This window comes from Marmota flaviventris, chromosome 1 (assembly GCF_047511675.1).
Source record: "Marmota flaviventris isolate mMarFla1 chromosome 1, mMarFla1.hap1, whole genome shotgun sequence".
In the NCBI taxonomy this organism is placed as follows: Eukaryota; Metazoa; Chordata; class Mammalia; order Rodentia; family Sciuridae; genus Marmota; species Marmota flaviventris.
The window spans coordinates 7,817,338-7,939,528 of NC_092498.1; the positions used below are offsets into that span (position 1 = coordinate 7,817,338).

Here is a 122,191-nt window from a genome sequence, read left to right on the forward strand (position 1 = left end):
GGCACTGAGGAAGTGTGGGGCCCACACTGTCACCAGGAGACCACAGGACTCGGTGGAGGGCTTTTAATAAGGAACTGCATGGGATTACCCACCTGGTCACCTGTCCTGCTGAGGGGTGGGTGGGGGAGGAGCACCAGGCCAACCCAGATCTACTTGCTGTTCTGAGGTAAAGAGAGACTGAGGAAGGACAAAAGTGGAAGCAAGAAAAGTGGTCCTGTGGGCAAGGTGGCCCACACCCGTGATCCCAGCTACCGGAAGGCAGAGATGGGGGGTCTAAAATTCAAGGCCAGCCTTAACAACTTAGTAAGACCGGTCTCCAAAACAAATAAACAAATAAATAGGGTAAGCAATTGGAGTAGGGGCAGAGCAGAGCCGCCTCCTGCACCTGGAACAGGCCCAGAGACCCGCTGGCGTGGTAGACAGATCACCCCAGTTGGAGTAAAGGCAGAGCAGAGCCACCGCCCACGCCTGCAAGGTAGGCAGACCTGCGACCGACCGGCAGAACAGGCCCAGCGGCCCGTCAGCGTGGTAGACAGATCACCCCAATTGGAGGAGGAGCACAGCCGCCACCCACCCCAGCAAGGGAGACTTTTCAACTATACAAGAGCAATATAAATATATAGGGGGAAAATTTCAATAACACAACAGTTTCACCAAGCAGAAAGAAATGCGAGCAGTATGAAAAGACAAGGAAAGAAAAGACCAAAAGCAATGCAGGTCAACTCAACTTTAGAAGAGGTGATAGCTGCAGCAGATGGAATGTCAGATAAAGAATTCAGGATATACATGCTTCACATGATCTGGAGTCTCAAGGAAGACATTAGACAGCAAAATCAGACAATGAAAGATCACTTCGACAATGAATTACATAAACAAATCCAAGAAGCAAAAGATCAACTATACAAGGAGATAGAGGTTATAAAAAACAAACAAACAGGAATCCTAGAAATGCAGGAAGCAATAAACCAACTTAAAAACTCAATTGAGAATACTACCAGCAGAGTAGAACACTTAGAAGATAGAACATCAGACAATGAAGACAAAGTATTTCAACTTGAAAAGAACATAGACAGCTCAGCAAGACTGTTAAGAAACCATGAGCAGAACATCCAAGAAATATGGGATAACATAAAGAGACCAAACTTAAGAGTCATTGGGATACAGGAAGGTATAGAGGTCCAAACCAAAGGAATGAGCAATCTATTCAATGAAATAATACGAGAAAACTTCCCAGACTTGAAGAATGAGACAGAATCCCAAATCCTAGAAGCCTACAGGACGCCGAATGTGCAAAATCATAAGAGATCCACACCTAGACACATTATAATGAAGATGCCCAACATACAGAATAAGGAAAGAATTTTAAAAGCTACAAGAGAAAGGAAGCAGATTACATTCAGGGGTAAACCAATCAAGATAACAGCTGCTCTTTCAACACAGACTCTGAAAGCTAGAAGATCCTGGAATAACATATTTCAAACACTGAAAGAAAATGGGTTCCAACCAAGAATTGTGTATCCAGCGAAATTAAGCTTCAGGATGGAAGATAAAATTAAAACGTTCCACGATAAACAAAAGTTAAAAGAATTTGCAGCTAGAAAACCATCTCTTCAAAACATCCTCGGCAAAACATTACAGGAAGAGGAAATGGAAAATAACAATGAAAACCAACAGTGGGAGGTAATACAGTAAAGGGGGGAAAATAATCAAAGAGGAAAACAAACTATGTTTAGTAACAGAAATAAACAAATATGGCTAGAAGAACAACCCATATCTCAATAATAACCCTAAATGTTAATGGCTTAAACTCACCAATTAAGAGACACAGGCTAGTAGAATGGATCAGAAAACAAGACCCAACAATATGCTGCCTACAGGAGACGCATTTGATAGGAAAAGACATACATAGGCTGAAGGTGAAAGGTTGGGAAAAATCATATCACTCATATGGACTTCGGAAACAAGCAGGAGTGTCCATACTCATATCATAGATTTCAAGCCAAAGTTAATCAGAAGGGATAAAGAGGGACACTACATACTGCTCAAGGGAACCATACACCAACAAGACATAACAATCATAAATATATATGCCCCAAACAATGGTGCAGCTATGTTCATCAAACAAACTCTTCTCAAGTTCAAGAGTCTAATAGACCACCATACAATAATCATGGGAGACTTCAACACACCTCTCTCACCACTGGACAGATCTTCCAAACAAAAGTTGAATAAGGAAACTATAGAACTCAATAACACAATTAATAACCTAGACTTAATTGACATATATAGAATATACCACCCAACATCAAGCAGTTACACTTTTTTCTCAGCAGCACGTGGATCCTTCTCAAAAATAGATCATATATTATGTCACAGGGCAACTCTTAGACAATATAAAGGAGTAGAGATAATACCATGCATCTTATCTGATCATAATGGAATGAAACTGAAAATCAACGATAAAAGAAGGAAGGAAAAATCATGCATCACTTGGAGAATGAACAATAGGTTACTGAATGATCAATGGGTTATAGAAGACATCAAGGAGGAAATTAAAAAATTCTTAGAGATAAATGAAAACACAGACACAACATATCGGAATCTATGGGACACATTGAAAGCAGTTCTAAGAGGAAAATTCATTGCTTGGAGTTCATTCCTTAAAAAAAGAAAAAACCAACAAATAAATGATCTCATACTTCATCTCAAAATCCTAGAAAAAGAAGAGCAAAACAACAGCAAAAGAAGTAGAAGGCAAGAAATAATTAAAATCAGAGCTGAAATTAATGAAATCGAAACAAAAGAAACAATTGAAAAAATTGACAAAACTAAAAGTTGGTTCTTTGAAAAAATAAACAAAATCGACAGACCCTTAGCCATGCTAGCGAAGAGAAGAAGAGAGAGAACTCAAATTACTAGCATACGGGATGAAAAAGACAATATCACAACAGACACTTCAGAAATACAGAAGATAATCAAAAATTATTTTGAATCCTTATACTCCAATAAATTAGAAGATAGTGAAGGCATCGATAAATTTCTTAAGTCATATGATCTGCCCAGATTGAGTCAGGAGGATATAGACAACCTAAACAGACCAATATCAATTGAGGAAATAGAAGAAACCATCAAAAGACTACCAACTAAGAAAAGCCCAGGACTGGATGGGTATACAGCAGAGTTTTACAAAACCTTTAAAGAGGAACTAATACCAATACTTTTCAAGCTACTTCAGGAAATAGAAAAAGAGGGAGAACTTCCAAATTCATTCTACGAGGCCAACATCACCCTGATACCTAAACCAGACAAAGACACTTCAAAGAAAGAAAACTACAGACCAATATCTCTAATGAACCTAGATGCAAAAATCCTCAATAAAATTCTGGCGAATCGGATACAAAAACATTTCAAAAAAATTGTGCACCATGATCAAGTAGGATTCATCCCTGGGATGCAAGGCTGGTTCAATATACGGAAATCAATAAATGTTATTCACCACATCAATAGACTTAAAAATAAGAACCCTATGATCATCTCGATAGATGCGGAAAAAGCATTCGACAAAGTACAGCATCCCTTTATGTTCAAAACTCTAGAAAAACTAGGGATAACAGGAACATACCTCAATATTGTAAAACCAATTTATGCTAAGCCTCAGGCTAGCATCATTCTGAATGGAGAAAAATTGAAGGCATTCCCTCTAAAATCTGGAACAAGACAGGGATGCCCTCTCTCTCCACTTCTGTTCAACATAGTTCTCGAAACACTGGCCAGAGCAATTAGACAGACAAAAGAAATTAAAGGCATAAAAATAGGGAAAGAAGAACTTAAAATATCACTATTTGCAGATGACATGATTCTATACCTAGCAGACCCAAAAGGGTCTACAAAGAAACTATTAGAGCTAATAAATGAATTCAGCAAAGTGGCAGGATATAAAATCAACACGCATAAATCAAAGGCATTCCTGTATATCAGCGACAAATCCTCTGAAATGGAAATGAGGACAACCACTCCATTCACAATATCTTCAAAGAAAATAAAATACTTGGGAATCAACCTAACAAAAGAGGTGAAAGACTTATACAATGAAAACTACAGAACCCTAAAGAGAGAAATAGAAGAAGATCTTAGAAGATGGAAAAATATACCCTGTTCATGGATAGGCAGAACTAACATCATCAAAATGGCGATATTACCCAAAGTTCTCTATAGGTTTAATGCAATGCCAATCAAAATCCCAACGGCATTTCTTGTAGAAATAGAGAAAGCAATCATGAAATTCATATGGAAAAATAAAACACCCAGAATAGCAAAAACAATGCTAAGCAGGAAGTGTGAATCAGGCGGTATAGCGATACCAGACTTTAAACTATACTACAGAGCAATAGTAACAAAAACAGCATGGTACTGGTACCAAAACAGGCGGGTGGACCAATGGTACAGAATAGAGGACACAGAAACCAATCCACAAAACTACAACTATCTTATATTTGATAAAGGGGCTAAAAGCATGCAATGGAGGAAGGATAGCATCTTCAACAAATGGTGCTGGGAAAACTGGAAATCCATATGCAACAAAATGAAACTGAATCCCTTTCTCTCGCCATGTACAGAAGTTAACTCAAAATGGATCAAAGAGCTTGATATCAAATCAGAGACACGGCGTCTGATAGAGGAAAAAGTTGGCTACGATCTACATTCGGTGGGGTCGGGCTCCAAATTCCTCAATAGGACACCCATAGCACAAGAGTTAATAACTAGAATCAACAAATGGGACTTACTCAAACTAAAAAGTTTTTTTCTCAGCAAAAGAAACAATAAGAGAGGTAAATAGGGAGCCTACACCCTGGGAACAAATCTTTACTCCTCACACTTCAGATAGAGCCCTAATATCCAGAGTATACAAAGAACTCAAAAAATTAGACAATAAGATAACAAATAACCCAATCAACAAATGGGCCAAGGACCTGAACAGACATTTCTCAGAGAAAGACATACAATCAATCAACAAGTACATGAAAAAATGCTCACCATCTCTAGCAGTCAGAGAAATGCAAATCAAAACCACCCTAAGATACCATCTAACTCCAGTAAGACTGGCAGCCATTATGAAGTCAAACAGCAACAAGTGCTGGCAAGGATGTGGGGAAAAGGGTACACTTGTACATCGCTGGTGGGACTGCAAATTGGTGCAGCCAATTTGGAAAGCAGTATGGAGATTTCTTGGAAAGTTGGGAATGGAACCACCATTTGACCCAGCTATTCCCCTTCTCGGTCTATTCCCTAAAGACCTAAAAAGAGCATGCTACAGGGACACTGCTACATTGATGTTCATAGCAGCACAATTCACAATAGCAAGACTGTGGAACCAACCTGGATGCCCTTCAATAGACGAATGGATAAAAAAAATGTGGCATTTATACACAATGGAGTATTACTCTGCATTAAAAAATGACAAAATCATAGAATTTGCAGGGAAATGGATGGCATTAGAGCAGATTATGCTAAGTGAAGCTAGCCAATCCCTAAAAAACAAATGCCAAATGTCTTCTTTGATATAAGGAGAGTAACTAAGAACAGAGTAGGGATGAAGAGCATGAGAAGAAGATTAACATTAAACAGGGATGAGAAGTGGGAGGGAAAGGGAGAGAGAAGGGAAATTGCATGGAAATGGAAGGAGACCCTCAGGGTTATACAAAATTACATACAAGAGGAAGTGAGGGGAAAGGGAAAAAAATACAAGGGGGAGAAATGAATTAGAGGGGGTAGAGAGAGAAAAGGGGAGGGGAGGGGAGGGGAGGGGGGATAGTAGAGGATAGGAAAGGCAGCAGAACACAACAGACACTAGTATGGCAATATGTAAATCAATGGATGTGTAACTGATGTGATTCTGCAATCTGTATACGGGGTAAAAATGGGAGTTCATAACCCACTTGAATCAAAGTGTGAAATATGATATGTCAAGAACTATGTAATGTTTTGAACAACCAACAATAAAAATTAAAAATAAATAAATAAATAAATAGGGTAAGGATGGAGATCAATGGAACAGCACCCCTGGGGTCAATTCCTGTTTCCAAAAAAAAAAAAAAAGAAGAAGAAGAAGATGATGAGGAAGAGGAAAAAGGAGGAGGAGAGGGAAGAGGAAAACGATGAAGAAAGAGCTTCTAGGGCTGCCATAACAAATGGGCACCACCTGGGGGCTCAAGGGAAGAGGGGCTCATGCTCTCCCAGCTCTGGAGGCTGTGGGCTGAGAACGTATCAACAGGGTTGGTTCCTACCCAAGGCCCCGTGGGAGAACCCATCCCAGGCCTCTCTCCCAGCAGCTGCTGGTGACCAGCAAGCCTTGTTTTGCAGACAAATTCCTCCAGCCTCTGCCTCCCTCCTCAGGAACCTCCCCTCTCTGATTAGGACACTTATCGTTGGATTTAGAGCTTGCCCTGATTCAGGATGACCTCATCTGAAGAGTCTTCATTTTATCTGTCAAGACCCCTTTTCCAAAAAAGACCACATGTGCTTTTGGGGTGCTGCCTTTTGTCCGACTATAGGAATCAGGATGGGGAGCTGGATTTTGGAGAAAAGCCATGTGCTGCCAGCTGCCAGCTGGGATCATCTGCCACAGTTTCACAGGCAGGTGCCATCTCATTCTCCTAAATCTAGGAGTCGCCTGTGCTTCTTTCAGCCAAGTCCTGAAACAACTAGATAATAAAAAAGCCAATGTCATAACCTTGAACCATTGCACCTTGTGTATCTCTGCTTGGTCTCCCCAAGGCAGTTCCTCAGGGCCTGACTCTACACAGTGTTTTCACCTTGTGAGCTACCCTGATAGAGGGACTGACCCTGGAGCAGGGTTCACGGCCCTCTTGCTCATCTCTCTGAGACAGCCTTCACTCCAGTGAATGAATGAATGAATGTCCAATTTACATCTCACCTCTGGTTGGGGTTGAAATTCAGAAGAAATTCCAACATTTAAAGCAGAGGGTTTAAGGCCCTTGCTTAGCATCTGGAGGGCCATCTTAAGTGACAGCCACCATTTTAAGAAAAACTTCTCTTTCCTTCCCTTGGTTCACCACACCCTCACACCTTAACTGTCAACTAACTGGCTCTAATTCCTGAGCCTGCCCCATAAAAGTTCCGAACCCCAAGTCTGTTTTGACTGTCTCCATCTATGGAGAGATGACCTTTATTTGTCACCTCTGACAAACTCTGGTGTGTATCTCTGCCTGGTCTCGCTCTCCCGTCTCCTGGTTCCTCTCTTTCCTTTCAGTGGGTCTTATGGAAAACTATGGTTTCCCCTTCCCATAAAAAATGTGCTTACTTTCATTATAACCCGTTCCCAGGGATGGGCTGATGAGGACAACCAACCCACATGGAGGTGTCCATAGGTACCTGAAAGGTATGGGCCCATTTTTATTATGAGAACTGAATGGTACTCAAATCTTCACCCTCTAACACAGCCCACCCAACTTCTTCTTCTGCGGTATGACAAGAAAATTGGACTTGGAAGTTCTCAAGGTCCCAGAGGGGGGCAGGGAAGAGGCTGAGCAGAGGTCGTGAGCAGCAGCTGCCATGGGAGAGGCTTCAAGGATTCCTCCACTGACTCTGGGGCAGTCAAGGCCAACACATATTTAGGAAGGTCAGTGGGTGATGGGCTGTGGACAGATAGCAGAGGAAAAAAAGACTTATGAAACATGACTCCATGCTTATAAGTCTCAGAGACAGGCAGGGTAGCCACCATAACCTAAAGAGTTGAAGACAACTATTTTGATAATAAGATCAATTTTAAAAAATCTTTTTTTCAGTGCTGGGACTGGGACCGAGGCTCATGCATGTCAGGCAAACCTCCAAAGCTGAGCCACATCCCCAGCCTGACAAGTTCAATCTGTATCTTATTGGATCCTCATAAAATCCATATTCAATTTTGAATTTTTAAATTCTACTCACTGAGCTTGTCGACATAATAGATGTTTTCTTCACAAACAACATTTCTAAGCATTTTGGGTTTTGTTCTCAGAGTAAACATGGACTTTAATTGCTGTTAGCTGTAGGGTGAAGCTTTGCCTTTTGTCTGTGGAAGGCACATTCAGCTGTTGTAGGCACCATATTGTGGGATAGGGAATAGGGTAATAAAAGTGTCCTAAACTTAAATAAAATAGCTTTTAAACAGCACTTACGAATAGTTTCTATTGAGTTCCCAACCTAAGTCATAAAAGCTCAAACTCTAAGAGCACTATATGAGGGTCTTATATTATGAACATTTCAGCTGATATGGACATGTCTAAGAGAAGGAAGTCCTCCTTCTGGAGGTTTAGGGATAGAAAGAGAACAACATGCATTTTAACAAATTTTGTGAACTTTTGAACATATATAGGTATGGAAATGTGTGGAACAAATGATAGGACAGGAATGCTTTTATCAGTGGTAAGTTTAAGGGAAAGGGTGGCAATGGGGTGTTCCATATACCCCAGGATTGTTTGAATCTTTTAAATAAAAATTTTAAATTGTGAAAGTTTAAAGTTAAAGAAAGATGGAGGCAAACATTAACACTAACATGAATGGCATAAATAGACTGGTCTGGGAGGACAGACACACCAACATCTTCTCAAAAATTATAAAGGTCACCCTTCTAAGGAACATGGTAGGCAGTTATTTTTGGTTATGTTAAGTAACATTTGTCTTCATTTCATCTACTATTCTGAGAGGAAAAGAAGTGCTGCTTTCAGAGATTCCACCTGAGGGTGTAAGTCAGCCCATGGACAGCATCCAGGACACGCCAGGAGTGGCCTGGATTGACTTTCTCACAGGCCTGAGTGTTTTCCACAGGGTGTGAGCAATGGGCACTTCAGTTTGTTGATGTTCTTGGATTGTGTATGAACTTGTTCCAAGAGCAAAATATAAATGCCAAATGACACGGTTAATTACCACCCTGCCTTTCCTTAGCTTGTTTTATAATAAAATTGAACACACAAAAAATACCCAGAGTTTTATAGTTTTTTTTTTTTTTTTTTTTAAATTTTTACACAAATTACCCCATCAGCCCTCCACGCATCCTGTGATGCCTGCTTCACTGCTCAGGGAGGGAAGGTCTCAGCAAGACAAGGGGACACATCCAGGGTGACCTTCTACACGCAGGTTAGTCCCTAGAGCTTCCATCATAAGGCACCACGTTTATGGTTTTAAAACCTATTGTCAAACTTTTATTCCAAAAGAGTCCTTCCAGTTCACGCTCATGCCAGCCTGTGCAACATGGTGTCCCACACTTTACCTTGTAAGGGTAAAAGAAATTGAAGTTAAAGTGTAAAAGTTAAAGGGTAAAAGACTGGGTATTGTAAAGTTTCTAAGCTGCAAGGTCTGAGTTAAAATGTAAAGGATTAGGTATTGTTAGGTTTCTATGCTACCTGCAAAACCTGAAATCCCTGTAGCTGTTAGGACAATACTGGAACTGCCCAGTAAATATTCCCACTGACTCCCTGGTTGTCTAATAACCTGGGACTCTGTGTAACTTGTCACGTAGTCATTTAGGCCCTAAAACCAATCAGTTTGAATGTGTACCCCGCTTAGGAGTGACCAATCACCCCCGTCCGACCTGTTCCCGCCAATGAATGAACTAATCATGTTTAGGAGTTGTTGTTCAATTTTCCCATGCCTCATGATGATTTGTTCTGATGTATACAAAGCCCCCCGCCCTCCCCAAAAAGTGTACTTAAGCACTGCTTGACCTCTGCTCTGGGCTCTGGGCTGCCCTCCCTTCTTGAGCGAGCCTGCCCGGAGCCTCAGCGCGCTGAATTGGATCCTCAATAAACTCCCTCCTGCTTATTGCATGAAGCCAGTCTCTTGTGGTCTCTTCCTCCGACGTTTTGCCGGACCCTTACAACCTAACAGTTGTGCAATGACCTGAAAGCTTGCCCCTGTCCTGAGCCCCCACAAATTCATGTTGATATCCAAACTCCCAGGTAATGGTATTAGAAGGGTGACCTTTTCAAAGTTGTTAGGTGGTGAGGTGGAGCCATCCTGATGGGGTTATTATAATTTCCCCCACCACAAGGTGGACATAGAAGGTGCCATCTATGAAGCAGGAAGCAGGCCCTCACCAGACCTCACGTGGGACAGAGCCTTCATCTTGGACTTCCAGCCTCCAGAAATTGTAGGAAATAAATTACTGTTATTTATAATTCACCTCATTTATCATACTTTGTTATAGGAACCTGAAGGGACCTCAAATTTTTCTTTTCTTTTTCTTTTTTTTCAAAATAATGGGTCAGAATTGGCTATCTTCAGTAGTTTTTTTTTTTTTTTTTAAATTTATTTGTTCTTTTTAGTTAAAGTTGAGATTTTGATGACATCAGTTGACTGACTGCCTTTTTCAGGGCTGAAATTAAATCAAGTTTTCCCTATATCCTTTGCTATCGAGAAATTGCAGTTAAGAAATTGCTTGAGAGATACAGCTAGACACCCCTAGAGGTTTGAGCTGAAGTAGAATTTAACCAAATCCCAAAGCACCAGGAACTACACACATTGTCTGTAGTCGGACTAGGCTGTGAAACAGTGGAGACACACAATTACACTGTCAGGATTTGGGGATAAATTTAGATACGTTTCCTTTTGCAGTGATGGTCATGTTGGCATTTTCTGAGTCAGATTTATTAAGTGGATAGGCCCTTTATGGATGAGGGGAGTGTTTAGAATACCAATATTATTATCATTAACATGCTAATTCAACAATGAAAATAATATACTGAGTACTTGCTTAATGCTGTACACATTTTCAGTATAAGCAATGTTTAGATGCTTGCTTTTTTAAATTGTAATTTTCTTAAATTCAAAGACAAAAAAAATTTTCAGACAGCCTATCTGATTTTACAACAGAAGGATTCATTTGGCAGAAACCCATTTAAAAAAAAAACTTTTAAAAATTCCATTCTTTTAGGTGAGAGACATTTCCACCGAGGAGATATTAATATAACATATTAATATGCACCTACCAGCAAAAATGCTTGCTTGAAAGTAAATAATTTGGTTTGATACCCAGTACATGAGCTTTAATCACTAAAAATAATAGAATGTTTGAAAGCACATTCTTTCTTAAAGAGAGAAACTACCTCCTAAGAAACCTTTACAAAGCAGACTCTATTTTAACTGTCTTTGTATTACCTACAGCCTGGAGCTCAGAATATAAAACAAGCTCAAAAAATATTTTTCAAGGAGTGTTTGATTCGGGTATCCAAACCTGAAAGTAGCACTTCTTTACCTATAGTAGCTCTTGCTTTTCTGAGTGGCATTTTTTCCTGCCCTCGGTGATAATTAATGCTCAGCTCAGACTGCAGGGTCTGGACGAAGAAATCTGAACAATAGCTAGACAAGACAAAGCCTGTTAAATCGCATGCAGGCTTCTCTGTCTATTAATGTGGTTTAGAATGATATGTTAGGAGTACTGGATGCCAGGAGAATATTGATTGCATTTTAGATAATGCAATTTACAGTTAATAAGATGGTTAGGCTAGTCCAGGGAAATATTTGTTTTCTTCAATAATGTTAGAAAGCATACATTTTAATAAATACTGCATGAGAACAATGCTTTTGGGTAAATTCAAGGAAATAAACATGCTACCATATGGTTACATATTGGTAAATTTTCACATTTCTAAAATCTGGAAAATGTTTTCTTAGTAATTCTTTGCTTTTACAAAGAGATTTTTTTGAATGATTCTTGCTTTAATATCAGAAACCCCTGCCTGGCATTTTGCATGTCATCTTTAATTTCTAAGGATAATAGTCATAAGATAAAATATACAGTCAGACGCCTTTTTTAAAAAAATCTACACATATACGCAAAAAACTCAGGAAGATTAAACATCAGATTTCATAGTGAGTACAGTGAGCAGCAGAACAGAGTGAGATTAGAGAGTATTTTTACCTGTGGAGTTACATGTTCTACAGTATTAGATTTTTTACAATAAACATATATTGCTTTTGTAATCAGAAAGAGATATATTAATATACAGAGTTGAAGTTGATGACACTGACAAGAAAAATAGTATTGCAAAGAGCCTGAAAGCAATCTAGCTGCACACTCATCTGTCACGAGTGATACCTGCTTGAGTGTATGAGGGCACATGCTGTAGCACTGCCTGAAGTGGCAAGAGATCTGCCACTCATCATCAGAGGCGGGAAAGAAGACAGCTGAGGGGGGTGTCTGTCTGCATGGACAAAGACAATTTTGAAACAGATGCAAGGCAACCATGTATCTGGGCACTGTGCTTTTTCGATTTTGTACCATGGGGCTGGGTGATGTGTAAAAAATAAATTAATTTACAATGTTAAGGGCTGGGGCTGTAGCTCAGTGGAAGAAGATAAGTTTAGTTATGTGTGAGGCCCTGGCTTCAATCCCAGGCACTGCCACCAAAACAAAGTTAAAAGGTTGTGCTTAGGTTGACATCCCATGACTACTGGTCAGAGGGAGAAGTGTCTGATGGAGCCTTTTGTATTCCTCAAGTGCCCTTGTCACATTTGAGTGTCTGCTGCTCTCTCCCCAAGCAAGGCTCCTGCAACTGTCTGTAGTGAGAGACCAGTTTTGTTTTGTTTTTTATTTCCCCAATGCCTTGCAGACTGATACTTTAATAATATCAATAAAAATGAATTACTGGAAAAATGAAATTAAAAAACAACAAAGATATACAAAATTCAAGGTCCAATTTTTCTTTTTTGTTATTAGATGGAACAAACATAAAATTCCTCTGTCAACCTGCTTTTAAACAGTGTCCTCAACAGAAGGAGGAAGGGAGGGCTCTTGATGTTGTATCCCTCCCCTCTGCAACATTAGAAATGCTTTGGGTTGTCCCAACTGGGGTATATGGGGGAGGATGCTGTTGGCATCTTGTGGGTAGAGGTCAAAGATGCTGCTAAACACCCCACAATGCTCAGGATGCCTTTCACAATAAAGAATTATTGGACTCAAAATGTCAGTGGTGCTAAGGTAGAAAAGCCCTGCCTTAAAAGTTTCTAAATCACTAATTCCAGATTTTGTTTTGTTTTGTTTTGGGGGGGGGGCGTGGATTGGGGATTGAACCCAGGGTTGCTTTACCATTGAGCTTTATACCTGGCCTTTTATTTTGAGACAGGGTCTCACTAAGTTGCTGAGGGACTTGCTGACTTGATGAGGTTGGCTTTGAACTTGTGATCCTCCTGCCACAGCCTCCAGAGTCCCTGGGATTTTAGGCATGAGCTACCACACCCAGCTCAGTTTTCATATTTATCCATTGGCAGATGTGGAATACTTTTAGACCCTGGTCCACAGACCACACTTTGGAAAGGCAGCCATAATGTTCTGCCTTGAACTAGGAACCAGGAAGATTCAGACAAAACACAACCAGATTCTCTAATACTTTAAATTTGTGAAGCTTCTGAATAAACAATATACTAGAGGGAGCACAGGAGAACGGAGTTTAGTGACGTAATCAAATGAAACAAAAACAAAACATTACAGTATTCTCTGCAGACAGTGAGACCAGGGTTGAAGCCTGACTTGGTTGCTTCCTAGCTGGGGGAGTTGGGAAAGCCTTGACTTTCTGAGGACCACCATTTTCCTATCTGTGGAATGGGGATTATGTCCTCTTGGTAAGGCTGTTGTAAGGGCGGAGTATGAATTGCCAGTGTGGAAAGTGCCTGGCTCACAGAGGCACCTGATAGCTGCATTTAGGTGGGTTCTCTTTTATTGGGACTTCTCTGTGAAGGTGGAGAGAAGAACTCCGGCTGTTCTTCTTGGTCCTTTTGTTCCTGTGGTGGAGCTGGAAGCAGAATTCCCTGCATTTCTCCTTCTTCTCTGAAGAGTAGGCTAACTAGACACTTCCAACTGCCAATCAAGGTAAGAGTGGAAGGTGAGGGCAGGTGCTGCCTCCTCTGAGGAGGATCAGTGAACCCCTTTGGAAAGCGGACAGTACTCTGCAAGTGTCAGGGACCATCTGCTGCCTCAGTCAGTGTTAGAGAAGCCCCTTCTAGATGGCCTTCATACAAAGCAGCGGGAAGGAAACAAAACAACAAGAGAACCCCACAAAACTTGATAGGTAGAAGTCTCTCCTGGTAGCAGGCAAGCATTTTGTGAGACCCAAAGTTGATTGAAAGGCAGAACCAAGCTTCTATTCCTTCATGGATAAAAATAATCCGGAGAGGGTGCTGGGGTTGTGGCCCAGCGGTAGAGCACTCGCCTCTCATGTGTGAGACCCTGGGTTCGATCCTCAGCACCACATAAAGATAAATAAACAAAATAAAGATATTGTGTCCATGTATAACTAAAAGAAAATATTTTAAAAAAATAACCAGGAGGAAGAGAATACAGAAGTCACAAAGCAGCTTCTAGTACAACTGAGAAGACAGCCACCATGCAACCAGCTAAGCCTCTGTTAGGAACTATTGGGAGGGCTCTTGCCCACCTGAAAACCTGTTTGAGTTGGGGTTGTGGCTCAGTGGTAGAGCAGTTGCCTAGCACACGTGAGGAATTGGGTTCAATCCTCAGCACTACATAAAAATAAATAAAATAAAGCTATTGTGTCTATATATATATATATATATATATATATATATATATATATATATTAAATCTAATTGTTCAGTGGGCTCTTGCCCTCCTTCCCAAATCTGGGGTGGTGGGCTGTTGTACTTGGTACCCGGTGCTGCTAATCTTGTTGGAGGAACTAGAGAAGGGCCGACCTGCTCTCCAGCAGGGCGGAGGAGGCAGATTTCATGTAGAGGGGGTGGGAGAGTGTTGCTGGGACCCAGCTGGGTCAGACCCCTCCCTCAGGCAGCCCCTGAGGGGGCATGTGGGTGGAATCTCCAGAGACCAGATAAAGTCTCTGCTTTCAAAACTCTTTGAGACTACTTCCCCCTCCTTCGTCATTGGCATGTGTGAGTCATGCTCTTGATCTGGCAGAAGTGATCCTGAGCGATTCTGAGCCAGAACCCTGAGGGGCCCGACCCGGTTTGCATTCTGAGTAAGCGGCAGGTGCTAGCGAGCCAGCTGCCCTGAGGCTCAGGAGGGCACTGCAATTTGTAACAAGAGCTTTACTAGGCAATGCAGTGGCTGGCAAGTTCCTGCGCCCAACAGAGGGATGGATGGGGGAAAGTGTGGATAAACAACAAAGTGGCTGACTCTCTCCAAACCTGCATGATTTCAGCTGCCTCCTGCGTCTGTGTCCTCCCCAGCAACTCCCTTGCTGCCGTTCAGTGGACGGGAGAGACATCATCCACTGGTCACTTTCTGTACCCAAGTAGTGAGTGGAGCCCAGGTAAATGAAGAGAAGGAAGACAACATCTCTTCTACAGACTTAGCCTAGATGGGGAGATGAAGTATAAATACTTCCCACAGATGGGGTCAAGTGCTATCAAAAGGCATTTAGCAAGGATTTGGGAGTAGAGAAGATGAAAGTCACTGCCTCTGCCCAGGAACAAAGACTTGTCTTTATGTTTGTTTCCCTGTGGGCTGCTGGCATGGATACCTGACATTCAGAGCCAACAGTGATTGCAATTGTATTCTGATTATGTAGCAAACACATTCTCATTTTATGTCTTCTTCATCTTAATTCATAATATCTGGTTTCACTACCATGGCAGAACATATGGTCTTAAACCTTGTATGTTAATATCAGCTACCATCTTCTCATGATGCACTATAAAAATACCTTTTTATCCAGTACATGCTTTATGTCACTACCTAACTTGTATTTTATATGAGGTGCCTTTCATTTCTAAAAGCAATTCATTGGCATAAATGTTTCTGCAGATTGTTAAACTGTTATACCCTGGTACCAGGAATATTTAGAGGACGGATCAGGTATGTTTCAAACAAACAATCCTGACATATATCCATACAACCTTTGAGACTTCCTATTTTTCAAAGAAAATTATAGATGAGCAACATCACCTTTTTTTTTTTTTTCACGTTAGTCTCTTTTCCTGTTAAATCAGGCAATAAGAACACTTTCCAGGACTGAGTTCTTTGCAAAGGAGCTCTGTGACTCAACTTTGCCATGACCAGATCTTTTGGGGACTTTTAAAAGTAGAGAGACATTATTAAGATTAGTAAAAACAGGATCCTTAAAATCATGTAAACTGAAAGTACAAAAAAATAATTTAGCCTTTGACAAGTTGATGAGACTTTCAACTCACTGGCTTCAAAATTCATGAGTATCAAAGTGAAGGAAACTGTGGTGATGTGATTTTTGCAGTCATAATATCTGAGTCTCAGAAATGCATTTAACTGAATTGAATGTTGTATTTTTATATTTTAAAATGGGTAAAATATGGATTCATAGCTTTAGAATCAGAGTCAGTTTAACACCTTGGGAAAAAACCTTTGAAAAAATTTTTCTAAATGCATCATTTTATGGAGGAACACCATTGGAATATAACCAATCTACCACTGGACAGCCCCCTTAACGGCTTAGGGCTCAGCTTCCTGATCTTTAAACAGAGGGGCCAGACCTTCGAATCTCCTTCCCCATCAGACACACTGTATGTGGGATGCCAATAAATATTGAATAAATGAAGCTAATGCCCAGAAAGACTGACTTGCCAGGGATCACACAATAGGAACAACACATCCTCTTGGCCTCAGCCATCACTTTTTATGTAGAATAGACTCAGAATAAAGATCTTGAACTAAGTGGGGAGGGGTATTGCACACATCTGTGATCCCAGTTATTGGGGAGTCTGAGAGGGGCTGGCCAGCCTGGGCAACTTAGTGAGATCTTTTCTTGAAATAAAACAAAATAAAGAGAGCTAGGGCTATAGCTCAGTGGTAGATCACTTGCTTACCATGCATGAGGCCCTGGCTCAATCCCCAGTATCACAAAAAAGATAATCTTAAATTTTAAAAAAAGGAACTAATGAACAAAGTGTAGAGAGAGGAAGAAACAAACAAACAAATAAAATACCTCTATACTAAAGCCAAGTCAAACACATTTTGAAGCAGTGTATTTCAATTTTCTGTATATCTGTTTTTAAAAAAAAATTGGTGGACCTTTATTTTATTCATTTATTTATATGTGGTGCTGAGAATCGAACCCAGTGCCTCACACATGCTAGGCAAGTGCTGAGCCACAGCCTCAGCCCCTGTATATTCACTTTTTAATCCTAGACTGGCTTTCTTCCCTGACACATTGAGCTTATGTTCCTTTCCTGGCATAACCAGGTGTGCACTAAAGGAAGGTCAACCAGTGTCCCAACATAGCAAACAACAATTTATTATTACCTCTCTTAGTGGACTGAACTGTGTCCCCCAAATGATATGTTGAAGTTCTAAATGCCAGTTCCTATGAATGTGACCTTATTTGGAAATAGAGTCTTTCCAGATGTAAGCAAGTTAATTGAAGTCATTAAAGTAGTTCCAAATCCGATGTGACTGGTGTTCTTATAAGAAGAGGGAATTTGGACATAGAAGGAAGAAGGACACCTGAAACTGGAGGCAGAGATTAAAATTCAGCCAAGAAGCCTAGTGTGGTGGCCCATGCCTATAATGCCTGTGACACAGGAGGCTGAGGCAAGAGGATCATAAATTTGAGGCCAGTCTTAGCAATTTCGCAAGGCCCTAAGCAACTTGAGACCCTGTTTTTTTAAAATTTTTATAATATATATATATATATATATATATATATATATATATATATATGTTGTAGATGGACACAATACCTTTATTTTGTTTTGTTTTATTTTTATTTTATTTTTTGTTTGTTGTACGTGGACACAATACCTTTATTTTGTTTTATTTTTATTTATTTATTTTTGTTCATTGTACATGGACACAATTTTAACCTTTATTTTATTTACTTATTTGTACGTGGTACTGAGGATCAAATTCAGTGCCTTACACATGCTAGGCAAGCACTCTACCACTGAGCTACAGCCCCAGCCCTTGTTTTATTTGTTTTTATGTGGTGCTGAGGATCAAACCCAAACATGTGCGAAGCAAGTGCTCTACCACTGAGCCACAACCCTAGCCCAAGAGACCCTGTCTGAAATTGAAAAAAATTAATTAATTAATTAAAATAAATAACACGCACAATGCTGCACGCCTGTAATCCCAGTGACTTGAGAGACTCTTGGGAGACTGAGGCAGGAGGATGGAAGTTTGAAACCAGCCTCAGCAACTTAGTGAGGCCCTCAGCAGCTTAATGAGACCCTGCCTTTTAAAAAAAAATGACTAGGAATGTGGCTCAGTGGTTAAGTTCCCCTGAGTTTAATCTGGTACCAGAAAGAATTAAGCTAAGCAACACCCAAAGCTATCAGAAGAGCTGGAAGAGACCAGGAAGGATCCTTTTCCCTTGAGTCTTCAGAAAGTACTGTTCTGCCAACACCTTGATTTCAGACTTCTCTCTAGAGCTGTGAGACAATGAAATTTTGTTGTAAGTCACACGGTTTGTGGTATTTTATTAGAGCAAAACTAACTGACCTCTCATGTTTCTGCGGTTGATGGGGCTCCATGGAGTCCTTCTCACTCAGGACCTTACAGATGGTGGCTGGGACTGGTTTCATCTGAAGGCTCCTCTGGGCTGGATGTTCAAGTGGTGCACTTGATGCAATCATTGGTGGGAGGCTTAGCTGGGGGTGTGGATTGGCACACAGCCTCTCCATGTGGCTTGGAGTTCTTAAAGCACGGCAGTGCCTCACAGGTGATCATTCCAATGGGACAGAAAGTAGAGACAGCTGTGCCAGAGGCCCTGGCAGGGAACTGGTACAGCAGTGTTATGCTGTATTCTGTTTAGTCAAACCCATCAAGTGGCTATGGCAAGGTTACAATGCAGAAAAGCATTCTATTAAGGGGCTGTGGCAAAGTCATGCTGCATAAAAGCATGTGGGGTAGGAGATAGGACTGGGACCATTATCCCATATGATCTAGCACAATGATTCCTAATGGAGAATGAATCTACTAGAATCAATGTAATGCACTTTAAAGCCAAATATTAGTGATTTAGGGACAGTTCTTTGAGATGTTCTGAGTCATTGCTTCCCATCTGTTAATATTGATTAACAAGGTTAGGTTGTAGAAAGCATTATTTCTAAAGGCACTGATGATATCTTGGGACCCAGAAAAAGCAACTGAAACCCCCAAGAGTTCTAAATCACAAGGCAGTCTTTTTCTTTGGATAAGGGATTTAACCCAGGGGTGCTTTACCACTGAGCTACATTCCTAGCCCTTTTTATTTTTTGAGACAGGGTCTCACTAAGTTGCTAAGGCTGACCTCAAACTTGTGATCCTTCAGCCTCAGCCTCCTGAGTTGCTCTTTTTCAAACTAGTTTTTTTTTTCCCCCTGAAATCTTCATTGCCTCTAGACCACAGTTCAGGAGACTGGAGGAGACACTTCTCTCCTTGCTTTGGAAATATTTATTTCAACTGCTGAGGCAGGAGAAAGGGTTAAAATAGGCAGGAAAATAGGGCTCCTTCAAGGATAGGTTTCTATTCAGCAGGGTTAAGAAAATACAGACCCAAGCCAGGTCTCATCAAAGCATCAAGGTCAGAGTGACTCTTGTGTAAGCAGAGAAAACTGATAGTGGGGCATCTAGCTCTCTGGCACCCAGACCCCCACAAAAAGGGGGGCATGGGAACCTGCTTGGACCAAAGAGCATGGGAAAAGCTCACGGACACTGAGTGTCTTACCCAGGATTGGGCAGGAGGCTAGTTCCCTTTACCCTGTAGATCCATAGTAAACCCCTGGATGATAGCCAGTCTTCAGTATCCCTTTCTTGAGACTGCCTCTGCTTTGGGTGCACCTTCTTACCTTCCCTCCTTCTTTCCTTCATTTCTCTCTCTCTTTCTTTCATTACTCTAATAAATCCTATTACTATGCTCTCATCCTTGTGTCTATGGATTTCATTCTTCGAATTCACCAAAGAACCCAACCCCATGTTCTGTGTACACTGGATACCATATTCAGTGATGCCCAGGAGTCTGCAGGAGACTTTTGTTTGCTAGTGTAGATCTTATCCTTTCCTGTACTCTGACAAACCGCCAGGGGAATTGGGTTGTCCCTCTAGGTCTGAGGAACTTTCGTGGTGGTGGTGGTGGGCTATCCATTTAGAGGCCCACATCCAAAGTTCCTTATATATCAAGATATCCATAACTCTTGTTAGCACTAATCTCACAGGATTCAATGTAATAGAAAATAACCACAACCACAGACACATGTAAGTCTCCAGCTGAGCAGCTTTCTGAATGTATCTCTTTAGCAATCATCTATGGGTGTCTTCTGAGGTAGTAGGGTGTGTGTGGTGGGTGTTGTTTATGGGTAGGGAACAATAGAAACTCAATAGCATTAGTTCCAAAGAAACTGGTAATCTTGAAATCTCATTCTGTAGTTTCCTCAACTTTTCAAGTGTTTTGAGAATTAATCTTTTTGTTTTTCTAAGTTGCAAAGAGGTATAATTGAATAAACCAGGGCAGAAAATGAAAAGGTTGTTTTCTGTTACAGCAATTGCGAAATATGCATTAATCTGAGCCCAGAAGGAATTAATTTGACTAACGTAGATGTAAAATAAAAATTAATAGGACTATAATCCCCTTGGGGATCTGCATTTGTTCTAAATGCTCTTATCAAATGTTTGTGGGGACACAGGACACAATATTATTGTTAAGATACCTGGAGTGGGGAGGGCTGTAAGTCAGATGGAGGAAAGATAATAGCTGTCACGTGACTGCCTTGCTTGAAGAAAGATCCAGATACCACCTGTGGGGCTTGAACTGCAGGCCAGGGAACCTGACTCCCGGAACTTGTTCCTGATATGAATATGAGGACCTAGACACAGACATGGCCAGAGCATGTGGTCCTGATTTGTATCAGGGAACTGGAGGCTTATGGATGATCCTCTGTCTCAAAGGAAACAGAGAGCACCCTTAATTACTTAAAATCTTATTAAAGTCCAGCACCATCTGTTCCAACCCATGGGACTCACCAAGAAGACAGTCAGGGAGGGCTGTTTATATAACAGCATTTACTAAGTGCCTTCTATGTATGAGACACAGTGCAAAATGATGAAGATATCATGAATAAGATAAATGGGATTTATGCTATTGGATGACTTATGGGCCAGAGGCTTCTGGTTAAGGAGTTCCCATAAAACTCAGTTTCTCCATCTGTGAGAAGAGAACCTTCCCAAATACTGAACATAAGATTAAATGAACTGATAATATGTGAAGCAAGTAGTAAATGTATTAGGTGCTCATAGTTTCTGATCCTCTTCCCCTTCTGCTGTAGGGGCCTCTCTTGCCTGATCCATCTTTGGTTATTCCAAATCTTGCCCTCTGGTCTGTGCTGCCAGTATAGTTCCACAGACCCAACGTTCAACCTGCTGCTGTTGTCCTAACTCAGGTATCCTAAGAACATCTGAACTTGCCCTTATAGTGCACCCCTTACCCATGCCAAGACTGTTCACTACAGGACAGATATTGATTTGGTTAGGAAAGACATCTGGTTTTATGGTAAATATATTTGGGCTGCAACAGTCAATATTTCACCATGGTTGTACTACCAAGCAGTGTTCGGGTTTATTAATTTTATATGCACTGGAGTCTTTGAAATTGTTAGTTCATATGTATGAAAATAAATTTTCATGAAATGAATTGAGTTCTGTTATGTAGGACATCTTTAATACTATAGTAAAATAGCTTTAAGATTACCAAAATGTCAGGTTTCTGCTATAAATTTGTGAAGAAAAAGGCAAAAAGAAGACATACATGGAACAAAAATAAAGAATAGAATCATTGTGACTTTGATTATGTTTAGAGGGAAATTCTTATCCAGTTTTCCTGAGAATCCAGACTTTATTCATCCTATGAAGCCCTGGAAAGGCTAGGGTTATTTATGTCATTTCCACTAGTGCTCAGGAGTAACTTTGGATTGCTGACATGGTGCTGCAGGCTGAGCCAGAAGGAAATGATAAAGCACTGAGGTAAGGGTTGCATCTACAGGCAGCATCCAATATGCAGAAGCTTTAGACAACTGGGCTCAGACAAAGAGGAAATGGGATCTTGAGGTCACTGAGCTGCAACCTTAGCCTAGACTCTCCCTCCATGGAATCAAGGCTCTGCTTGACTGAAGCACCAGCTGATCTGTGGACCAACGGCCCACATACTGGAGGCAGACTGATGTTTTAGAGTGATGGTTTTCAGTGAAATCTTGTTGATGGAATGACCAGTTTATCTGAGAAAAAGCTCGTTAGGGCTCTCTTCTCCCTTGAGTTAATTCCTCCATCTGCCCGGGGCTGTAACTCTACAGGAAATATTTCCATAATGATTCAGGTCTTCACAGCCAAAACTAGTGGAGCGAAGAGACCAAGTGAAGGAGCATTGGAGAAGGTCTCGTTAGGGAAGAAGTGTGGTAAGTTGAACCACAAGCTTAGGATTTTTTTTTTTTAGTGGATTCTTTTTTTTTAATTTTTGATTTCTTAGTTGTAGTTGGATACAATACCTTTATTTTATTTATTTTTTTAATGTGGTGCTGAGGATCGAACCTAGGGCCTCGCACATGCTAGGCGAGTGCTCTATGGCTGAGCCACAATCCAAGCCCCACACAAGCTTAGAATTTTTAAAGAAAGCATAAAGTTGCACGTGAAACTATCTTACTGGATGGGCAAAAAGGAAATAAAATTGAAAATCAAATCCCAGTCAGAAAAAAGAACTATATTTACATTTGCCCCACAATTTTTATTCTATCCCTTTTTGTGTTTTTTTCTCTGCCTAAGAATGAATTTGGAATTATCGTTGTGTTATCATAAATTTGTCTCACATTATCACCAGGTGTGACTACAAAGGAAGGGTACTGATTTCTATAAACCGTGCATTAAAGTCAGTGCCGTTATTTCATAATCAAAGAAGACACAATATTCTGTTTAGCAAATGTGATCTGAGACATAATTTGTAAACTCTGATTTGACTTGTTAGAATAGCAAATGGACTTAACTGATTTCAAAATTCTGGATTTTCAAAGTAGGTTAAACTTCTAAAATTAATCATACATTACTTAATAACATTATTTGCCCCTCCCCCATTTGATGATCCAAGTGAGATTATTACTAGATTATTTCAGATTCAGATTTTTAGTTAGCAGGAGTTACAGCTATTTAATTCCCTGTGTACAATATTTTGCAATTAGATGCTTGACATTAATAATGCTTTAAAATAGAAATTCAGTTTCAAATAGTCTCTTTAACATAATAAACCATCAAAAAAGTGAAAATCTCATTTTTCTTATTATCTCATTTTAGACATTGTCAAGGTTCCTCAGTTGCAAGCTCAGTTACATATAGAGAAGGAAAGATAGGATGGTATACAGATGGTATACTACTAACCAACAGACCCACAACATCTCTAAAATTGAAAAGGCAGAATAGAACCCAGAAGCTCTATACCTGCCATGGACAGGTCCAACTTGAGTTGATTTTCAACAGGCCTACTTCAATTACCTATGCTTGGGCTTCTGGGCCTCTGGGCACTTCCAGAAATCCCCCATTTAGGAATTTGCAAGGTGAGGCAAAATCCATTGCTCACTCAAATGCTCAAAGTTCAGGTTGCCTCTGACTCCCTAAAAAAGGTAAAAATCTCATTTCTGCATTTTCTTGAGAAGACAAGGTATTAAGGGCAGCTAAGGCAATGTGCAGATAATGTTTAGCGATCTCAGAGTCATCTCCTGACTTCTTTCTTTTAACAGAACCTCAATTTTGTGTGATGTGACAATGTTCATAGCCTGATATTTCAAAGCCCGTCATGACAAACTCATCTTCTTTCACTGGACAGTAAATTTCCTAGCCATTCTTTTAATTAGGAATGTCTATGGATATGTGCTGCATTTTTTGCCAATAGGATACTGGAGGAAATCTGTAGCGAAGCTTCTGCAGACGTTTTGCTTTCTTGATACATGAGAAAGCAGTGTTTGACTAAGCCCCTTCCTCCTTCTACCTAGAATTTGCATGTGATTCTTGGAACTTCAGGAGCTATCTTACAACCGTGAGGTGACATGCATGGGGATAAACCAATATGCAAAATAAAAATGGTGTCTTAATCTGGCAGACTAGTCCCTGTGTAGACAACCATTGAGCTTCTTGAAAATTAACAGTAAAACTGCAGCAGTATAAGAGGCATAAAAGGACAAGTCAAATGCACAGATGTATTTTCACCTTTTCTTGTCTCATAGCCACCAACATGTCATTGGCTAACCTGAGCTTTACAGTATGGATTTAGAAATTTTCCTCTAAAAGTTTGTGATTCGTAACAGCAAGGTTCAGAGGTATGACTTTTGGGCAGTGATTAATTCTTTAACCTCCTCAGTGAATTAATCCATTTGGTAGATTAATAATTTGAATGGACTATTGGGTGGCAACCAGAAGGTGGGGCATGGTTGAAGGGAGTAGGTCACTGGAGTCACGCTTTTTGACTATATCCATTACTGACCCCTTCTTCTCTGTGTGCTTAGCTGCTTGCCATGAGCTGAACAGCTTCCCTCTGCCACAATGTTCTGCCTCACCTTAGGCCCAAAGCAATGGAGTTGGTTGACCATGGATTGAGACTTCTGAAACTGTGAGCCCAAAATAAACTTTTCCTTGTTGTTCTTGTCAGGTATTTTGATCATAGTGACAAAAAAACTAACACACTGTGTCATATGGTGAAGTCTGGAGTTCACAGTATGAGGAAATATACTTCACTTCTGGGAGGGAGAAACTGTAAGCCCACGACAAGTTCCCAAGAGGAAGAGGGAGAATTAAGAGTAAGATACACGATGGAAGGAGTTCAGCTTCTGTCATTGTTCTCAGTTCTCTGAACCCAACTGAGCTACAAATTAAACTATTTTAGGAAAGACACATGCTTGGTTCTTCCATCATGAAAGAGAAAATTCATACTCAACATAGGAGATGCTTAGAAGTATCTTGACAATGCTTTTTAAAAATCCCCATTCATCTCTATTGTATTCATGGACCTTTCTAGAGTAAGCCTGGTATTTCTATGGGATGAAAACAATTTGTTTTGTCATTGTTCTTGCCTCTCTGTATACTGGAATTGTACAAAGTTTATATTAACAAGATCCACAATGTGTTAATGACCAATATTTTGAACAGTAATAACAGATGCCATGTTCTTGACATAAATTATTTCATGTTAACCTCCACAGCAATTCTATGAGGTAGACATTTTTTAATTCCTATTTTGCACATTAGGAAATTGAGTCCTAGGTTAAATAAGTTGCTAAGGTCACAGCTAAAAGAGCCAGAATCTGAATCCGGTTAATCTCATTTAGTCACTTGCTTAACAGTGCATGTACAAACTGCTTCCTGTATCACCTCTGTGCAAACAGTACACACACTATTGTTCTAGCCCAGTTTGGCAAACTGACACCATGAAATTTACATGCTGTAAAGATAGATTAGGTACCTATATGACAGCATTTTTTTTCAAAGTTGTCATACAAAAGATTTCTTTTGAGCACTATATCCTGAGGATTTGGGTTGACTGCTAGAAAAATGCATTTTACAAAACACATGTGTTTTCTAATACTCTGAGCACTTGCATTTGCTGAGGCCATCAGTATCACTGTCCTCATTGGTCTCACAAAGTGGCCTGGGCTAGCCACACCCCAGTGGACTGGCAGCCTGAAATATTGCTCTAAGTGACATGTTTTGGTGGGTCCAACCCAAGGTCCTTTCTCTCCTGTTGCTCAGGACCATTGAGGAGTGTGTAGGCAGTTCTTCTATTCCCAGTCACAGCTGAGTTCCCACTGTCACTGAGAAGTCTTTTTTCCCTCCCTGATCTTTTATCATAAGAGTTCTGTGTTCTTTTCTGAAATCTGGTGTTAACTTGGCACATGAGCAACATTTGAAGAAACTTCCCTGAAGTCAAACCAGAAGCATCTTCCTGGACTGCAGTTAAATCCTTCACCTTCAATTTCTCCTTTTGCTGATTGATTTGCGGTGTGGGGGGGGAAGTAATCTCTGGACTTTTAAATGTTTCAAAAGTCATTTGGGTGGTTATTCTTTTCTTCTTTTTAGTTGTAGATGGACACAATACCTTTATTTGTTTAAATGTTTCAAAAGTCATTTGGGTGGTTGTTCTCTTCTTTTTTTTAGTTGTACATGGACACAATACTTTTATTTGTTTATTTTTATGTGGTGCTGGGGATAGAACCTAGTGCTTCATGCATGCTACGCAAGCTCTCTACCATTGAGCCACAACCCCAGACTCTATTACTTTTTCTTTTATTTTTTAGTTGCAGTTTGACATAATACCTTCATCTTGCTTACTTATTTCTATGTGGTGCTGAGGATCGAACCCAGGGCCCTGCACGTGCCAGGCGAGCGCTCTTCCGCTGAGCCACAACCCCAGCCCTCCTTTTTCTTTTTTGATACTGGGGATTGAACCCAGGGGATTTACCACTGAGTTTCATTCTTTATTTTTTAGTTTGTGAGACAGGATCTTGCTAAATTGCTGAGGGTGGCATCAAACTCGGTGATCCTCCTACCTCAGCTTCCAGACTTGCTGGCATTATAGGTGTGCACCACTGTGCCCGACTTTTCATTTAAGTTATACTCTTTTCAAAAGGGTACTTTTGGTATGAATTGGAAACATATCCCTTACACCCAAGAAAGCTTTCATGAAAATCATGTCTCCAGCTATTTGTTAAACCAGTATGTACATTTTGCTTCTTTAACAAGAATGGCATGAGTTTGGGGGTGCTCTGGAAATGGATAATGAAAATGGGAAAGTAGTCAAGCATCCTAGGGGGGATGAAAATATTTTTTTAACCAATAAGGCACAAGCACTGACCACTCAGAATAGAACTGGTCATTAACAGCCTGCATGGCTGACTAATGTCATCTAATTGTTGGAGGGTCCAAGCTCCCTTTTAGCATTAGCACTGTTCTTTAACTTGATCACCTCAGCTTTAGCTCCAAGTCCTGTTACGTGTTTTATAAATAAAATCTGTCAAAAGGGGAAAAATGTGTCACCATTAAGGAGATTCAGTTGAAGGAAATTTCAAAAGATTTTTAGAGATTTTTGGGCACTTAACAGAATAAGCTCTTCCTCCTTTAAGTGTGCTGCTGATTGAGAACATGAATTCTGGCATATTTGTTCGAGGACAAGCATTGTCACTTTGTCATACTTCCTAGTAATTGGTACATGTAGTGGTGGTTTCCATGAAGTGACTATCATTTTAAAGAAATGTCAGGTCAGGTGACAGAAGTCTGACTTAGTTGAAGAAGTCTTCAGGTGACAGAAGTCTTAGAGAGAAAAGGACGTTATTGTTCGATTGGAGCAGAAAGTGGAGAAGTTTCATGTTATAAAGGAGACTGAGTTGGATTTGGAAAAAGCAACTAGACATCCCAGTTTGACAAGCAGCAGGCAGGAGACAGTCTGTACTATTTGCTTCCAGAGTGTAGGCTGTAGGCTCGGTAGAGTCCACAAAAACAGCTGGTAGTGTCAGGTGCAGAATTGTGAGCACCAACTATCTCCATGCTTTCTTTACTCTGTTTGCTCACATTTTTTTTTTTCAAATTAGAAGTTCTCTCACACGGAGCCAAGTAAGAAGGATGTGGGAAGCGCTGAGCTGGCTCTGGAATTTGTGAGCAGAGTGATTCCACCAAGGAGAAAGAGGCTCTTTCCTTAATTATACTTTTCTATATTATCTAAATATTTCAGAATAAATACATATTTTATAATCTAAAGAGTGGTATTGAAAAATATGGTCTGTAACAATGAAGAAGTACATTGTGCAGTTTTATTTTTCAAAACTATGGAAGGAATACATGACTACAATCTTAGTATATAAGAGTTATGGCAAGTTGGGCAGGGTGGTACACACCTATAATCCCAGTTATTTGGGAGGCTGAGGATACTTCTAACTTGGAGGCAACATAGTAAGACTTTGTCTCAAATTAAAAACAAAAACCAACACACACACACACACACACACACACACACACACACACACACACACGGCAAGCTCTAACCACAGAGTTGAACCAGAAGCTCTCTCTTCACTTCCCCCACTTTCTTCGAAAGGGGACTGTTTTTTGTGCAAGTATGCGCATTTACCTTTCTTATATTTACATAAATGTGATCCTTCTAAGTAGTTTTTTCTTCATTTTTCCTTCTCAGTACTAGAGACTGAATTTGGACCTTGCACATACTGGTAAGCACTCCACCACTGGGCTAAACCTCTGGTCCCTACGTACTGCTTTATGATTTAACTTTATCTTATACCACATCTTGGGGGAATCTTCTGGATAAAATATCAGTACACATTAATTTACCTCGGTTTTTAAAATACATTTTTTAAAAATTGTTTTACTTACTTATTTTTAAAATACTTTTTAAGTTGTAGATGGACACAATATCTTTATTTATTTATTTTTATGTGGTGCTAAGGGTCAAACCCAGCGCCACATGCATGTGAGGTGAACTCTCACCCACTGAGCTACAACCCTAGCCCCGAAATTTATTTTTTATGTGGAGCTGAGGATTGAACCCAGTGCATCAAATATGCAAGGCAAGTGCTCTACCACTGAGCCACAACTCCACCCCTCACAGTTTTTATTCAAAATTTTACTTTATTCATAGTCTCATCCATTTTTTTGAGAGAGAGAGAATTTTTTTTAATATTTATTTTTTAGTTTTCGGCGGGCACAACATCTTTATTTGTATGTGGTGCTGAGGATCGAACCCAGCACCACACACATGCCAGGCGAGCGCGCTACCGCTTGAGCCACATCCCCAGCCCAGTCTCATCCATTTTAATAGCTACAAAGTATTTATTAAATATATACTATATATGAATACATACTTCCAAATAGCTGTACCATAATTCATTTTACCATGATCTGAATGACGGACATGAAGCCATTTACTAACTTTTTAAAAATTATGAATGCTTTAAAAAACAAACAAACTTTTATTTACTTTTACATGGCGCTGAGAATTGAACCCATGGCCTTGCTGGTGCTAGGTGAGCTCTCTACCGCTGAGCCACAACTCCAGCCCTGAATGCTTTAAGAACTCTCCTTATCTTCACATGCATGAATAAGAACTTTCGTAAGAAGGATTCTGAGACAACAGTGTCTCTAGGTCAGAGAGTATAAACATATTCAATGATGGCAAACACTGTCATGCTGCTTTCCTATCAGACTTTGTCATTATGCCCCACACACGGATAAACCTTTTTTTCTTTTTCTGTACTTGAACCAAGGGGTGCTTAATCACTGAGCCACATCTCCAGCCCCTTTAAATAATATTTTATTTAGAGACAGGGTCTTGCTGAGTTGTTAAGTACCCTGCTAGACTGGTGAGGCTGGCTTTGAACTTGCAATCCTCCTGCCTCAGCCTCCTGAGTCACTGGGATTACAGGTGTGCCACACCCCGCCCAGCTGTCATGGATTAAACCCTGTTTCCTAAGATCCTAGCAGTTTGCTGACATCCTACCAAGAAAAAGTCAACAAATTTATCGAGAATGTTGACAGACTTCTTGAATGTGCATGTCTTTCTTTTATAATGAGAAAAATGTTTTAAAATTATGTTGAAATGTGACTTTTCAGGAAAGCAAAGGCATCAAAATGGTAAAAGTGATTTTTCTGGAGACTGGTTGTGGGCAATGTTCATTTCTTTCATAATCTGTAAAAGGTACAGGTAATTAAATGCAAGAATGTTAATATTAAAACTAAATATTATAGAAAAATAGTGGTTATAGAGGAAGAAAAGGAGAGAGTGAGAAGAAAATGAAAGGTACTATAAGTCCCTGTTTGCTTACCACACAGTTGGGGAGCTTGTTTGCTTATACTCCAAAACAGTACCGATTTCGGCTTTCAGGACACAAAAACACTTATTTGGAATGGGTATTAGAGTGAATTATTTAAGATGTTATTAAAACACATAATTGTTACAATCTAAAAGTAGAAATGATTTAAGCATCTTAGAAAAAAAATAATCTTGGGCTGGGATTGTAGCTCAGGGGTTGAGTTCAATACTCCCATACTACATAAAAATAAAGGTATTGTGTCCACCAACAACTAAAAAAAATTTTAAATAGAAAAAACTTAATAATTTTGTTATTTTGGGCCATAATTAAGCTTATTTTAAAAGGACATTGGCTTATAAAATGAAGTTTGTCATATAATAAATTTAGTGGCAAAATGAATAAGCTTTTTATTGAAAAGGTTCTGCCAGTGTTCATTAACACATTATCTTTTGCTTTCAAATGATACATTTTTGAGTCATAGATTATTAAAGATCCTAGGTTAATTTTTTAAAAAATTTTATTTTTTAGTTGTAGTTGGACATAATACCTTTACTGATATTTATCTTTATGTGGTGCTGAGGATCGAACCCAGGGCCTCACATTCGCAAGACAAATGCTCTACCCTGAGCCACAACCCTAGCTCCCCTAGGTTAATGTTTGTATGAGAGTTTCAAAAGTTTATGAGGTCAATTTCCAGTGCAATATTCTAAGTTCAAGGTTTTCCCCCATAAATTTCACAGGTAAAATATGCGTGACCCCATTGCAGAGTGAGTAAACTCTATCACTTGATATATTGCCCTTAGTTTCAAATGGCTGCTTTTAAAAACATATGGTTCCTAGTTGAAGTTTTATCACTGCCACTGTTTCTCTTAGAAGACTACACACCAGTTTGGTAAATTTCATCAGTGGGAAAATATTTTCTTGAGTTAGGGATGAGTTTCTGCAGTTGGAAATATTTCTTACATTTAAAACATGGAATCAGAATATGTTCTTTTAATGGTGGCGATGTCTTTCCTCAGCAGTCATTACTGAGATTTGCAAAGCTACTGTCAATAGGCTGCTGTAGAACTTGTATGAATCAGACTTGCCTTACTTGTTCATCCAACCTGGTGTCCTGTGCCCGCAGGCCACAGGTGTTGGCATGTTGTGTGTGCCACAGCACTCTTCCCATGGGCCCACAGGGCCTCAGGGGTGAAAGGACATGCAGTGAGAGACAACCCTGTAGCTCAAACCCACTAAGGACATTCAGAATTGGAGGACGACACCACCCTGGACAGTGGAAGAGATCAGGATCTTAACTGACAAAAATATCTATTATCCGAAGTATTAGTAACTCAAAGCTCACCCACCACATCCAGTAACTCAGGAATTCTGTCAGAAACCCGAGAGTCTGACAACAACCTGAGTCCTGGTTACACATCTGCTTTGGAGATCCTACAGGATGATTCTAGAGGTAGGAAAATCAGTACACCCCTTACCCCCTGCCCCAGGCTATTTAAAGGACCAGTTCATTCTGCTCTTGCCTCATCACTGACCTGGCCACTTTCTTATCTTGGCACAGCTACCTAGTCCTGTGCTCCAAAGCCCACATCCCTCCTTCCCTTGCTTCTTGCTTTCCTGAGGAACCCTTCCTTATGTAGGTCACTACCCTCCAACCCCCATCTATACTCCTGACCTGGTATGAATGGAGCACAGATTTGCATTGAAGGAGGAGAAAAAGAGACACTACTAAATTATTCAAGTTTGCTTTTGGGGATATGAATGTCATTGCTCTGGAGCAGAATCATCTGGTGGAGGAAATGTCTTAACAAACTCTATTGTCCCAAGTGATCCACACTCCCTTTCCTTTTAAAAAATAACTTCAAATGGAATCCACTGAGCTTCATCCCTAACTCTTTTTACATTTTGAGACAGGGACTCACCAACAGGCTGGCCTTAAACTTGCAATTGTCCTGCCTCAGACTCCTGAGTAGCTGGCATCATAGGTGTGCCCTGCTCACCTGGATGATCATAACAATTTTAAAATAAATGTATTTAAAATATCCAGACTTATGGAATGACATACTGCTAATTACTTAAAAACTAATCTTAAAACAATTTAACATTAAAATAGATTGTTTATTTTTTACAATAAACATGTTACCTTTTAATTAACTAAACTGAGAAAATTAATAACCATAATGAGCTAAGGTTTGGCATATAAAGATCTTGAGAGACAGCAGAATGACCACAAATTTAAAATGAGTCTCAGTGTGATGAAGGCTTCTTTTTAAAGAACAATAAACACTTCAGTAATCTGAAAAAAAAAAAAACAAAAAAAAACTTCACTGTGATATAATTTACATACTGTAAGCCTCAGCCTTTTAAACTATACAATTCAATGGTTAGTACATTTACAGAGTTGTACCACCTTCACCTGATCAATTTTAGAATATTTTCATGTGGATGAGGGATCATGTATGGCTCAGACTTTAAACTCCTATGTAAACATTTTAAAATTCTTCTAGAGTTGAAAAGTTATACTGTATTTTGGGTAAGGAATTCTTTAATCTTGTTACTTATCAAGTGATTTTTTGTAGTGGGGATTGATCCCAGGGGCACTTAACCACTGAGCTACATCCCCAGTCCTTTCTTATATTTTATCTAGAGACAGGGTCTCACTGAGTTGCTTAGGGCCTTGAGTAGTTGCTGAGGCTATCTTTGAACTTGTGATCCTCCTGCCTCAGCCTCCTAAGCTGCTGGAATTATAGGCATGTGGCACTGTGACCAGCTAAGTGGAGTGATTCTCAGTTGCTTTCAATAAACTGCAGAATTCAAGGAGTGCTAAAACATCTTGGGTTAGGCATGGTAGTACTTATCTGTAATCCCAGTGAGTGGGGAGGCTGAGGCAGGATCACAAATTTGCAGCCAGACTCAGAAACTTAGTGAGACCCTGTCTCAAAAATGAAAAGAAAAAAAAAAAAAAAAAAAAGGGCTGGGGATGTAGCTCAGTGGTAAAATGCCCCTGGGTTCAATTCCCAGTATATGTGTGTATATATAAATATATGAATGAATCTTGGGATTCAGTAAAAGTTTATTTTATTCAGATGAACATTCTCAGAGAATTTACTTTTCAACTTCTGTGTTTCCAGCCTACAGAATTCCTTTTTTTTTTTTTTAAGAGAGAGAGGGGGAGAGAGAGAGAGAGAATTTTTTTTTTAATATTTATTTTTTAGTTTTTGGCGGACACAACATCTTTGTTTGTATGTGGTGCTGTGGATCGAACCCGGGCCGCACGCATGCCAGGCAAGCGCGCTACCGCTTGAGCCACATCCCCAGCCCCAGCCTACAGAATTTTAATCTACTGTCTTCCTTCAACATAATCTCTTCTTCCCCTCCTTTATTCCTGCCTCCCTTTCTTATCCTTTTCAGTACAGTGATCAAAAATGCTCTAGTACTGACTTTTGTGGATATCTCAAAGTCATTATTTTGAAGTTTGATGATAAAGTCGGTTACTGTTTTGGGCCTTAAGACCTTGTGTCTACACAACTAGTTTTCCTGGTCCCTTCCCTATGGCTTTGTTTGATGGCTCAGAGATTAATTTCATCTCTAAATTGTCTTGAACTTTCCTTATGAAAAAACAGCATTGCCCTGGAAGTACAATTTTTTGGTGGGAGAAACTTCTTAACAAGCAAGTTCTGATCTTGTCCCCGAGTTATCAAACACCCTTTAAAAAAAAAAAAACTTTACTGTGATATAATTTACATACTATAAGGTTCAGCCTTTGAAACTGAACAATTCAACAGTTTTTGGCATAGAGCTATACTACATTCACCATAATCTCATTTTAGAATATTTTTAGATCCCCAAAGCAAACTCACTTAATTTAGTAGTCTTTTTTCCTAACCCCTCCCATCCTACGAAGCCATTTTATAGGTCTGCATATTCTATATTTCTCATAAATGGAACTATAAAATGTGTTATCTTTTGTGAATGGTTTCCTTGTCCTTAACACAATGTCACTTTTTTGGTTTATGTAGTGCTGAGGACTGAACCCAGGGTCTCAGGCATGCTAGGCATAATACTCTAACACTGAGCTACATCCCTAGTCCTATTCCTTCTGGTAAGAGTTTCCAGTTTTGGCTATTAGGAGTAGTGTTCTTATATATATTCTTGCATGTATTTTGGCAATTTTTGGGGGGCATTTCCTTATTTTTAAAATTTTGGCAAATATATAAGCACATATAATCGCTACATCTATAGAGTAGAGTTTGTTAGGTTATAGGGTATTACATATTTATTTTCTTTTTTTGGGGGGAGTACTGGGGAATGAACTCAGGGGCACTCTCACTGAACCATATCTCCAGCTCTATTTTGTATTTTATTTAGAGACACGGTCTCACCAAATTGCTTAGTGCCTCACTTTTGCTGAGGCTGGCTTTGAACTTCTAAACCTCCTCCCTTTTGTACTGGGGATTGATCCCAGGGGTACTTAACCACTGAGCTACATCCCCAGCCCTTTTTTATATTTTATCTGGAGACATTATTTTATCTAGTGTCCCGAGCTGCTGGGATTACAGGTGTGCACCACTGTGCCTGGCCATGTTTAATACAAACTATCTGACCAATTTTCCAAAGTGGTTGTACCAAATTATACTCTTATGAGCAGCGTACAAGAATTTTGCTTGCTTCATATCCTTGCCAACACTTCGTATCTTCCATATATATAATTTTTTTTTTTTTCCTGAGGAGGGCAGAGAAGGTGGCAACAAAGGGAGATGTGCCCCTCTTTTCATCTGTCAGTGAGACTTTTATGCAATTATCTTGCATTGCAGTTAAGTGAATGAGCATATTTTTCTGTTTTAGCCATTCGATAGACAGTAATTCTGGTTTTATTTGTATTTTTCTGATAACTAGTGAAATCAAGCACTTTTTATGTTTGTTAGACATTTATACTTTTTTAGGTATCAGTTTAAAGGTTTTTCCCTCTTTGCCTAATTATTAATATTTTGTCCTCTTTTCCAAATTGTATTGTAGTTTTTTTAAAGAAATAATCTGTTAAGTGTTTTATCAGATAAGTGTACTGTGAATTTCTTCTGTTTTTTGAACTGTTTTTTCAATATCTTAACCCATTAAGTTCCATTGTCCCAGATGAGGAATACCTATAAATTTAAATTGAGCAACAAATGTTAACTTTTAAAATATTTTTTTGAGTTCTATTCTCTTGAAAAATAGGTGAAGAGCATCTGAAAACATATTTCCATATATATATATATATATATATATATATATATATATATATGGTATATGTAAATTCACCATTGATTTCCAACCTGTTTTAATACAGATTTTAATATACCTGTGTCAATTTTGTTGATTTGCAGAACTGACAGTTTGGGGTTTAATGGTATTTTTTGGTGATCAGATGTCCTTAACTTTATCATAGTTAATTTTCCTCCTTTATGGTCCTTTAGTCCATTTCAAAGCATGTTTTTTTTTCTGTGTTTTCTTCACACTTGGATAAACAACCCGTCTGGTGTGAGGCAGAGGTGGAGATTCCTGGCTCTCCCCTATTGAATGGATAGCCAGCTGATCCATAGCTAATTATTGAAAAGACTATCCTTTTCCCTACTGCATTGTAAAACTACCTTTGTCATAAATCAGGTAACATATAAATATGGTCCTGTTTCTGGCCTATTTTATCACCCTTTGGTCTATTTGTCCATCTGTGGATCTTTTTAGATTTTAGAGGCTAGGTATGCATCTCAGTGGTACAGTATGTGCTTAGTATGCATGAGGCCCTGGGTTCTATCCCCAGTACCAAAAACTATGATGATGAAATAATAAAAAGCTAGCTTTTGATATCTTTAACAAAGTTGCCCAACTTCATTCCTCTTCAATTCTATTGTTTCTTTTTGACCTTTTGCACATTTCATGTATATTTTAGAATGAATTTATCAACCTACACACAAAACACACATGTACACTCATCAACAAATTCGTGAATTTGGACTGATTTTTCAAAATCTGTGCATTTCCTAAATCATACAAGTGATATCCCTTCTATTTATTTAAGTCTTTTTCAGTTTTCCTACAAATAATTTTGTAATATTCACTTGCATAGATCTTGCATGTTCTTCCTCAGATTAGCAGGAATTGGATGCTTTCCAAAAGGTATACATTATCACTTTAAATGCTTAATTCCTCCCTGTTCATTGCTTCTATATAGAAATTGATTTTTGTAGTGGGGTAGTGGTGCACACCTGGAATCCCTCCTACTCCAGAGGCTGAGGCAAGAGGACGTAAGTTCAAAGTTAGCCTGGACTACATAATAAGACAGTTTTAAAAAAATAAGTGGGGAGAGGGATGCTGGGGATGTAGCTCAGCAGTATGGCACTTGCCCAGAACTTGCTAGGTTCTGGGTTCAAGTACTGCAAAAACAAAACAAAAAAATGTTGAATGCTAAGTGAATAAGTGAAGGTGTGAGAAGTAAATTTGCCCCTATCCCGTAAGGTACAGCTTTCTGACTTCGGGGTTTAACTCTTCCATTTTTGGTTTCATCACTTAACTGTAATAGCGAATCTCTGCTTTAACTGAGGACAGAATGACTTAGTAGTGTTTAACATGAGCATCCTTAGACATACAGATTAGTAACTTTCACCCTTCTCATCTGCCTTTGTTTCACCTCACTTTATGCTTCACTAGGTTCCCTTAATAACTAGCATACACACATTAAAACACTTTTTCTTTCATGATTATAAAGATTTGTACAATAGGCCTATGTAATTTTTTCTCTCCAAGGTTGAAAATCAATTTTTTTGGCAGCAAAAATGAAATCTTTTTTCCCTTTTAACCTTTTTATATTTGTTAATATACAAAAGATAGTTGAGACAACATATGCTGTGCATATACAATGAGCTCCTTTTGCAATGCTTTCAAATTCTTTTCTCCCATCCATCATTTGAATCTAAATTATCTTAACTGGTGAATGTCATTACTGGATTAAGACAATGTTGTGATTTCACTGGTATCCTTCCTTCCCGTTTCAACTTGGCCTTCATATTTAAATATTATAAATACTATAATACCACTCACCACTCCACTCTATTCTCACCCAGTGAAAACTCTCAGCTTTAAGTGTATTCTGTACATTTGATCAGACCAGATGTTCATGTTCATCTCAAGAACCCTTGCTGCTCCATCAATCTGTACCTTGTGCTTTCCTTAGAAGCCTGCTGAGGAATGTCCTTTTCTGAGATATTTTTTGAAAAATATTGATTCTACACATCCCTTGGCTCTAAATGCCTTAATAATTCATGATGTATTTCACATTATGTTGCAATCATTCATATGCTGCAATGATCTGCTAAGTCCCAATTTCCTTGAGTTTTTCCCTAAAAATGCTATTTTTAATACGTAATATTAAAGGACAGATAAAAACAGTAATAGTAACCTAGGGACAAGTAGTTACTTTTGAGATTTAAATTGCTTGTTAAAAAGCAATTGTTAAGGGGCTGGGGTTGTGGCTCAGCGGTAGAGCACTTGCCTAGCATGTGCAAGGCCCTGGGTTCGATACTCAGCACCACATGAATATAAATAAAATAAAAAGGTACTGTGTCCAACTACTAAAAAAAAAAAAAAAAAAAAAAAAGCACTTGCAACTTAGCAAGACCCTGAAGCTCAGCAAAAAATCAATGTATTGATGTATTGGTGACTGTTAGGTATAACAGATGGAATGTGTCACGTTATTTTATAGTTATAGTTACACAATGTCTACTTTTGTGCTCTTATCATTTATTTTTTTAATTTAGACTCGACTGCTTTTTTTCTCTATTTTTTTAGCTTCCTTTCCTCTACACGCATTACCCAATATTGAATTGGTTCAGAATATGAGGAGTATTAGATGGTCATTTAGGAAACGTAGGAAAATCACAGGTTAAATCAGAACTCTGATAGCCATTAAAAATCCTGGTTATTAAAAAAAAAAATGTCTTTAAGGCAGGGATAGAGCTCAGAGGCAGGGTGCTTGCCTAGCATCCACCTGCAAGGCCCTGGGTTCCATCAGTCCTTGGCACTGCCTCTCACCAAAAAAAGAAAAAGAAAAACATTTCTCTAGACATCGAACCCATGGCTTTTAAAAAGCCGTCTTAACTCTCAAACGTGGAGTCACAGTTACCGCTGGGGAGTGATATTCTGCCCTCCAGATGCATCCTTTCACAAATACAATGTGGAATACCCTTAATGTCATTGCCAGATGAAGCAGGGAGACCAGGCTCTAAGCATGATCTCTCTCAATCCCTCTGGGTTGAGCCACTGCCCTCGGGATCCTCAGGAACCATCGGGAAATGTGACCTCGCTAACTTAGCAGGCATAACAGCAAGAGGCGGCAGAACCGCACACGCCCTCACGCGTGCTTAACCAGGTTGCGTGCTGGGACCGTGAACCTCGGGAAGGTCTGAGACACCGCGATTTGAGAGTCTGGACTGCAGCGTCGCCCTTTCCCAGGAGCCGCGAGCTCCGCCGGCAAGGTGTAGGCGGCGGGGAAAGGCTGCCGAAGGGCACCCGCCCAGTTGGCCGCGTAGACACGTCCCGCGCGGGCCGCCGCGCGCCTCCGGTCCGTGGGCGCCACACCGAGCGCAGGCCGGCCAGGCCTCGGCTTCCGCGCGGGGAGAAGAGCGCGACAGTTAAAACCGTTAGCGCTCGGAGTTTTGAACTGGTTCAAACTTGGCTCCAGCGCCCGCCCCGCCCCCGCCCGGGAACTCCGAGGAGATGGTTCCCGCCAAGAGCAGCGAGCGCTTCGTCCCGCCCTCCGGCCGGTTCCCGCCATCCCGTCCTCCCCGCCCGCGGAGGGCTTCGGCCCCCACCGAGTACCCCTGTCCCAGCCAGCTTGCCCACCGCTTTCCTGAAAGGCGCCGAGGGTTCGGCGAAAGAACAAAGAAGCGGCGGCGGCGGCGGCGGCGCTTCCACACTGCGAGCCGCGTTCTTCAGAGCGAGCCCCGCCACCCGCGCACGCGCCGCCCGCGAGCCCCGAGCGCACTCTGCGTGGGGATCGCTCGGCGCCTCCACGCCCGGCGGGCCCTGTGATTGGACGGGCACCCGCTCGCATCCCGCCAATCGGGGTGGCGCTTCATTGGACTTGGCGGGGGGGCAAATAAAAGCGATGGCGATTGGGCTGCCGCGTTTGGCGCTCGGTCCGGTCGCGTCCGACACCCAGTGGGACACAGAAGGCAGTGGAGCCCCGGCGGCGGCGGCGGCGGCGGCGGCGCGCGGGAGAGGCGCGGGCTGGCGCGCGGGACGAAGGTAACGCGCGCTGTCGGCGGCCGGCCGCCGAAGCTCTGGAGCGCGACCCGGGGCGACGGCGACGCCGGGACCTCCCCGTCGCTGCCCGGCTGGTCCCCGGCATGGCCCGAGCGGGGCTCTCCCGGGCGCCGCTTTTGTAGGGGCCCGGGTGGGTGAGGGGAGACCCCCTCGGAGGGGCCGTGAGGCGCGGGGTTGGCCGGCGCGACTCCGTAAGTGGACAGCGCCGACCCCCCCGCGGAGATGCGGACGCGGGGCGGGGGGCTCCTGTCCGCGCGTCTGCCCCCGCCCGGGCCGGGGGCGTTCCAGTGGCCGGTCCGGAGTGGCAGCCCCGAGCCTCACGTCTCCTTTGTGTGGCGGGGCGGCGGGAGGGTCCGGGTGGGACGGGACAGACAAGTTGGTGGGACCGAGCCGCGAGTCCACACTCAGACAAAGGGCGGACTGTGCCCCGGGAGGGTTCGGCGCGAGGGGAGGGCGCGACACTCGGGTCCCGCCGCGGCGGGCGGGGGCGTGGGCGGGCGCGGGTGGGCAGGGCTGGCCCCGCGGCCCCCGTCCGCCCGGCGCCGCCTCCCCGGCCCGGGCGCTGCGGGAGGGCGTGCGCGGCGTGGGACCCGGTGGCTGGCGGCTGACATTTCCCGGGAGCAGTCCGAAACCCCGTGCGCCGGTCTCGGGCCGCGCTCGCCGAGCTTTATGCTAAGTTGGAGGCAAGAGTGGAGCTGTCTTCCTCCCTCGGCTATGTTGGCGTGGAGGGCTCTCCGTGGAGTGCCCACTGCATTGGGTGTCCCCCGCCATCCGCACAAGATGCGTGCCGCAGGGTTACTTTCTGAAAACCGGAGGAGTGGAGAAGCACAGGCTTGGTCTTTTGGAAAACTTGGTGAATGTCTCGTGAGTTCCCATTTTGTAAAAAATCGTAATCTTAAAAAACAAAAACAAAAAATGCCGTGCTGTTTTGGCCAACTTGCGTGATTTATATGAGAATGGCGACAGGTGCTAACGAAACCAACTGTCATTTAGTGATTAATTCCCAAATCCCCGGGGGTTGAATGAGGATATAGTAGAAGTAGGTGATCGAAATAAAGTGTCTGTGACGAATGTGTGCTTAGACCACAGGGTTGGCAATTTCTTATTAATTGGTCTTGTTTTCCGTGAACAATAGCATTAGTGAGTCAGAAAAGACTGGATGTACAACTGTTTGTTGCCTAAGAAATTGCATGTGTGCTGCCCGCAGTTCAAACTAAACTTCCTTTGTTTATCGCACAGGATCTATAAAATTTAAATTCATTTGGAAGTAAAAATCTGTCTTTGATACTTGCAGTGGTTTACTACAAGGCTTACTTTCTAGGCTTCAAAATGGTCGTTATCAGTTTAATTTTATAGTGTTACATGAAACATTTGAAAAATAAACTTTTAATGCTGGTATAGTTGAATGTAGTTTATGCTTCTAAGGGTTTTGAAGTTTATTTTCCATTAATTTTCATTCATCAGCATTAGCAATTCATTTATACCAAGGAATAAAATGCAGAACAGGTGTGTAAACCTTTTTATTAATAATTTGATTTGCAAGAAAAGAAATTATTTAAGATGTATTTTAATTCCTTGTTCACCATCTCTGAAGTTAGGAATGGTTGGGATTTTGGTCTTAAATATAAAGAATCCTGTTGTCTCTTTTCGGAGGTGTGTTGAGAATGACATGTTTAAAGTCCGAGAAACATTTAGGAAGATCCCCTCATAAATTCTTATTTTGTTGGAAGTGAATATATGTCAAGAAGTTGGGAATATAGGCTCTCTTCTGGTTACATTGTTTCCTCTGATGGAAGACATAACCTGTGCATCTGCTAACTTTCAAACAAATGGAGACAAAGACATGCAGTGAATCGGATCCGTTTTGTAGTGTTGAACATAAAACATTACAGGTGTTGCTGTTTTGGGATTGTAAAATAAGATTTATGTTTTTATTAGTTACTAATAATAATATTTAAAAATCCTGTTGAGAGTCTTGTCCATTATTATGAGATGAGCTACTTGTGCAGTGCAGATTTTTGGCAAGACATTTGGGTATTTTAGGATTTAAGAATTTTCATTTTGTTCTGTATTTTCTGTATTCGATATTTGCTCTTTCTCTTTGCCACAAGGTATTTTTTAAGAAGCCTCTGGCAAATTGGTTAACATTTTTGTTTTAAATTATTTTCTGGTAGAATTAAGAATATATTTAGTTTAAGTAGCAGTGATAGAAAAGAAAAACACTTGTTGATTTAGTGCAGTTAGACAAATAGTTTTTTTGGGGGGGGAGGGGATTGGCTTTGTCTTGCATAGATACATATATGTGATTATCTTCCTGTTTGTCATTTAAAAATTTCAAGCAAATTTCTCCAGGTCACACTGGAGTTTTTCCAGGATCTCTTCTATCCTTTGAAGTGTTGTTCTTAAGAAGTACAAATTTATTTTAGTATTGGTCTTTAAATGGATAATTAAGAAAGTTGATATGCTGCTTTTAAAAACCAGCATGAAAAATCTGATGATGATATAATGAGTTATGGGGTCAATTAGAAATGATTTATGAATTAGCTTTTGAAGTCTTTATGTCAATATAGATGATGAAAAATTTTTGTGGGGCAGTGAAACCTTTGGGGCAGCATAGGTGGAGAGGAACAGTTCATTAAATTCAGAGGAAGGTTCATCAGATGATATGCTTTACCTTGCAGAAGCCTTCCCTGAATTCCCAGGCACTCTTGGATTCCCATAGGGCTTTGTTCACACTTTTATTATAGCTCATATCAAATTGTATTGTAATCACTGTTCATTCATCCTTCTCCCTCAATACTATACTCTTTAAGTGCCTCAAGTCAGAGGCTCTTATTTTCTTTGTATACCTATCATCTAGGTTGGTAGTTGGTAGAGAATAGGAATTTTAATAATTGAATAAATTAAGGAAACATGAAAGATGTAGTGAAATAATTTGACAAAGGAACTTGCAAAGCAAACAGGATATATTAATATTTATGTCATGAGGAACTTTGTAAGGTGTTTTCCACCCTTTTTGAGAAGTAATGATTACAAAGACGAAAAAGTGTCAAGGTAAATCAGTTCCAGTGTTTTTTCCTTGTTATAATCTGTGATATTGAAAATTGTAAATTAAGTATATCTGTTGGTATTTATATTTGGTATTTTAGGCAACTAGAGAGAAGCTTGATGAATCATGTGGATGTCTAGCATGTAGTATCTGTTTGATTTGATATTGATATTGATAACCGTTGGGCAAAAATATGAGGAAGGGGAGAGAAAGAGAGGGTGGCATATTTTTTTAATTGGAAGGTGTTAGAATTAATGTATTTTGTCTTAGAATAATTAGAGGTGGGTCTTGAAGCTGAAACTGACTAGACTCCTTATGATGTAGTTAGGGATCACTTACTGGGATGTTCTTTATTCTTTTAAAATGATACAGATTAGTAAATCCAGTAATATCTCAAACATTTGATACATTTATAAAATGATTGTACAGTTACATACTTTTCCACTTGGTAGAAAAATATGACAAAAATGAAATGAATAAAGGAATTACAGTTGTGCATTGCATACTGAAGTTTTGGTCAGTGATGGACCATATGTGTAAGGGTGGTTCCATAAGCTGATATTGCCTAGTGACATTGTAGCCATCTTAATTTGTATAAGTACACCCAGGGATGTTCACACAATGAAAAAATGGCCTAACAGTGCATTTCTGAAAATGTATCCTGTTGTTAAGTAACATGTGAATTTTATATTAAAGTGCCTACTATTTATCAGATGCTTGGTTTCTTACTATGGTAAAATTCATATTGAATACTTTTTAATTCTTATAAAATCTACCCTGCAGCTATTAAAAGATGAGAACAAATATGTTATATGCATACAGTAAAATATTCTGAAATAAAAGAAATGAAATTCTGGTACATACTGTACAACATGGGTAAACCTCAAGGATATTATGTTAAATGAAGTAAGTCAGACATGACCTTTTGTACAAAAAAACATACAAAACTTGAATGATTTTATTTGTATAGGTAGCTAGAATAGGCAGTTTCAGAGAGGCAGCAAGTAGAGGTTACCAGAGACAGAAGAGAGGTGAATGGGGAGTTATTATTTAATGAATATAGAATTTGTGTTTAGAATGATGACAGAATTCTGGAGATAGATGATGGGGATGATGGATAGATGGATGGTTGAATAGTACTTTGTACAGTTGGCCCTCCATGTCCACAGTTTCTGTATCCACAGATTTGACCAACTGCTGGTTGAAAATATTACCAAAAAATAGTGTTGTACTGAACATGTACAGATATTTTTCCTTGCTGTTATTCCTTAAACAATGCGTTATAATAGCAATTTACATAACATTTGCTTTATGTCAGGCATTATAAGTGACCCTGTCACCAAAATTGGTGATGTACCCTTGTAATCACAGCTATTTGAGAGGGTGAGGAAGGAGGATTGCTTGAATCCAGGAGGGTGATACCAGCCTGGGTAATGTGGTGAGACAGGAGGATGTGTGTATGTTCTGTGTAGATACCGTGCCATTTTGTCTAAGGAGTTTGAGTATGGATTTGGGTATCTGTGTAGAGTTCTGGAACTTAGCTTTCTTGGATAGCAAGGTACAGAGGTACTTAATGTCACGGAATTGGACATTTAGAAATGGTTAAAGTGGTAAACATTGCAGATATTTTACTAGAATACAAAACAATGCACTCTGCAAACCTGTATCTATAATTTAACTGAAAGAAACTAGTTTCGAGGGGTTAAGAACCTGTTCAGAATTATTTGAAGTCGGGATCCAAACTTCATTCTCTTTGAATCCCATATTATATACTTCATGCTACGTTCTGACTTACTGGATATTAAAGATATGTCAACTCCAAGAAGAATGAGTTCATTTGAACCAATCATTTACATTTAAAAGTAGATCATTGTAGTTTATGCACTAAAAGATGTCTTTGAAGATTTCTGTCTCAGCCATAGCTTTGATAGTATGAATTTATGGGGGGTATATTATAAGGTGCTTGCTTGGGTTCAGTTCCTGAGTTGCTAGTTTGTGCTTGGGATGTTGTCTTCTTAATAGTTTGAGGTTTCTTATCTGTAAATTGGTAAGGGTAATGATGACATCCAATAAAATCAATAAATAAAATAAAGTGACTGTGACAAATAAAGAAATTAATATTCACCAAACCTTAGAACCCTGGCACAAAGTTTATTATTGCACCAATATTGTTTTTTAATTGATGTAATTTTCATTTGTTAAACCAAGTTTAAATGTGTTTCTCAAGTTTAAATGTGTGCTTAGGTATGCAAAGAAAATGGTGCTACATAGTTTTTATCTATTTCTAGAAATGTCTGTTGATTAAAAGTAATGTTTTCAGTTTATTTATTTATTTTTTTGGGTACCAGGAATTTAACTCAGGGGCACCCAATCACTGAGTCACATCCCCAGCCCTTTCAGTATTTTATTTATAGACAAGGTCTTACTGAATTGCTTAGGGCCTTGCTAAGTTGCTGAGGCTAGCTTTGAACTTGGGATCCTCCTGCCTCAGTTTCCGGAGCTGCTGGGATTACAAGCATGTGCCACCATGCTAGCACTCAGATTATTTATTTTTTACAGGAGGAAAAGTTTATTTTGGGGCTCAATGTTGCAGATGTCTCAGTCCATAGAAGACTGGCTCCATTCCTTGGTGCTTGACGAGAAGCAGCAAACCATGGAGGAAGAGTGTATGGAGGAAAGTGGCTCAGGACACAGTCAGGAAGCAGAGAGAGAGCTGTGTTCAGTTTAAAACACTGAAACAACACAGATGTTTTTAAGATGAATGATTTTTTGATCCCTATAATCCTATTAGTAGTTTGGTATATATTCCTCCCAAATTTTTGTATATGAATGTGTATTTTTACAAAGCTACTATAAAAATGAAACCAAGTTATTTGGTTTTAACACAATTTTTTTAGGTCAATGCAGAGATCTATTTTATTGAAATTGGCTGTTTCTCTTAGGGCTTGTTATGTGCTTAACACTTAGTCTAGATGCTTTATGCTCATTATTTTATATAGATAACCTTAACATCAACAGATGGAGCATTTGGGTAACAAGAACTACTTAGTAGTTGAGGAGGGATTTATTTATTTGTTTATTTATTACTGGTACTGGGATTGAATTTAGGGGCACCTGACCATTGAGCCACATCCACCCCCCCTCCCCCCCGCCCCCCATTTTGTATTTTATTTAGAGGCAGGATTTTACTGAGTTGCTTAGTGCCTTGCTATTTCTGAGGCTGGCTTTGAACTTGTGATCCTACTGCCTCAGCCTTTGTAGCTGCTGGGATTACAGGCCTGGCCCATCGAGGAAGGATTTAATTTGGAAACTTTGGTTTAAAGTTCCCATTTCATCAGTGTTGTTTTGGGTAAGGCTGGGGATCAAACTCAGGGCATCCGCCTGTGCTACGCAAGTACCCAACCTTTGAGCTACACCTTCAGCCTCTTGTCTTTTTTTTTTTTTTTTTTTGTAAGACCCACAAGTTAACTGGGCACGGTGTCACATGCCTGTAATCCCAGCAGTTTGGGAGGCTTGAGACAGGAGGATTGCAAGTTCAAAGCTAGCCTCAGCAATTTTGTGAGACCCTGTTTCAGAATAAAAATATCAAAAAAGAGCTGGGGATGTGGCTCAGTGGTTGCCCCTGGGTTTAATCCCGGGCACCAAAAACAAAAAACAAAAAAACTCACAAGCTAAGAATTTTAATGACCCCACCTTCCTTGCCCCTAAGAAAAAGAATACATAGGGCAGACTGGCTGTGGCCTGCCAAGATGAAAGATCAGTAGCTCTTCACAGAAAGTTTTCTGCCTGGTGTTCTAAACTATCAGGCTTTATATATCTTTTTAAGTGGAATGCATAGTATTTCAGTTTACAAATGTATTATCATACAGCAAATCAGCCCTCTGTTCCTTTTTTTTTTTTAAAGAGAGAGAGAGAATTTTTTTAATATTTATTATTTTTTTTAGTTTTCGGTGGACACAACATCTTTATTTTTATTTTATTTTTATGTGGTGCTGAGGATCGAACCCAGCGCCCCGTGCATGCCAGGCAAGCGCGTTACCACTTGAGCCACATCCCCAGCCCTCTGTTTCTTTTTTATATTGGTTTTTCTCTTCAGATGAAATGAACATCCTTCTAACTTTGAACATTTGTGTGAGAATTTTGTTAAGAAAAGTTGCCACTTCAAGATTATGTACATTTCAAGTTTTAATAGACATTGTCAAATTGCTTTCTAGAAAGGTATTAATTTTTTAGATACAAAGTCAACTTTATTGACCTATAATTTACATACAACAAAATGCACACATTTTAATGGTACACAGAGTTTTTGGCAAATGTATATACCTGCACCACCACGTCAATCAAGAAATATATATATAATATATATATATATATATATATATATATATATTTATTTATAAAACATTGCTATCATCTCATTCTCTCTCAACCACTGATCAGATTTCTCCTATTCACGAGTTTCATGTAAATGCAGTTATACTATATATATATATATATATATATATATATATATATATTTATTTTGTGACTGACCTCCTTTATCTAACATGTTTTTGAAATAATATCTGTGTTATAGCTTATGTCATTAGTTTTTTGTTTCTTAGTTGATTAGTAGTTCATTGAGTATATTACAGTCTTTTTTTAAAGAGAGATAATTTTTTTTAATATTTATTTTTTTAGTTTTCGGTGGACACAACATCTTTATTTTATTTTTATGTGGTGCTGAGGATCGAACCCAGCACCCCGTGCATGCCAGGCAAGCACGCTACTGCTTGAGCCACATCCCCAGCCCATATTACAGTTGTTTTTTTAACTTCATTTACCTGTTGATAGATATGTGGGGCCATTTTCAGTTTTTGGCTATTAATAAAGCTGATATGACCATTCATATCTTTACTGGACATATGTTTTAGTTCCTCTTGGCAAATGCCTTGGAGTTGTCTTGCTGTGTCATGTGGTAAATATTGATTTTACTTTATAAGATATAGACTGCCAAACTGTTTTCCAAAGTGCCATACATTGAAAGCTGCAGCTCCAGTTGGGAGTGCACAGGGGCTGCAGTTTCTCTAGATCTTCACCAATCTTTGCATTTCCAGTCTTTGAAGAAATGGCCATTTAATGAGTGTTAAGTATCTCACTGTGGTTTTAATCTGCATTTCCCAGATCAGTAATGTTAAATATCTTCTTGTATGCTGATTTTCCATTGGAGAAGAGAGAGAGAGAGAGAGAGAGAGAGAGAGAGAGTGTGTGTGTGTGTGTGTATATTTTATTTTTGTTCAAGTATTTTGCCCATTTAAAAAATTGGATTGTCTATCTCGTTCATTTGCAAGAGATTTTTATATTTTCAGGGTACATGTTCTCTTTCACCTTGTATTGCAATATTTTATCCTTAATATTTTAGTTTTGATTTTGAGTTTTTTTTTAAAAATATATATAAGTCAAACATTGTTGATACTGGGAGAATAATAGTTTAAATTTGGTTAATTATGTGAAAATAAACTTACCCTTAATTCACATAATTCATTTAATTTTTAGTATAAATTGTTACACACTTGCAGAAACATGATAACAAAAGTATATTATTTATATAAGTTGGTGTGTGTAGCATGACTAGTCTTCAAATTTAACTAGTTTTGAAAGTGGTAATATTAGTAATTCTTTCAAGTTTTCCTTTTGCATAATTTAGAACTTTATTACTGAGACCTTTTTTCTTCAAAGGATAAATGAGAATGTTATAAGAAATTAAAAGTAAACTTGATCTTATATCTTACAGATCTCTTACAAGAAAGACAGTCCATTTTTTTTAAACGGTAAAATATACTTGAATAAAATACTTGATCTTAGAATGTAGTATGTAGAAATGACTAGATTGTCAAATTTAGTCTACCTGTTCTGATACAGATAAGTAAATTTTTTATCATAGAAATGATTGGCTTTTCATATTCTGTATACTATTTTATTTCTGTAAACTGTCACTTTATCTTTTACTTAATACTTAACTTTCTCCACAATAATTTTTAGCTTTATTCAAGTAATGCATAAACTTTGTTTCTCTGTTTAATGAAGTGGGGGAGGAGGGAGCAAGCCTTTGGGTTTCTGTTGGATGTCATGTACCATTCCAGGTGGTCATGCCATTGTTGAGCTCAATTTTCCCATGACTATAGATTCATATAAAAAAGTTCCAAAGCTAGCATTCTGGGCAGTTTACAGAACAGCTCAAACCCTCTTAACTAGTCTTATTTCTGGCATTTTCTTATATGTTTCCCCTATTGATCTCAACTGGTTTTCTTACCAGTCTACAGAAAATTCAACTCCTATGAATACACCAAATGGATGACGATCATCATAAGATAAAGATAATGTGTATTTTATTTTAAAGAGATCTCTTTCTGGATCTCTGCCTTACCATTTTAGCATCTCAAGACACTGTTTAGCCTGTGGCTCAAAATGCCCCTTTCCCTGTCCCAGCTGAACTGGACAGACAGCTGTTTCTTAGATAGCACTTGTATTGCTTGGTTGTGTTTTTTCTCTCCCTGAACTCTTCATTTTATAGCAGACTTTAGAAAAGGGCTTTGTATATTACAGATAAAATATTTACCAGATTTTTGTGGGCCAGAGCCCTGAATGCTTGGGAGAATTTTTCCTAGCAGAAATTAATAATCATCTAACACCATCTCTTCCCCTTAAGTAGAGCCAGAAGGATCTATCAAGTGAGTTTTGCATGTTTATGCTGATCACCCAGTGAATTTTGCTGCTTTCATATTACAAAATTTTAAATTTGGATCTTTAGTAGATATAGCTAAAGTCAGAAAGCTTGAGGAACTCTGATGCAAAGAAGTGAAAGAAGATGCTTAAATGATTAGTCTAAAATTTAACTCATGATGATCTTCATTGCTCAGATATGTTCATGGGAACTAAATTTTTGCAAAGCACATCAAGATGTCTCCAGAAAGTTAAAAAAAAAAAAAAAAAGTGTTCAAAAGTCAAAACATGACTTATTGTATCTACTGTAGTGCCTTGCTTTTTTAGTACTAAAGACGGAGAAATGCATATAAGCCAAATCTAATTCGTTGATTTTATTTAAACAGTTGAAGGATTTAAATCCCCATTAAGATAACATTTGTATATCTTAAAAATATTTTTTAGTTGTTGATGGACCTTTATTTTATTGTATGTGGTGCTGAGACTCGAACCCAGTGCCGCACACATGCTAGGCAAGCGCTCTTCCACTGAGCCACAACCCCAGCTACCAACATTTGCGTTTTTTGATATCATAGTTTATAGTAAAATTTCATTGTATTGTATTTGTAACGAATACCAGCCTGTGCCTATAAATCAGAACTAATTACTATTTATTGAGAACCTGCCCTGTGCCTAATATACATGCAGTCCTTAAGTGACACATTTTACTCTTTTTTATTGTAAAAAAAAAAAAATAATGTGTGTATGTGTACTAAATGTGAAAATAAACTTACTCTTAATTCACAAGTCATTTAATTTTTAGTGTAAAATGTTACACACTTGCAGAAACAAGATAACAAAAAGTATATTATGTATATAAGGGTAAGTTTATTTTCACACACACATAGAGTAGGGCTGGGGAAGTAGCTTAGTGGTAGAATGTATGCTTAGCATGCATGAGGCTGTTGGGCTCTAGCCCCAGCACCACAAAAACAAAAACAAAAAAACATCAAACAAAACCCTAAACTTAACTCCATAACATTAAGTCTACTATTTTTACCATTATTTAAGTGTATAGTTCAGTACTGTTAATATACTCATATTGTTGTGCATCCCAAACCTTTGCCAAAAAATACCTTTCTAGTTTCTACTACTAGTTTGACTACTTTAGATATTTCCTGAGTAGTGGAATCATACTGTGTATGCCCTCTTCAGTTGGCTTACTTTGCTTAGCATAATGTTCTCAAGGTTTATGTATGTTGTATGTGTCAGGGTTTCCTTTTTATTTTTTTTAAAGCTGTGTACTATTATATGTGTATATATTACATTTTAAAACTTCTATTCATCTGTTGATGGGCATTTGGGTGGCTTTTCCCTCTCAACTATTTTGAATAGTGCTGCAGTGAATGTTGATGTACAAATATCTCTTTGAGATCCTGCTTTAAATTCTTTTGTTCATAAACCCAGAAGTGGGATTGCTGGGTTCCATGGTAATTCTACTTTTAATTGTTTTAGGAACCTCCCTACTGTTTTCCATAATGAATGTACTATTTTACATTCCTACCATTAGTGAGCAAGGGTTCCAGTTTTTCCATATCCTTGGCAACGCTTTTATTTTCTGTTCTTTTGATAGTGGCCATACCTAATGGGTATGAGATGCTACCTCATTGTGTTGGATTTGCATAAGGCAGATTGAGCATATATTTATGTTTATTGGCCCCAAACATTTTACTTTTTTAAATATATTTTATTTTTTAGGTGTAGATGGACACAACACAATGCCTTTATTTTTATGTGGTGCTGAAGATCGAACCCGGGTCCTGCCTGTGCTAAGCCAGCGCTCTACCGCTGAGCCACAATCCCAGCCCGACATTTTACTTTTTAATTTATTGAAAATAATGCCTTTTAATTATTTTAAAAATAAATACCATACACTGATTGTTAAGTGGGGAAACTAGCATCTTATCCTTATGAGTTTTATAAGACATTCTATTTAGATGAACTTTGTAAGTACTTTAAACAGCATGCTGACCTGTCGTACTGTTAGGTAGCAAAAGGATGCTGTTCCAAGTATTTGTGTTTGAGTCCTTCTGGAGTAATCAGTGAGGACCTACAGATGACAGAAATGTTGCTTGTACCAGCATAGAGGAAGGAAGTGTAGAGTTGTCCCACTTCCCCCATTAATAATTTTGCCTCTCTGGAACATATTTGTCTTCTTGAAGTAGAGAACTCAAGTTATGCTCTAAAGAAGATATTTATTTAAAAAATCTTTTTGTTATTGATAATTGAACTCAGGGTTGCGAAAACACTGAATCACATCTCCAGCCCCCTTTTTATGTTTTCTTTTGAGACAGAGTCTAAGTCCTTAGAGCCTTGCTAACTTACTGAGGTTAGTCTCAAATTTGTAGTCTTCCTCCATCAGCCTCCAAGTTGCTGAGATTACAGTGTGCAGCACTGCACCTGGCTAAAGAAGATATTTTTTAAGGGCTGCTTTCCACTGGCAGTTAGATGTGCACAGAATGATATGCTCTGATAGGGTTCTTCCATTAAACAAGTTGTAGGTCCTTGGCAAGTAGATTTTGTGAATCTCATTTTCATTGTAAAATGAATGAGAACACCAAATAATGAACAAATGAACAGTTTGTGTTTATCACTTTCTACAGAAAGTGTTTCTTCATGTTGTGGAGTATTTATTTATTTATTTATTTTGTGGTGTTAGGGATTGAACCTAGGGCCTTGGGCATAATGTTGCAGATTTTGAAATTGAGGCTTGGTGAAGGTGAGTAACTTGCCTAGATTACTATGGGGCTAAGGTCTCTTAAATAGTTGGAGTAGGTTTTTGCTAGGTCTCTAGGTCCTTTTTAGCTCTAAATACCGGACTTCTAAGCACTTGATTTTCTGTCACCCACTTAGAACCATTTCTCTGGAGATTTGGAGAAAATATGGGACTTAAGTTCACATTACCATCACAGGTGATTGTGTGATTTTTTTTTTCCCTAGCTGGCTTTTTTTAATGTTTATTTTTTGGTTATAGGTTTTATATATCTATATATATTTATTTATTTTATGTGGTGCTGAGGATTGAACCTGGTGCCTCATACATGCTAGGCGAGTGCTCAGCCTCTGAGCTACAGCCCTAGCCCCTCCTAGCTGACTTATTAATTGAGTGATATTATTATATGCATTTCTCCTGAATTTCTTATCAGTTAATTCATAAAGCATCTGATACTGATGATAGGTCTATTTTCTCTTTCATGTCTCTGTGTTATGGGCATAATACCACCTAAAAGCTTTTATCTTAATGTACTATGATGTATCTGACTAAATTAGCTGTGTAACCAACAAACCTAAATGGGCAAGTTCAAACTTATTAGGTCCCAATTTTTAAAGAATTTATCCTTGTAATCAGAGAAAATAGTTCCTTTTCTTTTATTTATACAGCAACATTGTTCTTTGTTTAGTAATTGCAAGTGATAGCCAGTTGCTGCAGCCATATACATTTTCTGTCTAGAAAAGATAATTATTTCAAACTATGTATTGGATACTTTACCCATTAGAATTATTCCAATAAAAGGTGAGATATCCTCTAGAGACATTCTATACAAGTGAAAAATGCCAAGTTTTAAATATAGACTACCAAACAAAAGTCCAGTGTTTCTGTCCTTGAATCTGTAGATCCTGAATTTTAGTCACTTATCCTAGTGCTCTCATTTTCTTCTTTTTCCACATGGTAGTGCTGAGATAGCAGTGTCTCTGTTCAACGCCCCCCACCCCCCACCTCCAAGAATGTTTGTATTGGTCTGGAAATTGCAGTGAGGTAACTGTAGGAATTATATAACTGATTTTGTGGTTGACCAATTCTTTGTAGCATTTCTGTGTTTAAGGACTCACATATTTTCTCTGAGCTTAATTATTTCTCATAAGCGAAGTTATATAGTAGTAATCCAACAAATGATGTATTTGGATAAAGAAAATTGTCTTTATTTTGTGCTGCTGAACACTCAAGATTGGGTAACTTAGAAATTTATTTCTTGCAGTTCTGGGAAGTGTAAGATCAATATGTTGGCATCTGGCAAGGACCTTCTTACTGCCTCTTTACATGCTAGAACATGGAGGAGCAATCAGAGAACACCTCCTTCTGTCCATCCCCTGTATCAAGGCACCTAATCCCATTCATGAGGGAGGAACCCTCAGGACCTGATCACCCTCTTATTGACGGGAGCTGAATTTTGAAGGAGACCTATTCAAACCGTAGCACAAAGTAGTGTGATTGTTAAGTAAATAATACTTGAATGTTTTAGTTTTCTAGTTCTTTATATTTGTGATAAGTAGACAAAAACTGTGACAAGGTTAAGAACTAATAACCGCCACTTACCTGCTTTAGTTCCATCTTGTCTCTGAACTGCTAACTATTCTTTGCAAGTCATGAATTGTAGGGCCAGAGTGAGCTAAAGGAGTTTCTGGAGGGTCGTTGCTTCAGTGAGGGGTTCTGTTAATATCCATAGACTAAAGAAGTCATACTTGTAATATTGATCACCTTGAAAGAACTGGCTGTGATATATATCAAACTCAGATATTTAAACCACCAGATAATAGTCGATTGGTTGTAGGATACCTGGAAATTGTGAAAGGTCTCTGTTAACACTTTGGACTAGGAGTTTGGCCACCCAATCCTTTTTATGATCTGGGATTACTTCTTCTTCTTTTTTTTTTTTTGGCATTAGGATATAAGGTCAGTGTTCCAGGTGAAAATAGTGTTTGGCAAAATTGCCTGTAATAAAAAAAAAAAAAAGTTTGTAGGAAGATGCTATATTGCAAATACCTTCTCTAAGGCCAAGACCAGCCTGTCTTTCCTCTATAATGAGGACAGATCATTGTTTGTATGTTGAGCAGAGTTGTTGGTTTGTACTTGGTGCTGTTGCTCTATGAGACCTACTTACCTTTAAATAATAGAATCACTCCCAGTGGCTAAATACCCTTGGATATGAGAGACATGCAGAGCAATTGGTGTGAACAGCAGGTGTATGTCATCATCCCATGCTTACCTAAGCTAGGCATACGTTTGCAGGCTGCAATCCCATAAATATAAGGGTGGTAGATCCCTTATATTTACCTAAATTAAAATTTCTGTATCTTTTGCTCAGTGTTGTTAGGTTTTGTAAGTTAAATTAGATATTGGCTTATGTGAGTTATAAAATTTGAAATAGACATGGTAGAAGAAAGAATATCCTGCCGTCAGATTTATCTGCTTTTTCATTCTCTGTGCTCATATTTAATGGAGTATTGAAATAATGTATATCTCATATCCTTCAGTTACAGTGGATTATATATTGTAGCATTAGTTCCTTGTGTGTGTGTGTGTGTGTGTGTGTGTGTGTGTGTATATATGTTTTTTTTGTTCCATTTTCCTCTAACAGTCTCTCAGTAAACTGAATTATATACCCAACAAAATTTGAGAATTTAACTTACGAAATAGATTTTGTATAGTGTTCAAAGAAAATGTTAACCTTTAGATGTCAGGTTGCTGAATCTGTTTTATCTATTGTTCAAGCAGATCCTTTAAAACATTTATCGTAATTCATTTCTCATAATTGGTTTCTTTTCTAAGATATGTCTTTGGAAGGCAATAGTACTTTCAAATAAACAGGAATGATATCCATGTTGAAGTCATGAGTTTGCTATTTTGCTGGAAGGAGGAGAGTGTTCTTATTTTTGTGGAAAATATGGTACTGCGGAATGTACTCACTTCTGCAACAGTCAAGTTAATATGGTCTACCATTCAGCTAAAATTGCCGAATTACTGTAATTTTTATGTACATTTTAACTTTTTAGTACTACTGAAACTAGGTCTAAAAATATGATCTTTATTTTTTCTTTTATTTTCCCTTATTAGTTACTGGCATGTCTTTTTTCTTAGTCTTCTTGAGTGTAAATGCTGTTCATTATATTATTATTATCTGTAGTTGCGTATACAGATAATCCACTGAAGTGCAAACACTAAAACCTGTTGTACCTTCTGTTGGTCAAATATGCCCTATCTAACATGGCGCCCAGGGAGCTTCTCTTCCTGTGTCTCCGTGTCCTGCCGGTGCCAATATTCAATCCCGCTGGCGGGAAACCGCAGCCCAATAAGAACTAATTTCGTAGGCTCCGGAACTGACATCTGGAAGAACTTACCAATAAACAAGTGCCCTGTTGTTTACCCTAGTCCTGCCACCTATCCTTAGATCTATATAAGCACATAGCCTTTTGTAATAAAGCGGAATTTCTCCGGTGATTTGTCTCACGTGGGTTCTGCCAAAACCTGGGAAAGGGTGAGCTCATTTTAACAGAGCCCTGTCTCCGGCTCCACCGAGACATTTCGCCCTCGTCCACCTTTTCAGGCGCTGGCTCTTTACACCCACCACTGATTGGGCTTAGGTAAGTTCCCCTCCAGGCTCGTCACCCTCTTCAGGCTACAGCAGGAACTGTGACCGTGATTGTCTGGCACACTCCTGATGCCCGATAGAGGGGAGAGAACCCACCCCACTAAGGCCTTTACGGCTGCAGTGGACTCTCTGACGACCTGTTTTCTTTTGGGGTGTGAGGCTTCTGGGTTCAGGCGAGAGACCCCTCTGTTTCTTCCTTCTCCTTCTTCTATAACCAGTGAATCCTAGTACTAGGTTCTTCGTGGCCTCTGGCTTTTGCCTCCCGAGAGTTGCAGTTCGGGTGACGACCCTCACTGCCTCTCGTTTCCTGACTCTATTCCTAGAGTCTCCACGATCCCCAAGGTCTTAGAAGGGGACGCCCTTTTAGCCCTTGCTGATCGTTTTCCGGCCCAAAGGTTCTCTCTCTCTCTCTCTCTGTCTCTCTCTCTGTGAACATGGGCACCTCCTCGTCCATACCTGAAACCTCGCCCCTCAAATGTCTAATAAAAAATCTGGCCACACACTCTCTCTCACACCAGACATCAAGCCCAAACTCCTGATCAAATTCTGTACCCAAGATTGGCCTACATATCCTCTGGATAATGGCAATCATTGGCCTCTAGAAGGCTCATTAGATCCAAATCTTCTCCAGGACCTTTGGGACCTTTTTAACTACTGCCAGCGTCTGAAAAAATGGAAGGAGATTCCCTACGTTGAAGGTTTTAGCCTTCTTGCACAGCACCCTGCTCTCTCTGCCTTTCATGCTCTCCCCTCTCAAGTTCTCCTTGCTCGCAAACCCCTCCCTTCCTTTACTTCCACTCCTGACCTTGTGGACTCTTCCTCATTTGATCCGGCAGATGAACCCCCACCTTATCCCTCAGCCCCACCTGCTCCTTCTCTCCCGCCATCCCCTCCTCCTCATTCACCTGATCCCATGTATCCTCAGCCTTCCGTTCTGTCCCCTTCCCCCTCCTCTTCTTCCTGTCTGTCGCCGACCAACTCTTTCAGCCCTCCTGTTACTAGGTCCAAGGGACCCCTTCCCGCCCCCATGACAATCGCACCCCTTCGTGAGGTAGCTGGTCCCGAGGGTTTTATCCGAGTACATGTGCTCTCCTTCATGTCGGACCTTACTCAGCTAGAAAGGAAGCTAGGCTCATTCACCACTGACCCCACCACTTACATTCGGGAATTCCAATGGGTTCTGCAAGCATATAGCCCCACTCATCACGATATTTACATGCTCCTGGCCAATACACTTCTCCCTCAGGAAAGGCGACGGGTCTGGAAACTAGCCCAGGCCCACGCTGATGAAAATCATAGAACCAATCCCAGCCACCCTACGGGGCCACACGCTATCTCAGAGCAGGATCCTCTATGGGATTACAACACCCCTGGAGGCTTGCATTCTCGTGACCTTTTTGCATCCTGCCTCTTGGTGGGCCTGAAGAAGGCCGCCTGCAAGGCCGTTAATTTTCAAAAGGTGGAGGAGGTCATTCAGAAGAAGGAAGAAACACCTTCAGAATTCCTGAATAGACTAACTAAAGCCCTCCAGCAGTACACAAACCTTGACCTAGAAACCCCTGATAGTCGCCATGTGTTAATGACATATTTCTTGGCCAAAAGCTACCCTGACGTTAAAGCCAAGCTTAAGAAGCTTGAACAGGGCCCTGCTACCCCTCAGACTCCTTGCGGTTGCTTTCAAGGTTTTCCGTGGTAGGGAAGACGAAAGCGAATGCTGCAGGCAGAAGGCCGAAAACGCCAAAGGACAAAAGGGATCCCTGCATATAAAATGATAATGGGGGGTTTTCCAAGGGAAAATCTGTTTACCTCCTACCCCGACAATAGGAGTTTTCGAGGGCGTAGTAGGACCCCAATACTCCCTCAAGATGGAAAAAGTGGCACCAGTATCCAAGAGGAAGGTAATGGAGTGTCCATCCACCAGGAAGGTGACCCTGGGCTCTTGCTTCTTGATGGTAATAGTCAGGAGGGAAGGCCCAGGTCTCCGTTAATCCTCCTCTGCCAAGCCTAGGAGAGGCTGGGGTTGCGGGGCAGCTGACCAGCCCCCCCCCCCCCCCCCCCGGTTGTTAGACAGTCTGACCCCCAATGTCCCCTTTGGTGGCATTTTGGGCAGGGGGTGGAGGGTGTCCTCGGCGAAGGACAAACCTTGGCCCAATGTCCCTCCTTACTACATTTGAAGCAAGCAAGCTCCAGGGGGTGTCTTATTAGGACAGTGTGGTGATGACCTTCCCTGAATGACCTGGGCCAACAAAGGTCTCTCAAACCCTCTCCTTCAAGTGGCATTTCCACTGTCCATATCGCCCCCAAGCTTCAGGAAAAGTGGAAAGGGTAAATTGGACTCTGAAGGAAGTTCTTACCAAATTGACTGTGGAATTAAATTTAGACTGGGTCAAGCTCCTTCCCTTGGCTTTGCTTCGATCAGAGCTCTCCCTAAGAAACCATCTTTACTGTCTCCCTTTGAGATAATGCATGGAAGACCTCTTATACCACCTGGGTTGGTTGTTTCACAGGGACCTCTCTCACGAGATTTGTCTTTGCCTCTCTTGTTTCATCTCCGCTTGGAACTTTGGAAATATCAGGACTGGCTTCTTCCGGACCCAGACTCCTCTCCAAACACTCCTCCCTTAACAACTGGGAGTTTAGTCTATTATAATGCCCCAGAGGAAAAAGGGCCTTTTGCCCCAAAATGGGAAGGCCCCTATCCAGTCATTCTCTGTATCCCCACCACCGCCAAACTCTCCTTACCAGACAACCGTCTCACCCCCTGGATTCACATTTCTAGGTTGAAGCCATACCATCAAGAGGTCTCATCTACTGACGACAGGACCATCCCAGAGGAACTCCAAGAGCCACCTCCTGAACCTCCCCTTTACTCCTGCTCTCCACACCCATCTTATCCCTTTAAGTTGCGGCTCACACGGTGTTCCCTGCAGCCCAATTCCTCTTAAAGAAGGCACTTGGGCTCTCCCAACACTCTAATTCTCTTTCTTTGTTTATTTTCTGTGCTCTGTTGGGCCTGGTCTTCACCTTCCTCTACTACTATGTACAAATTCACCCTTTGGGAACAATACTCGAAACATGGCATGCAGAAGGTCCGCACAGTTGGTGAAAAAACTTGCTTCATCCACAACTGCACCTCTGTGTCCTTAATATTGTCACCTTCCAAGTCCCTCACTCCAAGTAGCTGGAACGATCCTTTCATTTGCTTCATCTTTGATCAGACTAAAGATTATTGCCGCTGGTGGCCAGGGGTATATAATGGGTGTTCTTACTGGTCATGCTCGGTTCATTTTACAAATAGTCGCACCGCGACTGGAATCCTTAACTGACATGGGCAACATGGGAGTCAGAACTCATGGTACACTTTAGATATAACTGACCCCAAGGCTAAACATTGGGGTTATGTTGAGTTTGCTGTCTACGCTTGAATGAGTTCGGCCAAACCCACAGGATGGATGACTGTTGCCCGCTCCCTGATAATGCCATCTAAGGCAACCATCCAAGTAGTCCAGCATGTCAAGGAGTCAGAATCGAAACTTCAAGATCTTATTCATAACCCATCCAAAGGGAATTCAGAGCCTTGAACTCCCTCAGGCTCCCCTCCCACATGGCTTAATTTGCTACATCAAACCCTCCGATTATTAAACTCCACCCCTCTTTTTGTGCCTACTTCTCAGTGCTTCCTCTCTGCTTCACTTAGTCATCCGCTTCTCGCAGCAGTCCCATTAGTAGCAGGAAATATTTCAGCAAATACTATAATTTCTCAAAGAAAGGACAACCCTTACATGTGGCACATATCCCACTGTGGGAGAGTTATTCCACCAATGCTTCATTCCCTTTCATCTGTTTCCACTCGCCAATAATGAATCCTTTACCCATTTGTTCCTTGAACTATAGCACCCCGTCGAGCCCTGCTTTTATGCAACCTGGACATTTCCTCTGGTGCAACGGGTCTTTACCGCAACGACCAATATCTCCGGCACCTGTTTCTTGGTTACTGTAGTTCCTTAGCTGTCTTTGTATACCTCTGCCGAATTCCGACAATTGGTCCCACCTTCCCGCGCCCATACGGCAGTCTTTCTGCCGGTTCTGGTAGGCCTCACATTAACAACCTCAGTGGCGAATCTTGAACTCTCTGGTGGAGCTGTAGGTCATGCTCTATGGGCATCCAATGATCTTCAACAAAAACTACAATAAGCACTCGATACCACTGCTGAATCTCTGGGCTCCTTGCAGCGGCAGGTTACCTTATTAGCACAAGTGGCTTTACAGAATCGGCGGGCAATTGATCTCCTCACTGCAGAAAAAGGGGGTACATGCCTGTTCCTCAGAGAGGAATGTTGCTACTATATTAATGAGTCTGGGCTAATAGAAAAAAATGTTGTTAAATTGCAGGAATTATCGACCCAATTGCTGAAACCCACCTCCCCTAATCCCATAGCGGGGTTCTTCCAATCCTCTCTTGCCATGTACTTGCTACCTTTCTTGGGGCCCCTCATTGGGATACTCCTTTTTTGCTCTCTCTTGCCCTGAATAACGAACTTCCTTCAAACCCAATTACAGAAAAATTTTAATCAAACTTTCAACCAGCTTCTGCTTAGGAACTACCAGCCTCTAATGACCGATGAACCCCCAACATATTCAAGAGAACAGCTCACTCAGTGCTGAAGCTTACGGAAAACAGCGGACATCAGACAGCGGGAGACAACGAGCCTGGAAGACCTCTTAGCCTGCCATCCTGGATTTTTGAGCCTTTATGTCCTTTTAAGCCTTCTCATGGCCTTTGGCCTCTTCTCTGTCAGTCCCCCAACATGCAACTTCTGTCAAAAACTGACCTTTGCTTTAATTTTTATCTTCATCCTGTTTTTGTTCACTCTGATCTTCTTCAGGTGCTGGTGGCGCCATGTTGAGGCAATGCTTCCAATACTTACTAGAGTCCCTGTTACAAGACCAGTGGCTGATACCAACAATCTCCTACATCCAGGACTGGTTTGATGCCATTGACGACTTGTGGCTTCAAGGAACTTTTTTAGACTTCACCCCTACTGAAGTAGTTGTCTGTATCCACTGGGTTTTATTTCTGGTTGCCTGAGTATTCTCAGACCTCCTCCCCGAACATTCCTCCACTTCCCCTTTCTAGGTCTGACTCCGCCCCTGCTCAGCAGGAAGCAGCTAGAGTCTAACTGTGTCCCTGTTCCAAAAACAACACAAAAGAGGGGGAAATGTTGGTCATATACGCCCTATCTAAAATGGCGCCCAGGGAGCTTCTCTTCCTGTGTCTCTGTGTCCTGCGGTGCCAATTCTCCCACCGGCGCCAATATTCAATCCCGCTGGCGGGAAACTGCAGCCCAATAAGAACTAATTTCGTAGGCTCTGGAACGGACATCTGGAAGAACTTACCAGTAAACAAGTGCCCCGTCATTTACCTAAGTCCTGCCTCTTATCCTTAGATCTATATAAGCACATAGCCTTTTGTAATAAAGCTGAACTTCTCTGGTGATTTGTCTCGCGTTGGTTCTTCTTTCACCTTCCACATTTGGATGGTGCTCTCACAGGGTTTATCCTTTCACAATCTTCAATATATTTTGTTGTTGTTATTATTATTTTTGTGGTGTGCTTGCTAGGCAAGTGCTGCCCCAGAGAGCTACATTCCTAGCCCAGAGTGCTCAATAAATTCTTATTGACTAATTTATAGAAAATCTATTTCCAACTTTCCCCAAGTCTTTCAATAGAAGCTTCAGAAATTTTTTTTTTTTACTAGTATTTTTCAAAGCATTTGGATGGAAAGTTTGGGTCCCACAGCAGTGAGCTTATATTTTTTGATTATTTGTCTCTTTTCTCTTTTATGAGGGTGGGGTGATGTATGAGCATATAGAGAGTTGTTTGGTAGGATAGGGTCCTTTCAAGATAGCAGGAGGTCAAAGAGATAATCGTGACCCTTAATGAATGGTGAATGGTGAAGAAGGATGAAAACAGAAGCCATTGTTTAAAACCAGTTTTGTTTGGTGTTAGCCTCTTAATTTGATACAGATGATGGCACACTATTGTTTGGACTCCATAGTTTTTGATAGTAAGGAACTATACCTTTATTATTCTTCACATTGTTAGCTTTTTTTTTTTTTTTTTACAAGAATAATGATTTCTATGCTTTCATCCTTATAAATCTGATTTTTAGAAATACCTAATTTGAATATATTATGTGTTCTAAGTTTTCTGTTCTGCAAATGAAAAGGCAAGGTACCAAGATATCTGATTCATATAGTTTATAGGTAAACTTAAGGTAACTATTTTTAAAATTGGTCCTGGGTCTCACGGGATCTGTAAGGTCAAAAGTGTTTTCATATAATTCTAAGGTGTTACTTGCTTTTAATTTTCTTTTAAAACTGCATTTACATTTGTGCCCACCGTGCAAAAGCAGTGGTGGGTAAAAATTGTTGGCACTTTAGGTGAGCGTATTTACACATACCTGTAACCCAGTGACTCAGAAGGTAGAGGTGGGAGAATCACAAGTTTGAGACCAGCCCGGTCAATTCAGTGAGATCCTGTCTCAAAAAATTTTCATAAAGGGCTGGAGATGTAGCTCAGTAGTAAAGCACCCCTGGGCTCAATTCCTAGTACTAAAGAAAAAAAAAAAAAAAAAAAAAAAAGGTTGGCTCCTTAGCACTTGCAGCATAAAACAAAACTCCATTTTGTTGGAGGAATAAAAAGGATTAATTTTTATTGATGAAGGAATAAAAAGGATTAATTGTATTAAATCTTGATCTTTGGACACATTTTTAATATTCTGTGTAACAAGATGGGAAAGTGCATGATGGATTTCAAGGACTAGAGGCACTAACTGCTTATTTATATATTTATTTAGGGGTACTGAGGTTTGAACCTCTGTACTACTGAGCTATATCCCAGCCCTTTTATTTTTATTTTGAGATAGGGTCTTACTGAATTGTTGGTACTGGCCTTGAACTTCTGATCCTCCTCCTCAGCCTCCTGAGTAGCTGGAATTACAGATAATTACAGGTATGGACCACTGCATCTAGTTTTCATGGAAACCTCCATTTTCATTTAAAAGAGGGACTGACAAACTATGATTATTAAGACTTGGATATTTATTTGGCAGCCATTTCCTTAAGTTGAGGAAGTGAGCCTGCCACCTCAAGGAAAACATCTGACTATATTTTTTGGCAATGAGAACATTTGAACTTTCAAGTAAAAATTAAGTTTTGGAAACTTGTATCTTTCTGTGAGCTTGACAGTTTCCCAGTACTTAGACTTTTTCCCTTTGGTGTTGGAGATTGAATCCAGAGGCTAACACATTGTGAGCAAGCATTGTACTACTACTAAACTAAACATCCCCAGCTCAACTGCCTGATGAGATTAATGGGTTTAACAAATAGGGGATTAAAAAAAAGGTCAACTTGTGAAAATTTGGACCAGTACTTTTCAAATGAAGAATGGTGATAATTATTATATCATACAAGGGTTAAGGACCCATTCAAGATGAATAGGCCAGTGAATGTTAATATAGCAGAGTAGGAAAAGCTTGTTGATACAGTTTCAGATTCCCCCTTGCAACTAATCTTGTAAGAAAGTACCACTGCTTTCTGAAGTATGATAGTTGTCTTGAGGAATGAGGTTGAATTGTAGGCTCAGGTAGCCACTTTTTACACAGAACGTTTTGTGTACTAGCAAGATCTACAATTATCTCAAAAGACTCTTCAAATACTCTTCCCTTTTCTAGCCAACCTGTTTGAGATTGGATTTTATTCATACATTTTTACCAAAACAACTTGTTGGAATTCATTGAATATAAGCAGATGTAAAAATCCAGTCTTCTGTTAATATACTAAAGAAATAGATAAAATGTAAAATGTGTAATACTTAATAAATTAAAAAATAATTTAAAAAAGATGTTATTTATATTAACATGCAATAGGCTTGTTATTGCAATTTTAATAAAATCTAAAAAGTGTGGAATTTTGTTTTTAATTTTTAATGTTAAATGTCAATGGCTATAACAAATTAAATGTGTCATGAGACAAATACTTCAGAAAGGTGTTTGAATTTTCTACCCTTTTTGTTTTTTTCTGTGCTGACTTCTATGTGAATAATTAATGCCTCATCCAAACTCTTTGTCATAGCAATGGCTTATTTAGGGCTATATTACTTTTTGATCTATTCTTCCTTTTCATTATGACTTCATCTGGATTTTGATTTTATGTTTCTCTCCATCTTTTTTTCCCCTCTCCATTCCTACTATCATCAACCCAGTTAGGGTTCTTATCACTTTATTTCTGAATTATATCAATACTACAGTTTGTTTCTAATATGATTTTTTTGTTTTGTTTTTGGTACCAGGGATTGAATCCACAGGGGGGCTTCACCACAAGTCACATCCCCACCCCTTTTTATTTTATTTTTTAATTTAGAGACAGGGTCTTTCTAAGTTGCTGAGGGCCTGGCTAAGTTGATGAGGTCCTCTTTGAACTTGAGATTCAGTCTTCCGAGTTGCTGGATTTACAGCTGTGCAACACTATGCCTGACTCTAATATGGTATTTTAAAAACTTGAGTGTTGAAGCCTGGCATGGTAGGCACAAGAGGATTGCAAGTTGTCAAGACCTTCAACAACTTAGCCAGACCCTGTCTCAAAATAAAAAGGGCTGAGAATGTAGTTCAGTGGTAAACCACCCATGGGTTCAGTTCCCATTAACTGTCAACCAACCAACCAACCAACCAACCAAAACTCTTTGAATGTTGAATGGAATTCCAGGATCAACTTTAACTCAATTTTATTGATATGATCCCTAAAAATGTACAGATAGCGACTGCTTTTGGTAAAACAAAAGCACATTTACATATTAAATACAGGCTATCAAATTTGCTGTACATATTTAATGATGCCCTTTTGTTAAAACTGATGGCCTAGGGTTAGAGCTTATAATAGAATGATATAATAATATCAGGACCAGTTTTATAATCAGTTTCTTTAATTTGGCATAATATTAACAAAGAGAATAGGTATTTGCATAAATATATTTAATAAAATGTTAATTTTTAATCTTTTTTTTTTTTTTTAGAAAATTGCACCTACTAATAACTAAAACAGGGCCACCTAGTGTCCTTAGCAAGCTGTATGCCATTAACATAGACAAAACACATTTGTGTCTTTCCACAGTGTCAGAATTTATTGAAGAACAATAAATTCACAGGCTGCACCATGCTCAACATTGGCATTTCACCAGATACTCATAGGTCACCTGATAGCCATAAGCCAGGTGGTCACACATTCTTTTATTCCAATTTTAACTACTAATAACTATAACACTCAAGTCACACATCACACTTTATACAATTATATATATTTGTATGTATCTTTACAGAAAGGTGTGTGTGTGTATATATATGTTTATATATATTATATACGTATAATGTGTGTGTATAAATCAATCAATCAATCAATCACTAAAGGAAGAGTAAGAAAGGGTTAAGGCAGCCTTAGGGGCTTAGGAAGCTGAACTGAGAACCAAGGAAGAGTGCAAAAAGTCACTGTAGGTGGTCAGAAAAGATTAGAACCTGCTGAAGAACTTGTTCAAGGTACAGAGATGTCAAAGTGCAGGAACTTATTCTAGGCCAGGGTCAGGACAGATGGCAGTGTCAGATTGAAATGGGCTGTTGTGTGGTTGTCACAGGCAAGAGAAACTGCTGTGCTGAAGCTTGAGGACAGAGGATCAGAGGATTGTTGCTGTGGTGATTTTCTGGGGCAAGGCTCATGACCAGTGACCAGGTGACAACAGCGTTAGTGCTGTTGTGTCCAGTCTTAGGGTGCTCCTTCTTTCATGAGTTGTGGTTGAAGAGGTTATCCTCATTTGGTGGTCTGGTATGTTCCATAAACTCATGGGCCTGGTTTTTCCCATGTGGGTTTGATATGCTCATGCATCCTTGTGCTTCTGATTAATTTGATAAGTTCACGGGTGATCATTTTTATTAGCATGATTGATTTATTACGTTGGACCTTAGGATTGTGCTAGGCAGATGATTATTGTTTACTTGTACAAGCAAGGTATAGATTCATTCTACCTCAGCACTTAATGCTCAAAATGGAGTAATTTGGGGTTAGACATTCTGAAAACTACTATTCTATAAGTCACAGAGTCAGTCTGCTCTCTATACCTAGTGATCCTTGAATGCCAGTTTTAATGCCTTTTGAAAAGTCTTTAAAGTTGTGTTGATCATTGAGGCATTGTGTAATTGCTGAACTCTGCGTTAATGGATATTTAATTCAATTATTCATGGATATTTACTAGAGAAAATCCTAAAACCTGTTTTACTACTAGATTTGCTGTTGATGAAATGTTGCTGGTTGATGGGATATCTGCATACTACTGCCTTAATGCATGGCTAGGACACCTAGTGCCTTAGCACAGGGCCTGCTTGCCAACCTTACCTTACCTGCCTTACCTCACTTGCATGTTCTGTTCCCCGCCCCCCAATAGCCCTGAATTGAATATTATCCTTTTGTTTTATTTGATCAGTACATGTACAGTCAGTGGCACAATTAGCTCTTTTGGTTCAGTTTTTGTATTTTTACTAATGTAGCCTAAATTTATCACCATTTCAATTAGACATATCATTTTATAGGCTCCTATAAAGTGGAAATCTTTTTTTCCTTTTAAATTCTCTTAAGGAATGTTGCCTCAGTTTTAAAGTAGTAGAATTGTAAGTGGTAATTTTTCTCTCAAATTCCTTTGAAGTTAAGACCCATAAAATTATTGGTTATATTGATTGATACCTGTCTTTAACCTTCTACAGTTTTTAATAGTTTTAATCATCTGTGCATATTTTTATTGTTCCTATTTAACATTTTAAAGTAATATTTTATATTTTTAATGTGTTTCTGTTCTGTTTATCATTTTTTTTGTGTGTGTGTGCTCTGGATTGAACCCGGAGCCTTGTGCATGTGAGGCAAGCACTCTACCAACTGTGCTACATACATCTCCAGCCCCTGTATATCATTTAAAAAATGATTGTTTACATTGGTTGTTAGAAAAACTCAATTCTCTTAAAAATTATTTTTTGTTTCAGAATAATTCTAGATTTATATAACCATGGTATATTTGCCAAAATTAAGAAACCAGATGTTTTGAACAGCCAACAATAAAAAATTAAAAAAAAAAAAAAAAAAAAGAAATGAATAAAAACAAACAAAACAAAACAAAACAAAAAAAAAAAAATTAAGAAACCAGTATTAGTACACTATTATTAACTAAAGATTTTGTTTGAATTTTACCAGTTTTTCCACAAAGGCCTTTGTTTCCGGATCCATTCCAGGATACTACATTTGTGGTAGTTTCTCAGCTACTTTTTTTTTTTTTTTTTTAAATCTTGAGAGTTTTAAAGAGTATTGGTCAGATATTTTGTAGGAGTGTCTTTGGATTAGGGTTTATCAGATGTCTTCTAACTAGACTGGAGTTACAGGTTATGAAGTTTGGGGGAAGGATATCACAGAGTGAAACGCCCCTCATTACATTCCTTTAGAGCGGGCATGACAGTAGCAAGGTCCATTGATAATGTTAGCTATGATCACCTGGTTATGTGGGGTCTTTCAGGTTTTGCCACTGAAACATTATTGTTTTCCTTTCCAGTCTCTCTTCTTGGAAGTGAATCACTGAGTCTGCCTTACACCAAAGGGGGGAGGGCATTGAGTGGGAAAGTATATACATGCATTTGAAATTCCCTGTAAGGAAGATTTGTTCTTTCTCCCCCACTTATTTAATCACCTGTATCATGGATACTTATTTTGTTAATTTGGTTATAGTGCTGTTGTGATTTATTTTGCTGCTCAAATTATTCCAGCTTTGACCATTGTGAGTTCCTTCTGTTTGGTTTCTCTTTTTGACATACCCTTCCCTTATTTTTTATTTTTATTTTTTTAGAGAGAGAGAGAGAGAATTTTAATATTTTTATTTTTATTTTTTTCGGCGGACACAACATCTTTGTTTGTATGTGGTGCTGAGGATCGAACCCTGGCCGCTCACATGCCAGGCGAGCGCGCTACCGCTTGAGCCACATCCCCAGCCCCTTCCCTTATTTTTTGAGCATTGCCTTTCTTTCTACAATTTGTTTGCCTTGTATTCCCCTTTCCCAGCTCTTGAGTTAACCACTTCTCCAGAGTCCTGCTTTCTTGTATTGTAGAATGGTATTTAGAAAGAAAAGTTACAGGTGCTGTGGGTATGCCTATTGCTATTGGGGATCACAGTTTCCAGGTTCTCTGTGGACAGAGTTTGGAAATGCCAAGTCACATGTGTCTACCTGTGTGAGTTCATCCTGATATCTCTGATTCTAAGGCATCACCATTCCTTGCCTATTTGTTTTTTTTTTCCTTTCCCTTTGTTTAGTTGCCAATTTCCAATAATTGGAATTGGTTCTTTAGTGCCCTTCAAAGATATTAGTGATAAATTTTAACATTATGAACTCCTGCATTTAATATTTTTATTTAAATTAATTTCTTTAATACTTAAGAACATAAAAACATATTAATGGGGTACGTACCAAGTGGTGTTTTGATACGTATGTACATTGTGTAATAGTCAAATCAGGTTAAACATAATTACCTCCTCAAACTTTTTTTTTAATGGGAAAACATTAAAAATCCCCCTAGTTTTTTTTGAGGAACATAGTACATTATCATTGTTTATAGTCACCCTGCTGTAAAAATAGCACACCAGAACTTCTATTTAATTGTAATTTTATACCCATTGATCAACCTTTTTCTTTCTCTTCCTCCCTACTATTTTTCCCAGTCTCTAGTAACCACTGTTGTACTCTTAACTTCCATGAGATCTTTTCGTTTCTACTTGTGAGTGAGATCATAAGGTACCTGTCTTTCTGTGCCTGGCTCTAGTTCCATCTTTGTGGTTACAGATGACAGGATCCATCCTGTTTTATGGCTGAATAGTGTTTCATTGTGTGTGTGTACCGAATTTTCGGTATCTGTTCATCAGTTGATGGGCACTTAGGTTGTTTCCATTTCTTGGCTATTGTGAATAGTACTGCAGGTGTCCTTATGACATGATCTGGATGTATACCCAGATAGTATACATCATAGTGGGTATTGCCAGATCATATAGTGGTTTTATTTTTAACTTTTTGAGGAATCTCCATACTATTATACATAATGCCTCTACTAATTTATATTCCCACCAGTGCCAGCACTTGTTATCTTTAGTCTTTAATAATAGCCATTCTTTCTGGAATGAGGTGATGTATGTCTGTCTTTCTCTCTCTCTTTTTGTAGATGGACAGAATACCTTCATTTTATTCAGTGCTGAGGATGAACCCAGTGCCCCACATGTGCTAGGAAAGATCTCTGCCACTGAGCCACAGCCCCAGACCTTCATTGTCGTTTTGATATAGTATTCCCTGATGATGGATGAGTGTTGTCCAACTTTTTTTTCATATACCTGTTGGCTTTTTTTTTTTTTTTAATTAAGAACCAGGTCTCACTATGTTACCCAGTCTGGTGCCAAACTCTTGAACTCAAGTGATCCTCCTGCCTTAGTTTCCCAAGTAGCTGGGGATTACAGGTGAACACCACTGTACCTGGCAAATATGTATAGTCAGCCTGCCTGCCTGTTGCTTGCTTTCTTCTTTCTTCCTGTCCACCCAAGGCCTCATACATGCCACTGAGCTATATATCCCTAGCCTTTTTGGCCATTTTATATGTCTTTTTTCATCCCCCTCATCCATGAAGTTATCTCATAAAAGTGTAATACTGAGCTGGGGTTGTGGCTCAGTGGTAGAGGACTCACCTAGCATGTATGAGGCACTGGTTTTGATCCTCAGTACCATATAAAAATAAATGAATGAATAAATAAATAAAAATATTGTATACATCTATAACTAAAAAATATCTTTAAAAAGTGTAATATTGTTGGAGTCATTGTATATTTCTTTCTTGAAATCCCCTAACTTAAATTTTTAACATTGAGATGTTGTCTAACTTTTTTATATGAAGATCCCATCTACCGTTTTATTAATTAGTAGTCACATGTAGGTAGTGCGTATAGAGTGCTTGTTATCTGCCAGACCCTGGCTTTTCCGTATGACTCTGAGGTAGATATTTTTGAATTAACTAACCTTTTTTTGATGAGACTGAAGCACAAAAGTGTTAAGTTACCTGGCCAAGTTCACGCACAACTGGGTAAGTGGAAGAATGGGGATATGAACCAGGTAGTGTTGCTCTGGAGTTTTTGCTCTTACTTTGTGCTTTAGACTATGTGTAGGACTTAGAATAAATAGGTCTGAATGCCATCTTGTTAGTATATTTGGAATGGAAAGTGCTGCTGCCCTCAATTTTACCCCATATCCAAAGTAAGTACTGTTAATCATGCTTGCTATCCTTCCTGCTGAGCCAGAATAGGTCTGGCCTCAGAACCTTAGAGATAGTGCTTAGAGCAAACAGGTGAGATGACTCTGCTTGCCATCTCCCATCCTGATTATGGTTATCTAATGCTACCATTTGCTTCTCTTGGATTCTTCTCAGGGTCTTCCTTTCCACAGGCTTCACATTGTCTATATTTCTAGTCAGGCATAAGATCTTCTCTTGTAGGTGATTAATTTTTACAAGTTACTAATTGTTTAATAACCTTGTGTTTAGGTTCTCTTTATGTTGTTTTCCTTACCTATAATATCTTACTATTACAATTTCAGTATAATAAAACAATGGATTTTAATTGAAAAAAATAAGTGAAATTTATTTTTTTCAAAATAGGCAATTTTATGACAATCTCATGAAGTAAATTTTTTTTCAGGGAAGAACATTGAGAATATTGTTATATTACTTATATTTTGTTGATTTTTGATTTAACATTATTTGTCCTGGTAATCAGTTAAGAGTCATAGTTAATGCTATTAATTTAGTTACGAAAGATAATAGTATATGTAGTTCACTTACCTCATTTTCACAGACATGTAGAAACAGAAACATCTACTTGGCAAGAGGAAATTGATGGCTGTTGCCTTGGTTAAACAAATGTTTTAGGAGGAACTTTAAAGATATCAAGGACACTATTGCTTTTTCTGTCATTGGCAATAGAGTGAGGAGTCTTGTTCAGGTAAAGTGGAGTAGGTTCATATCTGAATATCTGATGGGGAAGAATGCTGACTCCTTGGGCTTGTGTGGCCTGGTCACCTTAGAGGTGGAACAGTGTGCTTTAGCTACATCATGGAACCTTAATAAACCTGGAAAGATCCTTGGTAGAGAGCAGAGCACCACTGCATAACTGTTCTTTCTGATGGTGCTATTGATGGTCATGAAACAGGCTTTGAGAAGCTATTTAGTGTGAATTGAGATGGTCTTGTTTATATAATCTCAGTGCTAAGTACATACTTATATACTCAGTGCTGAGTATATAATCTCAATGCTAAGATACTTTCTGTAGTTCATGTGGCAGGAATGTAGTCCATACTGCTTTAAGGAAAAAAGAGGATTTCTTGGCTTCGTAACTGAGTAGTTCTGGAATTGTTTTTGCGAGGTGTGCCTTATATAGGACTGAGGTGTTGTAAGTAGGGTCCATTTCTTGGCTTTGAACCCCCACCCCACCTCATCCTTTCTGTTTTTTGCAGGTTCTTCTCTGGTGGTTGCAGGTGGCTTTCAGCAAGTCCTTGGGCAGCATTTGTCCAGATTCAAATCTAAGTGGAAGAGAGTGAGCATTCTTGCCCTAGTAGCATTGTAGGAAATCTGAGGTTTTCATGGTGACTGGACTGATTCTGGTCTTGTGTCCATCTTTGTACTAGTCTCTGTTCCCAGGTTGACATGTGGTACCTTGGTCAGGCTGGGATCACAGCAGCTTGAGTCGGCTCCTTCCCATATACTTGGTAGTTCTTAGAGGACAGTTGATATAAAATTCCCAGAGAATGGAGAATTGTTGCTGTGTTTCAGACATTGTCTTTCTAGTGGGGCAAAGTGAGTTTACAAGGGCATTTGTTCTGGGTACTTTTGAGTTTAATTTGATGTAGAAAATAGACAACAAAATTTCACTTCAGTTTACTTAACCTATACAAATATAATCCTGGAAGATGTTAATTGCATTCTGTTAAGGTTTTGAAGTTCCCTGCCATAATCTGATTTGGCTTTTGAATTAAAGATTAACTCTTGTTTGGTTTCACAGTATATAGATAGAATCTTTTTTTTTTTTTTTTTTTTGGTACTGGGGAATTGAACTCAGGGGCACTTAACCATTGAGCCATATCCCCAGCAAGGTAGACTCTTGTTTTAATGGCGATAGCTATAATTGTTTTGAAAAAGATAAGCTGTTTTCATATTCTGGATAAAAATAATACTGTAATAATAAGATTTCATCCATAAAACTAAATGAATCTTTTGAATGAAAAAATTAAAAACTCTATGATTTCACAAGTTCCCCATCATTTAATAGCAAGTAATTTCCTTCTGACTACATGAATATTTGGAACTGTACTTTAATCCTTGGCTATGATGTTTGGAAAGATCACTGTATGCATTTGATCTTTGTTGTCGGAAGAGAGTGAAGGGGAAGCTTTTCTACATACCAGGTGGGGAGAAAGTGTGTCTGTGTATGTTTGATGTGGAACCAAACTTTGTTGTGTTCGTAGAAGGACTTAAGGCATTATTAGCTTCCTTAATAAAAAAAGAATTCTAGAGAGACTAGGTTTTATGCCCAGGATCTCCAGGATTGGTAGGGACAGCTGAACCACAGGGACCAAATTGTCCCTGAGATTCATCTCTTTTGAGGGTTTCTTCTTAAGAGGGCACATCTTCTTGATTTTTTTCCATCAATGTAAGTTAATATACCTGTTTTTTTCCTGTTGTTTTTAAGTCCGACTACTTACTAGACACAGCTAGATTTTACAAATGAATAAAAATGGTTCTAGTAAGAATAGTAATTAAAGAATTTACAGAGGAGATGGAATGGAGTGAAAATATGCAAATATGGTTTTAATATGTTGCAAATGCTGGGGTAATGGATGGGAGTTTGGGAGTTTGGGAGTTTGTTCATGTAAAATGTCCTTCTAATTGGTGCCTTAAATTTATTCTTTTTTAATGGGCCTGCCTATTTACTCTATACTTTATATCCCTATACTTTCAAAGAACAGTCTGAACACTTTCAGGTTATTGTCATGACATACTTTATTAGAAATACTATTATTAATGGTAGAAACAACATGGAAGGTGTTCCAGGATATTAGACAGGAAGGTTTCTGTTACTAAAACATGAAATGCTAACTCATATTTCTTCTAATTATGAAACACTAATATTTCTTGACCAATTGTGCATCTTTAAAAAAAAAAGAATGTAGTAATACCCATATTGCAAATCAGTTAAAACTAAACACATGTTCCTACTGTAGGCTTATTGCACAGAGGTGCTACTACCTTCAAGGACCAAGTCCACAAATGGACTAGTTGTGATGAGCCCATAAGCTAATGAAGCCTACAGATAATCTCCCTTTCTCTCATTTCTTTTCTTTCTAGTTTCTAGGCCTTTGAAGTGGTAAGTGATCTGAAAATAATTTGGGTGGAGTAATTAAGGCTGATCTCTTAACCAACTACCAGCCAGGAAAGCAAACAGCGCCACAATTATTTATTTATTTATTTATTGAAATAAAGCTTCACTTTCTCATTAACTTTGTCCTTTGGCTCCACCTCACCATTTTTCACCATGCCATTTTCTACTTTATCCCAAAGATGGGTCATCTAGTTCTTAGGTAGAATATAAAGCTCCATAAGAGCAAGACTTTATTTATATTTCTGTATTCATTTTATTCAGTTTTGTATCCTCATTGCCTGGTTCATAACATTTATTACATGCTTGAAAACAATTTCTTTTTTTTTTAATATTTTTTAGTTGTAGTTGGACATGATACCTTCATTTATTTATTTTTATGTGGTGCTGAGGATCGAACCCAGGGCTTCGCAAGTGCTAAGCAAGAGCTCTACTGCTGAGCCACAATCCCAGCCCTTGAAAAATCATTTCTTTGCCCATTTTCTTCAGCTCTTTGTTTTTGGTACTGGGGATTGAACTTAGGGGCACTCGACCACTGAGCCACATCCCAGCCCTATTTTGTATTTTTATTTAGAGACAAGGTCTCACTGAGTTGCTTAGGACCTCGCTTTTGCTGATACTGGCTTTGAACTCTTGATTTTCCTGCATCAGCCTCCTGAGCCACTGTGCTGAGCTCTTGACTACCATCTGCATTCTCTCTCTTGTTGGTTGGTAGTATTCTGTAGAAAGATATCCACTTATTGCAGGGCCCTTTTTGTCCCTCTCAGTCTTCTCCTTGGGCTTTTTTTCTCTGTGCCTGGGGATTTTATGTAAACAGGTAAATGAAGCACTAAACAAGTTACTAGGTATTTGAGCCAGAAAGTTACCTTCTCCCTCATTTTTCATATTTAAATCATATGGTGGGAAAATCGCCTAAGTGCTTTTGAGTATTTTCTTCTTTCATCACCATTGTGGTCTAAAGCTACTATCATTTCTTATTTGCAGATTACATAATGGCGGCATCTAATCTAGCTGTACCCTTATACTTTTGTTCTTCCTACCTACCCTCCTGTTTGTACACTGCTGTTAGCTTGGTCTTTTCAAATCCCTACCTCCCCCCTTTACCTCAAATACTGTAAATTCCTCTTGTTCTTAAGATAAATTGAAGATAGTGTGACTTACAAAGCTTTTGAAAATACAGTGTCATTTTAATACCTTTAAAAGAAAGTTTTTAGAAAAAGATACTTACTTATACTTACTGTAAGGACTGTAGTGTGCCTTAGACATCTGGTGAGCTGTAGGCTCTGCCCATATCTAAACATGGTTGGTGCTTAGAGCCCGCAATTGAAGATAAGGCAGAGAATTTACTTTGCATTCCCTTTCCTCTTAATAGCAGAACCCCCTTATATAAATGACAGTGACACAAGAAATAAAAATACAGACTTTTCCTTCCTCTTAATAGCAGAACCTCCTTATGTAAATGACAATGACACAAGAAATAAAAATACAGACTTTTATCACCACAGTGTTTAAGGTGAGAAGCATGGTTAAAAGTGTGTGCTGGAAAAAGTATTTTAATATGTACATGTATTATATATTATACTTTTAATGCTATATGTAAATTTTACTTCCTTTTCACTTTTATTTATTTATTTTTCTGATTACAGTGTTCCCTTGGTATCTGAGGGGGACTGGTTTCAGCCCCTTTTGGATTTCAAAATCTGTAGACGTTATATAAAATGGCAAGATATTTGAAATAACCTGTGCACATGCTCTGTGTACTTTCAATCATTTCTAGATTACTTGTAATACCTAATACAATGAAAGTATTAAATAAACAGTTGTTACACTCTTGTTTAGGGACTAGTGACAAGAATAAAGTCTGTGCATGTTCAGTGCAGAACCTAGCCGCGTGTGGTACAAAAAAGAGAGATGAAATGAACAGTGCTCAAATTTGAAATGGCTGGAGGCTATGCCTGTACATCTGTTGGTTCTCATGGATTTAGCATACTGTGTGGTGGTGTGTGCAAGAATTTCAAGTTTTGCTTTTTGGAACTTTCTGGAATTTTTTTCCTGGATATTTTGACCCAGGGTTGGTTGAGTTCATGAATGTGGAATCTGGATACAGAGGGCTTGACTGAATGTTATACAGTTATCTCTTGTTTATCAACAGCTATTTAAATGAGAAAAAAATTATAGAATGTTTGTACATTTTCTCCCCCCTCCAGAAATGTGGGCCTTATAGAGTAAAAGCTAGCTTGTGCTGTAATATACTTAATTCCTGTAATAAGATCATACTTCTGTAAGATGGCTGCTCTTCAGGAGTATACAATTTTTGTAAATAAAAAAAAAAGGTTTAATGAAATGAAAACTTTCAGTGAAGTGTTGTAAGGATTTAACCATACAGAACAAAAGAGCATTGTTCTGCAATTATCAACAGTATAAACTGTATATTTCTTTGTTGATTTAAAAAATTTTAAAAATATTTGCTTAGGATTAAAGGCAGGTGATCATATTAAAGCCTGTTAGATTAGTGATTTTAATATGAAACCATTGCTTTTAGAATAATCATGGGCCACACTGGGAAGAAATCTGAGAAGGGACCAGTTTGTTGGCGGAAGCGTGTAAAATCAGAGTACATGCGACTGAGACAGCTCAAGAGGTTCAGACGAGCTGATGAAGTAAAGGTATAAATTTATCTTCCATAAAAATGCATATATAATTGAGGCTAGTTTATTCCTCCCTAAAGTTAATAAATTTTAATCTGAAACAGTACATTTTTACCCAAGGTCATATTTACAGTAAGATCAATTCAGGCCTTGGAAACTTAAGGATCTTGATCAGTCTTAATTAACATTGTATCATGTATGTTAATGATGATGGAAAGATTTTAATCTAAGGGTTATTTTCATCTAGTTGGAAATCAGTCTTTTCTTTTGGTACCAGGGATTGAACCTAGAAATACAGTCCCAGCGCTTTTATTTGATTTTTTACAATTTTGAGATGTCTATGTTGTTTAGGGCCTTGCGAAGTTGCTGAGGCTGGCTTTGAACTTGGGATACTTCTGCTCAGTCTTCTGAGCCACTGGGATTACAGGTGTGCTCCATTGCACCCCACTGGAAATCGGTCTTTTTTTTTTAGTCTACTTTCATATTGCATGTGTGGACTGAGGATCCAAATATAAGGGAATGTGTTTCATGATTTTATGTTTCTGAAGTCATCACAATTCTTTTTTTAAATATGAAGTTAAAGGATGGAAATAATTTCCTGTTTCCCTCCCACTTGAAATAAAAAATAGGTGTTGTGTTTTTATATTATTTGAATGTGGGAGATTACAGTTTAGTGTAAAATACATGTATTTAAAGAAATGCTCCTGGTATTTGTGAGGAATCATTAGATTTTTAACCTGCTTTAGAGATGTTACACATTTTCTAACAGTGAACAATTTCTCTTCTCCTTTCCTTTGTTATTTTAAAGAGTATGTTTAGTTCCAATCGTCAGAAAATTTTGGAAAGAACGGAAATCTTAAACCAAGAATGGAAACAGCGAAGGATACAGCCTGTGCACATCATGACTTCTGTGAGCTCATTGCGCGGGACTAGGGAGGTTGGTCAACATAACATGTTGTAGTAATTATCAGCACATTTTGGTTTTTGCTTATTGGAACATTGAATGGTTATTGGGAAGAAGTCACTGACCTCAGGATGTCCCTATTTTTATTACTTTTCTTTTTCATGTGCAATTGCCAATGATTGCCTTAGATCACACTGCTAGTGATTCCTTCAACAGAGGTCTAAGTGTTTAGAATATACTCTGTTGGTAGATACATTCCTGATTTTATTAAGACTGTTGATTTAAAAAAATGGCTTTTAAATTGAATATGTTAATGTCCCCATCAGATCAGTATCCAGAGCAAGGCTTCCTGACTCACAGTTGTCTTCCTCCCTACCCCCCCTTAAATGTGAATTAGCCATGTGACAAAAAATGTTTCTTTCATATTCATGGATTAAGAAAACTTTTTATTATATCTCTTATTCAAATAGTAAGGCTTTCTATAAGAATTTTTAAATTCAATGTCGAGAGCTTGGAATATCCTTTTCTATAGAGGTAGATAACCAGTTTCCTATTTTCAAAGAAAGACAATAAATCAATGGTATAATCTGTAATTAAATATCCTATTAAAACACACTTGCAGCAAGATGAGAAGAAAATGGTAGAAGCCTGAATGGGATAGAACTGATCAGTAAGTTCTGGTTTAGGTGATTCTATTTAAGTACTTGTGTATGTAGAAAGAGATGACATAGGATAGTTAAATGGAAGCTGAAGCAGAAAGAGGGGAGAGAGTGATTTGGAATTAAGATTATACTTTTTAGTAGGTTGTTTATCTGCATGCCTAAACATGGGAAACATTTAAACAATGAAATTTCTTACAAATTAATTTTTTTGTGAGTAACCATTTTTTCAATATAACATTGTTAAAAGTGATAATTTGCTGCTATATGAGACTTGTCAAAGTTGTGTGATATACAGGCTTCTAAGACTCTGATAATCCCAATAGCTACATATGAGATCCTAATGACAATTTGGTGATGTTATGCTGGTCTTGATGGTGACACATGACTTGGTGTGGTTCTTAGTCACTTACACATTTTTTTAGGTTACAATTTATAAATCCTGACTCACAGTTATATAAATGTATATGTTATTTTGACACCTTTCCCATTATTTGGTATAAGTTAGAGCCTAGATATTAGAAATAAATGTTTTATTAATATTCCAAGGGTGAAAGGGACTTTTCTGTGCCCCTGCAAACATTCTCAGAGTGAATGAATACAGGGCTTTCCAGTAATTGGATTGTTTTGTTTTGTTTTGTGTTTATGTGGTGCTAGGGATTGAATCTAAGGCCCTTCACATGCTAGGCAAGTATTCTACCATTGGACTACAGTCCTAGCCCTCAAGTAATTCTTTTGAAAGTTTTGTCTGGTAATCTTTTGGAAATTTTGAGGTGAAGGAAAAACAAACCTCATGTTTTCCTCATTTTTTTTTTTGAGGAAGGAGTCTTAGAATTGTGTAGAAGTAAAATAAAATTACATGAAATACTTATTATCATTGGTAGGTACTGGCGATTGAACCCTGAGGCACTTTACCACCGAGCTATATCCCTCTTCCTTCTTTGTTTGTTTTGAGACAGGGTCTAATGGGGTTGCTGACAGTGTCACTAAGTTGCTGAGGCTGTCCTCAAACTTGCATCTTCCTGCCTTAGCTTTCCAAGTTACTGGGATTACAACGCCCAACTTTTTTTTTTTGCTACCCATTACAAATCTCAAAATGCTACAAAAAGCCCAACTTAGATTTACAATAAAAGTTAACAGTAATAGTGATTTGTAGTACTGTGCTGGATCCTTTTTATATTACCTCAATTAATCTTCATGGTAGCTATGTTATACTTTTTCCCATAGGGGAGGAAACAGCCTTAGAGGAGTGAAGAAATCACTTGGTTTGCTTTGATGATCTAAAGGGGGCCCAGAAGAGTACACATTAAGGAATAGTAGAGTACCTTATTTATGTGCAACTTGAATTGCTCTTAATAAAGTTTTTGGCATTAAATTTGAGTATGGTTTATTCAAGAGCATATTTATTAGCTGAATTTTTGCTTTTTTGTCAAATGGAGGTAAGTCATTAAATGTAAGGACACCTAATTTTTGGGTGTTTGAGTGTATGATATATTGTGAGAAGAGATCAGGATTTTAGTAAAACAAAATTGTTATCTAACTTGGTATTTCCATAAGTACCCCCACAAAAGTTGAGGAAAAAACGTTTTCATAAAATGGGAGAAAAGAAGAAAATAGTCTCTAGCTTTCAGAATTCATTTTTTATTGCATAGAACTCTGTCCTGATTAGGGTCACTCATTTTTTGAATCACTCTTCCTAGCTGATTCTACTTCAAATAATTCATTTTTTGTTCCCTTATAAAAACATCATCACTGACTTTTGAAAGCAGAAAGTTTATTCAGTTTGTGATAAGCTTATTGGTGTTATCTCAAGAAATCATGAAGTTTAGGACTGAAAAGAACTTTAATGACGTTATGGTTTAACCTTCTAACTTTTCAGATAAGAATATATCCCTGATTATTATATTTTTTTGGTTTGAGCATCTTCATCTATATATCGGTTGCCTTTAAAGTTGGAGGATGAAGTAGTTCAAGTAAGAGGAGAAAATAAAAGTGAGCCTGTTTTGCAGAGACTTTCCTTGTGGGTATAGACTAGGTAGAATTTCAGACTGCAGTATTGATCCAAACATGTGAAGTCTATAGCATCCCGCATTTGAAGTGCCATTATGGCATTGCTTTAATTAATTGCTTACTTTTATAAGCCAATTATATGTAAGTGCTGACGTCTTCAGTTTAAATCCTTGCAGCATGACATATCAACAGCAATTTTTACTTTTTCAGTGCTTCAGTCAAGCAGCCTTCTTGTGCTTTTCTCCTTTCTAAAGTTGTATAAGTAGATATAGTGAGTTTTGAAATTATTTTCTCTAAATTTTTGTAAAGAATGTCTCACAAGAATTTATTTTCTGACCTAATGAAGTGACTAATGTAGATGGTAATTTCAGATCCAGACGCTCTGCAGTTGAACCTAGGGAGCTTGTCTTTATTGTGTTCTAAGATATTTTGGGGTACTTTATTTTTGTTACTGAGATTATAAAACTTAAGTAGCATTGTCCACAGAAATTTTAATTCAGAATATGTTCCTTTATAAAAACAATACTTCTGACTTTGGGAAGACAGTGACTGTTTTTCCTTTGTTCTTCAGTTAATCTTTTTAAGGAGCATCTAGCTTCAAAATGTTATTAAGTAATGCATATAGATGTTATAGTCCAACCTCTTGTCTTTTCAGATGAGAGTATATCTGCTTTTCTTTGATTAGAGCATCTCCATCTATTTATAGATTGCCTTTATACATTTAAAATGCTGGAGTATGAACTCTAGGTCAAGCAAGAGGAGAAAAATAAAAGTGAGTCTATTTTCAGAGACTTTCCTAATAGGGAAGGCTAAGTATTGTTAATCCAAACATGTGAAATCCACAGCATTCCCCATTTGAAGCCCAAGGGATGTGCACCTTTGCCATAATATGTGGCTGTTTATCAAAATATTATTTGTAGATGGTTGTCATTGCTTTTGTCTTATCAAGCAGTAATAAAAACGGTATTCTATAAGTCTTTTCCTTATAGTCAATCTGTCTCTTTTTGTGGTTTTTAGTGAAGAAACTGTATAGGAATTATTCTTGAAGTTGTCATTAATACATTTTTTTGTACTACTGCTTTTGTCCATTGCATGGTAAAAATCACAAGATACTTTTTCCTTCATTGATTTTTTTTTTTTAATGTAAAAATTCTTTCTGCTATGAAAAAGAAGCTTGCTCAGATAATACCTGTCTTCTGGGCAAATAGTATGATTAGTAATTTAATAAAAATATCTTACCATTATTTTTTTTATATTTCCAGGGGAAATCTGTCTTGGGCTGGGGTTGTGGCTCAGTGGTAGAGCACTTGCCTAGTGTGTGTGAGGCACTGGGTTTGATTCTCAGCACCGCATATGAATAAATGAATAAAAAATAAAGGTCCATTAATGTCTAAAAAATATCTAAAAAAAAGAGTTCTGTTTTATTTACTAATTTAAAGAATGAGAATTTTGGTGTGTATTTAAACTTGGGGCTTTTCAAAGTGTCTAATGTAGAGGCAGCATCAGATAGACACAATGATCCTAGTACTCATGAATAACTTAAAAAATTTCAGAAAAAATTATGTATTTACTCTTCCTGGTAATATCTGAAGTGATTATAAGTTCATTGTTTATCACATGATATTGGTAAATGATTTCTTTTTTGGAGCGAGTTTTATCAAAATAATAGAATGTGTAAGTATGTGTAAGTGATTTTATTAAAATAATAGAATGTGGCAATTTGTACTTATTTTGTTGAAGAAGAAGAAAACTGCATGTAAACAATATTGGATTATTTATGGACTTGGTACTGCACTTTCCTCAGTTAATTGTAAACAGAAATTTAGTTACTATTTAGAAGAAGAAAACTCCTAGGGTATCCAACATATAATTTAGTGTTTTTTACTCAACTCCCTACCCCAAGTGCTCTACCCAGAGCTACATCCTCAGCCCTCAAAAACATTCTTAACTTTTAGTACAGTAACACGCTTGCTTTATTTTATAAATTTCAGGATTATGTAACCTGTAGGTTTAGATTATTATGAGTCTTTTGACAAATATGGTAGGGAGCCCGTAGTCATTTTTTCTTATATCTTTGAAATAGGTGGTTCTCTCAAGTGTCTGTTTATTTTCAGTCTGGACACATCTGTTCATTTTTGTTTTTGTTTTCCTCCAGAAACTGGTCTCTTAAGTTTTTTTTAGTGGCTGCTTGCCTTTCTGAATATTCACTTGGGGAAGGGAGTCTTGTGTTAGCTCTGTGGTCCTTTCTACCAGTGCAGCTTCTAAATTGTTGCAACATTTGTTTGCTTTCTGGCTCTCTTTAGGATGAAATGGATGCAACATTTCTTAAATGATCACATAAAGGGGCTGCGCGCCCCCCCCCCCCTTTTTGATAAAGAAACTAATGTAAGCATTTTATTGTTTTTCAAAGGATTCGATTAAAAAAAAGGGAAGGTCATTTATAACATTTGAGTTTATATTATAATCTGCATATATTAAATGTGTGCATCATTTTGATTGAGTTTATATTTTAAACAAGATTATATATATAAATTTTTAAAAACAAAATTTTTATAATGCTTATCTTTTGTGTAACTAATAAAGCAGCAGAAGTGCTTATAATATACAGTTTTTCTTCTAGGATACTGCTTTTATAGTTTGTGTTTTAAAATGGTTGTTAAATTGGCTATTATAGAGATCTTGTCTCTTTCCCAAATACAGATTTTGACAACTGTTTAAAAAATAGAACAAACAAAAACCAAAAGATAATGCTTGACTAATCTGGAATGTTAAAAATTATTTTATTCTTTGAATAAATAAAAAAATTATTAGACCTATAATTTTTGTTGTAATTTAACTGCGTAATGTGAATTGGCTTAAATTTGTTGCTTAGGATTCTGCTTTATCATCTTTGTAGGTTTTATAAAAGAATATTATTTGGGTAATATTTTGAGAGGTTTATGCAGATTTAGCCAGTCACCCTGGCAGCTGATGTGGCAGTTTTATACTAGCTAATTGAAATATCTGTTGGGTTAATGAAACTTGTTTGAAAGTTTTATTTTTCTTCTCTCATTAAAAGAGGTCATTGTGAAGTGATTATTGTAAAAATTCAAATAACACAGAAATATATAAAACCAAAGGCAAATGTTTCCATAGTCCAACGACCCTTTGGTGTTTATTCTTTCAGCCTTTTCTGTATTATACTTGCATGTATGTTCAAGTGTGTTTTATTTAAAAGAAAATTACTGGCCATATAAAACATATCTGTCATTCTGGGCCATCACTTTACAATCTCTGTCCAGACCTCATTCTGCTTAAAAAAATATAGAGAGAGGGCTAGGAATATAGTGGTAGAGCACTTAACTTACACTGGCAAACGTGAGTCCCTGGGTTTGATCCCCAGAATTGTAACAAACAAAAATACCCAAAAAAACATGTTTGAACAATGGATATACCATAATTATTGCCCTATTCTTAATTGATGACCATTTAGGTTTTTGAAACAATATGAATATTTAAAATCTTAATAGATAATACCAAATGCTCCCACAAAAGTTGTACATTGTAGCCCCATCAGCTGTTTGTGGAAATGTCTGTTTATCTATATTCCCCACACAAAATATTATTAGTCTTATGTCAGTCTGAGGTAAAAAAATTGTGTTATAGTTTAGTTGAGTATCTGCTTGTTATATTTCTTTTGTGAATTGGTTATTTGGTGTTTAATCTTTTTAAGTTAGGTTTGGCCTTTTAAAATGATATAAGGCTTTTATTGGAAATACTAGCATTTTATATTTTTGCAGATCTTTTTTCTATTTTTATACTATTTCTGGTATATTTGGTTATACAGTTTTTTTTCCCCATATTGATTTTTGTTTCTTAAGGACTTAGGAAAAAATAAAAAGACTTTCTCAACTTCAAGGTTACAGGTTACCCATTTCTTTTTAAATTTTTTTTTTAGTTGTAGATGGACACAATATCTTTATTTTATTTATTTTTATGTGGTGCTGAGGATCAAACCCAGTGCCTCATGCATGTGAGGCAAGTGCTCTACCACTGAACTACAACCCCAGCCCTTTACCCATGTCTTTTAGTTTTCTGTTTTCATTTTTGTTTCTAGTATCATTTAACCCATTAGGAATTTCTTTTGGCATAAAGACTGAGGGAGGGGCTGGGGCTGTAGCTCAGTGGCAGAGCGCTTACCTAGCAAGTGTGAGGCACTGGGTTTGATCCTTAGCACCACATAAAAATAAATGAAAGAAATACTGTCCATCTACAACTGCAAAAAAGAAAAAAATAATAATGTTTAAAAAAAAAAAAGAGTGAGGGAGGATAATCTTTCTGTTCAGCTGTCCAGTCATTTCAGTATCCTTGTTGGCTATTCAGTGAACAGTTGAGGGTAGTTATAATTTGTGAAGAGCAGCAGAAGCAGCTTGACTGGGGATCTTCTATGCAAGGATGTGAAGGTGGCTCTCAGCCTATGGCTGTGACAATTCTTGCCTATTCATTTTTCGCTGGTACCTCTGCTTTTCTTCATTTAAGCAAGACTTTGAAATGATGTTTGCTCTACAACTTATGGAAATCATGGATTCTAATATTATGTCCATTTCTTAGTTTTTGTTTCCTTTTATTTTCAGTGACAGAAATTATATTTTCTGTTCACAGGGCCTTCGTGAATTAGATGCTTGAGTTTGCCCAGGGTGAACATGGCTCTGATTTCCTGTTTCATGAATTTTCCTTTTTTTGAGTGTTTTATAGTTTTACCAGTTTATGTCCTATGACTATTGCTCTTCTTCCTGTCTCCAATGTTTTAGCAAATCTAAAATTTTCAGCAGAGTTGTAAATAATGAGGGAATGATTTCTCCTAGAATTCCCCATCAGACCCAGACTGCCTTGATTTTAACTTAGATCTAGATTTAGATGTAGGCTTCTGAAGCTAAGATGCAAGGAAGAGTGTCAAGGGTTAAACTTCCGGAAATTGTATTTCTGATGTTCTGTGTTAAATGCTACCTGTGTCCCCTCCAAGAAAAGGTGTAAAAACTAACACAAAAGCAACTCAGAAGCCAGCAGCCTTATGTTGCCTGGTAGATGTGGTTCTCCCAATTTGGAATGGCTCTATTATATAGCTACTTAACAGCAAAACCTGAAATAACTTAAAATCTGAAACGAATCACTCTATTCTTTAACTTCTACCACCTCTGATTAATTGCTTTCATTAAATACGTCTTTGTCAAGACCCTAACAGGGTTTTTTCTTGCCACTTTTATTTCTGCTCCTTTCCTGTCTGAGCCACTCATTTTTTTTTTATTTCAAGAATATCTCCTTTAGTCACCTTTCTCTTTTGCTTCCTAAAGCTCATTATAAACTCACTTTTATTGTTGCGTTTCTTTATCTGGACTAATATTTATCTCTTTCTGGTTTTTTTCTTCAGTACTTCTTCACCTAAAAGTAGTCTGAATTTAAATTATGTACTATCCATTTTTACCAGAAAGACTAGTTAATTTAAAACCTGGGTGTATTCTTTTCTTTCCTCAAATCATGAAGACAGAGTACAAGGTAGTTTTAGAAGTCATCTTCAGCTTTTCTCCAGAGTGGATGGCAGCTGATGCTCTCCTGACCCTTTCTCTCCTGGGGTGATAACCTTCCTGCACTTTCCTCATTTTTCTCACATAGAAAAGCTGAAGTATGTTAGACAGTGGCAATTGTTCATTGTGTTTCTGGCATGAATTAAATGGATCTTAGCTCTCCCCTACTTTATGAACGTTGAACTGAACCCCACTCATGTTAAAGATTATTCAGAGGAAGAATGGCTTATAGCTATTGTCCTTTGGGATGTCCTGCCCTAAAATGGGGACTCATATCTACCTCACAGAATAGTTGTAAATTTTAAAGAAGTTTTTTAACTTTGGTAAAGTCTCTGGCACAGTGCTCGGCACATAGTAGGGTGTGTTAATTTCTTTCCCTTCCCTGCAGGCCATTCACCTGCTCTTCCCTCTACGATTTTCCATAACACAGTTTTTACTTGGAACCAGCCTTCTGCCAAGAGTCTCAGTTTGGTTGTGTACTCCTACAACTACTATTTTTGGCTTGACTTCCCTCTCCAGCTCCTAATGGTCCAGCCACACAGCCGCCTATTGTACCAGCTGGTTGATGTAAGTCTATCCATCCTCAGAGGAACCTGGTTACTTACCAGTAAGCTGCGTTTCTCTGAAAATGTAGCATCCTTGATAATTAATTTTTTCCTTTCTTTACCATTGTTGAAAAATAATCTGTAATAACTTCCCTGTGTGACCCTCAAGTCCGAACTAGAATTAGAGAATTTAATTTGCTGATATAGGTCTCCTGGTGACTTCCTGAGTCCAGGATACATGACTCTGAGCAGGTAAAATGTGGTGGAAGCCTGTGATGTCAAAGTTCTTCTCACTACTACAAACAATATGAGAATGAATTACATATACTGTCAAGGATGATACATTTTCAAAGAAAATAAAAGTTGCTGGTAAGTAACTAGGAGTTTTGAGTAATTTTCCTGTAAGTCAATAAATAAGAATTCCCAAACTTGTTTTACCAGCAAATACTGCTGCATTTGAGTATTATTTCATAAATGAGAGAGGGGTGTGGTTAATAGTTGAAGAGTGGGAGAGGTTCAGGAATGCTGCAGAGCTGATGAGGCAGGGCTGACCATCAGTTGTCCACACAGGTGCTCTCTTAGCTTTAAACAAATTGAAGTTGACGTCTCCATTAGGGAGAATCAGCAAATGTAGTCTGTTGATTCCAGAAACATTTTTTGAGTGCCTACTTCTTTTTGGAGACACTGTGCTGAGTGTTGTTTTAAGATAGAGAGGTAAATGACACTTTGCCTTAGCTGCTTTTGCCCTCTGATAATTTATTTTCTGTCCCTTGATGACTCTTGTATGACTCAGAATTGAATTGATGGGTAGTGGGAGTGTGAAAGAGGTAGGGGTTGGATGTAGTCACAGTCTGTGCTTTCAGACATAAATGAAGCAAAGATCCCTCCTGTCTAACAGATGAAAAAAATAGTAATTATCACTACCCCTTACCTTCAGATTAACCCATTGAAGTAGAAGGAAGGAAACAAGACTTGATAGTAATAAGGAATGTGAAGAAGTTGGTGGAGGAGATGCCCCTGTCATGTTGTGGTATTTCTACTTTATATAGCAGATCCTGCAGGTCTATTATGATTTTGCCCTATGAACTTTCTCAAGAGCAAGAACTACAGCATAGTAACTAGCTCTTGGATATTGCAGTCAGACTTAGTTTTTAATCCTGGTTTTGTAATTTACTGTTTCTGACTAGCCAAATTATTTAACGTCTCTCAGCCTGTCTCCTCATTCATGGAGTTGTGGTACTAAAACTATCTACATCATAAAGTTGTAATGAGGAATAATGAAGATCATGTACATAAGCACTTAGCACAGTGCCTACAACATAGTATGGGCTCAATAAATGTTAATTGCTGTTATTATTGGATTATTGGATGGATAGATGAAGGATTGTATCAGAGGCCAAATAGCAGGAAGGAGAAAGATTGTGTTTTCTGGAATCTTACTGGTTTACTTAAACTACAAGCTTTCTAGTATTACTATCTTTGCCTTTTTGGAAATTGAATTTATGGATTAATCACTGACAGTTCTTCCTAACTACTCTATCCTTAAACTTTCACTTCCACTAAGGAAGAGATTATTTTTGTGCTGCAGTGACTGTAATAATTGCAAGATTGTCCCTTTAACCTGATGCAGTGCTGAGGACCACATGTGCATGCCAAAAGATTTCTTCTTTGATCTCACCAGTTATAGACCTGCTGTTTTTAAGACACCTTAAATAAAAAAATTAAACATTGGATATGTATGTGTGTATATGATTTTTTTTTGGTTTTATTTTGTTCAATTTTTTTCTGCTCTGCTTTCATTGATTGTAGATTATAAATATATGGCCGCAATATTTTTGAGAAGGCCTTGGAGGCCTGATAATTGGGTAATAGTATTGTTTTTTAAGAAAAGCTGATTCCTAGACAGTAAAAAGTGCTGTGATTATTTTGGCACAAATTTTTAACATAATTCATGGACTCAAAGATACCAAAATTTGGACATCTTTAACTAGCATGCTTCTTAGAATCACTGCAATGAAGGAAGCATTATGTCATACTTCAGTGCCCCCCCCCCCCCTTTTTTTTGGTTGATGAAAGAAAAATGGTGTCTTTGAAGTCAGTATCATCATAGATTGTATGAAATACGGTATTTCAAGGGACTAGGCCAGGTGCACTTAAACATCATATCCTGGCAGTATTGTCAGGGTAAGGAGCAGGGTCTCCAGAGTCAGACTTTTGGGGTTCAAATTATAGCTCTGATGACCTGGGGCAAGTTACTTTATCCTTTCTTTACCTCAGTTTTCTCACCTGTAAAACGGGCTAAGACTAGTACCCATCCTACAGTGTTACAAAAAGGACTAAATATGATGAGGCATGTAATGTGTTCAAAATAGTGCCTAGCATACAAAAGATGCTAGAGATTACAGTTTTGCAGAATTGATTTGAATCCACTTTGTTGTGATTGAATCTGTTACTCTTAATATTTGTGTATCATCTGATAATATGAGCAAATGACACTTGGTTTCTTAAAAGGGAAGCTAAAGATACAGGTTAATGTAACAAGTGTTTTTCTTAAGATTTAAGTGTATATTTGGCATATATATTACTTTTTCTATATGTGGTTGGGATGTAAGCATGAGCTAAGAAATTATAGTGAAAGTGTGAAACGATCGGTCAGATTGCTGAGGTTAACAAAAGTAGTTTTTGATTCTTACTGGTAAGTATGAGAAGGATGAAAGAGTTTTGAAAATTTGCAAAATCTGAAGAATCTTTTTTTTTTTTTTTTAATTAATAAAGAGAAAAGAGAGGATCCTTTTTGGGTTTCATGAGTTTTGCTGTCTGAGGTAAAGAATTTTCTTTTCAAAATTATTCAACTAGGCCCCAGCTCTTTACGATGTGATGGCTGTAGCTTAAGGTTGTCCTTTTACTCTTCAGAGTGAATTATTTTTTTCTGTTTTAGTGTTCCGTGACCAGTGACTTGGATTTTCCGACACAAGTCATCCCATTAAAGACCCTGAATGCCGTTGCTTCAGTACCCATAATGTATTCTTGGTCTCCCTTACAGCAGAATTTTATGGTATGTAAGTAATATATTTTCTGCTTATTTGATAATAACTTATTTTAAATAAGTAAACATATATATTTTTTTTGTCATGGTGAACCAAGACAGTAAAAGTTTATCAAAATGATAGCACTTGCAGCCGGGTGTGGTGATGCACGCCTGTAATCCCAGCAGCTGGGCTGAGATAGGAGGATCACAAATTCAAAGCCAGCCTCAGCAATGGAGAGGCATTAAGCAACTCAGTGAGACCCTGTCTCTAAATAAAATACAAAAATAGGGCTGGGGATGTGGCTCAGTGGTTGAGTGCCCCTGAGTTCAATTCCTGGTATCAAAAAAAAAAAAAAAAAAAAAAAAAGGCCCTTGGAATGATTTTTAAAAATTAATGAATATAATTTTTTAAGCTTTTGCTGTATTGCTCTTTTCCTGTATTCTCCATAAGAAGAGTTTTAAGCAAAAACTATACCCATGATTAAGCCATTTACAAGGTGAAACTTATAGAAGAAGCCAGTTAGTATTCTAGAATCTTAGTCTGGCTTTTCATTTTTATTGAGAACTTTTATTTAAAACAATTTTAAGAGCATGTTAATAAGTGATAATATACACTAGGATGTGTCCTGTTCTCAGGACTAGAAAACAAGTGCAAACATGTTTCCATAGATAATCCTAGCCTATTATCTTTGGTGATAAAATGTTGGTATAAAATTTTTTATAGGGTAAAATAATGGAGGGAAACAAAAAAATTAAAGTGTACATTGACTTGTTAAATAAAATGCATGGCTTTACTATTCCCTTGATATAGAAAGTGAGAAAGCTGATAAAATGTTGAGGGAGGGGGTTCTTAGCCTGCTTTAGAGAATTGTTTACTAGAGGTTTTCAAAAAGAAACATTTTTAACATCTTTAGTGACTTTTTTTCCTCTATACTTCTTATGGTAGATGGTTAAATGTAAACTTCAGTCAGTCTTCTGTAGTTGAATAAATTTATGTGTTTAAGACTTTATTAAAAAAAAAAAAAACCTTTGGTTTGAGAATTTTGTGTCTATAGGTGGAATGTGGAATGTTGGAAAGGAAGTCAGACTGGCTAAGACCTTCTAGGAAGTTTCACATTTTCACAGACTGAAATTCTTAAAGAATATAACATTTAAAGTTGTCAGGAAATATTATTTATGTATCATCTCTAGGTTTTTTTGGTCAGTGACCAAAACAAATTAGGCACTTTCTGTTTATTATGGTTAGGATGTGTTTTGGAGCAGGGCATGGTGTGATGTACACCTATAATACCAGCAACTTGGGAGGCTGAGGCAGGAGGATTCAAATTTGAGGCCAGCCTTGGCAACTTATCAAGACCCTGAGTAACTTTGTGAGACCCTGTCCCAAAATAAAAAGTAAAAAGGCTGAGAATGTGGCTCGGTGGTTAAGTACCCATGGGTTCAATCTCCAGTCAAAAAAAAAAAAAATGTTTTGTGGAGCAAAAATTAGGTGAGTACAATTGGGAAGATAGAATAGCCAAATGTCATTTAATTTTTGCTTAAATCCAAAGAAAGGAACACTGCTGGCTTAAATGGGATTAGTGCAACTGAGATGTATGAAAGCAAGATTCAATGTATACATTAAGTTCAATCAGAATATATACATTAAATTCAATCAGAATAGGTGAATTATTAAAGCCTAAATTTTAATTTTATATCTCTTTTCCTCTCTTTTATCTCAGTTTTCCTTGTTTATCTGAAATTCTGTTATCTTTATGAATTTTCCAGTTGTCCTAATTTTGTTATTTAGGGATTATTTGAAATTTTTTTCCTTCTTTTACTATTTCTATCCTGTTGTTGCCTGACCTATGTGTTCTGCCTTGTCAACTGTGGTCAGTCTGATCTCCTAACCTGCACCTTCTCACAGTAAATGAAATAGCTGCTCTGTCTTCCAAGTCAGTCTTGGTCAGTCTATTCTGTTATAGAATTATCTTTCTAAAATTCTATTTTAACTAGTTCCCTGTTCAAAGGCCTCTTAAGATTTAAGTCAAATTACGTATAAGAGGTTGTGAGGGGAATGGGAAAAAAACAAGGAGAGAAATGAATTACAGTAGATGGGGTAGAGAGAGAAGATGGGAGGGGAGGGGAGGGGGGATAGTAGAGGATAGGAAAGGTAGCAGAATACAACAGTTACTAATATGGCATTATGTAAAAATGTGGATGTGTAACCGATGTGATTCTGCAATCTGTATTTGGGGTAAAAATGGGAGTTCATAACCCACTTGAATCTAATGTGTGAAATATGATATGTCAAGAGCTTTGTAATGTTTTGAACAACCAATTAAAAAAAAAAGATTTAAGTCTGTCCTCACTTTGCATTAATCTCTTTTAACATATGCTTCAGAACTGTTCACTCTACAGTTATTGTCGTTTTTATTCTTAACTGAAATTTTTTTCCTCGTGTGCGCGCGCATGCGTGCGCTTGCTTTCTGTTCCTTGTTGCTTCTTGAATTTTGCTTTAGTTGACTCTTCTTTGTAAAGCTTACACCCCTTTTCTTCCCTGTTGTCTTCTAAACCTTTATATAGACTCATCCATCATCTTTTTTTTTTAATATTTATTTTTTAGGTGTGGATGGACACAACACAATACCTTTATTTTTATGTGGTGCTGAGGATCGAACCTGGGCCTCACCCATGCTAGGCGAGCGCTCTACCGCTGAGTCACAATCCCAGCCCTCCATCATCTTTACTAGCAGTCAACTTTAATACACATATCATTCATCAAAGTATTGAAATATTTTCTGTTATTGTAGAATATTGCAAGCATAAGTTCTTTTGGCATAATCTTTAATGGAGCATTGATACTGTATTTTATATCCTAGAATTTTATTATATTAAATGTCTTAATTAGATAATCAAATGAAGTTTAAAAATCTTTATCATGTTTTTTTTAGTACGAATATTTATAGTTGATTTTGATAAACCATATTCCATCAATTCTAAGACCCATACCTCTCATTTTAACATCTGAAATAAGAATGTGTCTTTAAATTTATTTCATTGTAATCTGCAGCATTTTTCTTTCTTATAGGCAAAGGAATGATGACATGTTAGATTAAATACAGTATTTAAAACATTGTTTTCTCCCATCATGGTAGCGTTTGTTCTCTGTTTAGTATTTTAAGACTATAAAGAAATGGGTAAAGACATTTTCAATTATCTCACATTGAGTTTTTAAAAATATTTTGATACTTAGGAGAAACCTGGTTTTTAGAAAAAATTTTTCTTTCAAGGTGGAAGATGAAACTGTTTTACATAACATTCCTTATATGGGGGATGAAGTTCTAGACCAAGATGGCACTTTCATTGAAGAACTAATTAAAAATTATGATGGAAAAGTACATGGAGATAGAGGTGAGCCATATGTTTATTCTCTTGAAAATAAGGGCTAGAGAATTGAGAGGTACTTTGATTCATTAAGCACAGGATATAAAGAACAATTTTTAAAATAAAATTGAATTTTGTGCTACATTATAAAGAAATGGCCTGGGCTCAGAAACTTGACATTTTCAATGTTTTCTCTATTTTTTTAAATTGGAGGATCCTATTTGCCACATGATAATTATCCACAGTTGCTTATGACGTAAATTATAATGGCAATAACATGTAAACTAAATAGAAGTTGTGTGTACATTGTAAGATTTATTAATAGTCAATTTAAATAGAACTAGGATTCTGTTCATGTGGCATAGGGGCTCCAAAAAACTTCCTTGCTCAAAAATGGCTTTCTCAGGAAGCTGCTGTCCACCTAAATACAGTGTTCAGAATTATAACTTTAGCTTTTTGTATCCAGAAGTGTCTGTTGAAGTGTCGAAGTTGATGTTATATCCTCATTACCCATTATCATTATTAGTTGAAACAGTGTGAAGTGTTCCCAGGACACGGATTTCTTTGGACCTTTTTATTTTATTTTTTTTAAAGTTTATATGTGTGCTGAGAATTTACCCATGCTAGGCAAGTGCTCTACCACTACGCTATGACCTCAGCCCAAATAAGGTATTTCTTTTTCTTTTTTTTTTGTGGTGCCCAGGGCCTTGTGCATGTGAGGCAATCACTCAACCAATTGAGCTATAACCCCAGCCCCACCATTTTCTTTGGAAGGAGACTAAAACCTCAGTTTGTGGAGTATTTAGGTTAGTACCAGGCCCTAGAAACTTGGAGGGGTGATTCAGTAGAAAGTGACAGGTGTTGAAGATAAATTCTTTCTAATTTTGCCTAAAACAATCTTGAAAATGGTCTTATTGGCCCCTTCTCATTTTAATACTAATGTAATACAAATGAGAAAAGGTAAAATGTGAACTTTTATTGTTACAATTTTCTCCTGTTATTTCTAAACATTTGGCTTGATGCATTTCAGAATGTGGGTTTATAAACGATGAAATTTTTGTGGAGTTGGTGAATGCTCTTGGTCAATACAATGATGATGATGATGATGATGATGGAGATGATCCTGATGAAAGAGAAGAAAAACAGAAAGATGTAGAGGATAGCCGAGATGGTATGTCTGATTCTGGGTATCTGTGTAGCCCGTTGCTTACATAATTCTTAGGAAAAAACACAGTATCAGCAGAACTTAGTTCCTTCTTTCTCTATTCTTCTGTTAATTGTTGCATTGATAGTATAATCAAAATTAGATTATTATTTGCCATGTTTCATCCTTCACTTGAGCATCTTAGTTTCCTTTGACTACAAAAGAATATAATCTTTTGAGGGGGCTTGAGGGAGCAATCATCAGAATCATTATTATGTATAACATTGATCTCACTATGTTTGAGTTGTATGCTCATCTTCCTTAATCCTCATAGCTCTACAAGGTTGATACTACGAGATCCATTATGTATTTGAGGAAATGGATATAGAGAGGCTAAGTAACTTATTTAAGATTACACCATTGGGAAGAAATGGAACTCTGGACTCCAAGATGATAACCCAGGCCTGACTGCCTTCAGAGCTGTGCACTTACCTGCCTTGCGCTAGTTGTCACCTATTAGAGACAGAGCCTGTAGTGGATATTTGCTGTTTAGCAACCATGGTTAATGGAAGACTGGGATTGCAATTTCAAAGAAGCGTATACATTTTTTTTTTGTTTGTTTAAACAGAAAGACACCTTAGTGATAATTTGATTCAGTTCCTTCATATTACAGATGAAGAAACAAGTGGCTAAGCTACTACTAGCACCATTATAAAACCAATTAGCAGTAGAGCTGGGATTAGAACCTAAGAGTTCTGCCTCCCAGTTCGTTTACAATTTTTCATATTTGAATTTTGTGTTTGACCCACAGGTATTCCACAGACATGTGTACAATATGTTAGAAGTAAGTGAAACACGAAGTTGATGATTTCTTACAAAATCAGCTTTGTTATTGAGATATCATGTGGAGAAAATGAAAGGTTTTGAAAACTTACTTCCACTCTTTTTTTCCGTCTTCCTATTTCTTTATTTAGATAAAGAAAGCCGTCCACCTCGGAAATTTCCTTCTGATAAAATTTTTGAAGCCATTTCCTCAATGTTTCCAGATAAGGGCACAGCAGAAGAACTAAAGGAAAAGTAAGAAAGATTTGTTCTTTCAATGCAGTCAGGTACTTATATGGTTCATTGTTTTGGTTTATTGCAAATGGACCTGCTGTGGCTGTTTTGCCACTCTACTTTGTTTGTTTGCAGTGTTCATAGGATACCTCAAATAATCTCTGTCTACACTGCTAAACATTATTGTAGATAGAATAAGTACATGTATATATTTATATACACGTGTGGTTTTATTTATATACACACGTGTGGTTTACATTAGTACTTTGATATGAAAATTTCTATGGATCCTGGTAGAAGTGTTAGTGTAGTTGATATTTAATTAAAACTCAATATTCTTTTCCACAATATATCTGAAATGATTTTGTTTCCTGATACACCATGCATAATATTTAATTGGCTCCTTATCAAAGCAAAGATTGTTGTAGGTTAGAGCTTTGTCTTTTTGTTTTAAGAAAAATAAACAAACAAACAAAAAAAACCCTTGGAAACCTTTCAGGAACTTTATTTTTTAAAAAATGGTTTTTGTTTCAGGCTTACTTATATTTTTCTTGGTTAATGTCAGATATAAAGAACTTACTGAGCAGCAGCTCCCAGGTGCACTTCCTCCTGAATGTACTCCCAACATAGATGGACCAAATGCTAAATCTGTTCAGAGAGAGCAAAGCTTGCATTCATTTCATACGCTTTTCTGTCGGCGATGTTTTAAGTATGACTGCTTCCTACATCGTAAGTGCAATTATTGTACGTTTTCATTTTCTATCTTTGTTGTGGAATTATGTCTTAAAGCAGTTTGAGAAGTCCTTCCTTTTATTACAGCTAGAATTTACCATTTAATCTGGTAGTTAAGACTGAAAAATGTTATGATTTCAGTATTGTATTTTTTACTTTGTTGCTTAAGTATTGAAATCTTTTATGTACATTTAATTTATACTGCTCTTTCTCATTAACTTGGAATAGAAGTCAGTGATTTTTCCATAAAGACTAAACAGTTAGGGCTGGGGATGTGGCTCAAGTGGTAGCATGCTCGCCTAGCATGCGTGAGGCACTGGGTTCGATTCTCAGCACCACATAAAAATAAAATAAAGATATTGTGTCCACCTAAAACAAACAAAAAAAATAAATATTAAAAAAAGACGAAGCAGTTGTTTTATAATGAAAGTATTATTAAGAACTAGTTGATAGCCAGATCAGAATTGCTGATATTGATAAGCAAATTATGTTGAATAAGAAATTGACTAAAAAGATGTTTATGTAAATTTTTTTGTCTATTTAATGTTTGTTTGTTCATTTATTTCCTCTGGGTAAATTGCTTTTTAAATATTTGGAGTTGAGTACAAGCAAAATATAAAATTTTATTAGTGACATTTAAGGATGGTACATGTGATACTATTTTTTTCCCGGGCATTTCAGGGAATAAGTTCAATCCCTAGTACCAGAAGGGGGAAACAAAAAACACCATTGAATAAGGGGGCGGGGGTTGCGGGGGAAACTTAATAGGTAGTCACAGAAACTCAAGAAGGCAAATATTCGGGGCCATTTGATACAGGGAAAAATAACTTTACTCAGGGTCAAAAGCCCCTAAAGGTAGAACCATGCAATTGATAAGCACATAATCTAAGCAAATTCTAGGAAAATTAAGAAGGTAAGATACATTTTCAAATTATGTGCCTCAAAAGTAGTTGATTTTTAAATTGCATTTAAATAAATTCCACTTACCTGGAAAATTTACTAAGAAACCTCATGCCCTGTAGACATTGTTGAATATTCATCCATATGGGAAAATGACAATTACAAGACTTCCTAGCAAAGTAGAAGGGCCCTGTACCCAGAAAGCCCTGTCAGTAGAGTGTTATTAAACTACTTTTGATTTTAAAAAATTGATTTTATAGGTGAAAAGTGGTTTTTAGCTTAGTTTTGATTTGCATTAGTCTTCCTTTGAATGGGGGTTGAGGGTCTTCTATATTTTAAAGAGATTTGTATTTTGTTTTCTGTGACTATTCTTATTCTTAGTCTCATTGGTTTTTTTTGGACATCCAGGCAGGAAATTAGTTTTTTTTTGAGATCTAAATTGCAGTGCTAGTTTGTTGTTTAAGCCAAATTAATGTTTTTTTTTTGTTTTTGTTTTAAAGAGTGGTTGAATTTACCTATTTGCTTTCTTTTTTTTTAAAATCGTCGTCTTTCATGTATATAATTTATTTATTTATTTATTTTTAAATTTTTTATTGTTGGTTGTTCAAAACATTACAAATTTCTTGATATATCATATTTCACACTTTGATTCAAGTGGGTTATGAACTCCCATTTTTACCCCATATACAGATTGCAGAATTACATCAGTTACACATCCATTGATTTACATATTGCCATACTAGTGTCTGTTGTGTTCTGCTGCCTTTCCTATCCTCTACTATCCCCCCTCCCCTCCCCTCCCCTCCCCTCCCCTCCCCTCCCCTCTTCTCTCTCTACCCCCTCTACTGTCATTCATTTCTCCCCCTTGTATTATTTTTCCCTTTCCCTTCACTTCCTCTTGTATGTACTTTTGTATAACCCTGAGGGTCTCCTTCCATTTCCATGCAATTTCCCCTTCTCTCTCCCTTTCCCTCCCACCTCTCATCCCTGTTTAATGTTAATCTTCTTCTCCTGCTCTTCGTCCCTACTCTGTTCTTAGTTACTCTCCTTATATCAAAGAAGACATTTGGCATTTGTTTTTTAGGGATTGGCTAGCTTCACTTAGCATAATCTGCTCTAATGCCATCCATTTCCCTGCAAATTCTATGATTTTGTCATTTTTTAATGCAGAGTAATACTCCATTGTGTATAAATGCCACATTTTTTTTATCCATTCGTCTATTGAAGGGCATCTAGGTTGGTTCCACAGTCTTGCTATTGTGAATTGTGCTGCTATGAACATCAATGTAGCAGTGTCCCTGTAGCATGCTCTTTTTAGGTCTTTAGGGAATAGACCGAGAAGGGGAATAGCTGGGTCAAATGGTGGCTCCATTCCCAGCTTTCCAAGAAATCTCCATACTGCTTTCCAAATTGGCTGCACCAATTTGCAGTCCCACCAGCAATGTACAAGTGTACCCTTTTCCCCACATCCTCGCCAGCACTTATTGTTGTTTGACTTCATAATGGCTGCCAGTCTTACTGGAGTGAGATGGTATCTTACGGTGGTTTTGATTTGTATTTCTCTGACAGCTAGAGATGGTGAGCATTTTTTCATGTACTTGTTGATTGACTGTATGTCCTCCTCTGAGAAGTGTCTGTTCAGGTCCTTGGCCCATTTGTTGATTGGGTTGTTTGTTTTCTTATTGTCTGATTTTTTGAGTTCTTTGTATAATCTGGATATTAGGGCTCTATCTGAAGTGTGAGGAGTAAAGATTTGTTCCCAGGGTGTAGGCTCCCTATTTACCTCTCTTATTGTTTCTTTTGCTGAGAAAAAACTTTTTAGTTTGAGTAAGTCCCATTTGTTGATTCTAGTTATTAACTTTTGTGCTATGGGTGTCCTATTGAGGAATTTGGAGCCCGACCCCACCGTATGTAGATCGTAGCCAACTTTTTCTTCTATCAGACGGCGTGTCTCTGATTTGATATCAAGCTCCTTGATCCATTTTGAATTAACTTTTGTGCATGGTGAGAGAAAGGGATTCAGTTTCATTTTGTTGCATATGGATTTCCAGTTTTCCCAGCACCAATTGTTGAAGATGCTATCCTTCCTCCATTGCATGCTTTTAGCCCCTTTATCAAATATAAGATAGTTGTAGTTTTGTGGATTGGTTTCTGTGTCCTCTATTCTGTACCATTGGTCCACCCGCCTGTTTTGGTACCAGTACCATGCTGTTTTTGTTACTATTGCTCTGTAGTATAGTTTGAAGTCTGGTATCGCTATACTGCCTGATTCACACTTCCTGCTTAGCATTGTTTTTGCTATTCTGGGTCTTTTATTTTTCCATATGAATTTCATGATTGCTTTCTCTATTTCTACAAGAAATGCCGTTGGGATTTTGATTGGCATTGCATTAAACCTATAGAGAACTTTTGGTAATATCGCCATTTTGATGATGTTAGTTCTGCCTATCCATGAACAGGGTATATTTTTCCATCTTCTAAGACCTTCTTCTATTTCTCTCTTTAGGGTTCTGTAGTTTTCATTGTATAAGTCTTTCACCTCTTTTGTTAGGTTGATTCCCAAGTATTTTATTTTTTTTGAGGATATTGTGAATGGAGTGGTTTTCCTCATTTCCATTTCAGAGGATTTGTCGCTGATATACAGGAATGCCTTTGATTTATGCGTGTTGATTTTATATCCTGCCACTTTGCTGAATTCATTTATTAGCTCTAATAGTTTCTTTGTAGACCCTTTTGGGTCTGCTAGGTATAGAATCATGTCATCTGAAAATAGTGATAAATTAAGTTCTTCTTTCCCTATTTTTATGCCTTTAATTTCTTTCGTCTGTCTAATTGCTCTGGCCAGTGTTTCGAGAACTATGTTGAACAGAAGTGGAGAGAGAGGGCATCCCTGTCTTGTTCCAGATTTTAGAGGGAATGCCTTCAATTTTTCTCCATTCAGAATGATGCTAGCCTGAGGCTTAGCATAAATTGGTTTTACAATATTGAGGTATGTTCCTGTTATCCCTAGTTTTTCTAGAGTTTTGAACATAAAGGGATGCTGTACTTTGTCGAATGCTTTTTCCGCATCTATCGAGATGATCATATGGTTCTTATTTTTAAGTCTATTGATGTGGTGAATAACATTTATTGATTTCCGTATATTGAACCAGCCTTGCATCCCAGGGATGAATCCTACTTGATCATGGTGCACAATTTTTTTGAAATGTTTTTGTATCCGATTCGCCAGAATTTTATTGAGGATTTTTGCATCTAGGTTCATTAGAGATATTGGACTGTAGTTTTCTTTCTTTGAAGTGTCTTTGTCTGGTTTAGGTATCAGGGTGATGTTGGCCTCGTAGAATGAATTTGGAAGTTCTCCCTCTTTTTCTATTTCCTGAAGTAGCTTGAAAAGTATTGGTATTAGTTCCTCTTTAAAGGTTTTGTAAAACTCTGCTGTATACCCATCCGGTCCTGGGCTTTTCTTAGTTGGTAGTCTTTTGATGGTTTCTTGTATTTCCTCAATTGATATTGGTCTGTTTAGGTTGTCTATATCCTCCTGACTCAATCTGGGCAGATCATATAACTTAAGAAATTTATCTATGCCTTCACTATCTTCTAATTTATTGGAGTATAAGGATTCAAAATAATTTTTGATTATCTTCTGTATTTCTGAAGTGTCTGTTGTGATATTGCCTTTTTTATCCCGTATGCTAGTAATTTGAGTTCTCTCTCTTCTTCTCTTCGCTAGCATGGCTAAGGGTCTGTCGATTTTGTTTATTTTTTCAAGGAACCAACTTTTAGTTTTGTCAATTTTTTCAATTGTTTCTTTTGTTTCGATTTCATTAATTTCAGCTCTGATTTTAATTATTTCTTGCCTTCTACTTCTTTTGCTGTTGTTTTGCTCTTCTTTTTCTAGGATTTTGAGATGAAGTCTGAGATCATTTATTTGTTGGATTTTTCTTTTTTTAAGGAATGAACTCCAAGCAATGAATTTTCCTCTTAGAACTGCTTTCAATGTGTCCCATAGATTCCGATATGTTGTGTCTGTGTTTTTATTTGTCTCTAAGAATTTTTTAATTTCCTCCTTGATGTCTTCTATAACCCATTGATCATTCAGTAACCTATTGTTCATTCTCCAAGTGATGCATGATTTTTCCTTCCTTCTTTTATCGTTGATTTTCAGTTTCATTCCATTATGATCAGATAAGATGCATGGTATTATCTCTACTCCTTTATATTGTCTAAGAGTTGCCCTGTGACATAATATATGATCTATTTTTGAGAAGGATCCATGTGCTGCTGAGAAAAAAGTGTAACTGCTTGATGTTGGGTGGTTATATAGAATATAATTCTATATATGTCAATTAAGTCTAGGTTATTAATTGTGTTATTGAGCTGTGTAGTTTCCTTATTCAACTTTTGTTTGGAAGATCTGTCCAGTGGCGAGAGAGGTGTGTTGAAGTCTCCCATGATTATTGTATGGTGGTCTATTAGACTCTTGAACTTGAGAAGAGTTTGTTTGATGAACATAGCTGCACCATTGTTTGGGGCATATATATTTATGATTGTTATGTCTTGTTGGTGTATGGTTCCCTTAAGCAGTATGTAGTGTCCCTCTTTATCCCTTTTGATTAACTTTGGCTTGAAATCTATTTTATTTGATATGAGTATGGACACTCCTGCTTGTTTCCGAAGTCCATATGAGTGATATGGTTTTTCCCAACCTTTCACCTTCAGCCTATGTATGTCTTTTCCTATCAAATGCGTCTCCTGTAGGCAGCATATTGTTGGGTCTTGTTTTGTGATCCATTCTACTAGCCTGTGTCTCTTAATTGGTGAGTTTAAGCCATTAACATTTAGGGTTATTATTGAGATATGGGTTGTTCTTCCAGCCATATTTGTTTATTTCTGTTACTAAACATAGTTTGTTTTCCTCTTTGATTATTTTCTCCCCCTTTACTGTCCTACCTCCCACTGCTGGTTTTCATTGTTATTTTCCATTTCTTCCTGTAATGTTTTGTCGAGGATGTTTTGAAGAGATGGTTTTCTAGCTGCAAATTCTTTTAACTTTTGTTTATCGTGGAACGTTTTAATTTCATCTTCCATCCTGAAGCTTAATTTCGCTGGATACACAATTCTTGGTTGGAACCCATTTTCTTTCATTGTTTGAAATATGTTATTCCAGGATCTTCTAGCTTTCAGAGTCTGTGTTGAAAGATCAGCTGTTATCCTGATTGGCTTACCCCTAAATGTAATCTGCTTCGTTTCTCTTGTAGCTTTTAAAATTCTCTCCTTATTCTGTATGTTGGGCATCTTCATTATAATGTGTCTAGGTTTGGATCTCTTATGATTTTGCACATTTGGCGTCCTGTAAGCTTCTAGGATTTGGGATTCTGTCTCATTCTTCAAGTCTGGGAAGTTTTCTCGTATTATGTCATTGAATAGATTGCTCATTCCTTTGGTTTGGAGATCTGTACCTTCCTGTATCCCAATGACTCTTAAGTTTGGTCTCTTAATGTTATCCCATATTCCTTGGATGTTCTGCTCATGGTTTCTTAACAGTCTTGCTGAGCTGTCTATGTTCTTTTCAAGTTGAAATACTTTGTCTTCATTGTCTGATGTTCTATCTTCTAAGTGTTCTAGTCTGCTGGTAGTATTCTCCATTGAGTTTTTAAGTTGGTTTATTGCTTCCTGCATTTCTAGGATTCCTGTTTGTTTGTTTTTTATAACCTCTATCTCCCTGTATAGTTGATCCTTTGCTTCCTGGATTTGTTTGCATAATTCATTGTCGAAGTGATCTTTCATTGTCTGATTTTGCTGTCTAATGTCTTCCTTGATACTCCAGATCATCTGAAGCATGTATATCCTGAATTCTTTATCTGACATTCCATCTGCTGCAGCTGTTACCTCTTCTAAAGTTGAATTGACCTGCATTGCTTGTGGTCCTTTCTTTCCTTGTCTTTTCATACTGCTTTCGTTTCTTTCTGCTTGGTGAAACTGTTGTGTTTTTGAAATGTTTTTTTCCCCTATATGTTTATATTGCTCTTGTATAGTTGAAAAGTCTCCCTTGCAGGGTCTGGCGGCGGTCTGCCTACCTTGCAGGCGTGGGCGGCGGCTCTGCTCTCTCCTTACTCCAATTGGAGTGCCGTGACTACCACGCCTGCAGGTCACTGGGCCTGTTCCGGGCGCGGGCGGCGGCTCTGTTCTGCCCCTACTCCAATTGGGGTGACGAGTGTACCATGCCGGCAGGCCACTGGGCCTGATCCGCCGGTCGTTTGCAGGTCTGCCTACCCTGCAGTTGCGGGCGGCGGCTCTGCTCTTCCCCCCCGCCAATTGGTGTGACTTGTCTACCACACCCGCGGACCACTGGGCCTGTTCCGGGCGCGGGCGAAGGCTCTGTTCTGTTCCTACTCCAATTGGGGTGACGTGCCTACCACCCCTGCTGGCCGCTGGGTCTGTTCCACCGGGTCTGTCGCAGGTCTGCCTACCTTGTGGGCACGGGTGGCGGCTCTGCTCTGCCCCTACTCCAAATGGGGTGATGTGTCTGTCGCACCGGCAGGCCACTGGGCCTGTCCCGCTGGTCGGTCGCAGGTCTGCCCACCTCTCGGGCATGGGTGGCGGCTCTGCTCTACCCCTACTCCAATTGGGGTGTCGTGACTACCACGCCGGCAGGTTGCTGGGCCTTTTCCTGGCACGGGCGGCGACTCTGCTCTGCCCCTACTCCAATTGGGGTGACATGTGTACCACGCCAGCAGGCTCCTGGGCCTGATCCGCCGGTCTGTCGCAGGTCTGCCTACCTTGCAGGCGCGGGTGGCGGCTCTGCCCTGCCCCTCCTACCACGCCTGCGGACCACTGGGCCTGATCTGCAGGTTGGTTGCAGGTCTGCTCACCCTGCGGGCACGGGTGGCAGTTCCGCTCCGCCCCCACTCCAATTGGGGTCACGTGACCACCACACCGGCGGGGCCTGATCCGGGCGTGGGCGAAGGCTCTGCTCTGCCCCTACTCCAGTTGGGGTGACGTGTGTACCACGCTGGCAGGCCGCTGGGCCTGACCTATTTGCTTTCTTCTCACTTTTTCCTAGTATGTTTTAGGCTTCTTAAAAGTAACCGGAAAAATGCAATGACTAATAGCTTCCTGACTAAAGCCATTTATCCTTCAAGGCTCATCAGAACATTCACATCTCTCTAACAAAAACTCAATTCGTGTGTGTGTGTGTGTGTGTGTACATATATAATTTTTGATCCATGTGAAATTTATTCTAGTGTGATTTATTAATCCAACTCCTCCTCTTCACCTCCAAAGTTAACCTGGTTGTTGTGTAGTATCATTTATTGAGAAGTTTAAATCTTTCACTGCTTTGAGATACAGTACTTGTTACTTACTACCATATGTGTTTTGGTCTGTTTCTCAACTTTATAAGTTCCTTTTGCCTGTCTACTGGCGAACCTTTATTCAGCAATCTCCTGGCTATTTTTGTTTGTTTTACTTTTCAAATTTTAGAATTGGTTTGTCTAGTTAAAAAACCAAATTATAATCCTATTCAGTTTACAGATTACCTAAGGGAAAATTGGACTGTTTTTAAATAAAGGTAAAGTCTAATCAACCATATGATTGAGGCTCTTGTGTTTTCTTCATGCAACCCTTGGGCATTTTTTGCTAAGGTTATTTCTAGGTATTTAGTTTGTTGTTGCTATTGTTTCCCCATTATTTCTCACTAGATATTTTGTAGCTGCTATCTTATTAAATTATCTTTATGTGATTTTCTTGCTACACTCTTGAGCTTGAGTTTAAGCTGTGTAATTAAATTACATGCAAATATTGATGGTTTTGCATTTTTTTATCTGTTTTATTTTTTTTTTTGATCTGTTTTATTCATTACAGTGTTAAAATTAGTGCGAGTCTATTTTCTGTCACTTCTTAGTTGTAGAAAATTATTCTTTATATCGAGATTTTGAAATTTATTTGCATAAAGTTGATCTATATGCTCTCTGATTCTTTTATTTCTGTGGTTATTCTTTCATTATATCTTTCATTATACTGTTTTTGATGAGATGAAGACGTTGTTTATATATTTTTCAAAAACCAAATTTGTGTATTTTTCCTTCAGAACCAACCACTGTTAGTTTCACTGATTTTTGTGTTTGAGTTTGATCCTTAACATTGTTTTTACTTTTTCCTCTTTGTGTTAGTGTATGTGTTTATGACACAGTGAATTGTCTTCAGAGAACTGTCTCCACTTTTAGTGAGATTTTGGCATTTTTATTAATTTAAGGAATTCAGTTTTTAAAAATATTTTCTTATTTAGCTCATTGTTAAGGGATGATTAGCAGCTTCTACATGAAATGTACTTCATGAACTAACCATTTTTATTGTTCCTGTGTTGGTTGCCTTACTGATTAAGCCTTACTTGTTACTTAGATGTTAGGAGTATCTTCCAATTTGTTTATATAAGGATGATGTTTGGATGGTAAGGGATTGGTAATCCATCTGGGTCAGAGGCTGGGTATCCTGCACTGGAATTCAGTTTCTGTTAGAGAGATGTGAATGTTCTGATGACCCTTGAAGGATAAATGGCTTTAGTCAGGAAGCTATTAGTCATTGCATTTTTTCGGTTACTTTTAGATCACAATCCATTTTGTAAATTGGAGTGTGGTTGATCCACAAATGTTGAATCATGGTCATTCTTTATCAAAACTCCAGCCAAAGATTGACTACCTAGTCTTTGAGGAACCAGGGTCAGCTACTGAATTAACTTGGTTAGAAAACAAGTAACACAACATTTTTGGTAGGCAATGAGAAGAAGGAAGCATGGGAAAGTAAGCAGAGGTTGTTGTCCGATATACTTAAATTGGCCTGAACAGAATTCGTAACAGAAAAAAATGTTTTACTATGCATTCTATTATCTGAATTTCCTGCAAAGGAAATCCATTTTAAGTATAAGACCTGGTTGTATCAGTTTATCCTTTGTGATATGTGAAAATCTGTTCTTATTATTCTTTCTGGAATGTCTACTCATGTTGATTGTAGAATTTTTAATGCCTTAAATGGTTAGAATTTCAAAGAAGGCATTTCAAAAAGTCTGTGGTTGATAGTTAACATTTTTAAAAAAATATTTTTTAGTTGTAGTTGGATACCCACCCTTCCTTCCTTCCTTCATTCATTCATTCATTCCTTCCTTCCTCCCTTCCTTCCTTCCTCCCTCCCTCCCTCCCTGTGTTTTGCTGAGGATTGAACTCGGGGCCCTGCGCTTGGTGGGCAAGCCCTCCACCGCCAAGCTACAACCCCAATCCGATGGTTAACGTTTAAAAATTTTCTTAAAAATTCTTTTTAGTTATACATGACAGTGGAATGTATTTTGACATATAATACATAATGGAGTAGAACTTCCTATTCTTGTACATGATGTGGAGTTAGCTTTTTTTGTCATTATGACTCAGACACCAAATAAGAACAAATTAAAGGAGAAAAAAATTGGAGGGAGGGGCTCTGGTGTTACAGGTCAGGCCCTAGGTGAGGCAGCTTATCATGGGGGAATGACTCAGCAGAGGAAGACTCCTGGCAGGTCAGGAAGCAGAGAGAGAGGAATGGAAAGAGAATGCAGGAAGAACAGCCTTCCCAGGACATATCCCCAAGTGACCCATCTCCTCACTTCCTCCAGCTAAACTTATCTGCCTGCAGCTACCACCCATTCAGCCCATTCAAACTAGGATGGACCAGTCAGATTTCAGCTCTCATAATCTAATCATTCACCTGAATATTCTTGCAGTAACAGGAGGTTTTGGGGGATACCTTATATCCAAATCATATTAGTAACTGTCCTCATTTTTTCCCCCTTCATCAGCCTGTCTGTATTGCATCTTGACGATCTCTAGAATTTAATTATGTTTACATTTGACTTGTTACAATTATTTTTAAAATGGTTTTGTGATTTTCTCACTTTTTTTATCCAAATTAAAATGATTTTCACAATTGCCTCATTCTGTACAGGTCATTTCTACCATTTGCCCTCATACAGGAGGAAGCACACTTAGAGATTTTCTGAATTTTGTACTACTGTGTGTTCACACTGCTTTCATTATCTTTGAAGCATCATTACAATCTTTCTATTTTCATATTATTTGGAAATTTTAGGTTTCAAACACTTAAAAAAAATGTGTGTATTTGTGTGTGTGTGTGTTGTAGTTGGACACAATACCTTTGTTTTATTTTTATGTGGTGCCGGGGATCAAATCCAGTGCCTCACGCATGCTAGGCAAGCACTCTACCACTGAGCCACAAACCCAGCCCTCAAACCATTGTGTGTGACCATTGTGTTTGCCTGTAGAGAGGCACTGGCTTTTCCTAGGTTCTTGAACTGCATGTGATTCAGAGGAATTGAATGTTAGTTGTTTTAGTCAGCTTTTTCTCTGCTGTGCTGAAAGACCTGAAGAGAGCATTTTTAGAGGGGGGGGGGAGTTTATTTGGGGGCTCACAGTATAAAGGTCTCAGTCCATAGACAGCAGGCCTCATTCCTCAGGGCTCGAGGTGAGGCTGAACATCATGGCAGAAGAGTGTGGTGGAGAGACTGAAGACACCACACTAGGAAGCAGAGAGAGAATGCTGCTCAACAAGGACAAAATATTAAAACCCAAAGGCACTCCCGCAGGGACCCACCTCCTCCAGCCACACCCTACCTGCCTACAGTTACCACCCAGTTAATCCCTATCAAGGAATTAATTCACTGTTTGGGTTAAGGCTCTCATAACCAATCATTTCATCTCTGAACCTTCTTGCATTGTCTCACACGTGAGCTTTTGGGGGACACCTCATATCCTGACCATGACATTAGTGATCTGGAACTACCCATTTCATTCTACTGCTGTTACTATTGACCTTTCTTTAGAGATCAACAAATTGCAGATGTCAGAATTCTCTTGTTTATTTTTGATAATGAAAAAAGAATTATTTTGACTAAAAGTAGATGGTGTGGTGGCACACACCTGTAATCCCAGCGGTTTGGGAGGCTGAGACAGGAGAATCAAGGGTTCAAAGCCAGCTTCAGCAAAAATCGAGGCACTAAGTGACTCAGTGAGACCCTGTCTCTAAATAAAATACACAATAGGGCTGGGGGTGTGGCTCAGTGGTTGAGATCTCGTGCCTGAGTTCAATCCCCAAAAAAAGGAAATACAGTTTTATTTTAGAATAGCTACTCTTTTATATTAAAGACTCAAATTAATGTTTATAATCACAGTTTATGTAAATTAGTTATTCTTGCAAGGAGATAGTAAGAAATCATTCATTGTTCCAGTTTACTATGTTTCCTCACTTGGGTTGTAGGAGGAATAGAGAATATCTTGTGATAGTTCAGTAAGAGCTTGGAGGATAGTTATGTAAATAATACATTTGCAAAATTGTAATCTTTTAGTTGATTTTTCCATTGGAGCTGGGAAAGTAAAAAAGTACATCCTGTATAGTTATATTCAGATACTGTTTAATTTATCTTGCAGCTTTTCATGCAACACCCAACACATACAAGCGGAAAAACACAGAAACAGCTCTGGACAACAAGCCTTGTGGACCCCAGTGTTACCAGCATTTGGTAAGATTTAGTGCTTTGTTATTCCAGAGGGTTCTTGAGAAGGCTTACTTTTATACTTTGATGGAGGTGATGAAGACAGATATGTGTTGTCTGTACCCATACTTCTACTGGCCACCTGACAGGCAGTTTTCTCACCTGTGTTTCTTTCATAGCTTATGTACCGCACAGTTTAGTCCTTGTATTATTCTGTGTTTATATGTTTTATTTCTTTGGCAACATTTCAAGGTCTTTAGGATCAAGGACCCTATGCCTTCCACAGAGTGAAGTACAGATAGCCCAGTTAGACACCAGAAGCTAGTAATCATGTGCAGCAGTTCCTAGACCTATCTCAGAGCAATATCCCTCCTGTGAGTGGTAGGTAGGTTCTCTGTAGTTTGAGCTATAATACAGACCCCAGAGTTGTGTTTTTCTTTTTTTTTTTTTTTTAAGTGATGGAGAAAAGGTAAGGGGTTAGAAAAATATGAGGTAGAAAAGTTGTTTTTTTACGGGTACTATCTTATTTTTACCATTTCCCCTCTTTGAACCAAGCCACTCCTACCTAGGAACTAAATGGGTATATATTGCCTGTTGGATTTTGGACAGAAGATTCAGTGAATGGCACCTGCAGAAGGTATCCTATTTTTAAGCAATTTGGTTTTTGTAGAACGAAGTATAAAACTGTTGGCTACTCTCAAACTTCTCCCTTCTATTTCCACTAAAAAATGGAATTCTTGAATACTGTTTTCTAATATGCAGAAATTTATTTGGCTCATCTGAAATATTTCTGTGGTCTTTCTATAAACCATGCTCTTACCATTGTTTTATACTTTCTGAGACTGGATTGTTGTATTTAAGAATGCAAAATATAGCCCTATAGTCTTGTTCCTATAGTTCTTTTTATGTCTTCCTGTGACAATGCATCCTTCACAGGAAAAAAAAAATGGTTTTGGTAGTAAGACAGGACATAAGAGGCATGCATGTTTATATGTTTTATGTTTTTCTTGTATACTTTAAGTATTACTGAAGAAAGGTATGCGTTATCTTAGACCCTGGAATAGGGAGTCTGACTTGATGCACAATTGATACGTTTCTTTTAGTAGTAATGATTCACTTTTAAATAGACTGTGTGTGTATATAGAGAGAATACCGTTATATAAAGTTTAACGTTTTATATTTAGAGAGATAATATTTTAACTCAATTGTAATAAGTTAATATATATTCACAAATTCATCATGCAGAACTGTCTTGCCTGATTCTGTACTACTATAGCAATATTTTGAACCTGTATTTATCTTTCTGAAATTTTCAAACCATCAAAAGCATATCAATAACCAGTGTATGTTTAGATTTGCAAAGGGTTATTTGCAGTAGATATCGTAATAAATTTCCTGACTAATTTGCCTTATACAATGTCTTTCCCCCTCCCCCCCCCCCCCATCTTCCACCAAAACGTGTTTTCAGACTTTACCCTGATGTCTACATTTTTTCATTTTGTAGGAGGGAGCAAAGGAGTTTGCTGCTGCTCTCACTGCTGAGCGGATAAAGACCCCACCAAAACGCCCAGGAGGCCGCAGAAGGGGGCGGCTTCCCAACAACAGCAGCAGGCCCAGCACCCCCACCATCAATGTGCTGGAGTCAAAGGACACAGACAGTGACAGGGAAGCAGGGACTGAAACTGGGGGAGAGAACAATGATAAAGAAGAGGAGGAGAAAAAAGATGAAACTTCCAGCTCCTCTGGTAAGACACATCTGATATTTGGGTTTTACTATTGCTTTGCAAGTTCGTATTGTGGCAGACTAAGGATGTGGCAGATTAAGTAATGCTTTGAATACTTTTCTGGGTTGGTTATTTTTCACTGTATGAGCTGAGACCAGAGAATTTGCTCAAGGATGTGTGGCTGCATTGTCACTGCTGTCTACCCGCCTTACCCTGGCCTGTCACAGTAACCCTCTGGATTACTGGAAGGTTAATATTCATTCTCCTGCTTTGTGCCACTTTCCTTTTTCCATCTTTCTCAGGACATCATGAAATTTAGATACTTTGGTTTAATATTCTTGATGTCCTGAGAATTTTGGTTGGAAAACTAGAACTACTGATGAGTTTACTGCATTACTGATTGATTTTAGCTGTCCTGCCAACTCTATACCATGCATAGTAATAGTCATAGTCTGCGTTCATTTTGGAAGGTTGCATACCAACTTCATGGTTTTTCTGGGGGAGTCTTGTTGGTATTTTTTCTAGCCCTAGTTTATTTAAAAAATATGATTAACTTCCTTTTGTTTTCTTAAGCACACTCTGAGTTTTACTTCCTACTACTATTACTAATCACCATTTCTTGACCAATACTTGCATTTGGTTTTGTAGAAGCAAATTCTCGGTGTCAAACACCAATAAAGATGAAGCCAAATATCGAACCTCCTGAGAATGTGGAGTGGAGTGGTGCTGAAGCCTCGATGTTCAGAGTCCTCATTGGTACTTACTATGATAACTTCTGTGCCATTGCTAGGTTAATTGGGACCAAAACATGTAGACAGGTAAGCAGATCTGCTAAAATGGTTATAAGATCTTCCAATATATGGATATAATATGTAACTCTTGTGCAGACAAAAGAAAATTCTTGGTTATTAAGTTCCTATTGATTTTCTGAAAATAATTTTTCCCCCCATGAGAGAACTAAATGAAAATTATTATTCTTCAGTTGTATCACTAAATTTCCCCACTTAAAGTTGGACATGGTGTTTTAAAAAATCTAGTAAGAATTTAAACTTGACATCATCATACTCTTGACCAGAATGTGACTGCAATTCTTCCTTCCCACCTGTGTGTTGAGCGGGGGTGGTGATTTCTGCTCTGTACCCTGCAGCACAAGAATGATAAAGACCTTTTCCTGGTATATGTAAGCGCAGACAGGTCCCTTATTAAGCAGAGTGTTCTGATGACTCTGTGCATGTGCCTCTTGTCAGGTGTATGAGTTTAGAGTCAAAGAATCCAGCATCATTGCTCCAGTTCCTGCGGAGGATGTTGACACTCCCCCAAGAAAGAAGAAAAGGAAACATCGGTATGTGCTACGGATGGCTGAGAAGCCACATGGGTGGGGGCTGCATGTAGGCCAACTTGCTGGCACAGGGGTCCATTTCCACTTGGCCTGTTAAAGAGAAATCTGTAGAATCTTGTTTCTAACTGGCAGTTGCTAGTATTTTTTTATACAAACAAAGCAGCTTCAGTAAATTTGGCATGTTAAGAGTCATAAAAATTTTAGTCAAGAAAAACATTTAGTAGCTTTTGGCCCAAAGACTACATAAATAATTACCTTAGCCATTTGTTATGAACTGTTCATAGATGCACTTCCCACTGTGAGCTTTGTGCCAGTTTTAGAAGTGTCTTTAGTTCTGGGAGCCTGAATTTTCTAGATGTGTGCCACTGCATTCTGAGATTTTTAAGGGTCACCCTCCTCTAAGCACAAAGGCTTGTGGTGATGAAGTGCAGTGGGCATTTCCAGGCACATTCCATTTGTAAACCCAGAGTTAGGGAAATCATGAATGGACACCTCTTCCCCCAACCCACTTTTTTTTTTGTTAAACTAAGAAGCATATTCGGGTTGATAAGGGGGCAATTGGACTATGGTTCAGAAATTGTGTAGAGGCTCATGTTATGTTTTGTTACATTTCTTTAATAAGAAATTTAGAATTTAAAGATATTAGAAGTTTTTCCCATAGGAATTTAACCTTTCAGAGATGCTTCTGAAGTTTTGGTTGAATTATTTCTGACCGGGCTGGGGATGTGTCTCAAGAGGTAGCGCGCTCGCCTGACATGCGTGCGGCCCAGGTTCGATCCTCAGCACCACATACAAACAAAGATGTTGTGTCCGCTGAAAACTAATAAAATAAAATAAAATATTTTAAAAAGCCTACCTTTAAAAAAAATTAATATGATCCTTATGTATTAAGGTTCATTAATCTTAAAAAAAAAAAAAAAGAATTATTTCTGACCATGTAGCACAATTAGATGGTTAATGATGCCTGACATTAGAGAAAGTATTGGTATCTACATAATCTGGATCAGAATAAATCAGTAGGTGGGCACACCTGCCATATGAAGCCTGGCTGTTTCTAAGTCCTGACCAGGTAATGTGAAAGAGTTCAGGAAGTGGTCTTCTGCTTGGCCTGGCATGGCAACCTGAGTGAGAAAGCTGCCCCTGAATCACTCTGAGCTGGTGAGCAAATAGAAGCTGGGTAGAATATGACTCTTTGGCTTTCAAGTGCTGCTGTATTAATGGTGCACATAAAGCCAGTTAAATGGTCCTTGGTTGGATTTGTAGCTCTGACTCCCAGCTTCACAAAAGTTTGTTTTCTCTGTTTTTGCAGGTTGTGGGCTGCGCACTGCAGAAAGATACAACTGAAAAAGGGTTAGCATCTTTCATTTAACTTTATTACTAGCTTAAAAATGTCTCCTTTGTTTTCATTTGCTTTAGAATAGTAACTGGATTGGAGTTTGGGCTATTCTGATTTAATTGACCTCTGTACATCAAAACAGTTTAAATGGAAGATGTCTGTTGATGAATCTCTAGTCAGTTCTCTTTTGGAAAGTGAAAGCTGATTGGATGGAATGAGTCAGAAGCACTAAGGAGAAGCATTTTGGAAATGGGATGAAGATGTGAACCCAAGTGATCAAACACTTGGTGGGTGGGAGGTGATTTTCATCAACATTTATTAGACAGGACTGTGTGTAGCATTGTAAGTAGAATAAAGGGAATCTAGTAAAACAAGCTCCAGAGGTAGCAGGGAAGAATATACTCTTGTTAATTGTGAATTGATGCACATTTCCCATCTCCTTGGATTCATTGGCTGTGTGCTGTTATCTTTGTTCAGACGGCTCCTCTAACCATGTTTACAACTATCAACCCTGTGACCATCCACGGCAGCCTTGTGACAGTTCATGCCCTTGTGTGATAGCACAAAATTTTTGTGAGAAGTTTTGTCAATGTAGTTCAGAGTGTAAGTATTTGTTGCTTTGGTGCAGTTGCATGAGAACTAAATAGCCTTTGGTCAGTAATTTAAAGTAGTGATTTGAAACAAAACGTAAGAACATGGGAGTGCTCCCTTGCTATTTACTGCAGGAAATTTATTTTTTTTGCAAGTATTTATTGAGCCTATAACTGCATTTTGCTAGTGTTCAGTTGGTCTCTGAATAATGTGTGTGTGTTTGTGTACGTGCCAGTTAGGCAGAATTATTAAAGCACTTGATTTTTTTTTATCATTTAAATTAAATCACAGTAAAGGAGGCATAGAATGGAAGAGAAATCTAGAGGTAGCTACCCAAATATTTTGGGTAAATTTTTTTTGTCAAAGTCAGAAGGGTTTTAGTGTTCAGAATGAATGAAAGAGTAGCATAAAGGGAATGGACTTTTGTAATTGAAAATAAAGTTTGGACTCTAGGAAAGATTTAGAACAATGGACTGACTATTGGAATGGTTTAGAACTGTGGATACTCTTTAATCCAGACTCTCCCTTCATACCAATTTTTCAAGTCATAGAACTTTAATAAATTTTAAAAAATGGAAAATAAGAACTCAGTGGTGATCTTTTTCAGTCCTACTGGCATCACTTTTGTTATTAACTTACCTCCTTGTCGATACAGTGGTGATAAGGTGGTTGTGAGGGTTTAAATGAGTCAGACATTCAGCACAGTATTTGTTATGGCCCATTATGCAATTTTTACATGTGATGATGACTATGATAATGATGGTGGTGGTGATGAAGAACATTATATCTGAAGGTCAAAACCGCTTTCCTGGGTGCCGTTGCAAAGCACAGTGCAACACCAAGCAGTGCCCATGCTATCTGGCTGTCCGAGAGTGTGATCCTGACCTCTGTCTTACATGCGGAGCTGCTGACCACTGGGACAGTAAAAATGTGTCCTGCAAGAACTGCAGTATTCAGCGGGGCTCCAAAAAGGTAAGACATAGTCTCACATGGAAGATGGTTGTTGGATGTCAGGATAGGCTTAGGCCATTTAGCTGGGGCAACAAAGGTGCAAGTGATCCCTGAATGGTACAGCTAACCAGGGAGAATGGTTGTTTTTCTTTGGGTTCTTTTTTCCTGGTAAATGGAGTCTTTTAAGATTTTCATGTGTTTTTTTTTTTTTTTGGTATTGGGGATTGAACCAGGGGCACTTAACCACTGAGCCACATCCTTAGCCCTTTTTTTCATTTTATTTAGAGATAGGGTCTCATTGAGTTGCTTAGGTCCTTGACAAGTTGCTGAGGCTGGCTTTGAACTCTCAATCTTCCTGCCTCAGCTTCCTGAGTCACTGGGATTATAGACGTGTACCACCACACCCAGCTCTCATGTCTTACTCAGGTGGTAAGATAAACCCAAAGTTTTAAGAAGTAGCCATTAATGGTATCAGATTTGGGATAAGAGGCATATTTCTACTTGTTTAATAGATGGTTTGACTTTTCTTTTTAAATTTAGTTAACAGAACTAGAAGTTTTGCCTCAATGCACGTAAATGGTGATTTCTGTCAGAATGTAGAGACCCATTCTCATCAGAAAGTATTTTTTAAGTTCCTTTTTGTGCAGAATCAAAGGTAAAATTTCCCAGTTTTTGTATACTTAGCTCCGGTTTTTTAATAACCTTGAAAACAACCCCACCAGGAGTTAAGAAGCCTGGGAATTGCAGGTAGGTGATTTTTAAAAAAGTAGCAGCCAAATATTGAACCAAAGAAACTAGCAACACAAAGTTCTAGAAAAATTCAGTATCCTCAATTTTTTTTTTAGGGCAGGCACTAGGTGCTTTCTCAATTAATCCTTTTAATGGCTGAACAGCCGCCATTTTTAAGGTAGTTAATATGTAGCAGGCAATGTTTGAGTGCTTTCTGTATTAATTCATTAATCCTCATAATCCTGGGAGTTAGGAAAAACTGTTTACTCCATTTCATAGATAAGGACAGGACTTTCAAGTCAAGGAGTAGGAACTGAGCCCTGGGTGCTGTGGCCCCAGACTCCCTACTGCTGACCACTGCACCCTTACTTGCTCTTTTGCTTGTGTTTGGTATATGCACATCTCAGGTGGTTGAACCATACCTGATTGAGATCACCCTATTGTTAGGAGATCCCTCCTCCCCACCCTTAAAAAAATAATAATAATAAAATAAAGAAATCCTGTCCTAGGGCAAAACATTCCTCTTGGTTTTTTTCCCCTTATGTCTTTGAACCAACATCTGTATTTATGGCATATCTGACCTGGATTAGTGGTGCAGGGTGATTCTCTTTTTAGGCGTTTGGATCATTTTCTCCAGGTGGTTGCATGCCTATTTAGGTCAACAGATCACATGATGTTGGCTATTTCTTGTGCACCTATTCAGATCTAAAAATCTCCTAATCCTCACTGTTGCTTGCCATTTTAGGACACACTTCTCCCTCAGTGTGTTCAGAAAATAGATGATATTGTTTCTGCTGATAAGTTAATAGAAAACTATAGATAACTTTTTACCCACTGGCCTTCATTTGCTTAATAATAGTTACCTAATTTCATTTCTGATCAGGAGAGTATTTGGGTAATTTTGACAGGTGTGTGTAGAATGGTGATAGAAGTTTAGGTGACAAAAAAGCCTTTTAAAGGTCACAGGAAGATTCTGGATGAAAGCATGAGCCATGATGAAAAGTTAGTGTGTTTGGGAACCAATTGTTAGCCAGTGCTATCAACTGCCTGGTTATCTTGGCATTCTCTGCTACAAGTAGGATGCAGGACAGACGAGGTCAGAATACCATTTCATGATAGTTTTTCATGTTATCATAAGAAAGTACTGGGAAGAACAAATCCAAAAGAATTCTACCAAGGAGGAAATGTGTGGGTCTCCAAAGGAAAGAACATCAGTGAAGAACCAGAGTGTGCCGAGTTCTTGAATTGATAATAGATGGAAGCACTTTGAGGAGTGGAAGAAAAGGCCTGGAGAGAACCATTCAAGTTGAAAGTGAATTGCTCAAGGAGTTAAGGACTGAAAGGGGGAAGTGAAAGTGCAGCAGTCTTCACATTTGCTGTAGCCAGAGGGGAGTTGAAACCCCAGAGGGCATTTTTCTGTAAGGTGGGGGATACTTGGATACTTTACTTTTCCTCTCTATTTTGTTTAACAAAACATTTTTGTAGTTTGATGGCCATATTGAGGTGTTGGTTTTCTATTTTTTGTTTTTGGTGTTACTGGGGACTGAACCCAGAGTCACTTTTGCACTGAGCCACATCCCCAGCCCTTATTATTTTTGATTTTCTTAGACCGGGTCTCGCTAAGTTGTGCAGGGCTTCACTGAATTCCTGAGGCTGGCCTTGAACTTGCAATCCTCTTACCTCAGCCTCCCGAGTTGCTGGGACTATAGGCGTGCACCACTTTAATGTTTTATACTTATTAAATGATAGATTGGTTTTCATTCTGTTGTCACCAGTCTCTTTACTCTCCTTGTTTTGATTATGTGATTGATTTATTCTCTAGCATTTATTGCTGGCACCATCTGATGTGGCAGGCTGGGGGATTTTTATCAAAGATCCTGTACAGAAAAATGAATTCATCTCAGAATACTGTGGAGAGGTAAGTCATGGCACACTAATCACGTGTTCAGGTGGCTCTTTTTAAAACTTTTCTTTGTTTTGCATTGATTGCACTGGGCAAGTCCACTGTGTTTGACTAATGAACTAATAAAATGCCTTTCAGGTTGGGCTTATTTCATGCTTGTGAATTTGGTTTGTTTAGTAACTGGACTGCTTTAGTTTTAGGACACGTTTTTACCACCTTGGGACAAGAGCAGCAACAAGAGTTTTGCTGTGTTGTGTCTGTCTTAATCCACAACATAGTTGACAAGGACCTCAAAACAACAGTGTCATTAATAACCTACCTTTTTAGTTGTAGGGTTAGGGAAAAAAAATGGTTGGACCTTGAAGCTATGGTTTATACTGTTTATTCAGCAAAAAAACTTTAGAAAAATCACTTTTTTCCAAGCATAATTACCTTCAATAAGGAAATATCTTTGATTTAGAGTCCTTAAAACATTGTTTTTTTTTTGAATCAGTGTGCAGACTGAATGGAGAAGAGAGATTGGCTATATTACCCCTTTTGGAGCGTCTTCTCAAGAAGGTCCAAGATTCTCTTATGCTCTTGTTTGTTCTACCAGGCCTGATCACCTACACTAATACATTTCTTCCTGTGTCTTTTTAGATTATTTCTCAAGATGAAGCAGACAGAAGAGGGAAGGTGTATGATAAGTACATGTGCAGCTTTCTATTCAACTTGAACAATGGTAAGTTTCTCAGCTATAAGGCACTTGATCCTTTCAAGTTGGTTTGGGAGCCTTCTGCTGGCTGAGCATTAGAAATGAAATGAGAGGTCATCAGGGTGACTGGAAGGAGGGCTCCCTAGGAGCAGCTCCTGATTCCTCACCTCCTGGTGTTGGTTCAGGTGAGGTTGCCTGCTTAAAGGGAACTGGAGCTGGGTAATTTCTCAGGGAACAGATGGATACAGGAATCGGTCTCTGCAGTACCCACTATCTGTGGGATGGGGCTGGCCCCCAGACTCTGGCTCTGAGGAGACATACTTTGAAATACTGAGGAAGCAACAACACAGAGAACTAGAGGGTTGAACAGATTAAGTGCAGCACACTCTGGTCTTTCTTCCGACTGGGAAGGGTGGGGAGCACGGCATTGGAAAGCACCTCCCAGACTTTCCCCAGATGTCATCTACAGACTGTGCGAAAGAAGGCTGCTCCTTTTATAGCCGTTGCAGTGAGCATCTGTAGTATGACTATGCGAAGATGCAGGTGTACTTGACGCGAGACATTCAGAGACACTGTCATCTGGACCAAGAAGAATAGTGTTTTTTTTTCCCTCCCTATTAATAAGTTCCATTAAAATATTCATATTATTTCAGATGTGAAAATGCAAATGCTTGTTCTTGATGTGGAGGAAATTGAGATTACATTTCTTGGCCATGGTTTACTTAGAAATGTGTACTTTTATAACTGATGAGTTAATAGCATTTGAGATAGAGTCACTTGCATTATCAAGGATGAATTCTAAACTAGAACAGCATTTTCTTCCAAATGCCATTTATGCTGAATGAAGTTTGTTGAATGACTTATTTGTTTTTGAAGTCACACTCTGAAAAACTGTAATCAGTTGCATTTCCAGAATCATCATCATGTTGTGTTTAGAACTGAAATGATTCACTGGATTGTGATTGCTTTTTCTCTTTAGATTTTGTGGTGGATGCAACCCGCAAGGGTAACAAAATTCGTTTTGCAAATCATTCAGTAAATCCTAACTGCTATGCAAAAGGTGGGTACTTTATGAAGTCAGAATTATTAGTTTAACAGGAATTCCCTTTGCAGCCCAGGGATAATGGGTTTTAATTCTGGGCAGTCTGTTATGTGAACACGTCATTTCATTAACCTCCTGGCCTGCCTTTATGCTAGCTGCCCACTCATACCATTGTCTCTCCTTCCAGTTATGATGGTTAATGGCGATCACAGGATAGGCATCTTTGCTAAGAGAGCCATCCAGACTGGTGAAGAGCTGTTTTTTGACTACAGGTTGGTAAAGTGTATTTCTGAAGTGATCTAAGTACTTTTTGTACCTGCATTATGAACTGCACAAAAGCTGTTTTTCAGTCTTGGATAGATCTGCTGGAGGGGCATTCTTTTGAGGGCTAGTCACTATTCTGGGCATGGGTGGGGAGCTGCTTACACTGCCCTGGTAGTACACTTTATTAATTATACAAGTAATGCTTATTTTTAAAATACAATAAAATGCAAGCAGAAAACGCTGTTTTTCACCTTGATGTTGACAGCTGGGTGTGACTCCTGGACTTTTTCAGGTCGCATAGCATCAGCATACTTGTAATACACCATTATTCAGTACTTGGGAAGGGACACTGTTGGCAGATAGCCACCTGGTTGCCTCATGGGTTCTTTACAGGGAAGTAGCTGTTGGGATTTTGAGAGATGCTGCCACTCTGCTGGTTTACACCATCAGACTCTGGGGTAAATGTGATAGCACAAGTAATATTTATTTACATGTGATCGAAGATGTCTAAAGAATTCCTGAGACTGAATAGGCCCACATGTCCCCAGTTCTCACGGCAGCCTGCTGCATAGGCAAAGGAGAACTGAATGAAAGATCTGAATAAGGGTTCTTCTCCTGCCAGAAGCTTTGTTTCATGCTCACTCTGAGCAAGTGCAGTGGGCAGGTTTGGGGTGGGAGGCAAAGCTGCCCAGTGCCCCCAATTGGATATGGCTGGAGGCTCTACCAGCTGGTGGGATTCAAAAGTGCCTTTCTTGGCATGTGCTAGAGTCCAGGTCTTTCTGCACTTGGCTGTGACCAGAGGGCTGCTGTTTAGTAGAGGCTTTAGATCTTCCCAGATCACTGTTCTGTCTCCATTTTGCTTTCTAAGTATCAGACCCCAAACATCATGATGTAGAGCTGCCCCTGGGGCAGTTTGCCAAGGCACCCACCAGGAGGGCAGGGCGGAAGGCTGTAGGATTGCTTGTAGTCAAGGGTTTGTCCACTTCAGAACTTGGCAGCTTCTCAACTAGATGACCAGTGGCACAGTCTTCATGCCTGCAGCTGTGTAATTGGGGGTGTGTGTTCATCAGGCTTGGTTGTGTTCATCTCACCACATTTATTGGCTACATGGTCATTTCCTTCTTTCATATTGTTTCAGATACAGCCAGGCCGATGCCCTGAAGTATGTGGGCATTGAAAGAGAAATGGAAATCCCTTGACATCTGCTACCTCCTCCTCCCTCTCCTCTGAAACAGCTGCCTTAGCTTCAGGAACCTCGAGTACTGTGGGCAATTTAGAAAAAGAAAATGCAGTTTGAAAATTCTAAATTTGCAAAGTACTGTAACAGTAATTTATAGTAACAAGTATAAAAATCAACTTTTTATTGCCTTTTCACCAGCTGCAAAGTGTTTTGTACCAGTGAATTTTTGCAATAATGCAGTATGGTACATTTTTCAACTTTGAATAAAGAATACTTGAACTTCTTGTTGTCACCTGTCATCAAGCATCATCAACTGAGTCTAGAAAGGATTGTCTCCACTGGGAATGTCTTAAACATTACTCCTTGGTGCTGTCACTCTTCTTATTGCCTGTTGGCATTACAAGCAGTTATTAATTTGCCTAATTACAAAATACATATTTATAGATTATATAACACTGACAGACATTCTGGGGATTACTGTAAAGAGTTTGATTTTAGAAAGACCAGGGTGCGATATGTTCCAACCACCTGTGTGTCTTAGAGAAAATTAGCCTGTGACTCAATTTTCTATGGGACAGTAATTGAACTAGGTTCTTTATTTTTTTTTTTTAGGTATTAGGGATTGAACCTAGGGGACCTCTACCACTGAGCTCCATCCTCAGCCTTTTTTGAGAGAGGCCTTCTTGCAAGCCTCCTGCCTCAGTCTCACAAGTTGCTAGGATTACAGGTGTGCACCACCATGCCACAGGCTAGACTGAATGGGCTTACATCTAAGTATGTAGCCATATCCATCTGGATACACTTGGAAACACAGCAGTGACATTTGGGATTCCTGAACTACCTACTAAAGATGACAAGTATAACCAAACTGCACTTTTACATCTTGAAGGAGTTAAAACAAGCAATCCTCTTAAAGTCCCATGAGATGGGGTTCCTGTACCTCTTGTGTGTGGCCTCAGCAGAAGTGGTGACTTCTCGACATCCTCTTGGAAGCACTGGTTATCATGAGGCCCCTCACAAATGGCTAAAATTGGCCCATGATGTGTCCACTATTTAGGCACCATATTGCCTTTGCTACATCTGGATGAAATTTTTATAATGGGGTAATAGTTAACATGGAGCCTGATTAAAGCTGCCTCACCTTGCCTTCCCGTTTGCTAGACTTCCTCTGGTTTACCTTACATCTGCGCACAGGTCACAGCAACTTGAATCCTTAAGTTGGTTTGTTATTTAATTTTGGCAGTGAGAATACCTTGTCTTGGATTCTAGCCTTGTGTATGTTGCTCTTCTGTCTCTTGCAGTTTTCTAGCGACATTGTTGATATAATTTGTCTAATGGCCTCTCTGCCCCTTGGAAAGGGTACCGTACACTGCACTCCATAGACTTCTGCTGACTGATTCTAACAGAACAGGGGTTCCAGTCCCTGTCATTGGTTGCCTCTTGTTCCACCTTTGGCACTCTCATGACCCTAGGCAATGAGAGCATTTGGCCCCTGAAGAGGTGGTTCCTCTATTGTTGTTTAGGTCATTTTTTCCTTTAGATAATCTAATGTCCTTGTTTAGACATAAGCAAATGGAACATATCTATACATTAACACGTGCGCCTGTTCAGAACACCTCAAAGATCATTCGGCCCTAACAGTACCTACCCTCAGCTTGTTCCAGTCAGCACGGCTGCCCCCATCCCCTGGTGCAAGTAGCTGGGGGTGAGGGCTTGAGACTAGTGAACTTCTGCTTAATAGAGCAGAGACCCAAATGCATAAGAAAGCACAAGTTACACCCAGGGAGCAGTGTCTGGTGTTTATCATGAACTGCTTTCCTAATGTTCTCAACAACTTACTGAGATTTTGTGACTAGAAAGGTTTGGCATAATCCCTATTTGATATATCAGAGGTCATGTTAAATCGGGTCCTGTCAGTGGTGGACTTGGGCCTGTGTGTAGTGGGGGGAAACATAAACATGGGGCCTGATGCTAGTCAGCACCTCACCTACACGCGAGGTCAAGGCACCAGAGTGTGACATTTCTACGCAAGTTCCTTCCAATTCAAAATGCCTGAAATTTCTATGGAAAAAAACACGATTATAGTCAATCACCTTATTTTCCAATATTGTTGACTCGGCCTTGCTCCAGCCAGCCCTCATGGTATATTCATTGAGTTCTGACTGCCCCTCTGCCCAAGATGGCAGTTTTGAACTCTGGCGTTGATCTCAGATCAGATGAGTGGCTCTTGCTGGGCACCAAGGCCTGAGGAGCTGTGCAACAACTCCCACCAGTCAATCTACGTAAACTAACAAGTCACGTGATTTAAGCAAGTAGCTTTAAGATCAGATTAGAACCAGAGTTGAGGATGGGGCTCAGCATGCACAACGCCCTGGGTTTAATTCCCAGCACTGCTCCCCTGCTCCCAGAAACGGATGAGAATGTGAACCTTTCCAAGGAGCCTAAGTATTCTTTTAAATCTTAATGGAATTAGTAGAAATTTGTTTGTTTATACACCCAGCCCTAAAGATTCCAGTGAGAGCTATGTATACTCTAAGACATCCATAATGTCCACACTTACCTATTAAGATGAAGTCATTATTGGTCTGCCCCAGGAACAGGTGCTTGAACTGCACAGTTAAGATAATATATAAAAAAATCATACAGTTACTATGATTCCTTTAAAAAGGGGGGGTTAATTCAAACATTTTAAGTTACCATGGTCCCCTCCCCTCAGTAAGGTATGGCAAACTCTAAATTTAAGAGGAAAATTATAAGCATCTTAAAATGCTCCAAAATATTTAGGATTCCAGAGTCCTGTTGGTCCTATAGCAGCTATTCTCTTTTCTTGTTCTTGTTCATGAGCATTAAGAGCCTGCTGGGTTCCTATACTTTAGTGGGCCTGGCCAGCAGTCCAAGTCCAGCAGAATCTGTCAGGCTCTCAGCTGCTGAGGCTGGCATGGTCTTTAGGTCAGAGGGAATGGTCCCCCAGGGATTTTCTTAGTTCAAAGCCTAACTCTGATAAGACCAGAAACTGATTTTGTTCAGCAAGCCCAATGGCAGAACATACATTTATCAAGGAGGTAAAGTTGACAGACGAAAAATAAACTTTTGTTGTCACAATACTTTGTTTCCAACCTTTTGGGCCATCATTCCCAGATAATAAGCACTGTCAAGAGTGGGTGACGGCCACTCCATAGGCTCCTGCTGTGGTATCCAGCTGCAAACATCACCACCCAGGATTGCTACAGCTTTATAAAAAAGGCTCCCCTGTGGCCTCTAAAAGTGATGATACAGGTAACTCGTGAGATGTGAGGGCTAAGCCACAAGTTTAACTAGTTAATAGTAACTCCTCAAAAGCCAAATCACAGTGACAGTATCATGGTAAGGATCACAAGTGAGAGGTGAGTAAGAAGGTTGAGAATCCCTTGGTGAGGGGAGGTGACACTCGTGTGGGTTGCCAACTCAGGTCACTCCTCAGGGCAGGGCACAGACTTCCCTGTGGACTGCACGCCATAGCGCCAGGTCTTTGCTTCCAAGCTGTTACAGAAGACTGCTATTTACTAGATGGTCCTGAAAAGTAAACCCCACAGAACGTGCTTTTCTAAATGCTGGAAA

General features: G+C 38.6%; 1 protein-coding gene across 9 annotated transcripts; it reads left to right on the forward strand.

The window, feature by feature from the left end:
- The first annotated feature begins 38,968 nt into the window (after nucleotides 1-38,968).
- On the forward strand, nucleotides 38,969-118,893 carry Ezh2 (enhancer of zeste 2 polycomb repressive complex 2 subunit). Of its 9 annotated transcripts, none has more exons than XM_071611216.1 (21): nucleotides 38,969-39,041; nucleotides 75,298-75,421; nucleotides 76,212-76,340; nucleotides 88,021-88,137; nucleotides 91,383-91,503; nucleotides 92,507-92,647; nucleotides 93,432-93,464; nucleotides 93,595-93,697; nucleotides 94,242-94,420; nucleotides 106,777-106,868; nucleotides 108,346-108,586; nucleotides 109,214-109,383; nucleotides 109,813-109,907; nucleotides 111,214-111,254; nucleotides 111,718-111,843; nucleotides 112,625-112,803; nucleotides 115,334-115,429; nucleotides 116,054-116,135; nucleotides 117,088-117,168; nucleotides 117,338-117,422; nucleotides 118,553-118,893. In XM_071611216.1, exons 2-21 carry the CDS (start codon nucleotides 75,305-75,307, stop codon nucleotides 118,611-118,613), a joined length of 2,289 nt encoding a protein of 762 aa, XP_071467317.1. In that variant the 5' UTR covers nucleotides 38,969-39,041; nucleotides 75,298-75,304; the 3' UTR covers nucleotides 118,614-118,893. The 9 variants fall into 9 exon arrangements, with proteins under 9 accessions (XP_071467317.1, XP_034492891.1, XP_071467330.1 ...); XM_034637000.2 differs by having other exon boundaries at nucleotides 94,242-94,405; XM_071611229.1 differs by having other exon boundaries at nucleotides 76,212-76,313.
- Nucleotides 118,894-122,191: the final 3,298 nt, after the last annotated feature.

Bases quoted from the DNA above. Each gene is read 5' to 3' on its own strand.
- Ezh2 (XM_071611216.1), top strand. From the start codon at position 75,305: ATGGGCCACACTGGGAAGAAATCTGAGAAGGGACCAGTTTGTTGGCGG. The intron at 116,136-117,087 runs GTAAGTTTCTCA...TTTTCTCTTTAG, and splicing joins TCTATTCAACTTGAACAATG to ATTTTGTGGTGGATGCAACC. The intron at 117,423-118,552 runs GTTGGTAAAGTG...ATATTGTTTCAG, and splicing joins GAGCTGTTTTTTGACTACAG to ATACAGCCAGGCCGATGCCC.